The 134,990-nt window shown below is 47.6% G+C and overlaps 13 protein-coding genes across 40 annotated transcripts in view; 5 read left to right on the top strand and 8 right to left on the bottom strand.

The window, feature by feature from the left end:
• Window positions 1–36,610, bottom strand: part of baiap2b (BAR/IMD domain containing adaptor protein 2b) — a 37,567-nt gene extending 957 nt beyond the window's left edge. Inside the window, exons 1-16 of one of the 12 annotated variants that reach the window (XM_023949302.2) lie at window positions 36,302–36,610; window positions 26,365–26,440; window positions 23,092–23,178; window positions 16,002–16,013; window positions 15,649–15,710; window positions 15,287–15,358; window positions 15,068–15,205; window positions 12,957–13,109; window positions 11,406–11,630; window positions 10,687–10,876; window positions 10,408–10,609; window positions 10,257–10,337; window positions 9,985–10,153; window positions 9,806–9,843; window positions 895–938; window positions 1–639 (exon numbers count right to left, since the gene is read on the bottom strand). The exon at window positions 1–639 is cut by the window's left edge and continues 957 nt beyond it. In XM_023949302.2, coding sequence (XP_023805070.1) covers window positions 911–938; window positions 9,806–9,843; window positions 9,985–10,153; window positions 10,257–10,337; window positions 10,408–10,609; window positions 10,687–10,876; window positions 11,406–11,630; window positions 12,957–13,109; window positions 15,068–15,205; window positions 15,287–15,358; window positions 15,649–15,710; window positions 16,002–16,013; window positions 23,092–23,178; window positions 26,365–26,440; window positions 36,302–36,376 — 1,608 coding nt within the window. In that variant the 5' untranslated portion in view covers window positions 36,377–36,610 and the 3' untranslated portion in view covers window positions 1–639; window positions 895–910. Of the gene's footprint in view, window positions 640–894; window positions 939–6,919; window positions 9,137–9,805; window positions 9,844–9,984; window positions 10,154–10,256; window positions 10,338–10,407; window positions 10,610–10,686; window positions 10,877–11,405; window positions 11,631–12,956; window positions 13,110–15,067; window positions 15,206–15,286; window positions 15,359–15,648; window positions 15,711–15,788; window positions 15,812–16,001; window positions 16,014–23,091; window positions 23,179–26,364; window positions 26,441–29,191; window positions 29,211–36,301 lie in introns of those variants that run through there. The other 11 variants (XM_023949303.2, XM_023949294.2, XM_023949295.2 and 8 more) reach the window with 11 other exon arrangements.
• Window positions 36,611–44,113: 7,503 nt separating this feature from the next.
• Window positions 44,114–47,386, bottom strand: chmp6b (charged multivesicular body protein 6b). The gene is made up of 8 exons (XM_004086781.5): window positions 47,003–47,386; window positions 46,221–46,330; window positions 46,045–46,132; window positions 45,884–45,970; window positions 45,742–45,807; window positions 45,589–45,669; window positions 45,444–45,507; window positions 44,114–44,636 (listed from the first exon to the last, which is right to left on the bottom strand). The coding sequence occupies exons 1-8, from the start codon at window positions 47,063–47,065 to the stop codon at window positions 44,587–44,589; spliced, it is 609 nt and encodes a 202-aa protein (XP_004086829.1). The 5' UTR covers window positions 47,066–47,386; the 3' UTR covers window positions 44,114–44,586.
• A 2,658-nt stretch (window positions 47,387–50,044) lies between these two features.
• LOC101174576 (uncharacterized) lies at window positions 50,045–53,327 on the bottom strand. 2 transcript variants are annotated; one of them, XM_078937167.1, is made up of 9 exons: window positions 53,161–53,327; window positions 52,741–52,825; window positions 51,983–52,097; window positions 51,834–51,921; window positions 51,657–51,748; window positions 51,422–51,586; window positions 51,178–51,291; window positions 50,619–50,710; window positions 50,045–50,162 (listed from the first exon to the last, which is right to left on the bottom strand). In XM_078937167.1, exons 1-9 carry the CDS (start codon window positions 53,239–53,241, stop codon window positions 50,062–50,064), a joined length of 933 nt encoding a protein of 310 aa, XP_078793293.1. In that variant the 5' UTR covers window positions 53,242–53,327; the 3' UTR covers window positions 50,045–50,061. The 2 variants fall into 2 exon arrangements, with proteins under 2 accessions (XP_078793293.1, XP_011471773.3); XM_011473471.4 differs by lacking the exon at window positions 51,178–51,291 and having other exon boundaries at window positions 53,161–53,326.
• A 1,104-nt stretch (window positions 53,328–54,431) lies between these two features.
• Window positions 54,432–55,381, bottom strand: LOC101156480 (uncharacterized). Its single transcript, XM_004086791.5, has 3 exons — window positions 55,227–55,381; window positions 55,103–55,155; window positions 54,432–55,028 (listed from the first exon to the last, which is right to left on the bottom strand). The coding sequence occupies exons 1-3, from the start codon at window positions 55,322–55,324 to the stop codon at window positions 54,640–54,642; spliced, it is 540 nt and encodes a 179-aa protein (XP_004086839.1). The 5' UTR covers window positions 55,325–55,381; the 3' UTR covers window positions 54,432–54,639.
• A 1,868-nt stretch (window positions 55,382–57,249) lies between these two features.
• dpysl4 (dihydropyrimidinase like 4) lies at window positions 57,250–66,517 on the top strand. 2 transcript variants are annotated; one of them, XM_020701975.2, is made up of 15 exons: window positions 57,250–57,667; window positions 59,664–59,752; window positions 59,822–60,006; window positions 60,079–60,243; window positions 61,298–61,359; window positions 61,430–61,510; window positions 61,618–61,686; window positions 61,761–61,881; window positions 61,953–62,109; window positions 62,175–62,316; window positions 62,415–62,499; window positions 62,614–62,699; window positions 63,102–63,281; window positions 63,376–63,541; window positions 63,627–66,517. In XM_020701975.2, the coding sequence occupies exons 1-15, from the start codon at window positions 57,359–57,361 to the stop codon at window positions 63,716–63,718; spliced, it is 1,989 nt and encodes a 662-aa protein (XP_020557634.1). In that variant the 5' UTR covers window positions 57,250–57,358; the 3' UTR covers window positions 63,719–66,517. The 2 variants fall into 2 exon arrangements, with proteins under 2 accessions (XP_020557634.1, XP_023805058.1); XM_023949290.2 differs by lacking the exon at window positions 57,250–57,667 and adding an exon at window positions 58,500–58,790.
• A 97-nt stretch (window positions 66,518–66,614) lies between these two features.
• On the top strand, window positions 66,615–70,082 carry minpp1b (multiple inositol-polyphosphate phosphatase 1b). 2 transcript variants are annotated; one of them, XM_004086779.4, is made up of 7 exons: window positions 66,615–67,755; window positions 68,040–68,231; window positions 68,306–68,506; window positions 68,611–68,708; window positions 68,909–69,039; window positions 69,161–69,294; window positions 69,424–70,082. In XM_004086779.4, the coding sequence occupies exons 1-7, from the start codon at window positions 67,359–67,361 to the stop codon at window positions 69,672–69,674; spliced, it is 1,404 nt and encodes a 467-aa protein (XP_004086827.1). In that variant the 5' UTR covers window positions 66,615–67,358; the 3' UTR covers window positions 69,675–70,082. The 2 variants fall into 2 exon arrangements, with proteins under 2 accessions (XP_004086827.1, XP_078793290.1); XM_078937164.1 differs by having other exon boundaries at window positions 67,132–67,789.
• Window positions 70,083–70,170: 88 nt separating this feature from the next.
• On the bottom strand, window positions 70,171–74,201 carry atad1b (ATPase family AAA domain containing 1b). Of its 4 annotated transcripts, none has more exons than XM_011473457.3 (11): window positions 73,999–74,201; window positions 73,564–73,647; window positions 72,820–73,013; window positions 72,645–72,743; window positions 72,458–72,581; window positions 72,189–72,389; window positions 71,561–71,667; window positions 71,398–71,487; window positions 71,279–71,329; window positions 70,974–71,104; window positions 70,171–70,742 (listed from the first exon to the last, which is right to left on the bottom strand). In XM_011473457.3, the coding sequence occupies exons 3-11, from the start codon at window positions 72,991–72,993 to the stop codon at window positions 70,628–70,630; spliced, it is 1,092 nt and encodes a 363-aa protein (XP_011471759.1). In that variant the 5' UTR covers window positions 72,994–73,013; window positions 73,564–73,647; window positions 73,999–74,201; the 3' UTR covers window positions 70,171–70,627. The 4 variants fall into 4 exon arrangements, with proteins under 4 accessions (XP_011471759.1, XP_004086826.1, XP_011471760.1 ...); XM_004086778.4 differs by having other exon boundaries at window positions 72,458–72,578; XM_011473458.4 differs by lacking the exon at window positions 73,999–74,201 and having other exon boundaries at window positions 73,303–73,574.
• A 679-nt stretch (window positions 74,202–74,880) lies between these two features.
• Window positions 74,881–81,481, top strand: ptenb (phosphatase and tensin homolog B). Its single transcript, XM_011473456.4, has 9 exons — window positions 74,881–75,551; window positions 76,541–76,625; window positions 76,828–76,872; window positions 77,188–77,231; window positions 77,308–77,546; window positions 78,082–78,223; window positions 78,304–78,470; window positions 78,741–78,971; window positions 79,102–81,481. The coding sequence occupies exons 1-9, from the start codon at window positions 75,470–75,472 to the stop codon at window positions 79,279–79,281; spliced, it is 1,215 nt and encodes a 404-aa protein (XP_011471758.2). The 5' UTR covers window positions 74,881–75,469; the 3' UTR covers window positions 79,282–81,481.
• A 760-nt stretch (window positions 81,482–82,241) lies between these two features.
• Window positions 82,242–85,972, bottom strand: rnls (renalase, FAD-dependent amine oxidase). Of its 2 annotated transcripts, none has more exons than XM_004086775.4 (7): window positions 85,699–85,972; window positions 84,518–84,626; window positions 84,300–84,442; window positions 84,049–84,207; window positions 82,805–82,978; window positions 82,565–82,740; window positions 82,242–82,495 (listed from the first exon to the last, which is right to left on the bottom strand). In XM_004086775.4, the coding sequence occupies exons 1-7, from the start codon at window positions 85,814–85,816 to the stop codon at window positions 82,334–82,336; spliced, it is 1,041 nt and encodes a 346-aa protein (XP_004086823.1). In that variant the 5' UTR covers window positions 85,817–85,972; the 3' UTR covers window positions 82,242–82,333. The 2 variants fall into 2 exon arrangements, with proteins under 2 accessions (XP_004086823.1, XP_020557635.1); XM_020701976.3 differs by having other exon boundaries at window positions 84,518–84,660; window positions 85,699–85,889.
• Window positions 85,973–86,832: 860 nt separating this feature from the next.
• On the top strand, window positions 86,833–92,640 carry lipf (lipase, gastric). The gene is made up of 11 exons (XM_023949311.2): window positions 86,833–86,980; window positions 87,566–87,697; window positions 88,037–88,148; window positions 88,341–88,539; window positions 88,609–88,718; window positions 88,806–88,942; window positions 89,042–89,188; window positions 89,300–89,371; window positions 89,568–89,636; window positions 91,691–91,801; window positions 91,930–92,640. The coding sequence occupies exons 2-11, from the start codon at window positions 87,569–87,571 to the stop codon at window positions 92,050–92,052; spliced, it is 1,209 nt and encodes a 402-aa protein (XP_023805079.1). The 5' UTR covers window positions 86,833–86,980; window positions 87,566–87,568; the 3' UTR covers window positions 92,053–92,640.
• A 1,142-nt stretch (window positions 92,641–93,782) lies between these two features.
• Window positions 93,783–99,004, bottom strand: ankrd22 (ankyrin repeat domain 22). Of its 2 annotated transcripts, none has more exons than XM_004084661.4 (6): window positions 98,922–99,004; window positions 96,146–96,337; window positions 95,975–96,079; window positions 95,811–95,888; window positions 95,631–95,729; window positions 93,783–94,560 (listed from the first exon to the last, which is right to left on the bottom strand). In XM_004084661.4, exons 1-6 carry the CDS (start codon window positions 98,940–98,942, stop codon window positions 94,483–94,485), a joined length of 573 nt encoding a protein of 190 aa, XP_004084709.1. In that variant the 5' UTR covers window positions 98,943–99,004; the 3' UTR covers window positions 93,783–94,482. The 2 variants fall into 2 exon arrangements, with proteins under 2 accessions (XP_004084709.1, XP_011491277.1); XM_011492975.3 differs by having other exon boundaries at window positions 95,811–95,882.
• Window positions 99,005–100,108: 1,104 nt separating this feature from the next.
• stambpl1 (STAM binding protein-like 1) lies at window positions 100,109–111,836 on the top strand. 8 transcript variants are annotated; one of them, XM_078937160.1, is made up of 13 exons: window positions 100,109–100,360; window positions 101,575–101,686; window positions 102,776–102,993; window positions 103,085–103,163; window positions 104,420–104,515; window positions 104,967–105,182; window positions 105,252–105,402; window positions 106,225–106,349; window positions 106,462–106,599; window positions 107,523–107,635; window positions 107,710–107,809; window positions 110,290–110,342; window positions 110,438–111,836. In XM_078937160.1, exons 2-13 carry the CDS (start codon window positions 101,636–101,638, stop codon window positions 110,451–110,453), a joined length of 1,356 nt encoding a protein of 451 aa, XP_078793286.1. In that variant the 5' UTR covers window positions 100,109–100,360; window positions 101,575–101,635; the 3' UTR covers window positions 110,454–111,836. The 8 variants fall into 8 exon arrangements, with proteins under 8 accessions (XP_078793286.1, XP_078793285.1, XP_078793289.1 ...); XM_078937159.1 differs by having other exon boundaries at window positions 100,168–100,360; window positions 101,572–101,686; XM_078937163.1 differs by having other exon boundaries at window positions 100,177–100,360; window positions 102,779–102,993.
• A 1,318-nt stretch (window positions 111,837–113,154) lies between these two features.
• On the bottom strand, window positions 113,155–118,828 carry acta2 (actin alpha 2, smooth muscle). Of its 2 annotated transcripts, none has more exons than XM_004084659.5 (9): window positions 118,683–118,828; window positions 116,340–116,518; window positions 116,132–116,260; window positions 115,949–116,059; window positions 115,527–115,611; window positions 114,872–115,033; window positions 114,600–114,791; window positions 114,052–114,233; window positions 113,155–113,868 (listed from the first exon to the last, which is right to left on the bottom strand). In XM_004084659.5, exons 2-9 carry the CDS (start codon window positions 116,466–116,468, stop codon window positions 113,725–113,727), a joined length of 1,134 nt encoding a protein of 377 aa, XP_004084707.1. In that variant the 5' UTR covers window positions 116,469–116,518; window positions 118,683–118,828; the 3' UTR covers window positions 113,155–113,724. The 2 variants fall into 2 exon arrangements, with proteins under 2 accessions (XP_004084707.1, XP_011491274.1); XM_011492972.3 differs by lacking the exon at window positions 118,683–118,828 and adding an exon at window positions 118,355–118,676.
• Window positions 118,829–134,990: the final 16,162 nt, after the last annotated feature.

The following is a 134,990-nucleotide window of genomic DNA, read 5'->3' as shown; positions in this document are numbered from 1 at the left end:
TGGAAATTAAAAACACTGAAACATAGAAAACAATATTTTGGGGCCTGAGATTTTGCTGTTTGAAAATCAAGGGTTTTAAAAAAAATTCAGGAAGAAAATTCAAAGGTTCAATAAATTCCGAATCTGATGGAGAAAAACCTCCATAAAAAGTCGCCCCGTTTGGCTTCATCAGACGCTTTTTTCATTTAAACGTGAAGAACTGAAGCGTTCTGCTGCAGGAAACAAATGTGAAAAACCTGCTAAAAATGTAGATTTAAACTTCAGAAACAGTGAAATTCAACTGCAGCGGGTTTGTTTGAAACCTCAAGAAAACAGGAGTCTGGTCTACATGAAGTGTTTATAGTAAAGACACTTCATGCAGACATGACTAGTAGAACCACGTCTGAAAATGATCCTTCGTGATTTTTGATGCTTTCATTTATGGATCAGATTTGATTTGATTGAATTCAGATGAATGTTTCTTTAGGCTGAAACCTTCAGTCATTCTAGAAGCTGGAGACGGGCGCGTCTGCGGTGGTGGACGTTTTCTCCAAGAAGTCATAGTGAGCGTCGTCTGACTGCTGGACCTCCTCCTCTTCTTCATCGTCAGAGAGGGGGGGCCTGGCTGGAGCCCCCACTGCGGGCTCGCCTGGTGGGTTTCTGCAGGGAGGAAGAGGAGGATGAAAGACTGCTGGATGAGAGGACAGATCTGATGAAGCATGCAGGCCCTGCTGGAACAACGGTTGCATGAAGCCACGGTCAGCCGACGACACGTGTGCAGTCACACAAACTGGAATGAAAATGACCCGAAAGCGGCCCCTCAAACCCCCCCAAGCCAGTGAGACAGTCACAAGAAGCTGGGATGAAGGATGAGCGGAACCACACGGAGACCAAGAAGATCCAAGTTTCACTTACGACAACTTTTGGTGGCTCAAAAACGGCCACGACCGTTCCGTGAGCTGAAAACAGAGACAGTCCTCAACAATCAGGAGAAAACACACCGACATCACCTGAGGAGATGAAGGAGAACCCAGATCCGGATGGATGATGGATGGAAGGTTCTGCTTAGATCTCAGCAGGTGGACATGATCAGAGGAAGAACCGCATCTAAGCCAAGGCTAAAGAAATACCGGGTCTTGCCTACAGTTTTATATTCTTCATTCTAATTAATTAAGGTTCTTGCATTAAATAAAAAAATGTTTGAGGTTTATTATTAGAATTTCAACATTATTTATTGTGAGATGTTTTGTCTATTTTTCAAACCCTTTATGGTCAAGATCATTTTCTTTGTTGTTTTTAAGATAGTTTTTGTGGTTTATTGATATTTTTCTGACAATTGTGGTTTAACGAGTAATCCTGTTTTAGTGGAATCTGTATTACTACTATTTACTACTATTTATCAGATTTACTTTTAGTCTATGACCCTCCCAGAGCCCTCAGGTCCACAGGTGCAGGTCTGCTAGTGGTCCCAAAGGTCAGAACTAAAACCCACGGCGAGGCCTCCTTTCAACACTGTGGACCTCGCCTGTGGAACAGCCTGAGGACGTGAGGGCTTCAGCCACTGTGGAGGTTTTTAAGAAAAAACTTAAGACACATCTTTTTAGTAAAGCTTTTACATAGTTTTACTTGTCCACATGTTTTTATTTGATTTTATAAAATTTTAACAGCTAATTTTATTTGTTTTTATTTTAAAGGAGGGATGTGTATGTGTTGGGTTTTTGTGTGTTTTTATTAATTCATTTATTTTATTATTTGCATTTATTTTTATTTTTATTATTATTACATTCTTTTTACTTTGTTTATTATTTTAACTAATATATATATTTTTTTATCTTATTTGTTTTATTTTATTTATTTTTTTCCTTTGGTAAGCACTTTGAGATGCTATGAAGCATGAAAAGCGCTATATAAATGAATTTGAATTTGAATGAGAGTCTGTGGTGCAGTTTTGAGGATTCTTGGTGAGTTGTAGAGAAAAATCAAATGTCCGGGATGTTTTGGTGTGTTTTGGATTTTTTGGTGTAATTCGCCTGTGTCAACAGCTTCACACCCAGGAGGCGGAGCCTATGTAACTAATAACTCCAGTTGTAATTAATTTTTTGTTACAAACATACGGAACTGTTTATCCTGGACTGGGACATGTAGGGGCTTTTAGTCCATTTTTTTTTATTATTGATCAGATTGTAATTTATTTATTTATTTATTTTACATGTGTAGCTCATAAATTGTCACAAAAACAACACTGAGGAAAATATTTTAAAAATCACAAAAAAAAACATTTTGATAAACAGCAACATCTTTTCAAAAACAGGAAAATAATCATCTTGAAAAACATTTTTTATTGACTGCAGTAAACTTTTCATATTTTCTACTTTGTGAGAGTTTTGATTCTGATTTATTTAAAAAATATGAACATAAAGACGTTTATTTAATGCAGGGAAGTTTTTGCATTTTTAATATTAAAACCGTAAACAGATTTGCGTGTTCAGGTCACGTGATCAGCAGAGGCGCAGTGGCACGCGGGATGAAAGAGCCGGAAGCTAACAGTAGTGTGAGTAACTCCGTGTTTCCTGACGTTTTTGATCATTTAAGTGTGAATGTGAGGATGTTTCCGTTTCGTTGTGGTTCTGGAAGTTTCTGCGATGAGGACGGGTCAGGCGGAGGGGGGGGGTGTTTTTTTTTTTTGGACAAACAAAGATTTCTCCGGCGTTCGGCAGGGCTAAGCTAGGTTAGCAAAAACGGCTACGTGGTTCTTGCGATCGGTTCAGGCCAAACCCCAGAAAAGGATTGAAATATCAAAACCAACGTTAGTATTGGTATAGATCGATACTTTGGTGGAACTGTTCGTCTTTGAATCTCGCTTAGAGGAAGTAGCCAGGTACCGCTCAATCATTTTAACGCACGTCAGCAGCACGCATGCGCAAACACATCGAGCTCGAGCATGAAGTGACAGAAACAGGAAATGATCATTGTTGAAACTAGACTTTGACAACCTGATGCCAGAACGTGACGGGTGGAAATACGAGCAGAAAATCATCAGGGAAAAGAAACTAGCAGATGCTGAAAATGAGCTTCTTTGCTGAAAGTTTAGGTCATTTAATAAATCTATTACTCTTAATAACTGGAATTCTACTCTGCACATGAAGGATTATTTTATCATTTTTGTCTGTCATTGCATGTTTTGTTCACTTTAGGTTATTGTTAGCTCGATGTTTTCCACAGATGCATGAACTCAAAGAGCTCTGTACGATAAATAAATAGTGATTGCGGCTCCATCCTGGTTTTTCTCTAAGAAAAACTAAAGGTTACACACTGAGTTTTCCTGTCATGTTTTAATGTTTTTTATTTTATATATTTATTAATTTATTTATTTATTCGTTTATTCATTTATTATTTTACTTTTTTTTTTCAAAAATTACATTTTCTATTTATTCCATTTTTGTATTTATCTTTTATGTTTTGGGTTTGTGTTGAGTGTCCTGTGGTTCAGAGGTCAGACGTGTGACAGCTGTGGACAAGAAGAAGCTAAAAACCTGCTGGTTTTTGTTGGGGGGGGGGGCTCCCAGAGGGCAGGAGGGGGGAGAGTCTGCATGCTGGCAGCATGTGGCGTGGATGGGTGTGAGCGGCTCAGCGCTCCTCCGGATGTCTACCATGAGCTCCTTGGTTTTCTCAGTGTTGAGTAGCAGGTTGTTGGTGTCGCAGCAGTCAGCCATGCGGTCCACGCCCTCCCAGAGACGGCCAATCACCTCAAAGACGGTGTTGGAACCGTTTGCAGTCGCGGGTGAGGAAGGGACTCATTACACAGCCTTGTGGTACACCGGTGTTTGTGGTGATGGTGGACGAACAGTGATTATCCAGCTGGACATGTTTGGAAGTCCAGTAACCACGTGAGTGAGCTGACGCCTAGGTCATGGTTCTGTTTCTAGAACAAGTTTAAATAAAAATAGCATTCAGTTGGATCCAGAAGAACCACAGTAGTTATGGGATTATCTGTTTCAGGGTTTTTTAACCCGTGACATGTTTAGGCCGTTCCCTCAGAACGGTCACATGACCATGCATGGTTTCCTCCGTGTTTTTTTTTAATGGGGTTTGTATCCTGCTGCTTTGTTGGTTCTTCAAGTCATTTGCACAGATTTAGCTTCTTCTTCCACTTTCGGCTTCTCCCATCAGGGGTCGCCACAGCGAACAAGTCGCATGGTAAATTTGGCAATGTTTTACGCCGGATGCCCTTCCTGACGCAACCTTCTCTAACCGGGCTTGGAAACGGCAGAGGTAGAGAAGGGAACAGGGAGCAGCCTGGAGTCGAACCCGGGTTTCACGGATGGAAGGCGCCGCAAACCAGCACGAGCTAAACTGGCCCCTAATTTAGCTAAAGTTTTGTTTTTCTTCTTGGTTTGTCTGAGGCGCCACATTTGTGAGTCTTTGTGCGGCGTGTTTGTTCATTTATGGGTTCTGATGTTTGTTTGCGGGCCGTCTGAGTTGATCTTTGTCTTCTTGTGACTGTGTCTGTGTGTCATTAATGATGAATCTGCCTTCGTCCTTTTGGAGGACCGGTGTCGGTTCTGAATGCAGGACAGGACTGATCCACAGTGAAAGTTCTGTTTGTCATTCTCGTGGTTTAACCTTTCAGACTCCTTGGAACAGATGGATTGCGCCCTCTAGTGGATGCACTTCAGATTGAAATCAATCTGTTAAACTGTTAACAAATTTGGTTTTCTTTTTGTCTGTTCTTGCTTATTTCTTAGTTATATTCTACTTTCTACCTGTTACCTGTTTATGTATAACAAAATTTTTTGTTTTTGTTTCTGGTCCATATCTATAAATATGAGCCCAACAATACTGTAACAGGATACTGTGAATGAAAAAGCTGATTAATAAAATTTGAAAATAAAACTGTTAACAAAAAATACTTTAATTTCTATTTAATTTAATATAATTTTACTAAAAAAAGTAACACAGTAGAACAGACAAAGGCTACGTTCACCCTGCAGGCCTAAACGATCCAATTCCGATTTTTTGCCCCTATGCGATCGTCATCTGATCTTTTCATGACAGTCTGAACGACACAGATCCCATCTTTTCAAATGTGACCCAGGCCACGTGGGTATGTGGTCCAGAATCCGATTCGTATCCGATCTTTTGAAATGCGACCTCCGTCTGACTGGCCAGGCCGCATTTATCCGACCCGTCATCGATACGCTACAAACGTCATCATTCTGTGTTGAAGGGAACTAGAACATAGACATCAACCATGGTGGACGATGCTGCTGAGACCAGTCAGTGGAAGGGAAGCCAGGTCACTGCTCACTAATATTTGGGGTGACAGCTCTATTCAGGCCAAACTCCAGGGCTCTAATCGCAACCGGGCGGTTTTTGAAAACATTTCCAGTGAAATGGCCGAGCGTGGTGTTGAACCTTCCCCACAATGACTTTTTTCCCTTTCCGACCGTGGTCAGAAGCGCTGGGGACAGAAGGCGGATCCTCCTCCGGGGTTCACTTCCCCGTTTGGACCCTCAGATTGTCCAGAGCGGGTTAATTGCATTTATTCTGGGGGAAGCCTTCTTTTATTACCGTTCTCCTTCCTCCGTAACACACAACATGAATGCGCCCCCCACTGCCCCCCCTCTCACTCCCTCCTGCGCTGCATGCGCTCTCTCCTCTCTCTTACACACACGCTCGCACGGCCCCAGCACATACACATCCCCATTCCACACCAGTGGGACCAGACGATCCTGGCTCCAATGCCTTCTTAAAATGAGAAGATTGTTATTGTGCTGCTCCTTTGTGAAAATTAATGTAATAATGCAAAAAGAGCTCCGCTGTTGACAACACTGTTGTTGACATCCATTGCTAACGTTAGCTACTTCCACAAACAACAGTGACGTCGTTCACCGTTGAGGACTCTTCTGTGCATGCGGGTCACTTCTGGGTCATTTCACAGTCACAGGAGATCACAAAAGTTCAAATTTAGTGAGAAATGTCAACGGCCTTTTTTCAAAAAATCAGAATTGAGCATTAAGCCCTGCAGTGTCAACGTAGCCAGAGACTTACTGAAGACACCATCATCCTTCCTTTTGAAATGGGTTTGTCTTGAATTTTTATTGTTCATTATCTGAGCCTGTAATGGATTTTATTTGAGGAACCTCCACCTGCTGGATCCTGATCTGCTGTAACAACTCAGAGCTGAAATGACCTGACGGAGATCAAAGTGTTGCGTCATGACGGCAGACGTTCAGACAACGGCGTGCTCATAAATGTGAGTGGTGGGGGGTGGCGAGGTTGGTACAGAGTGATATTTATGCCACCACGTTGCACACGAAACTGTCTCCAATAAAAATATTAAATATTTGTTTTCAAAAAAACTTAATTTCTGTTGCTTTCAAATATTTTCTTTTAAGTTTTTCTGTTTGCATTACATTTGATTTTTGCGTTTGCAACACAAATGCTTTGGCATGCGTCGTCTCATCTCGCTTTTTTCCTATCTTGCTCTCATAATTTTCCTTTTAACGTGACAAAGCTGATATCAGACAGCCTGCTGATTGGTCCAGATTCTAACCAATCAAATTGCCATAAATCCAATTTTGAAAATTTTGAAAGCTTAAAAAAAATTGAAAGTAAAGAAAAAGTATTTGAAAGCAAATATTCCATATTTTCATTTGCCACCTAGACAGTTTTGTCTGCAACGTGGTGGCATAAATTCCACTCCATAGGTGGGTGAGTGGCGGGCAGGGGGCTGCTGCTGAAGCCGTGACTGCTTACATGACCGAGGAAGTGCAGGTTAATGAGCAGGAGGAAGAGCAGCAGTGAGGAAGAGCAGCAGCGAGGGAGCCGGCGTGAATTCAGAACATTCTGCGCCTACTTTGGGTTCTGTTGTGCAAACGTGACATAAGGTGAAGAAAGTCCAACTGCTCACAGTTTGAATGAAACGACAGGAAAAAGGTCCATTGGAATAAATTTATTTGATATTTAAAGTAAAAAGTCTTCATACATTTGAAGTCATCCATCAAACCCGTGTGCCCTCAAAGCATGCACATCCAGAAGTTCTCCTCACTTTTTACACGGACCCCTTCAGCTAAAGCTCAACGGCGGGCGCCGCTTCGGTAACGCCGAGCTTCAGAGTGTGTTAGTGAAGAAAGACGAAACGGGAGCAGCTTCCAGACGTTTTCACTCGACTTTTCTCTCTGAAGACCCATTACAACAAGAGAGGAAGGACAAAAAGGTTGGGTTGGCAAAGCTGAGGAGGAAGAGGCAGCAGACAGACGGGGGACGAAGATGTGCCGAATGAAAAATGCCCAGGAATCAAATCTGGGTCATTTTTGTCAGAGTTTTTGAAACTGATCGGACATCGGTTTCTGCAGAGCAGGAAGTTGTCAGTTTTTTTGGTGAAGATGTTTGAAACCAAAGTCAGACAGAAGCCAGCCTCTTCAGTCAGAATAACAAAAAATTAGGCTTTTTTGAAACATTGCCTTTTAAATTAAAAGACAAACTTTTAGGACTAAAGAGCTTAGAACAGGAAACTGTCGCCCCCTAGAGGCTGAGGAGGGCACTGCAGAAGGTCTGAAGCTGCCATTACTCCATCATTTCAGTTAAATAGATCGACAGCAGATGTGCAACGTCTGAGCTGCTCATCATAGGCTGCAGATGTGGAAGCACAATGGGGGTGCCTCATCATGGAGGAGGGGCTAGGGGCGGAGCTAAAGGCTGAATATCAGCTGGGAAACTGAAGCCGCTTGAAGAAAGGAAAGACATGAAATGAAAAAAGCCTCTTCTCCTTCTGAAGAGGAACAGCACCGGATTTATCAGATACTATAAAACCTCTTAGTTTAGCTTCTAAAGTCAGAATGAACATTCATACCTGGACGCTGATGCATTTATGCTGTTTTCCTTTACATTTGCTGATTGTTTGAGACGTGGGTGTAGATGTTTAGGTGACTCAAACATCTTCCACTGAGCATGCTCAGTATGAGGGATCGCACCAAAAAGTTGCAGCTCAAACAATGTTATTGGTTGAATGCTATAAATCGTTCAATCCATTCTTTTCCTGTTTCTCTCTCTTTATTCTAGTATCTTCTGCCATTTTTGTGCCGCTTATCTCCTACAATGTTTCAGCTATTTTTACCATTCAACTATTCAAATGTTCAGCTCTTTCAGCTTTTTCCAGCTGTGACTTTTGGTCCCTCAAATACTTGGACCTGGATTATATTGACTATATGTCGTGCCATTGTATCTGGTTGGTGTCGTAGTGGCATGACATTTTTTGTTATTGTGCTATTTTCACTTTATTTATGGTCTACTTTGATCATTTCTTTTTTTATTTGTTGCCAATTATTACCCTCTAAGTTTCATTTTCATCCAGCAATATAGCATCTTACCTGCATTTTCTTCTGGAAATGCAGCTTCTTGAATTAGATTTGAATAATCTCAGATTTATTTGGCCTGAACTTGTCTGTTGACAATTAACAGTTTGATAAAGAGTTCATGACTGTGGGGTGGGGTTTTTGGAGCTGACCTTTGACCCCCCCCCCCAGTGTGCACCCATGAGCAACTGTCACCTTTCGTGGATGAAAGACAAACCTTTTTTAAAAAAAACATTTATGTCTGAAGCCATGTCAGCTTCTCGCAGGCAGAAACATACGTGACGTAATGAGCCGCTCATCTAGACACTGCAGAACACACGCATGTACAGTAAACATTCACATAAAGACCCTCGCAGCCCCTCAGCTCAGAGATCACAGAACCTCGCAGCGTCAAAAGGTCCGTTCAGTCCAAGTCTTCACATTTGAAAAATCCTCCTTGGGATTCAAACGTTTTTTCACACACCTGTTGTCCTCGGACATGTGAGAGAATCAGCAAGACCTTTGACCTCCAGTAGAAGTGAACATGCATGAAAGACGGGCAGATTTCCTGCAGAACCCCCCCCCCCCCTTGTTAGTTCAGACAAACGTTGGCAGAGTCCACGCCGCTTCAGAGGCGTTGCTAGGTTACCAGCAGAGGGCAGCAGTGAGGGAGGAGGTGGAGGAAAAGCCCACTGTGTCTTCCATGCATTGATCAGGTGATGTTATTGCCATAAGCAGGGGGGGTGGGTGGGGGGTGTCCTATCACGCTGAAGGTGTTAGTCTGTCCTCACACTGTGGAGATCAACTTTCCCTCTGTGGAGCTGTGGACAGACAGGAGAGGCTTCCAGGTGGGCGAGTGCAGGACAAAACAGCAGCAAACAACCAGGACAAACATGACCCCGCCCCCCAAAAGCTCCGCCCAGTCTGACCCTCAACTGCAGGTGAAGCGTTAGAAGCAGGGAGGGGGGTGTTAGCAGGTGGAAGATGCATGATGGGAGAGTGTGAAAGCCACCAATGAAATCATAAAAGGACGAACAGTAAAATAAAACAAAACTAACGGATAAATTGCGCCCCCTTGTGCTGAGCGCAGGAAAATGTTCCGAGTTCACCCTCTGTGATGAGTCAAGTTAGCCTGTAATTAGATCACACGATCGACTGTTTTCTCAAACTTAACTAGAACAATTTTAGCTTCAAATTTGAACACAGAAGGCGGAGTTTTGTTCATTATTGTCATTGTTAAACAAGTATGAGGAGTGGGCTCCTCGGCCCCGTAGAACCACAGGAGAACATAATCATACATAATCTTGAACATCATTATGTTCTCCTGTGGTTCTCCTGTAGAACCACAGGAGAACATAATCCTGGACATCACGATGAAAGGAAAACAGAAAAAGATGTTCTGCTGAGATGACTCTGAAACTCTTCCTGTTCACCAAAGAACCTTATTGGTCAAGAACTCAGAAGCCCCTCCCCCTGATAAGAAGTCTTACCTTGTGGGGAAGCGTGGCTCGTACTCTTCTGTCCCCTGCTGGAAGGAAAAAGAAAAAGATGAGAAAACTGCTGCAGCGATCACCACAGCCAGCAGGGGGCAGCAGAGGACCGCCGTCTGCCTCTTCTAACAGTTGACCAATCATGGAGGACACTAGACGTTTGTCGGCGGCGCCCTCACCTGCGAGAAGCCCGGCACCGCCATGCTGTAAGGGCGCTGCGGCCTGCTGTGAAGCGTGGCGGTGCTCTGTGCAGCCAAACGAGGGTGGAGGCCGTAATCAGGGGCGGGGAGAGCCATGTCTTCTCGGTCCAGAAGGTTCCCGGTGCTGCTGCTTTTCCCGAGGTGGAGGCTGGAAACAGAACAGGAGGAATCACAAACACGCCTCCCACCGCCACCGTAGGCGGAGCTTTCTGCTCTGGCAGCAGATGTGGTCACAGGGAAACTTCACCCACTTGTGCACTCGAAGCTGCTTCATGGTGTCTCCATCGGCCTCAGAGATCAGGCGGGTGTAGGAGAAGGGGAACCAGCCGCGCCTGAGGGTGGAGGCGTCACTGATCAGACCACGTCAGAGGAAACATCAGAAATGTCCAAAGCCGCACTCACAGCCTTGTCTTCTCGTTCTCGCCGTAATGCCAGCCGTCCCGGGCTTCGGGCACCAGCAGGGTCACGATGTCGCCCTCCGCGAAGCTCAGCAGCGTGCCGTTGTCTCCGGCGGCGTGGGAGAAGATGGCCTGAACCCGAGTCCTACCGTTCCTCTCCAGACCCGCAGCCATGGAGCTGGAGCGCGGCAGCGTCCGGGTCTCCACTGAGGATGAGGAAAAAAGTCTGAAACTTACCGAACCCCCCCAGCTGTGTGTGACATGTGCATGTTGGCGCTCTTACTCAGCGGGGCCTTGCCCTTGGTGGGGGCGACCTTGCGCACCGGCAGGGTGTTGGAGTAGACCTCGGCCCCGTGCCGCTGCGTTTGTGGCGAGGTCTTGCCCTGCGCCACTTTGGCCTCCATCCACTGCTGGTAGTCCTCCCCCCCTGCAGCCCCGTTCATCGCCCCCCCATCCACACCTCCCATCAGCCTCTGCAATGAAGACAGGAAGCAGACGCTTTCTTCTTCTGCATTGACACTTTCAAAATAAAAGGATTTTGTTAGCAGGTACTCTTGCAGGCCTGATAAATAAAGGGGGCGGAGTTGTGGATGCTGGCGCTGCTAACCCTTTGCTAACCCTTTGCTAACCTGTTACCTATTAACCTGAATAATATATATATATTGATTTTCTTAAGGATTTTTTTATTGCAAATCACTGTAAGTTTTAAAACTTCGTATGGAAGAAATTTTATATTCCATTGAACTTGAGGTCTTTTATATTTTAATAAGTTTGTTTCCAATAAAAGTTTGGTTTACTGAACACACTTCACGATTCCATTAACTCCGCCCACTTTGAACTCTACAGCAATAATAGATATGTCAAAAATATTTTCAGGTAATATTCCGTCAAATATGATGAAATGCATTTTCCTTTCAGCTACAAAAACCCAGAAAAGTCAAATAAAGTCTGGAGACACGGATCCCTTATTTGCTGGTTCAGTTTGATAACGGAGGAACTGACCTGCTGCCCCATGGCGCCGCTCGCCCTGAGAGCGGCCAGCTCTGGCGGCACTGGCAGGGGCTTGGCGCCGGAGCTGGGATCGGGGATGCCGGGGTGATGATGGGGCCCCGGGGGCATGGAGCCGCTCATCTGCTGAGCCAGGAACATGGCGCGGTCCGGCAGTCTGTTGGGTTCGGCGCACGCCTGCGTCCACAGCGGGACTTTCTGGGACAGCAGCTCCTTTCCCTGGAAAAGAGAAGCTTTTTATGTGGACATGTCACCCAGACGTGACCTTTGACCTCAGGCTTCTGTGACTGCGGCAGCACACACCCACCAGAGGAGATTAAGGCGGTCAAAAGGTTAACTCATCCTAAAAGGGTAAATATGTTTCAAAGCATGAATCCATGCGTTACTCTGGAAACAGGAAACGAGGATGTCAAAATAAAAGCTGGAAATTTCAAAAAACCTCTAAACTATAAATATCCCAACAAGATAAACACAGAAAGATATTCTGGATGAATGAAAGAGAACATGTACAATGTTTGAGAAGATGCTCGTATTTCTGGACATGTTGGGGGGAGCTTTAAGTATTTGCTCTACCTTAGAAGTCTAATTATTCAGAAAATAAATCAAATATTCCTAATAAAAAAAGGATCAAAACTGAGAGGGGGAGGGGGGGGCTGTGTTCTGCTGGCCCGGAGTGGACTGGAAGTTCTCGCTTCCGCCTCACTTCCTGTGCATGAATTATCCAGAAGTGCAGTTATGCAAACGCTTCATTTGCATGCGGTGAATAACAGACGGCTGCAGAGGACAGGCGCGGCGCCGAGGTCGTCTGGACGTGCTGAGCGTGCGGGGGCTGCAGCTTCAGGTGTTCAGGTGTGGGAGGCGTCCTCCTCACAATAATCAGGAGGAGCAGGAACAGAGACCTGCTAAAAGCAGAAATGATCTGTGCAGCTCGAACGTAGAGTCCTGAAGAAGGAGTTACTCCTGAGAGGAGCAGCATTCGTTTCTCCTGATGACGGTTTTCTGAACATCTGAGCGTTTTCGGGAGCGGAAACGGCTCGTCACTCCTCCAAACGCTGACGCTGCATCTGTAAAAAGAAGCGCTTTTGGCAGCTCTGCTGCTCCTGAACCGAGACTCAGCTTCATCAGCTTCCGTCTGTCACCCCGTCAGTCAGACACCTCCGGCCCACGCGTCGAGTCCAACCGAGTGTTCTCGCAGAAGTGGGTCATTATCTCAGGACACCCCCCCCATCCTCTCAGAGAGGACTGTCAGACCTGAGATGTTCCGGATGGTGTGAAGAATCCAAACAGGAAGTGTCTGATCTTCAACCATAACTGCTTCAGCTGCTAGCAGGTTTTTCTTTCAAGGTTTTTTCTGGATCCTAAACAGCTGGAACAGGCTGTGGTCTACAGCATCTTTGTCAGAAGACAGCCAGAGCAGAACCCGTCTGCCAGAGCAGAACCCGTCTGCCAGAGCAGAACCCGTCTGCCAGAGCAGAACCCGTCTGCCAGAGCAGAACCCGTCTGCCAGAGCAGAACCCGTCTGCCAGAGCAGAACCCGTCTGTCACCTTGCTGTGGAAGCTGCTGCTGGTTTTGGCCACGGCGCACTGGCGGTCCACCAGGAAGCAGTACCGCCTCCTCTCCTCGGACAGAGCGTTCTTGTAGCCCTCTGCGATGTAGTTGTCCAGCTCGCTCTGCTTGTTGCTGATGGCCTCCACGTACTGGAAGAAGAGAAGATGGACAGTCAGACCAACAGTTTTCTAGAAACATCTTTGGATCCTTAAGTCTGTGACGGCAGGAGTTCATCAGAAGCAGCTTCAGTCGTCAGCGCTGATGAACAAACAGGTTTTAGCCTGAGGGATTCAGCTGAAGTCCCACCTGAAACCAGATTTCGCTGCTCCACAGAAACGGCCTCAAATGACCCGTTAAAGGAAGTGAAGTCTCTTCACGCCGCAGCGTTTTCACTGTCACACATGAAGCAACACCAGGAGCGACAGTCCGGATCCGGATCAGGCCTTCCTTCCCTCAAACGTCTGGATCCTTCCATGTAGAAACATCTGAGTGATTTCTAATCTTGTCGCTGCACTAAAAGCACTGGACTCCATCATTAGTCTGCCCCTCTCAAGGCAGCAAAGACTTCTGGGAGGATTGCAGCGCCGCGACATAGAACACGTTCTCCTCATCCCCTCCACTTCAGTTTAGAAAGAGTGAAGAACTCAGAACCAAAACAAATCCAGAAGATTATCTCATGCACACATAAACGTGACTAAGGGGGCGGAGTTATGGAGTTAGGATCTGTTGTGGAGTTGGGATTTGCAGGATTCTGGGGGGAGGAACTCATTTTGGTGAGAAGATGAACTCTATCATTTCCAGATCTCACCAGAATTCATTACATTTATTGGTTCTGTTGTGAATCATGACCACGCCCCTCCTGAACCCTTTAAATTTTCCATGAAATGTTGTAAAATTTCAACAGTTTACACAATTGTATAAAGAGTTGCAATAATTGAAATGACGGAGCTTGACTCCCATTAACGTCGGAGCTTCGTGATGAGTTAAAGTGTCACCATGGCAACCGTAAAGCTTCCATGGCACCAGAATGTCCACGTCATCCAAATATAAAACAAGAAAACTGTCTCTGGTTTCAGACGATGGCGCCCTCCAGAGATCAACTTGAACAAAGTTTTTCTTAAACTAAACATTTCAGAAAAAGCTCCACAGGAAGAACTGAAGAACTCGTTTCTTAGTTTCCCTGAGTTTGGCTGAAGACGGAACCACAGAAGCTGACTCTGCCTCCATCCTTCATGCATCTCGCTGACATGGAGCCAGCTCAGATCTTCAGTCAATCACTGCCTTCAAGGAAACTGAAGTCCAGAATTCCCTGGAAGCTGTCAGCGGATGAAAGCAGAGATCAGAGCAAAGCTCCTGGAAACATCTGAAGATGAAGAGACCTGCAGCTTCACGCCAGTTCTCTTTATTGCATTTCTGCGGACATGAAAGGAGGAGCTCGCCGCCTCCATCTTCAGGAGGACAGAGACCGATGGGGAGGGGGGCGGCGGCATGGAGTGTTATTAAATACAAACAGGATTTCTGGATGAAGAAGCTGTTCTGTTGGGTTTGAGGTTTTCTTTAGTGAAACTTCATTTTCATGTCCTTTTCCTGAGAAGATTCACATTTTTACGACTTTTCAAAAGATTCAGTTATGGAGATGAACCTGAGAGACTCTCCTCCATTTTCTTTGTCAGTTTACAATTTAGCCTCCATGTTTGTGGACAAAAGTTTCCATTTATTTAGTTTTAATATCAGTTTTATTTGATTGTTTTGATCTTAGAATGTGTTGCTGCAAAGAAGGAAAAGTTAAAAGAAGAATCTTAGTTTACTTGTTGAAGTTGGATGTTTGGCGTCGGAGGACGGATGTTCTACTCTGACAGTTTTTTTGCGTTTCATATATTTTTTTATTAGAAGTTTGACATTTTTTGTCGGAAAAACACAACGACTAAGAAACTGTTACGACTCTGGCTGCATGAAGTGGGTTTTGGCCTGAAGCCTTAACACGAAGGGCACCACAGTCAGAGGCCCCGCCCCCTTCTGCGTTTCCCGTCAGTAATGGAGCAAACCACACGGGGCCCCTGGCCCCGCCCTGCCTGTGGCCCCTACAGGCGGCAGAGCCGACACCCACCTGCATCTCCTTGTCTCCGTACTTGGACGGGTGTTTGCTGCCCTGGCTCTTCCGGCGCAGCTTCTTCAGCTCCGCCTGGCTCTTCTCCAGACTCTCCCCTTTGCTCTTGTGCTCCGTCTGGTACTTCTTGAGCGCCGCCTGGTGGGGGGGGGGCAGTACAGACATTCAGTTCTGCCGGCAGAATGTTGGAGCTTCTCCGTTTCTCCCTCAGACTCTTACGTTCAGGTAGCGGGCGTCCAGCTCCACCTTCTTCTCCAGCTCCGTCAGCAGCTCGTTGTGGAACGATTTCAGCTGAAGGGAAAATGAAAAAACCTGTTCAGGAAAGTTTGACGTGATCCAGATTCAATCCTGAAACAGAAGTGAAGACTCTGCTCCTCCTCCTCCTCCTCCAATAACAAAGCTGCTTCTGTTTGTCTCCCTCCCGACTCCTCCATGGTCACTTTCAGGACTCGGACTAAACCAAAACCTCCTTCTTGGTCCGTTTGGATCATGTGACCTTCTTGTGGTTTTTCATTTTTGGTTCAGGAATTCTAACCTGCAAACCCCCCCCCCCCCCCCCCCCCCCTCCCTATTTCACTCACCATCTCTTCCAGCTGGATCTGGATCTGTCTGTGCACCTCAGCCATCTGGAAGAGAACGTCCCCTGCAGAGACAAAGAAAAGAGATGAACACCGAGGGAGGGGGGCAGCAAGAAGTCTGTCTACACAAACCGTGCACAAACCCATGCAGACACACAGAGCGGTGAGGAGGAGGAGGCGCGTGAACGGATGAAGGAGCCCATCCAGAAATCTAACTTCTGCAAAGGATGGAATGTTCTCCTGTTCTGCTGCACATGTGCAACATGGAGGGGGGGGGGGCAAAGAAAACAAAGCAGAAACTCAAGAAAGTAAAAGATGACTCATGCAGCCGGTGGGTGGGGGGTTTAGATACCTACATGCTGCCTCTTCTGATTATGCATCAAAACAAAGACAGAAAGATCCAATTTAGCTGAGAAGACTGAAGAGAACCAAAGAAACCATCATCCACAAGTCCAGAACCCACACCGGATCCCCCAGAGAGGAACCGCGGCCGGATCCCCCCCAGAGAGGAACCGCGGCCGGACCCCCCCCAGAGAGGAACCGCGGCCGGACCCCCCCCAAAGAGGAACCGCGGCCGGATCCCCCAAAGAGGAACCGCGGCCGGACCCCCCCCAAAGAGGAACCGCGGCCGGATCCCCCAAAGAGGAACCGCGGCCGGACCCCCCCCAAAGAGGAACCGCGGCCGGATCCCCCCCAAAGAGGAACCGCGGCCGGATCCCCCCCAAAGAGGAACCGCGGCCGGATCCCCCCCAAAGAGGAACCGCGGCCGGATCCCCCCCAAAGAGGAACCGCGGCCGGATCCCCCCAAAGAGGAACCGCGGCCGGATCCCCCCCAAAGAGGAACCGCGGCCGGATCCCCCCAAAGAGGAACCGCGGCCGGATCCCCCCAAAGAGGAACCGCGGCCGCATCCCCCCAAAGAGGAACCGCGGCCGGATCCCCCCAAAGAGGAACCGCGGCCGGATCCCCCCAAAGAGGAACCGCGGCCGGATCCCCCCAAAGAGGAACCGCGGCCGGATCCCCCCCAAAGAGGAACCGCGGCCGGATCCCCCCAAAGAGGAACCGCGGCCGGATCCCCCCAAAGAGGAACCGCGGCCGGATCCCCCCCAAAGAGGAACCGCGGCCGGATCCCCCAAAGAGGAACCGCGGCCGGATCCCCCCCAAAGAGGAACCGCGGCCGGATCCCCCCAAAGAGGAACCGCGGCCGGATCCCCCCCAAAGAGGAACCGCGGCCGGATCCCCCCCAAAGAGGAACCGCGGCCGGATCCCCCCAAAGAGGAACCGCGGCCGGATCCCCCCCAAAGAGGAACCGCGGCCGGATCCCCCCAAAGAGGAACCGCGGCCGGATCCCCCGAGGACAAACAAACTTTGATAACGGATCTAAAAAAAAGTGAAAAAGCAGAAAATGTCTCAAAAATCTGGAGAAACAGGTGAAGCTGAACATTTTTCAAACTGGTTTCATATTTAATTCTATTTTCAGCTTCAACTTCAGAACTTAAACAATCCTGACAAATTATTTCCATGAAGCTTCACTTCTTCTACGCTTTAAGGATGGAGTCATGGAGACCAGACCAGAACATCAGACCCAACACTGACTGAAGGAACCTGCAGGTGAGTCTGCTGCTCCACTAACCTGCCTCAAAACCTCGTCTGCCCCCAAATATCTGCTGACTTGGCCTGAAGGGGGCGGAGCCACCGCTGGGACGAGATTAGCAAGCTTAAAGAAACGCTGTGGTCATGCAGACGGCGAGGAGGGGATTTAGGAGAGGTGGCAGTGCTGCACTTTGGAGGAGCTGGACTCTGAACCCGCCACAGGAACACGGATGTCACAGATACATATGTGAGGCGTGATGGTTGACACCACGGAGAACATACAACCCCCCCCCCCCCCCCCCCATATAAAAAAAAACACCAGACAACCAGAAGACCTTATTTCACGTTGACCTCAGATCCAAAACAGTTTTATTCTGTTTGTCAGAACCGGATCGAGTTGATCGGAATGAGGAATTGATCAGCAGATATGCGGAGTTCTGCAGAACTTTGCTTTGACCGTACGGTTCTGGTGATGGTGAACGCATCAGACACTTCTAAGGATCCGAACGAGACCGAGGAGGACAGCAGGAGAAACGCTCCTCTGAAGTGGGAGGACGGATAAAGGAGGTGAAGTCTGTGTTCAGAGTTTCTCCTGAACTAAGCCCCCCCCTCCCATAAGGTTTAACGTCCCCCCCTCCACATCCAGCAGCAGCCAAACCCTGAAATGAGGTTTTAAAATACCTGGACGGGGGGGGGGGCACACATAAACCAGAAAGGAACAATCACTGCTTTGTGAACGAGGAGCTCCACGTTGACCCAATTCCTGCTGCTGTAATTCAGAGGAGACCAGCAGGGGGAGCCACAGAGAAGAATACCTCTCATTAGCGGGTTTTACTCAGAATGGTCCGCATGTTCTGAAGAAAGAAGAATTTAGACCAAATCCAGGCCTCGTGGGCCAGTTCCCAACATGTCCTCCAACCAACCTGCCATTGAAGCTCCTTATTGGCTAAACACCTGGTCCAGGTAATCAGCAGGAAATAAGGCGGAAGCAGCAGGACAGCGGCCCTCCAGGCCTGGATTTGGAGACCCCTGCTTAGAGAGATGATCGTTTCTAAATACAATAAACTTCCAGTTTGAGCCTCAGAATCAGGACAGAACTGCAGGTGTGTTTCTGAAACGGACCGATGGAGGATCATCTTGGTCCAGTTTTCGGTCGGCTCCACTCGTGTTCAGGTTCAGATCTGGGTTGAAGGATGTTTGAGACCTTCAGGACTGTCACGGATTTTTCCAGGTTTAACGATCAAACTGATCAGGAAAAGGGTTTTCCCTGCAGCTCTCTGACTGTCAATGTGGCGCTGTGGTTAAACGTTCCACACCTCAGAGGGTCACATCCATGAAGCCTGAAACTGCGGCTCACAGGATTACAAACGTGAGCAGAAAAGAGGATAAAGAAAAAGTTTGAGCAGATCCGACTTTCGGGGGGAGAACAAGCTCATTATTCAGCGGGACAAGGACGGCCCAAACATCTGGCTTCATGGGAGGGGGGAGCTGCAGCTGATGTCCCTGTGATGGAGCGCCTCTGGTTTCTCTGCAGAGAGAACCGTCCAATCCCAGGAAAGCTGCGCTGGAGGGAGCAGGAGGAGACCCGGCCTCCTCAAAGCCTCCTGACTGACAGCTTTGAGCCGAAACATCCCATTTTTTCATGTCAACGAACGCAGCTCTGTGGTTCCACCTGGAGCCAGAGGGAACGGGCCAGCCGCCATCGTGTCCTGAACACAGAAGCGGCAGACCCGCGTCAGAGCTGCCACAGTGTTGAGGCCACAAAGCAGGAAGTGATGCGTTCAAACGTGGAGGGATTTTCAGGCTGTGCCTCCTGACCCTCCGTCGGGGGGACGTCTCCCACTCAGCTCCTCCCTGCAGCTCCATCCCAAACCCGTTAGTGTCACCGATCGGCTGGAGGTTGGCGGGCCTTCAGGCCCATTTGGCGGGGGGGGGGGGGCCCTCATAACTGTCTGTTTGTCCAGGCCGGCGCCGGAGCAGACGCAAGGACAAAGACGGTGGAGTACGGACCGAAGCTGACGAGCAGCAGATACACTTACTTTAGTTACTTTAGTTACTCTAGTTACTCAAAGGAAAACTAACCCAGCAGCTCAGCTCTGATGCTGTGTCACAAACTGCTCAACGTTTTTCTAAAAAGGAGTTCATAACCTTAACGCTCCTGTGCCTGAACCCCGGAGGAGGGAGGAGCTACGTCTTTAGCCTCTGTGACCCAGCAGACGACTGTCAGATCAAGCCTTTTCAAAGTGAGCCCCTCCCATCCACAACAAGATCTGTGGGGAAGGGGGCCTCTGCATGAGAAAGGTCTGCAGGTTCCGCCGCACGCAGAACCGTCTCGCCATGAATTCAGATCAGGTCGAAGCTCAGGGGAGGAGTCAGAGTCAGGTGGAGGTCCAACCTGGAGCAGGATGACAGCAGCAGGCATGAGGAAGATGAGAAGACCCCCCCTCATCACTGCTTGATCCAGATTCCTGAGACGGTCAGAACCGGCAGTAACAGCAGAACCAACATTCCACCTTAAATAAGGAGGCAGAGAATCAGCCCTGCCTTTGATCTGCATTGAGATGTTTTGCAGCAGAGCTGACACCACATCCATGGAGTCTGATGATCAGAACCGAGTCCAAATGGATCTGAATGATCCTGCCAGAGTCCCATTTAAAGAACAGGAGCCCTCAGAGACATTTGAGCTGCTTCTGTGCTTCGTTAAGCTTTCAGTTTGAGGTTTTTGGTGATCTCATTCGGCCCGATTCATCTCTTCGCGGTTCTGTGATTCAAAGCTGCTCCTGAACGCTGAGTCCTTTTACGGGCTGAGGGGAACCGGAACTGCAGGAGCTTCCTGATTTCCAAATATGGAGCTGGGGAGGCAGAGTCCTCGTCTGCCATCGTGACGTCACCGACACTCCATGTTTGGGCTGCGGATCGAGCGCCGTCTCCTCCAGAGCGACTCCAGTCGAGGCGATGCGCTCGGGCTATTTTTAGCAACCGGAGCAGAGTCGGCGTGCTCTCCCAGGGCTGCCTGCGCTCCCACATCAGCGTGGGGGCGTCCGCAGACACGCATGAAGCTGCAGTGTGTGTGGGTGGGGGGAGTAGGAGATGCTGCAGCGTCTCGACACAGGCGGTGCTGCTGCAGAGCCGCTGGTCCAACACCCACAGCAACAAAAGACGATGACACGTGGAGGCATCCACTCCTCCTCCTGTGCTGGATTGTCCTGGCCTCCTCCACAGCGCCCCCCTCAGGAGGTGCAGTTTAAGTGGTTCTGCAGAATCAGGCTCTTCCTGGTTTCTCTTTGAGCAGAACAATGTTTGGCTCCTGAAAACCATTTCTGCAATCATTCTTTTATTCTTAATGTTTCTGTTCTCTGGGTCGTTGACATTTTCTGATAAACCTTCAGTGACTCCCAGTGAAAACTATTTTTCCTGTTTTTCCTTCATCTTTTCCAGATGTCACAGGTTTCAAATAAACCTTTAAAGCACAATTTCTCCTTTTCTTTAAACTGACCCGGCTTAAGCTTAAAGCTGCTTTTTCAGGACTAACTTTGTTATTTAAGTTCTGTTGTTACTATTTTTTATTTAATTTTTCACTTTTGTGATTTGCACGTTAGAGAAAATTGTTTTTCTTTCAATCAGAGAGAGAATTTTCTGTCAGCAGTTTCTTTGTTGATTGTACTAAATACATAAACCTACTGTGTTCAAATACATTTACAAATAAAACTGTGACATGATGATGAGAACTCTGCAGCCATTTGGACTCTTGATGCCAACATTTATTTCCATCTTAAGAAAAAAAAAGAAAGTTTATTCATAATTTTGTTTTATGTAGGGGTTAAATTAAAAACCCATTCTGAGGAAAAAGGTGTTTTGGTGTTTTTAACATGCTCTTAAAGCAGTTTTCTGATGATAAACAATAATTTCAGATTAAAACCATTTGAGTATTTCTTTCTTCAAAAAGGGAGCAGATGAAAAAATGTCCTTTCTTGTGACGCAGCAACTGAAATGAGTCTCCCTGCTCCGCTCCATTCTGATGCATCCATTTCTCCATTTATGGTTTCTGACGGTTTCCTACCTTCTGCATTGAGCTGCCAGTCGGTAAAACCCGTCCGTTCTTGGATGCTGTCTTCCTGCCTCTTCTCCTGCTGTTTGATCTAGTCGTGTGTCGTTCCCTTTGTCTTGTGGATGGAGGTGGTGATGTGGTCCTTGTGTTGGCAGCATCTTATTTCATGAGCCTCAGTCTCCGGGTGTCCTTGAGGGTCCATAACTTACAAACGTATACGAGTACGAGTGAGTCTGACTTTTGCTTTTAGGGAGAGGATTCAGCCGTGCCAGAGGATTTCCAGTTCTGATCATCCGCTCTCAGACAGATCCATGAACGTCTTTGTTTTCCTGGTCTGGGCTGGAATCTGGATCAGAACTGTACAGCTCTGATGTTGCTGCTGTTTTTGTTAGAGGTTGGGGTGTGAGGGTCTGTAAGAAGACCACTGGGAACGCTTTCAAAAATGGATCAGATGAAGATGGGTGTTGGACTCTGAGGGTGTTTGGAGCAGACGTGGTTTGCTGGCATCAAGCGGTTAATTCTGTTTCACACGTTTTCCTGTTTTTATTGTCATTTTTGGTACTTTGATTCTGTTTATTTCTTTGAACTTAGAACTCTTTTTTTTCTGGTTCTCTTCAAATATCATAAAACAGTTTCTGGAGCTGCTTTAATCATTTTCAGAATTTTTCCGGTGTTTAGTTTCGGTTTGGTTAAAAATTCATTTGGTTTTAGCAGAGATTTAGCATTTTGGATCATATGAGGAACTGAGTTTTGGACGACCGTCTCATTGTTCAGCTGTCTGCGTGCGTAACGGCGTGTAAAACAGCGGCTGAGCTGGTCGCCGTGCTGAGCGTGCACGAGGCCGGATAAACCTCTTAGTGCAGAAGGGAGGCAAACACCTTCATCCCTGCAGACCAACAAACGCTTCGGTGCAGATGACCCATTTACAGCTCCAGCATGGAGCCGGACTCAGACAGTCCAAGGTCGAAGGAAGTCCAGCAGAGCAGAAAACCTGCCCCCGCCGCTCCCCCACTGAAATTAACTCAACTTCACGCTATGAACTAATCCGGTCTGGAGTTTTTAGGCCACACTTCTGTCCGTTTCCTCTATGGAGCTTCTTACGGGCTTTCGTTTTCTGCAGATGCATTGTGGGAATCCGCCTCTTTCCTACATTTCATTGGAAACGCACAAAATCTTAATTATGCAACACGTTCCCCGAAAAACTTTCGGAGTCCCAACCACACAAACTGAGATCCTCTTCAGAGCTGCTGGTAGCCGACAGACGGCGGACCCCGGGCGGACGGAGATCTGCTGAGTCATGGTTAAACTGTCCGAGAGATGGAGGAGAACTCGTGCAGAAGAGGAAACGAGAGCGCAAAGAGACCAAACGATGGAAATAAACGACCCCGAAAGACGGACGGACGGGGGGGGGCTTCTGCTAAAACGTTGAAGCTTCAGATGGAGACGGCCGTGTGAATAATGAATGTCCCTTCAGCATCCTCTCACTCGCCTCCCTCCTCTTCCTCTCTGGGTCCTGCCATCTTTTCAGGAGAAACTGCAGCGATCCAGAACAAATGCAGCCCCGCCCCCTCCCCGGCGCTGGGCTTCACACCATTTCCTGCATGAAAACCTGCCGTCACTGAATCATCCAAACCGGAGCCGTTCAAACCGAAAACCAAACAACAGACTCGCCGACGAGTCTTCATCACCTTTTTATCTGTCAAACGTCAAAGACCTACACAGATCCAGACGATCAGCTGCTTCTGCTCAAACGCTCATCGAACCCCCCACCACCCCAACGGGGGCTACTGCCACTACAAGGACTCACCAAGATCCTTAGAGCCTTGGCTTTCGCTGGCCATCTCGCCCATCCGCACCAGAGCGTCGAAGTAGCCCTTTGCCGCGAATGTGACACCTGGAAACATGGAAGCATTGGGCGTCAGATCAGGTCTTCTTCAGCTCTGCAACCATCCCCCCCGACAGCCCCCAGCAGTCCCTTCAGAAGCGAGGTCAGGTGAGGGAGGGAGGAGGCAAAAGGCGGCGATGGCGGCCAAGCGGGAAAGAAAAAGCTCTATGGGGGCGACAGCAGGAAGCGGGAAGCGGCAGATTTTCAAGGAGTACTTCTGACAGCCAGAGATAACTTTCTATCTGCTGGTCAACCAACCACCAATGTTCTGCAAGGTTCTGCGTTTGTGGGGACTCTTTAAGGGGGGAAAGGACGCAGAACACCTGAACATCACTCTCCCCCTTCAGTCAAAGCTAATCTGTTATAGCAGCTGGGTAGCTCGGTTGGTAAGGCAGAGAGCCGCCACGCAGGAATCCAGGGTTCGAATAAACAATGGTACTGGCAATATCAATGGCGAGCATTGACATATTGTATTTATCCCATTGTGTGATAAATACAATATAATAATAAATAATCTGTGAGACTATCAGGAGCAACGTCCCATGGAGAGGTTCTGAAGATGTTCTGCTGGTTCCCCTCTACCTGTGATCCCTTCAGCAGTTACAGTCTCCTGACGGAGACCCCAAAGCAGCGTCTGAGACCGAGCAGCAGAAACAAAGCGGCGCCAAGTCCGGCGGCGGACACTTGTCCGTCCGACAGATACATATGGATGAGCGGCGAGCGCATAACAGAGCTGTCAGGCCGATGAGCGCCAGGCTGTCACAGGAAGCCGAGTACCAACATGACGAAGCTTTCATCTGCCCACGCGGGGAACAATGGAAATCCATTCCGAGTCCCTTCACGCCAACACTGCCGCTACACAACCTATTGTTCTGGAAATGAAAAACGCTCAGATTCCTTCAAAGCCCCGGAGGAGCCTTCTGAGATATTAAGACGTGGGTGAGGCAGAAGGTGAAGCAGCGGCTGAAGACGAGAGGAGATGGAGGAAGAAGAGCAGGTCCAGGTGAGGAAGAGCAAGACAGTCTGCCAGATGGAAGGGGAGGAGCAAGAAAAAGGCAGAGAAGAGAAGGCCTGACTAAAAATAGCCCCAGAAGAATAAAGAGAAGCAAATGTCAACCTGAACATCAACAGGAAACATGAAGAAAGCCTAAATAAAATCAACGGAAACACCCGACAAAACGTGATCCGTGATTAGATCAATCATGATTAAATCAATCCATGTTTGTTTTTGTGGTTAGGTTAAACATTCTCAAAAGCATAAAAAGACTAAATTAAAGGAGCTCAAAGATGCTAACACACATGCTAACCACAGCTAGCCTTAAAACGACAGCTGAAAGACCCGTGCTAGTGCTAACATTAGCATGAGTACAGATTACCAAGCAGAGATACAGGACTGTGGACGCCATCAGAGCTCCTGAGCTTCAGGATGAAGACTTGGAGTTCTGAATGGTCTCAGTCCTTCAGACACACACAGACTGTTGTGATGGCGGCAAACATCCCTTTATGTTGTGTAGGTCCTTGGTGAGTTCCTCACCTGGATGTTGTGCAGCTCTACATGCAATGGTGTTCATGTGTCTGATGAAAATGCTTTTTATCATCTTCTGATGCAGTTTATAGAGTTTCCTTTCTAAATATTTCTGTATTCAAATGCTTGTGAATCAGGAGCAGATGAAAAAATGATGAAGATCGTACGCTGGGCGAGCCATAAGCTCCGCCCCATTCTGATGCAGACAAACAGATCCATGAACGTCTTTGTTTTCCTCCTCTGAGCTGGAATCTGGATCAGAACTGGACGGCTGGATAGCTCAGATATTGCTGCCATTTATATTGCACCGCTAATGTTAGGTTGGGTGTGTGAGGGGCTGTAAGCTAGCGGGAGAGAGTTAACAACAGATGACAGGACGTGGGGGAAGACTTACTCCTACATTTGGCCTCAAAACAGCTAAATCGTCATTTAAAGACCACCGGGAACACTTTGGAATAGATCAAAGGATGATCGGAGAGGGACTTTTGACGTCAAAGTCTGGACTTTTGAAAAACTGCGACTATGAAGAAACGAAGAGGTATGGAAGATGATCTGGACTCTTCTAAAGGACGTTTGGCTTTGTACCCATTTGACATTTGGTTACAGAGGAACCAGGCTAAGCTAATGCTAGCTTGTTTTCCACCTCCATCAATAAAGAGGTGAATCTGGAAATGTGGCGTTCTTTACCATCGGACAGGTCCAACGCTTCAAATGTTAAAAAAATGTGACATTTTAGGTTTTGAGACAGAAAACTGCTGATTTAAACCTGGAGTAGACGTGTAAACACAGCCCAGGGGACACTGATCAAACCCACTAATCTTTGGTTCCCCCCCCCCCCCCATCCCCCATCTGCTGGTTCCAGAACCGAGGCGGCTCAGATGTTTTTACCAACTGTAATGTGTTTGCTCTGCGACCCGACACTGATGGAGTGTAATCCTCATTCTGCACTCACAGGCCTATTTTTAGCCTCACCTTTCCCACAGAGGGGGGGGGCTACCTGCTTTGAAGTCCTGCTGAATCTCCCCTGGAACCGGCAGAGGAGAGGCCGGTTCTGAGCAGGAAGCGGAGCGGCGAGGCCTCCATGAAGGAGCTGAAGGGGAGGAGCAGCTCCAGGCAGGAGCAGCTCCAGGGAGGAGCAGCTCCAGGCAGGAGCAGCTCCAGGCAGGAGCAGCTCCAGGCAGGAGCAGCTCCAGGGAGGAGCAGCTCCAGGGAGGAGCAGCTCCAGGGAGGAGCAGCTCCAGGGAGGAGCAGCTCCAGGCAGGAGCAGCTCCAGGCAGGAGCAGCACTGCAGCTGCAGATCATCTCTGCACACAGCTGTTCCTGTTTTCATCTCACTCCGTCTTGTCCTGGATACCGACCCCCTTTCCTCAGCCCCAGGGGGGGCCGGGCCTAATCGGATTTTCCCGATGCTCCACTTCCCTTCGTCTCCTGATCCACTTCAGACCAAACCGGTTCAGAGTTTAACCTTGAGCTTCTGTTTCACGTGAACAGGATCACAACACGGGTCAACATCAGACTTTTTTTTTGGGGGGGGGGGAGGGTGATGACACACAATCACACACCAAACAACGGCAGTAAAAAATCTGATCTTCATGGTCGTCACTTTAGTCTGAAGCACAGACATCTGTGTGTCAGGAGGACAAAGAGGCGGCGGCGGCGGCTGTACTCACTGTTGAGCGCCTTCTCGTAGCTCTTGGCCATGGCGATGAAGTTCCTCAGACACGGGTTGAACTGCTCCATGATGGACTGGAAGGAGGAGAACCGCAGATGTGGTTAATCCACCAGGAGGAAGGAGACTGAACGGGAGCTCCGCTGATCACCACCACTCTTTACTGGGGCACGAGCACACTCACTCACATGCACGCCCACACACACACACACACACACAGTCAGCCACAGCATCCAGAAAGGAGCAGCAGATAAAATCTGAGGGTTTGATCCCCATTTTCTAAAGACCGGACCGTCATAAACCCACTTCAAAAGACCAAACGGCTTCAATTACTACTCAGGACATTCAGAGTAGAGCGCCCCCCTGAGGGCAGAAAGCTGCAGTGTCTGAACAAGTTGAAACCGCCTGTCTTCGTTCAAATCCATGACGGTTGTGCGGTGAGACACAGAGTTGGATCAGAACTTTGTTTTCAGTCGTCCAAGTTCCACAAGGTTTGCAGATTCCTAACGAGCTGAAAATGAAACCACAGCAACTGTAGACGCTCTACGATTCAGGTTCAGCTCTGCAGCAACACAGAAACCATCAGAAGGTTCTAACCAGACATCTGAGACGGGTTTCTCTAACAGATCCTCTACAGCAGGGCTGCTCTATCCTGGTCCTGGAGATCTACCAACCTGCCTGTTTTCCAGATCTCCAAGCCCTGCTAGCTGCTGATTGGCTCAATCAGATGTTTCCAGATTCTGACTGAATGAACACACCTGGTCCAGGTAATCCTCAGTAAGCAGTGCAGGGAGAGCTGGAAAACAGGCAGGGTGGTAGATCTCCAGGACCAGGAATGATCAGCCCTGCTCCACAGGATCCACCTTCACTACATCTTAGTGACTAGTATCACTGAAGTCCAGCTCTGAGCACTTCACTCAGAAACTGACCGACTTTGACCGCTCTGTAGCAGAAGGTCAGGGGTGAGCCGCCACGTCTGACCTCCACGTCACATGACTGAAGACAGTCTTCATATTCAAACCCAAATGAAGCTTTAGGATCAACTAAAAGGAGGAAGAAGAAGGGATGGAGGAAAGGTGGAGCGAGGGCGTCCAAGTCCGACAGACGCTGTGCAGGATGCCGGCTAATGTCCAGCGAAAAAACGCTAGAATCAGGACGGATCGACCCGGGGGGGGGGGGGGGGGGGGGGGGGTAACGGGCTGCACGCTGACTGAGGCGGCGGCGCCAAGCTACATATGCTGCTCAGTGACGGTCTTTGAGGGCAGATCTGCAGTCACGACACAATGAGCTTCTGAATGAAAACCCTTCATCTGCATCGGCTCACTATTTATACCCAGAACTCGCTCCGGGCTCGTCTAACTCCATGTGGCGAGGAATTCAAACACGTCTGTGGACGTGGTCCAACTCTGGATCCTGGCGCTGCACCGCTTGGCATCAAGATGACAGACAACAAACAGCGAGAGCCTGACGACACAAAAAACTGTTGGTGCAGGTTTTTCTGTCAGACGAGTTTCTGGGCGGCGCTGGTTCGGCGGTTTAGGTGATCCAACAGGCGACGGCGAGCTAGAGCACAGCCCAACTGTCCCGAGGTCCAGATTTCTGAGTCTGACCAAAAGAATCTCAGTCCAAACCTGCCGCTCCTCTCTACCACCCTCCACGGACCCGGACAACCCAGAAACCTGCCACGCCCGCACAGGTGCATGTGACTGAGGCCTGACCGTCATCCTCCAGAGCAGATATTTAGTACAAGAAGAAGAAACAACAATCTTCAGAGTTTCCATGTTGGTCTTTGACTTTTCTTTGACTAAACGTGGTTATGAACCATTAGCTGGAGAGGAATCTATGTGGACCCAAAGGAAGTTATGACTTCCTGTTAACTCAGAGCAGACTTTAACCCAAAGCTTTGACTGAACCGTCTAGTTTTAGACGCGGATGTAAAGCAGAAAACGGGTTTTTGGAGCAGATGTTTTAGGGGTTTTGGGTCACCTGCTTGTCCCACCGTCACCACCCTGCTTCATCTTTGAGTTCAGGTTTGTTGTCTATATTTTTTTTAAACACTGATTTTGAATGAAAAATTAACAAATGAATCAACCTTTAATCAATCAGACTGAGTTGTCAATGATGAAGGCTCCTCCTTAGACCTCCATGTACAACAAATAGAGTTTCCTTCTTTAATCAGGGTTAAAGTCTCAGCGTCGTCTTCTGGGGGTCCGGAGTGAGGTTCCTCTGGTCCAAACCGTGGTCATCTGAGAAGGAGCCAAAGTCAGGAGTTTTCTCTCACGTGAATTAAAATCCCAATCGGATCATTATGGAGGTCGGATGCTGATTAGCATTCCACTGAGTGAAAGGCCCGTTTGAGTTTGAGAAGCTAAGAGGATTTAAAGATCGACGTCTCCGCCTCTCATTGTTTCAGGGACGCATTTTTAATGCATCAAAGCAATCAGATGGAAACTCTGATGGACGCGTTTCCCGCCGTTAGAAACTCCAGGAATGGAATAAATCCCATTCCGTCTTCGTGATACTGATGGTTTCCATGCAGCATCAAACCACAGAGACGTTTGACGCCTGTCTTCACACGGAGAACCTGTGGGTCCAAAGGGGACTGAACTAAACATCCCATCAGAACATGGCGGCACACGGACACCGCGTCCCGCCACGGGACAAAGGTTATCGAGCCGTCACGCCTCATCAGGCTCTGAAACGCCAGCGTTTTTAATAACAGAAAAGCTCAAACTTAAGAAATTCAACCTTTGAATCCCCTAAAGTGGGGTTTGAAATGTGCTGATGGGTTTATGGAGAAGAAAAGAAGAAGAAGAAGTTCTTCTTACCCAAATCTAACCAAAGAGAAAGAGAGGACAGGTAGAGAGGAGGCAAATGAAGAAGAAACCCTGGAAGACCAGCCGTCACCAACAGAACCATTGTCGACCAGAAGACAAACACTTCAGGCACCAAATAAAGAACAAGCAGCTTTCAGAACATTGTGACCCAGCTGGCTCTGCGTCAGGCGTGCAGATGACGCCTCACGTGTGTGAGAGCGCACGCCGTTTGGAGGTGACTCAGAACCCGCCCAGGCTGCAGCAGGCGCACCTCATGTCGGGGCGTAAATTACTGGAACGCCAGGCGGCCGCGTGGAACCATTAGGACGTGCTGCGCCCCTCGCTGCCAAGCAGATTAACCAGCGAAAGGAGGTCCGCCCACCCGTCAAGAGGGGCGGGACCGCGCCAAGAAAAACAAAGTCCTTTCTGTTATGTCTCTAAAATAACCTCAACTCAGAGAAGCAGGCAGAGGACGCCAGACTTTGAGGTTCTATTTTGTGCTGAACGCTCTCCAGACATAAAGTGGTTTTTCATTTACGTGACGCCAGCTTGGTTCTAAAAGTAACAAACAAAAACTCATTTAGAGGCAAAGCAGAGCCAACATGTTCCTGTAATAGAGCCTCCATTCAACCCAGCTAGCTGCTGACTCCGGACTGTCTGTTCAACCAAAGACCGTGTGAATCCAGAGGAACCCCTGGTGACATCTGTGTACTAAAACACACGCGTGTTCTGTGTTCCACCCGGTCTGTGGTGTGTCCGACATGACGGTCTGGAAACTGATGGGTTAGGGACGCAACCATTGCTAGCATGTGTTAACCACATGCTAACACCAGTATTTTGAGTATAGTAGTAGTTCTGTCCCAGGCTAACTAAAGTATACATGTATTTTTACCTAAGAGAGTCATGAGAAAAACTTGCAGCCAAACAAAACCTGCTGCACTTTGTACCTTGGTCTTGGGACGTTTGTTAATGTTTTAATCCACGTTGCATCCGCTGCTTTTTTTTCCATTAAAGCCACACAACCAGAAAGGTTACTGCCCCCAAGTGACAAACACACCCCTGAACCCTGATCGTAAACCCAGCGAGCGGCGCAGTCAGAGCTTTACGCTCAGTAACTTATCTTAGCGCTCGTTCAATTAACGGCATGTGAGGGAACGTTCAGACCTGCGGTTCCTGGACCCTCAGCACTGGTCCAACTTCTAGACAGCGTCAGGCATGTGAAGTCTGACCACAAGCACAAATGACGTACCCGTCCTCTGTAGAGACTGTTGGGACCCGGACAACCAGAAACCTGCAGCACCTTACGGTTCAACCCCCATACGGGTCCATGTGTCTGAGCCTAGAAGTAACGGAGACCTTTTCTCTGACTGAGACTCAAAGATTCCCATCAGCTAATGATAAACAGAACTGTTGTCTCACAGTATCAACAGCAGATGTTCCTATGTTTGTTTGTTCTGGTTCTCTCCGACCCAAACCGTTGGAACAGACGGTTGACACAGTCTGGACCTGCTGGAGGTTCCTGCTGTTTTCTCCAGAAGCTATTTCTGTATAAACCCTAAAACAGTCGGAAGTTTGGGTTTTTATCTTCTGTGATTTATGAACAGAAACAGATTTGAAAAAGTTCAGCTAAAAACTCTTTTTTTATTTAAAAACACATTTTTCATTTAATAGGTCTGCAGGCTTTGGGTTTGGGTTTTAGATCGGTCTGATTCTGGAGCTTCTAGCAAAGAGAATCGTTGCTTCTGCTCCTGTCGAGAGTTTATGACACAGTCCGGCAGACGCCTGCAGTCCGGCAGACGCCTGCAGTCCGGCAGACGCCTGCAGTCCGGCAGACGCCTGCAGTTCGGCAGACGCCTGCAGTCCGGCTGACACCGCAGACTCCCCAGCATCCAGAAGAACCTGCAGAACCGGAGCCGAGTGTGGAGAGCATCAGTGTTCTGAGCATGTGCAGAAGCTGCCGTGGCTCATTGTTCTGGTTCTCCCTGTTCTGTCCGGGAACGCCGCAGCCTCCATTTTCTCTGTCTGCTCTTTCCTGTACATGCGCCTTTGTGAGAGGCAGCCCCCCCCCCCATTTGTCAGACGCAGCATTAAGAGCCAGATAGAGGGGGGGGGCCTTCCGGCACCATATATGGGTGTACTGGAATCCCCCCCCCTCCCTCTATCATGACAGGGCAGCCCACTTCCATTTCATGTTTGGCCGACAGCACGGCGATGCTGGAGAGAACGTCACCACAGCGCGCCCCCCCCCCCCCCCCCCCCCCATCTAAATCTGAGCGATGCGAAGACGCAGCCGAACGTTTGCTGCCAGTTGAACCCCCCATCTGATATCTGCACATGCAGATGGCGGCAGTCATGCAGCACCACGGCTCCAACGCGTCCCGCTGACGGTGCCTCCATCCTTTCAATGCTTTTCAGAATAAAATTTCCTAAAAAGGCGAGGAGAGCGACACCTTCAAGCTAAGATTGAACGGTCGACTAAAATTTAAACATAGATTTGCGAAAACGTTTGAAAAACCTTTTATTCTAAACTCATTTGTTCCGGCTTCAGAGGCTTCAGAGGCTTCAGAGGCTTCGTTTCCAGATTAATTCATGTAAATGCTAAATAGTACAATATATACTAATATAATATGAAGCAAACATTTTTGTTTTAGTTTTAAACCAAAGAGCACCATTATAATGATGATGAATTCCTAAAAAAAGTTTTTTCTTTCAAAATAAAAGCACTGGTTTTAAATGGATTCATAATTTTTAGGAATAAAAATTAAGCTTTTGTGGTTTTCCTTCTGTTTATAAACGTTAGCCGTTTAAAAAATGCTTTTAAACACGTTTACAAGCAGTCAAGTTATATGAAGACACCCTAATGTTCCTGTAGAATCTATATTATAAATGTCAGATTCAAATATTAGCAAAAATACCAACATGAACTTTTGAATCCGGCCCATAGTGGTCATTTGGAGAAGTGCAGGGATGCTTTTCTTTTGTCTGAAAAAAGTCACGTGTGCAGAAAGTTTGAGGAGAAACATAAAAGTCTTGAACACTGACGCCTTTCATCTGCCGGATTAAAGCCGTTCAGGCGCAGCACGAGGGGGGGGATTACCGTTGGTCAATTCACTAATCGCTGGATAAAAACAATCAAATGTTTGCACACTGCCAGCGTCAATTCTGTTCCTTCATAGGACAGAAATGTTCAAATATTGGGGTTTTTCCATTGCGTCGTGGAACTTTCCGGTTTAAACCTCCAGCACCTGAACGTCTCCTGCACCGTTGGTTTCATGTTAGAGTCCATCCATGCGGCGAGCAGCGGTTATGCAAAACATGCAAACGAGCTGCAGGAGGACCAGCTTTTTCAGCACGAAGATCCAGATAAATGTTCCCCGTTTGAGGGAGCATTGCATCATGGGCATCACTGCCTCCCCTCACATAACAGCCAGAGCGACAGAGTGACGCTGCTGAGGCCCCGAGATCAGGGGCGAGCTGCTGCAGCAGCTGACGGCTCCTGCAGCAGCTGACGGCTCCTGCAGGAGCCCGTCAGCTGCTGCAGGAGCCGTCAGCTGCTGCAGCAGCTGTCGGCTCCTGCAGCAGCTGACGGGCTCCTGCAGCAGCTGACGGCTCCTGCAGGAGCCGACAGCTGCTGCAGCAGCTGACGGCTCCTGCAGCAGCTGACGGGCTCCTGCAGCAGCTGACGGCTCCTGCAGCAGCTGTCGGCTCCTGCAGCAGCTGACGGGCTCCTGCAGCAGCTGACGGCTCCTGCAGCAGCTGAGGGGCTCCTGCAGGAGCTGAGGGGCTCCTGCAGCAGCTGAGGGGCTCCTGCAGCAGCTGAGGGGCTCCTGCAGGAGCTGAGGGGCTCCTGCAGCAGCTGAGGGGCTCCTGCAGCAGCTGAGGGGCTCCTGCAGGAGCTGACGGGCTCCTGCAGGAGCTGAGGGGCTCCTGCAGCAGCTGAGGGGCTCCTGCAGCAGCTGAGGGGCTCCTGCAGGAGCTGAGGGGCTCCTGCAGCAGCTGACGGGCTCCTGCAGGAGCTGAGGGGCTCCTGCAGCAGCTGACGGGCTCCTGCAGCAGCTGACGGGCTCCTGCAGCAGCTGAGGGGCTCCTGCAGCAGCTGAGGGGCTCCTGCAGCAGCTGACGGGCTCCTGCAGCAGCTGAGGGGCTCCTGCAGCAGCTGACGGCTCCTGCAGCAGCTGTCGGCTCCTGCAGCAGCTGACGGGCTCCTGCAGCAGCTGACGGGCTCCTGCAGCAGCTGACGGCTCCTGCAGCAGCTGACGGGCTCCTGCAGCAGCTGTCGGCTCCTGCAGCAGCTGACGGGCTCCTGCAGCAGCTCCCAGCTGATCGGGCCTCGTCAGCTGCTGGAACCTCCCCGTCCACCCGCAGGGCTCCCCCTCCTACATCTGTCCTCCAGCCGCGGGGCGGAGGGATGTGGCGGTCTGCTTGAAGACGCCGCGCTTCTCAGCTCCACATAATGAGGGGGGGGGGGGAGAGACAGACTGTCCTCGTGTGGGGATAAAGTGTTCAGCAGTATTACTCACAGCACACAAATCCCTCCACAGCCACAGATCCAACCAGAACCATCCAGCTGCTCTCAGAGAACAAAAACCAGCAGAGGAGATCCATGTGGACCCAAGTCTGAGTGAGGGTTCCGGCTGCCGGAGAATGCCGGTCCAGTTCCGGTTCCAGTTCAGACGGCTGAGGAGAGGGGCCCCAGCTCCGTAATCGGATCCAGAAATACGTTAATAATCAATCATAACACGCAGCTCCAAAGGAAACATAACCGCTCAAAACCAGAACCAGTCCGCCGGTTCTGAAGGCCGGTCCGGTTCCAGTGAAAGTTTGGAGCTTGAGACTGCAGCAGAAGCAGAGAAGATCTGAGATGTTTCTGCTGCGACGCTCAAACCCAAACACAGAAGCGTTACAACCCAACAGAACCATCAACCAACCCGGAGCAAATCAGTTCAAGTCCGGTCAGAACCAGAACCCCACTTCTTCAATTTTAAGCTCTGTCTGTTCAATTTAAAAAACTTTTTTTTATCAAAATTAAAAACCAAAATTCTGACGCTATAAACGTATCGTGATGCATTCAGGCTGCTTCAGGGAAAGTCTGGACAAAAGTGTTTCAGAGCCTCATTTTGAACGACGGCTGAACTGAAGCTTCAGAGTCCACCAGATGCTCTGCCCTCCATCCCCGCCAGCTTTCCCAACAACGCTCGTGTCGACGTCGTCGCATCCTGAACCTCATCCAAGATTCACTCTCCGCTTTATATTTCTGAGCACAAGCAAAGTCAAATCTGCCAAAACTTACTGACATCTAGTGGCCACGTTTGAGAATGCAGCTAAATCAGTTTTAACACCTGAGATGTCGCCAGCAACGGCAAACCGACACGTGACCTTTGAGCCACCATAGCGGTTAGACCGTTTACTGAATTAGGCGTCATTTGGATTCTGAAGCAAAGGAAAGCGTCTGATCTCTGCGTTTACGGCGTAAACTCCTCAGTCCAAAGTTTGACTGAGCAGAGCTGCTTTTCTCTGCGTCAGAATCCGTTAAACTGGGTTAAAGGTGTACGGCTACGGGCGTGCGGCTACAGGCGCGCGGCTACGGGCGTGCAGCTACAGGTGTGCGCTCCATCTACACCCTCTGAAGGCTCTGCTCACATCAGAGCTACTGTACATCACTTGACTGGTTCGGTCCAGTCTGGTTCGGTTCTGAAAGTGGCGCGTGTGAAAGCTAACCGGACCAGACGAAGGAGCGACACTTATCGGTCGTCCACTGTGGTGGACGCCACATCTGTAGAATAAGGCACAGATGGTTGGCTGTATTGAGTGGGTCGGTCCTTCATCTATGATGCGTCTCCGTTTAACAGCTGATATTTGCTGCGTCAACCTCCTGACTGCAGAGAACAGACAGACGCCTCTTCCTCCCTCCTCTTCCTCCCTCCTCATCCTCCATGCTTCAGTGACTAAAGCGATCTGTGAGCGCCTTCACACCACTGCGGCGGTAAACGCCACGCCGGTGAGCGGCGGTCTCCCGCCTCCAGCAGCCAGGCGGGGGTTGGAGCCATAATGAAGCAGCCTGCAGATGACAGGAAGTCAGCGCGGCGGCGCATCCCTGCATGGCGGCGGTTTCAAGCCCCATTTCCAAGCTGTCACTAAGACCCCCCCCATATTTGTGCCTCACCCCTCCCTCCCTAAAATTAGAACAGTGTCATGAAATCCAAAAATAAAAGAATGAAATAGCTGTGAGACTAACTATGCTAACGATGCTAAATGACTTTAAATCCTCTGATAATTGTTCAAAGTGAAGAAATAAAACAGAATAAATTAAAGATGATAAAAAAAAACATCAACAGGAACCAAAGAATTTTAAAGACATTAAAAGTAGCCCAAAAGTTTTCCCGCCGCTATGGCAGCCATGTTGGTTTAAGTCAGAATTGTTGGGTTTACGTGTTCTTGTCGCTGCAGGACATTTGAATTTTAGGGAGGATTCTGACGTAAAACCCAAACCCGGAGCAGGAAAATTCTGACCCGTGAGGTCCAGAGGAGCAGAGGAGCCAAACAAATGGATTCTAACGAATCCACAGACAGAAAATAAAGATTGAGCTCCAACAGAACAGGAACTGAATTCATGCTGGATTTTCTGAGTGAAACGGTCTCAGAAACCAAACCAGTTCCTCCTGGAGTCAAACCCCCCGCCGAACCGACCAGAACCTCCTCCATCCAGGAGGAGAACCTCTGAATGCAGGAGGTTCCGCGGAGGCTCGGCAGGTCTGCTCCACGGAGCCCCTCTGTCTGCAGACCCGCGTGCGCGTCTGCCCGCGCGCGTGCGGGTCTCCTCCGCGGAGCCCGCGTGCGTGCGGGTCTCCTCCGCGGAGCCCGCGTGCGTGCGTGCGGGCTCTCCTCCATCTGTGGAGCCCGCGTGCGCGCGGGTCTCCCCCGGTCAGTCACGGAGGGAAACTTCTCTGAGCAGCTGCCGTTCGGTTCGGACTTTGGACATGATGAAGGGCCGTCTCCGCTCAAACAGAACCGGCAGGACACGTGACCCAAAGCAGCTGCTACACCTGCTCCAGAACCGCTGTCTAACAGCGTCCAGAACCGGTCCCGTTGCCTCCCGGGAATCGGCAGGTGTTTCCCGCTCACCTTGTACACGTTCTCCGTTATACGGTGCACCTCGTCGGTTCGGGACATCTTTGCCGTTTCGCTGCTCAGAACCATAGACGGAGGTTTCCTCTGGATGAGGTTCGGACGGGTTTCTCCAAAGTGAGGCGGGAGGAGAGAAGCCGCTTCCGGCGCCGCGTGCAGAGACGCTCCGTTCGCGGGATCCCGGCTTATATAGGAGGCTCCTCCGCTGCGCCCACACCGGATCCCCACGCAGCCCGCCAGCCAGCCAGTCAGCCGGTCCGCCAGCCCCGCCGTGGAGGCTGAGAGGCGGACTCACGGGAGAGGGGCGGCGCCGCCTTCACGGACGGTGGGAGAAAGCGCCACTGGCGGCAGCAGCGGCTGAACGGATGAAAACACATTTCTGGAAAACAAACAGTCACCAAAGATGATTCAACTTTAGGATCTGAAAACAGTAAAGTTACTAACCTGAAGAGGAATTATCTGGAGTGAAAAAAAAATTTAAATAAAAAAAAGTAATAAAATGTATGGTTCAAGTATTTTTTTACAATTATTTTTTTGCAAAAAAAACAACATTTTTTTAATAACAGAAGCAAGCAAATTCGGTGAAAGTAAAACTAATTAGGTTGTGTCTGAATTCCAATTCTAACGCTAATTGCAGGAAAACAGTGTAGTGCGGCACGTTGTTATGGAGTCCTATACTGTTCATAATTAAATAAATAAATGTTTAATTAAATAAATAAATATGACCTTATGCAAATACACAATCAACCAATAAATCTCTTATAACACCGATGTTAAATTAGCCATTATATTATTCAATATATTTCATTTTGCTTTAAAAACCTGTTCATTATTTTAAAACAGCATTTTAAAATATTAATTTTATTCATGTGGAATATTATTATAATTCTACGTCTTTTTTCAGAACCTTGGATTTCAAAATCAATATTTTCCAAAGTAGCTTTGTTTTTATTTCATGTTGCTGTTTTTCACAATGGCGTATTTATTTCATGAAGAGCTTTTTCAGGAGAATGAGTCTGTCTGTCAATCAAACTAGACAAGGCGGAGACACTTTTGTGATTGGCTACTCCTTTACTCAGACATGAGCAGCAGCACCCTGACTACATCGATCGAAGATGCTTCAGCAAACGTGACGGCGCAATGCACACTCCTCAACACTAGGGGGAGTCTGCACCTCAACACATCCACAGTGTTACACGAAATTGGGCAGTTTTTGTTCTAAATTTGCGGATAAAAGTGGCTTTGGGCGAGTGTGTATAATTCAGGTGATTTTGTGGTCGGTTAAGCGGTTATCATCTTCTAGTAGTGGTCTAAGTTAGGCTGGGTGGCTGTTGGAGTTCCACAAAATTTCTATGAACTGGAGTTCCATGAATGCACCATGCCGCGTGTGGGAGGAGCTACCAGCTAATGTTTTTAGCCTGATAGCCACATGGAGCGGTTGTCTGTGATTATCTCAGTAACAATGCATGGATGCACAATGTACATGGAGTGTTAAAAGATCAGGTTTATTTATTTTGAATAGTTTCACATGATAACAATGTTTCCAAGTTTGAGTTCATGAGATCAGCCCAGAGAGTTTCTGCTTCAGCTCAGCGCAGTCAAACTACGTCTTAAATTACGTGTAAATCAGAGCGCCCAGGCAGCGCGAGAGTGTATGTGTGAGCTCAAGTTAAGGGTCTGTTGCCCTGTCGCCCGGAAAAGTAATAATAAAAAAAGGTTTCCTCCAAAGTGCAGAGTCTGATTCTTGGAGTAAGCCCTGGCTGCAGAATTGCTCAATCAATCCCGGATCTCCGCTGCGTTTTCCGACCACGGTCAGAAACGTCATCGCAGGAAAGGTTCAACATATTCCCGGGAGGGAAAAATAAAATCAGAGGACCTGATTATAATCATTGTCTCAATGACAATAGAAAAATATCATAAGGTTCAGGAGGCCTCAGCAGGCTTCTTCCGCTTTGCGCAGCTCCTGGTCTGACTGTTGGTCCGCCAGCTCACCTCCTGTGAGCCGACATCAGGCACGATGTGAGCTCTGAGTGAATGGCGTAAGAATGAGGAGTGTTTCAACGGGGGACTTATAGACGTGGACGACCGGAGCTCCTCTCTGTGCTTTGGTCCACACAAACCCTCAAACTACAAAAACAGAGTCGTCCATGTTTGCATCTTCTGCAGCAGACAGATTGTTTGTCTCTATTTGATCTCTAATGTCAGCAAAGCCGCACGGATATCACTAAAACATGTCATCTCTCTGACTGGCACACCGCTGAGCGGGTATCGAGGAATAAGAGTCGATTTACATGGATCAGCCAATGAGCGTTTAGACCCCGCCCACTTTCACTGATTGACAGATAGACCCATTCTGCTGAAAAAGCTCTTCATGAAATAAATCAGCCATTGTGAAAAACAGCAACATGAAATAAAACAAAGCTACTTTGGAAAATATTGATTTTGAAATACGAGCTTCTGAAAAAAGACAGAATTATAATAATATTCCACATGATTAAAAATGAATATTTTGAAATGCTGTTTTAAAACAATGAACAGGTTTTTAAAGCAAAATGAAATATATTGAATAATATAATGGCTAATTTAAAATCTGTGTGCAGGTTTTTCACAATTTCATGATCTTTTTATGTATTTGAGAGATTTATTGGTTTATTGTGTATTTGTATGAGGCCATATTTATTTATTTAATTATGAACAGTATAGGACTCCATACGTTGTCGTGTCCTGAACTTTAACTTTAAAACTGTGTCTGAATTCCTTCTCTACTCAACATTTAGTGCTCTTCAAATCTACAAATCCAAAATCCAGAGCGCTGGAAATTTCCCAGAAGTCTCTGTGAAAACCAGTGTGCATCAATGCTCACTAGAACGGCGAATATGGACCACAATGCATTGCGTCGGAACAGTTTTTGCCAAAAGCAAAAAGTATTTAAATGTATTTTTATAATAAACCAATGTTTTTATCCTCAGAAAACAGTGGATCATAAATAACTGTAGTAAAACGCTCATATCTATTAGATTTTAACTTTGTGAAATGACGTCATATCCACCGTTAATAAAAAACAGGAGTGAGCGTCAAGTCTGAATGACTTTTAACATTCAGGGCTCCACATAGTAGCACACCGTATAGATTTTAGTAGGTGGGGGTTATGGCGGGAATTCAGACACAGATTCAGACAGCGATACAAAACGGCGAAGGCTCTTTCTAGTGCACTTCCTGAAAGAGGTACTGATGTGTTCAAATGATGGTTGTCTGGTCTAAAACATGTCTCTAAATAATAATCCTATACTGGAGTGGTAAAACTTGAAGTGTTTTTTTAGCTAAAGCTTCTTGTTTTTAGTTTTTAAAGAGTTTAATGTTTTTAATGTTTGTCACCATCAAATCCTCTCAAACTCCAGATTGTGAGAGTCGCACTAAATCCACATTTTCAAGACAAACGTAAACGTTTTCATTTTAATTGTAGAATGAATTTGTGAGAATAAACCTCATTACTGAGAAGAACCCTGAAGATTTGAACATTTATAAAAGAAAAGGTGAACAGGGGCCTCCTGGAGGAGCCAGACGCTCCCACATCAGAATGAATGAAACTCATTTAGCAAACAAAAAGGAAGTTCAGGCGTCTGAAGGATTCTCTAACTTTCCCGCCGTTTAATCTCCAAACGTCTGAGTTCGACCAGAGTCAGACGTTTTCCTCCTGCAGAACAAAAAACATTTGAAGTTCCTCTGCTCGCCTAAAAACCTTTGAGCTTCTTTATTTAAATAAGTGTCTCAAACTTTTCTGAAAAGGTACTTTTGAGGGGTCAGAATATTTAGGAAGTCCAGGACAGTTGGTTTTTCAAAATAAAAGCATGTCTCCAAAATCTCTTAAACTTCAGTTGCTAATGATTGGAGACAAAAACGCAGAATCAGGAGTTTTTGTAAACGAAAATAAAAAACAGGTTTAATCCCATTTGAATCTAAAGTTGTTTCTTATTTGACTTTTTTTCCTATTTTTATAGTTGTGTTCAGTTACAGCCCAGAGGTTTAAAGGAAAACAACTAAACTATGACTGTTTAGCATTTAACTAATGGTTAATTAATGGTTGAAAATGTTGATTTATTCCATCTTAATGTGGAGCGTCTGTCATTAAAACCCCCAGATTGAATTCTGGAGACATTAAGAAAAAAAAGATTTCTCTTTTTCACTTCAACTTCAAATGAAAAACGATTCAACATGAAAAAAAAAAACAAATGAGGCCAAAGTTTTCAGACTTTTTTTGGAACATTTTGCTTCACAGTTTCTAAAAATATCCAGGTGATCTTCTGCTTTCAACCTGAATTTGGGACGTTGATATTTCTGCTCCTGACAGAGTGTCCATAAACGCAGCACCGTCTTCAAACATCAGAAGATCTGCTCTCCTCTGAGTCATGGGCGGCCGGTCCGAGCTGGTGGGTTTGATGACCTCAGCAGTTCTGCTTCCACATTTAGCGTGGCGCCGGAGCGGCTGAGTGGGCTCCGGTTGGGATGAGTGGGATGGAGTTGGATTTGAGAGCCGGGTGGTGGGCGGAGTTATCCCACGCGTCACGATCTGAAAGCCTCTGAATGAAACAGCAGAGGCAGTGGAAGGCCAGCAGAGATCCAGCTGTGGAAACATCTGTGTCTGCTTCTGGAGACAAGGTGACCCTTGTTCTATCCTAGGCACTTTAACGGTGGGAGGTGGGTCATCTAGACCCACTAGACAGAGCTCTGAACCTTTTTTTCTTCAATGATTTGTGATCTTCACTGGTGTCCATGGATGACATGAAATCTTTCCACCTTTGTCCACCTTTGTCATGGTGGGGGGGACACGTCAATGGAAGGGGGGGGGGGGTCATAGGATAACACAAGGGTTACAGCCTTAACGGTCTTTTACTGGAAAAGAATTTGGGAAAGTCTGAGAGAAATATTTAAAAAAAGCAGAAAACATCAGGAAACGTACAGAACGCCGTCAGATCCTCGTTAGATGCAGAAAGCTTTAAAATGATCCAAATGATGGTTCTGATCCATCAAAACCGGTTCTGTGAGGCCCAAACATGAACAGAACAGGAATTTCTGGATGATCCTGCAGCGGCGAGCAGAAGGTCACGGCGAGGAGGAGGACGTTCCACAGCAGCGTGTTTTATTTATGCGTTTATGTTTTGGTTACTTTCATATCGTTCTTTTTCCTTCCTATTGACAATAATGGCTTTTATTCTCCTATTTGTTGAATTTGCATTTGTTACTTCAACCACATGTGAAGAAACAGACATGTTGATGCTGAATATGTGGAGTTTTTGCTCTGATGTGGTCGCTATCAGATGTCTGTTCTACTCTATCCTAATCTAGAAACATTCTAGTCTCCTCTATTCTACAAACATTCTGCTCTTCCAGCAGATCTATGATGTGGAAACGTTTGTTCGTTCACTGAAACTAGAATCTAAATTCCTCATAAATTAGAAAAAGACGTTTTAAATGTTTCATCCATTCAAGTCTCTTCATTTAGTTCAGGGGGAAACAGAAAACGTCTTTCCGTTAGTTTATGAACTTCTCCATGTGGTTCTGACCGTTGGATCATGACCTCTGACCTTCTCTCCATCATTTTCTGCTTTCAGGACCTCCTGGACGATCCTCCTGGTGTTCCTGGACTCTTCCTGGTCTGCGCTTCTCTGGAGGCTGCAGGAACGTCCTCAGCCTTCCTTTAGCCTCGAGGGCCGGCCTCCTTTTCCAGAACTTCCACTGGGATGGGGTGTGTTTAGCCAACGAGGAGCTTCGGTGACAGCGGCCCTCCAGGCCTGGATCCTGGATCTAGTTTGGTGAGTTTTCTCTTCAGATCTTCTATGAATCACCGTCAGATTTCCGGATGGATCAGCTCATCGCGTCTGAGCCAAACGGAAACACCTGGTTAAAGGCCGAGAAGGAGGCGGCGGTGATTCCGGCTCTAACCCAATGAAGTCAGATTAGTTGACATGTTTTCCGGCGTACAGACGCCGCCATGTTGGAGCCAGACGGCGTCAGTAAGCAGTGGGTGTGTCCAAATTCAAGGGCGGCGTCCTTCAGTGGCCACGACGGCCTTCCCGGGCAACTTTGGCCAAGTCCTTAGTTGAGCAGGTAGGTCAGATGTCAACGGCTGTGAGTTTGGACGAGTCTAGCCTTTAGATAATTCCAGCCGCTACATCGGCGAATGTCCTGTTGCTTAGCAACCATGAGTCCCCAACAGAGAGGAGAAGTGAACCCGGCATGGAGCTACAAATGTTCCTGGCTTATCAGATCCAACAGTTATAAAAAGGTGCAATTATTTCAGACTCCGGGTCCCGCTTCACAGTCCGCCGTTGCTGTCAGCAAATCTCCAGGTTCGTTCGCAATGCATCTTGGGATATGGAGAGCAAAGAAGGAAGCACCAGACAAATGCAGAAGGCCGCATTTAAAGGAGTCATTGAATTTGGACGGCGATTGTCGCGGCGCTGTGACGTAAGCGACCCAGGAAGAACGCCACCCTCCAATTTGGACACAGCCAATGATTGGTAGACGTTTCTATGGCAACCACTCTCACCAATCAGGAGGGAGCTTGTTGGAAGGCCACACCCCTACCACTGAAAGCGGGCTACGCAAAATCTGTCAAACCTCTTGAACGTCGACATGGGGGCCGGCTGGCTCCGCCCACCTTTATTGAGGAATCTGATTGGTCAGTTTATAACTGGAATGACAGAAAAATGAGGATTATCAAGATGTTTTAAAACAAGTGTCACATCCAGAACGGTTCTTCTGACCGATACGACTGACTAACAGCTGTTGAGTTCTCCATAGACGTTTGTAGCATTTTGTGGGGACTTCCTCTCTGGAACGCCAGGGGGGCGGAGTTACTCAGTCCAGTCCTCACTTACAAGGGTCTTGAACTGGTTTCTCTGATTTCACTTTCTTGTTTTGGTTCAGAATTTCCCTTGGGTTGAATCTGAATCTCTGGAACCGGTTTCAGTGAAACATGCAGGCTTTGTGCTGACCCCCCCTCCACCCCCCACTGTCTTTGTTCCCGCCTCAAACTGAAAACGTTCCGTGTTTTTTCCAGGCATTGGTTCTGATCCAGAGGCTGTTGTTGCCTCTCTGGGCCTCGTTTGGGTTTCACGTTGAGTGAATCTTCAGGCACACAAACACACACCTACATACCTGCCGCGAGCCTCCAGCAGCTTCAGATCTGCCCTTTGTGTTGGGCCCACTCGCGTTCTGCGTGTGATTCATATGGCAGCAGGTTGTTGTCTGCCCACTCCCACACAGCAGCTCAGGGGCCGCCGTGATTCATCTACAGAGCCGCACCGATGGAGGCTGCAGCGCCTCCAGGAGCCAGCAGGAGGCGCCCAACTCAGCTGCAGCAAGGATCAAACATCTCTGGATCTTTCGGACTTTCATGTTTTAAACGATAAACTAATATTTTCAAAGCAGAGAATGTCTTTTCTCACTTTGACTCCATCAAAAGCGTGGGAGAAACCAGCCTCTTGTTTTGGAGAAATAACAGAAACATCTCCTCAGTGATGAGCTGTAATCTGTTCCATGATCTTCTGACAGGTTTATTCATCTTTCAGCTTCGTCAGCATGAATGAACCGGTCGACGCTTAAACGGTTCCTCCTGAATGGAGCTTTTATTACCGGGCTCCTCTCACATCTTTTCACATCCAGAGGATCAAACCTTTTCATCTTCACGGCCGTTCCTGCAGGAAACATGGATCCTCTGCTGCAGAAAATCTCTTCGGGGTGGAAGTGGAACCCAAGCTGAGGCTTTGCTGCCACCTAGTGTTGGAGTGACGAACAGCAACAGCCAAGAACTAAAAAATAGTTTTATTGTAAAAAGCAAACAGATGTGTGGAGTGTTTGGATGTTCAGGTCAGTTTGATGGAGTCTGTGGAGGGGGCGGGGCCTCTGCAGCAGACAGGTGAGGTGTTCTGATGGGCGTTAACACCTTTAGAAGATTACCCGCTGCTGTCTGAGCATCGGAGCTGAGCTCACACTCTTAGCTAATCCAGCAGAGACGGGATTAGAGAATCTGGAGGAAAGGAGGTCACCAGATGTGTCGTGGTTACGGGAAAGTTTCAGGAGGAGGAGCTGCAGAAAACTTTCCTCACTTTGTCCTCCAACGTGGAATTCAAAGCATCCATTTCAGGTCACCAATCATCTATCAGAGGAAACTGTGTACGTTTGAGTGAGGTGACCCTTTGACCTCCCTGGGGTCGTCAGAGGAGACCCAGGAGCTCCTGTGAGGGTCACCGGCAGAGCAGAGGAGGAGGTCGGCGGCGCTCCTACATGGCCAGCATCTCTGGCTCCGCCTTCTTCCTCGGACGCTCCCGCTCTGAAACAGACAGACGTGTCACGTGAGGACGGGAGTCCTGTCAGTGGTCAAGCACGGCGGTGGAGGTGGAGCGATGTGGGCCGCAGGTCTTTACCGCTCACGTTTTTATTGTTACAGAAAACGATTTCCGTCAAGATTTGGTCCGTTTACCGTCCAATCTAGACTTTTTTTGTTTTTAAAATTGTTTCTTTTTAATTGAGATTAAAAAGAAACAATTGCTGATTTTTATAAACATTTATAAAACACTAAAAAATCTGCACGCCACTTACACGAGCGAGCTTGGCACGCAAACGCCGTTCAAAACCCACAAAACCTCATTTCCAACATCTTGAAGCTGCTCTGGGAGGCGATAGACGGTAATCTGTAGGTTGTACTAAAGGTGATGCTCAGTGGAAAAGGTCAAAGGTCAAAACCATGGTAGTGGTTGTACACACACCTGTCAATCTTCCTGAAAGAAACATTTTCTTTTACCCTATTGAGGGAAAATGTGAAAAATCTACAAATTTGCCCACAAAAGACCTTCGGGACCTGTGGCCATCCCATAATAATGTCAAACCTTCCTCTGGATGTCCTTGATGTGTGTGTTTTAAATTCTGAGGGGATTTTCAAACTTCTTTTGAGATTTTGGCCCCGTTGATTTTTTCGGGATGGCCGACTTTGCCCAAATTTCATTTTCGCTGCGTCTAAATGTTGGTGAGTTTTTCTCCATGAAGTCCATTTGCTGGTTCTGTTCCCGTCCAGAACCAAAAACCTTCCAGCTGGTTCCGACAGGAAGTTCCCAGAAAAGTTTCTCAGAGAATCGCTGACCTCCTTTCCGCTCGGGAGCTTCAGGCAGCTGCTCCGCAGGAACGTCTGGAAGCTCCACGTCTCCCTGAGAGGAACGGATCAGAACCCATGTGAAGACCAGAGCGCCACCTGCGGGTCTGGCTGGAGCGTTTCCTCCAGAACCCACCTGAGTGATGGCCTCCAGCTCAGCCAGAACGGCGTCCTCGTCCTCCTGAGTCAGCGCGCCGGCGAGCATCTCGTCGATTTGCTGCACAGACCACAGAGGTTAAAAGGCGGGACACTCGGACCCGACCCTCAGGTCCAAACCCGGAGGCCTTACCCGCTGGTACTCCACAGCGTCCTGGGTTTCATCCATGATCCGCTCCACCTCTTCGATGGACATCACCTGCAGCGAGGAACAGCTGATCAGCGCTCTGCGTCAGAACCTGCAGCTCACCTGGCCGCCGCGTGGCGCCGCTCACCTCGTGCATCTTCTTCAGACACTCGTTTCCGACCTTCAACCCTTCCAGAACCTTCTTCTCTATCTGAGCGAACTCCAGATCCTGGACCTGTAAGGCAGCAGGAAGGAGGCGGGTCAGCATTCCTCTTCAAACAACGGCGCCACGCCGCCGCCGGTACTCACCATCCGCTCCAGGTTGCTGATCTGGTTCTCCGTCTTTTCCAGGAGCTGGTCCTGGTACCGCTTCTTCTTCAGCAGGAGGAGAGCTTTCCTGTTGAGGTCAAGAGAAGGAAAACAGCTGAAATCTGCTCCCACACCGGTTTGTCCGTGTTCAGCCATGCCGCAGAACCGGTTCTTACTCCTTCTTGCCGTCCTGGAGCAGCGTCTTGGCCAGCCGCCGCTCCCTGTCCAGATGCAGGCGGATCTTCTTCTGGTACTGCCTCAGCTTATCTCGCTGCTGCTTCAGTTGCTGAGGAGAAACGTGGAAGTGTGAGAAGCTGGAGGACCGGCGGACCCTCCCGCCAAGAAAAAACACCCCACCCCCCCAGAAATAACCAACAAGACAAGTTTACAGATCAAATCAATGATGTTTACATTAGAACTACAAAAAAAACGCACCAAAATCTGAGATCTATTAGTAAATTTATGAAAAACATGGTTTAAACTGTCCAAATAAACGCAGTTGTGCTGAAACGAATGGAAACAGTTTATTTTCGAAATTACTTCATTTCCCAGAAGTCCCCGCAACGCAGTGACTAGTAAGTGAAGGTTCAAGGGTGAAAGCAAATCCGAGATGTCACTACAAGGACCGAGTTCGGTGCCAGCCCGGACCTGGATCAGACCGACACCCCCCGCCTCCACTGTCCCCCTCAGGGACCAGCTTCAGCGGCCGGAAACTCCACCGAACCGCGAACACGTAAAGAAAGCAGACAGTCCGAATCTGGACGCCTCTAATCTGGGTTTATGATAAAAAAAAATACGTTATTTATCTCATTTAATAAATCCTGATTCCTGAAACTGTGATGTTTGTTTTTGTCTGCACCCAGTATGACTAACAGAATTCAGCGCAGTTCTGTTCCGGCTCAGATTTCCGTTTGGGTTCGGCTGCTAGCATTAGCCGGACCTGCTAGCTAGCTCCTACCAAAATGGCTTTGTCCTGCTCCGTCACGCGGGACTGCTTCTTCTTTCCGAACAGATTTCCCATCCTGACACAGCATTCCAGCTCCCAGCCGCGGAGGAACCCGAAACCCGGTCAACATGAAACTATTTCCAGCTGCTCAGCCTTCATCCTCCGGGTACTTTGTCATCGTCCACACCCACAGCAGGAAGGACGGTGGCCCGGAGCGAACAAACCCGTCTGCGCGAAACGATGTGTTTGCTTTCTAATCATCAGATTTAGCTCATATTCCGTTAGTTGTTTATTTGTGATGCAAACTTCACGGAACCTTTCATAATATTGGCCATCTAGTGGTCAAAACGGCCGAACCAAATTGATCAAATCATTGCTATTGCAGTTACTTCCGGTGTTATTTCCGGTTGTTCCTTTCAAACAAAAACATGATAGAAAATAACAATGATTGCTGATCTGTTTTCTTCTAATCTTAAATGATTTAATTCTAGGAATGAGAGTTTTGTTTAATCTAACTTTTAAATAAGGGTTTTATTCATGCTTTTATGTTGGCTCCTGGATGGATGGATGGATGTTCAGATGAATGGATGGATGGGTGGATGGATGGATGACGGATGGATGGATGGATGGATGACGGATGGATGGATGACGGATGGATGGATGTATGATGGATGGATGGATGGATGGATGGATGGATGACGGATGGATGGATGGATGATGGATGGATGGATGGATGGATGGAAGCATGGATGGATGGATGGACGGATGGATGGATGGATGACGGATGGATGGATGGATGGATGGATGAAAGATGGATGGATGGATTATGGATGGATGATGGATGGATGTTCAGATGAATGGATGGATGGGTGGATGGATGGATGACGGATGGATGGATGGATGGATGGAAGCATGGATGGATGGATGGACGGATGGATGGATGGATGACGGATGGATGGATGGATGACGGATGGATGGATGGATGGATGGATGACGGATGGATGGATGGATGACGGATGGAAAGATGGATGGATGGATGGATGGATGACGGATGGATGGATGGATGTTCAGATGAATGGATGGAAAGATGGATGGATGGATGACGGATGGATGGATGACGGATGGATGGATGTATGATGGATGGATGGATGGATGGATGGATGACGGATGGATGGATGGATGATGGATGGATGGATGGATGGATGGAAGCATGGATGGATGGATGGACGGATGGATGGATGGATGACGGATGGATGGATGGATGACGGATGGATGGATGGATGGATGGATGACGGATGGATGGATGGATGATGGATGGATGGATGGATGGATGGAAGCATGGATGGATGGATGGACGGATGGATGGATGGATGACGGATGGATGGATGGATGGATGGATGAAAGATGGATGGATGGATTATGGATGGATGATGGATGGATGTTCAGATGAATAGATGGATGGGTGGATGGATGGATGACGGATGGATGGATGGATGATGGATGGATGGATGGAAGCATGGATGGATGGATGGACGGATGGATGGATGGATGGATGGATGACGGATGGATGGATGGATGACGGATGGAAAGATGGATGGATGGATGGATGGATGACGGATGGATGGATGGATGTTCAGATGAATGGATGGAAAGATGGATGGATGGATGACGGATGGATGGATGACGGATGGATGGATGTATGATGGATGGATGGATGGATGGATGGATGGATGGATGACGGATGGATGGATGGATGGATGATGGATGACGGATGGATGGATGGATGGATGGATGACGGATGGATGGATGGATGGATGATGGATGGATGGATGGATGGATGGAAGCATGGATGGATGGATGGACGGATGGATGGATGGATGACGGATGGATGGATGGATGACGGATGGATGGATGGATGGATGGATGAAAGATGGATGGATGGATTATGGATGGATGATGGATGGATGTTCAGATGAATGGATGGATGGGTGGATGGATGGATGACGGATGGATGGATGGATGATGGATGGATGGATGGATGGATGGAAGCATGGATGGATGGATGGACGGATGGATGGATGGATGACGGATGGATGGATGGATGACGGATGGATGGATGGATGGATGGATGACGGATGGATGGATGGATGACGGATGGAAAGATGGATGGATGGATGACGGATGGATGGATGGATGTTCAGATGAATGGATGGAAAGATGGATGGATGACGGATGGATGGATGACGGATGGATGGATGTATGATGGATGGATGGATGGATGGATGGATGGATGGATGGATGGATGACGGATGGATGGATGGATGTTCAGATGAATGGATGGAAAGATGGATGGATGACGGATGGATGGATGACGGATGGATGGATGTATGATGGATGGATGGATGGATGGATGGATGGATGGATGGATGACGGATGGATGGGTTGCTTTTCCAGAGTGGTCCTAATATCCCCGGATAAACACACTTCTTGTGTTTCTTTCAATACAAACTTTACTTTGTAAATGTTTGGTTTATGTTTGGTTTTAACTGGAGTCCCTTCATGTTGATGTGATGTGTGTCACGTGGGAAGACTGGATGATCTGGATCCATAATGGGATCTGAATTGAACCTAATGCACATTGTTAGGTTCTGATCAACCGCCTGCTGCCCTCTAGTGGTCTGTTGATGGTCTCACACCATCCAGAACCATAACTCAAACGTTTACATTTTTAGACCTAATATTATTTGATATCTACTGGATAAATATGTTTTTTTTTAATGCTTACATTTACTGACGGATCCGTCGTTTCTGCTGACAAAATATCAAAGAATGATTTTGTTTCTGGTTATTTCACAAGGTTATGTTTAGTCAAACTCATATTTAGGACATTTAAGATAGAAAAAAGAATTTCATCCTAAACGATTAAATGGATTTTAAAGTTATAAAAATAAAACAATTACAAAAATGCATGAATTTACTTTCAAGAAGATTTTGGTGAACTCTTACTTGATGAGGCCGATGTTTACGCCGCTTTGGAACAATAAAGGTCAATGATTTATCTAAAAACTTTATTAAGTGGGACTCAAAAGATCCCATTTGTCCTGCCGGAAGACTTTCAGGACTGGGTACATCAGCTGTAGAAGTTCTTTGCATGCTTTAGGAGAAGACAATCCTGAACAGAGAAACAAAAACAGCGGTTAGACTTTCATAGATTTGTTAAAGTCAGGACAATAAGATCTGAGATGAATCCAGAAAAGCAGCTGAAAGCTTCAAAACTGAACAATCCCTCAGAAATCCCAATGAAAAGTTCAGAACATCCAGATGAATGGGATTGATGGGTTTATATCACTGAAGAAGCAGAATATTCTTTAAAACTATCTGTTTAGTAAGTAATAATAATATTAATACATTTTATTTAGAGAGTAAATAGGATCCCGTTAGCAGACAGATCCACCCGGTTGGATCGATGAAAATCAATCCATTCATGGATTAATCGTTACACTTCTGGTAAAAACAACTGGAAAAAATAGATGAAACTTTGACTAAAATGTGTAAATATTAGAATTGTGTTTAGGTGGAGGGGCTGCAGGTTTGATTCCCACAGTGCAGACGAGCGTCGCTCCGTTACCCATTATGATGACGGTCCCATTCCGATGGATGGAGGCAAAGCCGCCAGGACTCTTCCTGAGGAAAACCGCAGGATTCAACTCGGGTTCAAAACTGAGGAAGAAGAAGACGAATCAGAGAGGAAGCAGAGGAACGAGCGACAGTGAGGGCAGATGTTTGAAGAGGGGCGGAGTCCAGAACAGTTCTGACCCGCAGCCCTGCTGGACCCACGGACCTGTGGAGCGTAACAAACACGCCAACATCCACACAAACCGTGATGACATCACAGCGTAAATCCACTAAGACGCCAAAACACGCGTGTCCAGAGGAAGTTTTGAAACTATTATGGGATGACCTACGGCAAGTCAAAGTGTGAAACGTGTTGATTTTTACGTTTTCACACAAAAGTTTGTGAGAACAAAATTTGAGCGACTTTCACTAAATTTCACAAACGTTCCACCAGCTTAACTCCACAACGACGTTTTGTTGACCTTTGACCTCCAGAAGAGGCAGCCGCGCTGCAGGGCATGCGGACCCACCTTACTATGGGATGGTGTGTTTCCAGGTGAATCAGAGCTCACCTCAGCCGGGGCAGCATGTCAATTATAAACAGCATGGGTCCTGGAACTGGGCCCTGTGGGACTCCGTAGCTAACTGGAGTGCAGTGAGAGGACGGTCCATGAACAAACTGGTGCCTATCTGATACATTATTTTGTTGCTATGAGAAAAGAACCTCCTCACACCCTCAGGTTCTGCAGAACCTGAGGGTGTGAGGAGCCGGGTTCTTTGAAAGCTGTGGCGCCGCTGGAGGGGGTGAAGTCAGACCTGAAGCCCTGCGGGTTGGACCGGGTCAGCCCTTCCAGGTTCAGGCAGAAAGTTTTGACCATGCAGACGCAGTTGATGACACGGAAGTTCAGGAAGCGGACGGGGAACCCGGCCTTCTGCAGGATCCGGGCGTGTCTCCTCGCCGCTTGGCGGGACTCCTCGATGCTGTGTGGGGGGAAAAAGATGAGACTTCCTGCGGTGATGTCCACAGTTCTGGAACTGGACCGGCACACACCTGCAGGCTGCGGTGCAGATCATCTTCCCCGTACTGTAAATGTTGGCGGTGGTTCTGGGTTTCCGGATCCGCATGATGAGGCCTGTGTAGGTCTGAAGCACAACAACGAGTTGAGGGCGGGGCCTGGAGGGCGGGGCCTGGAGGGCGGGCCAGCAGGCCGGCGGTGGGTTCTGGTACCTTAGGGTTGTACTGGGTGTTCCACAAGGCTTTACCAATGGCTCCCAGGTCCAGTCTGCAGCCCAGATCCACCACCGACACCACGTTCCTGCAGAACAGAACCGCGTCAGGGCAGAGTGGCAGCCGAGCTGCAGGACATGCTGACCCACTTTATCTGGAGGGGGGGCAGCTCGTCGGAGCTGTTGTTTCCAGGCGAATCAGAGGTCATCCCGGCCGGGCGCGGCCCCCTTTCAGGATTGGGTGGGCGGTGGGGGTTGCAGCCTCCTTAAAAACACAAAGAAGTGAAGACGCAGGTTGGGTTTGACTGCTGACGCCTTCATGCAACCATCAATGAAAGATGAAGAAATGTCTTCATCACCCCCCCCCCCCCACCCCCCAACACACAGAGACAGGAAACGTCCCACTGACCCCCCCAGGAGGAAGAATCATAAAGACATCCACCAAAATACTGCCTTCATGTCACGCAGACGGTCACATGACTTTTTCACCAGGTGGTTTTCAAAGCAGCGTCCTTTCAAAGTAAGAGCGTGTCTTCATGAAGAAAACGGACAGGAAATATTAAAACCATTCAAAACAGACGCACATGCAGCAGATTTTTTCCATCTGTGTAGAAACTAACAGCAACACATTTATCACAACCTTTTTCTTTCAAATCCTCAGAGTCTGTTTCTGAAATGACGTTTTCTCACTCAAATATCTCCTTAAATGCCTTATAGAGTCAGATTTTTCCAAAGTTTCCTCCATTAAAGGGAAATTATTCCAAACATTTAAATGTATAATTAACAGAAGTGAATTTAGCGTTTGCTCCATGATCTTTATATCTGAGATTTGCTTCATCAAGCAGGAACGTTCAGCTACAGAACCAGATGTTCTGGATCTTTGAGGAACCGGCTTCACTGATGCTCACCCGTTTTGTTCTGACCCGGGACCTGCGGCTGACCTTCGCGGCGCTCCTCCTCTTTCTCCTCTTCCTCCTTCACCTTTGGACCGGCCTGCAGACACAGATCTGTGAGTGAGACCGCTCCACGGACTCTTTAGCAACATCCTCTCCAGAGCTTCTGTCTGCAGCCTCCACAGAACCTCTGAGTCCAGAAGACGGATCAGAACCAGAAGCACAAGCCCGTCAGAGCCTCCCCCTGCTCACGCAGACTCACAACCAGCAACACTCCAACCACAAAGGACCTTCTGGGCTCCTCAGTGGGAGCATCTCAGACTCTACAGGCCTCAGTTTGGATGTCCGACCACCAAACCCACAGAACCGTCTGGGTCCAAAAGACACAGTCATGTCAGCCGGCAGCCACAGGAAGTGCAGGCGCTCCGTTCTCACGTTTTCCACAAAAAGCTGGTAGAAGCGCTCTAAGGCGTGGTCGTCCATGGGGTAGGAGGCGTCAAAGCGGGTTTCCGTCATGCCGGATAAAGACTATCAGGTTTTTTCTCAGCTTCAGCTCGAAAGTTCAACTGTTACCAGAGTCTGTTTACGGTCAAAAGGATTCTGTCGCTAAGAGACGAGGAATCGAACTAAAACACATCTGAGGTTTGAGTTTTCATCAGGAATGTTCAGAAATCCCAGAGGAAAGAGGATGCAGCCGTCTGATTTGTTCCTGAACACTAAGCTGAACAATGCAAACGTTCTTCAGTTCCAGCAGCTTTAAAATGAAGAAAACCAAAACATAAAGAGTGGAGCATCAACCTGAGGCTCCGGGGCCGCTGGTGGCTCCTCGTCCTCCATTGTGGCCCTTTGGCTTTGAGGAAAATGTTCAGGGAAAGACGGCTTTGTGTTTGGTTAGTTGTAAAGTTCTCATTTAGATAACAGAAACTTATGGTAAAAGTCTTCATTTACAGTCAAAGCTTAATATATATATTCTCAGGTTTTGCTGCACAACAGTGTGTAGTTGCTGTTCAGAGGGAAAAGTCAAGTATTTAGATTTTAAAAAAAGATGGCGTACTAAAAATAGAAAAGTCAGGTTTCTTTTGCTTTGTATCCCTTGTGCTATCCTAGGCACTTTGACATTGGGAGTTGGGTCATCCAGACCCACTAGACAGAGCTCTGAACCTTTTTTCTTCAATGATTTGTGATCTTCACTGGTGTCCATGGATTACATGAAATCTTTCCACCTTTATCATAGGGAGAACACGGCAATGTAAGGGGGGGGGGTCATCTAAGATAGCACTAGGGGTTAATGTGAGTAAATCTGCTGCAGCTGGATGATTTTACTCAATACAGTATGTATTTTATTTTTAAAGGAACTTTGAAGTGCTGCTGTAAAATGAAATGAGTCTATATGGATAACACTAAATTACTGTAAACATTTGAAATCTAATACATTAGAGGCTACAAAGACAGGAGTCGTTCGCAGCTCACTGCATTTAAGAAACTGAACAAAAGGTTTCCTTTAGCGTTGAAGACCCCCACCATGCTGATGACCCCCACCAAGGTGAGGTTATGTAGGTTTAGATGTTCACCTCAGATAACTGAAGGTGAAACTTTCCTCTGCTGTCAAAGTGGTTGATGGTTAGAATTCCACTGCTTCAGCATCTGGTTTCTGCTCAGAGGCACAAACCGCATTTACATGATAGAAACACAGGATTCACACCAACGATGTTTGAATCAAACTTTATTGATCCACCGGGCTGACAAATCACAGAGCAGCAAAAGGAGTTGAAGGAGAAACAGCTGAACGCACTCCAGAGTCTACCTGAGATGAACCGCAGCAGGACACAACTGAAACTTGTCTCAGATTCACTGATCCCCAAATCCCGATCCTGCAGCGCTCGTTTGCTCCTCCGGGTCCTTTGACCTTTGACCTTAAATCTTGCGGTCCTTGAATCCAGGACGCTCATGAGGCGCAGGCAGAGGAATGTGCCCAAAGGTATCCTGGGAGTATTTGGCGTCGGAGCTGGAGTCCCTCGCACGCTGGTAGCCGTTGTTGGACTTGGCCACATAGGACGAAGGGTAGAGGGGGCGCTCCCCCACCATGCCCAGAGGCACGTGGGCAGAGGTCCAGGCCAAGCGTGGGAAGGGGCGGCCGGGACGGAGACGCCACGCGTTGGCGATGATGCGGCCGGCCTCAGCGTCCCGCCCGCTGCCATCAGGAGACTTTCCACCAGCACTCATGGAGCTGGACCCAACAGAACCAGGATCCCCGCCAGAGTAGCCGGGCCGCGGGTCGTAGAGTGGAGCTGAACCGCGCTGACCTGGAATGACCTTCTGATACTGAAGCACATTTAAGCAGCAAGAGAGAAACGCTGCAGGAAAAAACAAAACTCACCTTTCCTCAGAGAACTCCCAGCACAGCTGAAGAGCACGAAGACGACCAAGATCCTGGTTCCACAAAGAAACATCAAACACTAAAATAAAAGCACATCCTACCAAAATAAAAGCCAACTAGTCACCTGAAAGCCCCGTGGAGCAGCATCTTCAGAGCAGCCTGAGTGAAGGAGCTTTGAGCAGAACTTCCTGTCTGTCTGCAGCTGAATTTAAAGTCTGACATCAGACCAACGAGCTTCACCTGGGCTCACGGTGCCTTCAGGTTCCCCTGGAAACGGAGGATCTTATAGGTTTGTCTCCATAGAGCAGGGGTCGGGAACCTAAGGCTCGCGAGCCATATATGGCTCTTTTGATGGTCACATGTGGCTCGCAGACAAATCTTTAATTCAAATTTTTTTTCTTCATTAGACCAGTCCTTCTCGTGCGCGATGCGATGGCAGAGGCGCGCAGTAGTAGCGGTGCTTAGAGAGACAAATCTGCGCCAGCACTAGTATAAGTTTAAAATTGTCTATTAATTCACAGAGTTTGTACCACCCGGAAACCTGTGAATTGCCGTGCCTAAAACTGCGCGCTCCCGTCTCTGAGAAAGAGCGCGCAGATGCGGGGACGGGATGTGTGAGGGAGAAAGCAGAGGGTGGGGCTGAGGTGTTGTGGGGACAGGCAGCAGGTGAATCGCGCAGGGATTGTAAATAGGTAAAACCCACTGCCTGTCACTCACTGCAGCGTGTGAGTGTGTGTTTGGCTCCAGGTCCGCATGTGAGCAGTCTGTCTCACATCTACAAAACATTCATACCAACCTAAGATCACGTTTAAAGTCTCAACGCCTGCATGAAGCAGAAACTCACCACGTAAACCAGACTAGACCATCAGCAAAACTACCACGAGAAATACTCATCATTTATTAGAAACAGCATAACAATGTTATTAAAAAGAATCCACAGACTTATTGTACTTTAAAAAGGTTGAAATTACATCAAATGCACACATTCACTTGTATTTTAGTTTTAAACATATTGTCGCGGACTGAGTTGGGTGGCTGTTGGGCCGCGTTAAAAGTTCTGGAGTTCATTGACCGCATCAAGCAGAGAGCTGATTGGCTCTCAGTTCTGTCGCTCAGCCTGTTGTTAGGTAGTTTGGACCAATGGGGTTCAGCTATGGGCCGAATAAGGGAAAGGGGAGGGCTGCAGCGGGAGCAGGGGAATATAAAGTTGGGAGACGCGCTCTCGTCTCGGCGGGAGAGATTCAGGAGTTGCTGAATTAATTGTTCGGCGTTTGTCGCGGTCTGCAGTAACCCGAATAAAGAACCTTAAAAGAGGTTAAGTCTCCGTGCCTCAGTGTGGGAAAGGGACACTACATTATTGTATGGCTCTTTCGAAATTACATTTCAAAATATGTGGCGTTTATGGCTCTCTTGGCCAAAAAGGTTCCCGACCCCTGCCATAGAGGCTACAGGGGAGCGAAGCTGAAGTCAAGTCAGTCAATGCAGCACCAGCAGAACCTTCTGACACCAGCAGAACCTTCTGACATGAGCAGAACTTCCTGACATGAGCAGAACCTTCTGACATGAGCAGAACCTTATGACACCAGCAGAACCTTCTGACACCAGCAGAACTTCCTGACATGAGCAGAACTTCCTGACATGAGCAGAACCTTATGACACCAGCAGAACTTCCAGAAAAAGGAAGCTTGGATCTTCAGGAAAATCCTTCCTGGTTACAGTAAACCAAAAAATTCAAAGTTCTGAACTGAGACTAAGTCGGGCTCTGACCCAAAAACGTTGACGCTGCAGGAACCTCGGTCCAGAACCTCCTGCATGGAGGGAGGAAGGTGAAGATGGTTTCTCCTTCTTCACGCTGAGGAGGTCTGACAGGAGTGGAGGGATGTTCACTGACCTGTGAGTCTCATTTCTGGGACGCTTGTTGGTTTCTGCGGTTCCGGATCGCGTTCCTCCTGTTTTTTTCCGTGTCAGCGGCAGTAGACTCCCCCGCTCAGCTGTTTTTCGGGGAGGGCGGGGCATCCTTCATGTCTGGACGCCGTGGAGTCGCCTCCTCTGAGCTCTAACGAGGTCTGAGGCCTCCAGCAGAGATGGGATGTGACAGCTCCTGGCCTCTTCCTCTGGTTGTTTGGTCCTCCCTCTTCCTCCTCTCCAGCTTCATTTAAACCCCCCCCTGTATGTCCTTGTTTCCCTCCTCCTCCTCCTTCATTCGCCGCCTGAGGTCTCCAGCCATCATTTCTGGTCTGCTCCCATCATTTCAGGATGTCTGAGAAAAGGTTCTGCCAGGAGGACGACTGCTCCTCCCTCCTGTCCCGGCTCGGTTCCGACTCCCCCCGGCCTCGGATCAAGTATGGAGGGATGTTCTGCAACGTGGAGGGGGCGTTCGAGAACAAGACGCTGAACTTTGAGTCGTTCAGTCCTCAAACGCAGCGCCGCCGAGCCACCCGGAGCCGGACGGAGGTCCCCGATGGAGGAGACGCGGGGCGAGGAGCAGGGGGGGGAGGAGGAGGAGGCACAGTGGTGTTTCCCTCCGGACACGCCCGAGAAAACCACGGCAGGAGAGACGCAGGAGTAAGAGGCTTTTCTAACTGTGTGTCTCCATGCAGGTGAGGCAGGAGAAGCTCCCACCTCCTGCCTCACCTCCTCTTCATCTCCAGAGTGGAGCTGGATCCTCCTCGTCTTTGTCCTCTCCCTCATGTCGTTTCAACTCCTCCTCTCTGTCCACCTCCCCTTTTTACTCCTCACATCTTCATCGATCTTCTCGCTTCAACCTGATTCTTTCCAAAATCTGGAAGAACCGTCGTTAGACGTCAGCAGGAGGAAGAGGAGGGGAGCTGTGAGGAGCAGAGGAGGTCAGAGAAGATCCGGAAGCTCCAGACTGAACCGGTGGACCGGTAGAGGAAATGAAACATGGATCAGAACCATGAGGGGCGGCTCTGTCTCATCCCTTATTCGGTGACATGCGATGCAGAGTGTTTGGAGGAGGCGGGGCCTTTGGGGCCGTGGGGGCCTTCAGGGTGGTGGGGGGTCTTCAGAAACGTTGACTCCTCCTCTGAAGGAAGGAACAGGTTGAGACCACCAACAGAACCAGAGGCTCGGTCCGGACGACGCCTCCGGCTGCAGCTGTGGATGAGAAGAAGAGGAGGAGGAGGGGTCTCCGGGGAGGAAGTGAGGAAGGCCCCCTCCAGAGACATTCTGGTTCTGAGCGTTTTGGCTGCTTGGCCTCTCAGGGGGTGCGGGTCCGGTTGCAGGTGGGAGGGGTTTGGTGGGTGTGAGGGTCTGATCCGGATCGCTTCAGAACTCCCAAAGCATCAGGTCACAGGTGAGAAGGAGGGGCTGGAGCTTAGCTCCTCCCACATAGGGAGGAAAAGGTCATTTCCTGGATCCTTTGAAAATAAAATCCATGATTTGATCTTTTCTGGAGGAGGAAGAGGAGGAGCTCGGTGAATCGAGAGCTTCATCTCATCCTCAGCCTGGGAGGTTCCGCTTCTCCTCCTCAGCATCCACGGATCAGCATCCTCAGCTTTATTCTGAAGCTCCACCCCGGAAGTGGAGTGCGTGCGCGTTTTCAGCTGCGTGACGTGGAAAGGTGACAGGAACAATAGCTGATCGCGCGCGCGTGACCGCATCAATCCACTGATACAGATCGATCAGGATGTCCTTCCCGCCCAAGAAGAGCAGCTCCCGCCCCGCGGTAAGTCGAACCGGACCGGGACTGGGAGGAGCGGCCGCGTGCCGGGATGCTGCAGCTCCGCCCGTCCGTCTGCCGCCTCGCCGGAAACGGGCCGAACCGATCCGTGCAGGGCGGCAGCTGCGCGGGTCTGAGGGGGAAAGAAGGTTCTGCAGGGGTGATCCGGTCCACTGCGTGCTGCGTTCAGGGACGCTCAGTCAGCGGAATCTGGGTCAGCCGCGGATCAGGTGGAGCCGGCAGAACTTCAGAGTACCCGAACCGAACCTTCACCTCAGTGTCTGAGTCAGACTTCGGTGTCGAACCGAATCCCGTTTTAGTCCAGTTCCAAAGATGGAGGTTAAACCGATTCAATAAAAACAGAATCCAACTTTATTCAGAGGTTCTCATACATACCCGTCCAGAACCGCTCCAGAACTGGTCTGAAGTTTAATCAGTGATAATAATCAATGTGTTTGATTTTAAACCTGCAACCATAATTCTGGATCAGCTGATCCGGATCCGCTGCTGTCAGAACTGCAGACTGGTCCTGGGGCGTGTCAGTTTGGAGGAACCTAGCATCCTCTGCTCCTGTAGCAACACCAGAACCAGGCCTGGTTCTGACTGCGGTACCGAGAGCTTAAACACGATACAGGGGAAAAAATCAGGATAAAGTGACTATAGTTGAAACATTTGCTGCTCAGCAGGTCAGAAGCTCTTTGACTTCACGTGAACTGGGTTTTTGGAGCATCTGGTTCTGGTCCACTGAACTGGACCTCTACTGCATTCATCAGAGCAGCTGATGCAGAGAACCAGAACCCTGCAGGGTTCTCCTCCACCTCCACAGCCTTTGAGCGGGTTCTGCTCCTGATTGACCCAGAATCCTCCGTCTGTTTCCAGGGCGACCGTCTGATCATCAAGGGAGGGAAGATCGTCAACGACGACCAGTCGTTCTACGCCGACGTCTTCGTGGAGGACGGGACCATCAAGTAGGCGTGGCCTCCTGCCGTCATCGGGGCGTCGGCTGGAGTGTCTGAGCTTCTCTTTGTGCCTCGCAGGCAGATCGGGGAGAATCTGATCGTCCCGCCTGGCGTGAAGACGGTGGACGCCTACGGTCAGCTGGTCATCCCCGGAGGAATCGACGCCAACACCAACCTGCACACCCCGCAGAAGGGGATGAGCCCGGTGGACGGCTTCTACCAGGGAACCAGGGCGGCGCTCTCCGGAGGAACCACCACCATCAGTGAGTGGTCATCCGCCCGTCGCCACGCGTCCGCGTGACGGCGGGATCGCTGACCAGCGCTCGTCTCCGCAGTGGACCACGTGCTGGTGGAGCCGGGAAGCAGCTTACTGGCTGTGTTCGATCAGATGAAGGAGACGGCGGAGCAGACGGCGTGCTGCGACTTCTCCCTGCACCTGGACATCGCCCGCTGGCACGACGGGCTCTCCGAGGAGCTGGAGACGCTGGTCAAAGACAAAGGTTCCCTCCTGTCGCACAGAACCGGACTCCAGCTCAGACGGCCTGCAGTCAGAGTTTCACTGATTTTAGGAAGATGACAGACGAGACGAGGATCTGCTGCTCAGAAATGCTGCCGTCCAAAAATCACCTCCCAACCGACTTTCTCACCTTCAGGTCAAAGCGCAGGCGTGTCGCACGGATTTGACATGATGTAACCCCTTCAAATCCTGCACACTGCACGAGGAGCCGTCAGTCCTGTTCACGTGACACGTGCACGCTCCTCGCTGCAGCCAATCAGTGTGTAGTTTGTGTGGACGTCCACTTACCTGCACACCCTATACGTGCAGCATTATGCGGTCAGTAGGGAGCCGGTCCTCCCAAACGACTACAGCGTGGCGTAAGGACGCCGTAGCACAGCATCACCTGTACGTCATACATGTGGAACTACCATAATCATTATGCACACCTAATGATGCGCTTAAAACACACACGACAATGGTACGATCCATCTCCATGACGTCCCTTAAGGTGGTCACGTGCAGCTGTGCCCCCCTGAAGATGCAGCCGCTCCGGTCTCCTCTGCAGACCCAGACAACCCAAAAACACCCAGAACCCGTGCAGGGCGACCCGCCACACACATGCACGGGACGCAGGCCTTACATACCACCAGCATCCCATAAAAGTAGAAAAATTGCATTTCCTGTAGAAATGAAAGTATGAAAACTGAACTGGAAAAGTCCAGAACCTCTAGTTTGATGTCAAACGTCCAGAAATCTTAAAGAAACCTGAAATCAACAGAGAAATAAAAGCTCTGAACATCTAACTCTGATGACCTGGTTGCCGGGTAGATTACTCAGTTTTAAATCACACTTCGTTTTCTGGACGTGCACACAGAGATCAAAGAGACGAGTTTATCCTTGTTTTTATTGAGTTTCCCGCCAAAGCAAACGTCTGATTGCTGTCACTGTCTGTCATGAGGAGTCATGACGTTTGAAGCTGCTTCAGCTCCAGAAAAACGGATTCAAACCCGCGGGAAGCTCCGGGTGAGCGTACTGACTGCTGCTCTTCGTTCCAGGTGTGAACTCCTTCCTCTTCTTCATGGCCTACAAGGACAAATACCAGAGCTCCGACTCTCAGGTTGGTTGTGTTCATGCTGTTTGTTGTAGCTGTAGCTGGAGTTTCATCTCGTCTGGTTCCTGTTTTGCAGCTCTATGAGGCGTTCGGGGTCCTTCGGGATCTTGGTGCCATTGCACAGGTCCATGCGGAAAACGGTGACATCATTGATGAGGTAATGCAGACTGACCAATCCAACAGAGGCTTGGACACGCAAGGACTCCGGTTTTGGTGGCGGACTTGCGTTCTCTGGTTCCTCCATCTGCTCCTCTCATGTTTCAGGAGCAGAGGAAAGTCCTCAGTCTTGGTATCACCGGTCCGGAAGGACACGCCTTGTCTCATCCTGAAGAGGTACAGACCTGAAGGGCGGTCTTGTTGTGGAGCGGTCTTCACGTTGCCAAAGCTGTGTTTGATGTGTGTTTCAGGTGGAGACTGAGGCCGTGTACCGCGCCATCACTGTCGCCAAACAGGCCAACTGTCCGCTCTACATCACCAAGGTGATGAGCAAATCCGCCGCCGACGTGATCGCCAAGGCCAGGAAAAAAGGTGACACCCCTCTCTTCCTCGTCTTCTACCCCAATGAGAAGGCCCCTGAAGATGATGGTTCCTGTCCACAGGTATGGTTGTGTACGGGGAGCCAATCACGGCCAGTCTTGCTACAGACGGCTCCCATTATTGGTCCAAGGACTGGGCCACGGCGGCCGCCCTCGTCATGAGCCCGCCCCTTAATCCGGACCCTTCAACCCCGCAGTATCTGACCTCCCTGCTGGCCTGGTGAGTCTTTGCGCCTCCTTCAGCCGCTCCCAGCAGAGTCTGACTGCTGGCTGTCCGCCTTGCAGCGGAGACCTCCAGGTGACCTCCAGCGCTCAGGCCAGCTTCTCCACGGCGCAGAAGGCCGTCGGCAAGGACGACTTCACCCTGATCCCTGAAGGAACCAACGGCATTGAGGAGAGGATGGCGGTGGTTTGGGACAGAGCGGTGGTAGGTCCTCATTGACGGTGTGAACGGAGCGCCTTCAGGCTGCAGTGACAGAGCCACAAAAACAACGGAACATTCATTCTGTCTGTTTGTCTTTTCAGTTTTCTGGGAAAATGGACGAGAACGAGTTTGTGGCCGTGACGAGCACCAATGCTGCAAAGCTCTTCAACATGTACCCTCGCAAAGGTACCGGCTGGGGGTCCCGGTGGACTGAAGCAGCCTCTGCTTTTACTTCTGTGAACTCGTGCTTGTGAGGGTTTGGTGGAACGCCGTCCTCAGACGTCTGTCCTGTGCCTTTAGGACGCATCGCTGTAGGATCCGATGCCGATATCGTCGTCTGGAACCCGAAGGAGACGCGAACCGTTTCTGCAAAGACTCACAACCTGGTAAGACGTCTGCTGCACAAAAGAATAGTGAGGACCGACGTTTAAAACCTCAACGAACTTTTCTTAGCTAAAGCAAAAGACACTTGGAATTTTTTTCGCTATTTTGTGTTAGACAATAGAAATTCAATACATTTAGGAGAAAATAATCACTGGGATCCGGTTCATCATGGGTAACAAAGTGGTCCTCTCCAACCATCCCTCGTCCTCCATGGGGCATTAATTGTTGAAAGGGCAACATTTGGTGCTTCCGTGTGTCAGTTTGGACCACACATCAAGTGTATTTGACTAAAGTTTCACACGGTCTTCTACATCCGAGTGGTGGAGAATCTCAGCAGTTGATTAAAGAGCAGAGCGGATCTGAGGTCCCCTTCCAGCTGCTCCTGGTCTGATCTCTGTCCACAGACTCTGGAGGTCAACATCCTGGAGGGTTTGGAGTTTCGAGGAGTTCCGGCAGTGGTGATCAGCGGCGGACGCGTGGTTCTGGAAAACGGTCAGCTGAACGTGACTGAAGGTTCTGGACGCTTTGTTCCAAGAAAGGCTTTCCCTGACGCCGTCTACAAGAGGATCAAGGCCCGCAGTAAGGTACGCTGTAGGCAGAACGGCTGACAACCCTCAGGCTGGGTCCTCCCATCCGCTGGTGCTTCTGTTTCTCCGTGATCACTCTCCTCCTCATCAGATGGCGGAGACCCGCGGCGTCCCCCGCGGAAGCTACGATGGTCCAGTCCATGATGTCACCAGCATGATGAAATCTGTACCCCCAACTCCAACCAGCAGGGGGCCTCCCTGTCCTAAGACCCAGGCAGGCCTCCGAAACCTCCACCAGTCCGGATTCACCCTGGCAGGTACGGCGTCTGCCGGTTTAGATCCACCCATCGCCGTGACGTTTGCCTTTGATCGTCCACGTTCTCCTCTTCTGATTATGCCCAGGATCTCAGATTGACGACCACATACCGCGCCGCTCCGCTCAGAGGATCGTGGCGCCCCCTGGAGGACGATCCAACATTACATCATTATCTTAAAATGGGAAAAACGAAATCGTCTCAGTCCGACGACCACTTTCTGATCGACGAGTTCTTCATCCTGGTCCTTCATTCACTTTAGTCTTAATTTCCCATCATCCTTCAGAGGTCTGTACTCGTTTCTGTCCTCCAGCTGACACCTCCTAACAGGAGAGTTCTGGCTCCCTCTCTGAAGCGGCAGCTCATCTGAAGGGAAGGAGCCCTCAAAACCCGCTTCTAATCCCAAACGATAACGTGTTCTGCAGTCGGACAGCATCGGTCACTAACATCTACAACTGTGTGGAGCCAAACATACAGAACCAGAAGAACCCCTTAGAGATTTACGATGTCCGGCTGTAGGAACATCCGTACAGATTCAAACCCACGAACACAGCAATTCTAGTGTTCTTGCGTCTGGTTCTTTTATTCTAATGTCATCACGCGATGTTCACGCCGAGCTCTGCAAGGCGCGTTCCACTTCCATTGAAATACCGAAGTAAACGCGCGTATATTTAAAACTCACGTGTCGCTGCGCAGGTCTTTAAGAGCGTTTTCAGGCTCCTCCTACAAAACGCATGGCCATGGACATGGCAGAAAACTCGGATTGGACAGTGACGTACCGTTTGAAAATTGATCAATTGATGAGTAACTGCGGTTTGTGCCGGACCAGAATTCCACGACTTTCACCCTCCTCCCTCCCGTTGTTGCCACGTCAACCATTTGCCTTTGATACGCTCCCATCATGTCGTTTCATAGCAGACAAGCACAAACTCAGCTTCTGAACGGAGATGTGCTGATCCGAAGGTTCTGTTGGTGTTCATGGTAGAACCCTTTCTTTTAAAGGTTGACTCTGAATGTTATGAATGTTTTCTGGAATGCATCAACGTCTGACCCTGAAGCTTCATCCTTCTTCACCTGCTAATCTCTACAGACCATAGTCTTCACTTCCTTAGATTCTCTAACAGTAGCAGAGCTGTAGGCCGGTCGTGTAGCACCAGTACACCCCCCATACTGGCTTTACTGGGTACTTTTGAACTGCTGCTGTTTTTTTTCTGGATATTTTCAGCTGTTTTTAGATCAAATGTGCTCTTAGTTCCAGAATTCTGCTGAATTTCACTCCGATTCGATCGTCCTTAGACCTTATGTCCTCTGACGGTGAATGGTGCTAACAGATAGACGGACCTATCAAAGCCTCTTATGCAGCGGTTTGACTCCGCCCCCAGAGGTGTGCTACATCAAGCTGCCGTCTGCTCTTATCATGCTAACATGCTGCGGGTCACTGCACATCCTCAGTGGTGTGCTGGCCAACGCGGTGAAGGGCTTTCACTTTTACTGACACGGTGATTCGGTTTAAAGTGCACTAACTGATTCCGACACACTGGGGGCGCTGTTTGGCATCCTTAACCGTCTATGACTGAAATCAGGCGGTAACCACCAACACAGCCTCCAGCGACGGGATCCGCCCTGTGATGTCACAGCACCATCCCACCGCCAGGCCGAGACTTTTAGTTTTTCAATGATTTGTAAAGTATTCATGATCATTTTGTATTTTTTACACTTTTTGTATCCTGCTTGTATAAAGAAACAGTGTTAGCGTCGTCGTTAGCGTCACTGTATCAAAGATGGGTGTGGCGAAGAAGACGCCGCCTGGAGGTGCAGTTCCCCACATGACCACTAGTTGCACCATGTAGTTACTGAAAACAGTGGCGTGACCATTTGACTGTGGCGTGTTTAAGCTGAACTAGCGTGTCTAAAGGTTAAGGAGGGGGCGTGGCTTCCTATGTAAATTCATAATGCGGCAGATATGGATAAATGTTAGCGGATGACTTTTGATTTGCCTTAAATGTAAATTTCAACTGAAATTTAAAGAGAAAAGAGAAGCGGCTAACTTTCACGTTTGCAAATGCGTAACACCCACTATTGTGTGGAGCTCATGGAGTTTCTCTTTGCACTCCGCTTTGCAGAAATAATTTAGAATCTCTCTAAACTAAAATGTTGTAGATTTTTTTTAAACATTTTGATAAAAATTATGGTTTTAAATGTATAATTGTTGAGCTGGGTGTTGTTTAAACCAAAGCAACACATTCGGCATCTGTTTCTGTTTTGAATCTCTTTACAGTCGGCTTCACTAAGCTGTGACCCCCCCCACACACACACACACACTAGTATTAACCCTTTGGCCTCCCCAGCAAAAATGAGCCTCTGAAGAGTCAAAAGACTCTGAACTGAAACGGCGGATTGGTCCTCAGTTCTTTGGTCGCCGTGACAACGTCCATCTTTGGTACCGTCAGCGGGTGTTGTCGTTCATAGATTGTGGTTTTTGGTGTTTGTGCAGCTCACAGCAGCCATGTTAGTGTCTAACTCTGAAGACGAAGGCCGAATAACAGAGGAGGAAAAGGTCACTGAAGGTCACGTCGTCTTTTTCTCACATCTAGACTAATTCCACTCTAGCGGGTTAGCTCGGCTTAGCGCGGGTTAACTGTGTTAGCATTGGTAGAATTAACTCAGGTTATCTATTAGAGTTTAGCCCAACTCAGTTTCCAGTTAGCTTGTCCACTGCATCGGAATGGAACCGACATCTCTTGATGGTGGAGTTAGCTGGCGGGTTCACCAACATGGCGGCTGCGTTCTGATCCGTTTCTGGTCGTGTCTCCGTCCTCTCAGATGCATTGAAACCTTGAACTGAAGAAAAAGAAAAAAAAAAGTCCTGCGTGCACGGTGACCACGCACTCACCCACGTGGAGGAGCATGGGGTGGGTTTCCATGGTAACCGTTGTTCCTGTGGTGAGAGTTGCATGAATAAAGTGAAGAGAAAAACAACAGAGTGAGACGTCTGTTCTTCCTAAACCACAGAAAAACAGCCTGATGATCTTCATCTTCATCTTCAAACAGATCACTTAGCAAAAAGTGCTACACTAAAAGTTTATTTATTACGTATACTTGAGTATAAGTATAGTACACCTCCATGTATGTGTCGTGTAGGACGAATACTAACTGAATACTTCTTTATACTAAATTGGAAGATTTAAGGTTTACAATATAGTGAATAAAAAGTAATCTGTCTCACTTTCAGCATGGACAAAGTATACTTGTAGTACTACTTTTTGTTGAGGCGTGACTTGAACTTTTTTTATCTACTTCTATCAACTACAGTCTTTAAATAATCACAATGGCCGGTGTGTTGGCATTAGGGGTACTTGAGATGTTTTTGGGGCTGCTCCAGCTTCCACTCCTGCTTTGTTCTGTAGGGGTTCAGGAGGAAGGCTTCACCTTCATCTTCTTCATCCTTGTTTACATCTTCTGGATCTTTACTGCTCAGAATTCATGCAACAGATGTGATTTATTCATCTTTAGTTTGTCCAAAACCTTCACTATAACCAAAGCTTTTATTTTACAGGAAACTAACAGGTGAGGCTTTTATTGTGAAGGTAATAAAGGTGAAAGCGCGGAGGGATATCTTCAGACGATCCAAACCGGAACCTGCTGGACCACCGGGCGTCTTTTGCTATAATTCTTTTGATTTATTGACGTAAACGATGGCGGAGGTGAGGTCTCCTGGACCGGTTCTGTTCGGCTGCTGAAGGGCGGGAAGCTCGGAGTTCACCTGAACCCGGAACTCCGGCACGTAAATCACTCCCGGCTCTTCGTTGTAGCAGCCGGCATGTTCCGCGTGTCTGCGCCTGGGCAGCGGCGTCTGTTGGCGGGTCTGAGCCTGGTCCTGGCCCGTCTGTGCTGCTGCTCTGCGGCGGCTGCCAACGTCCCGAACATCGCCGTCTACTTCGGAACCAAGACCCGCTACGAGGAGGTGAACCGGCACCTCCTGCGCGACGTTCTGGCGGTAAACGCGTCCGTCCTGAAGCCCCCGCCGACCGAGCGCTGCTCTCCGGTCCATCTGACCGCCGTCATACGGCACGGCAGCCGGTACCCGACCGTGAAGAACGTCCGCAGGATCAACAGGCTGAGCGAACTGGTCCGGACCGAGGCTTCCCGAGCCCCGGGCGGCTGGCTGCTGGACCTCCAGAGCCGCTGGGAGACGTGGTACACCGAGGACATGGATGGTGAGACTCCGCAGTGGTGAATCTAGTCCCTCAGGTCAGAGGTTTCTATTGAAACTCAAATGATTCTTTTACTAAACCAGAGAAACGTTTACAAAAACGGAACATTTATACATTTTAACCGAGTTATATTTCTGAATCAAATCCTTTTAATTTTCAATGTTGTTCCTATTTAACGTTTTACTTCTGATAGGAAACCGTTTATGGTCTCCGGATGTTCACGCGGATGATCAGGTCTGCCTCAGGTGATGATGTGATGATGATGGCTGACTCCTCCTACTCCCCAGGTCAGCTGGTGACGAAGGGCAGGGAGGAGCTCCAGCAGCTGGCGCGGCGTCTGGCCTCCTTGTTTCCGTCTCTGCTGTCGGAGGAGAACGTGAGGAAGAGGAGGGTGAGCTTCGTGAGCAGCTCCAAGCATCGCTGTGTGAGCAGCGTGGAGGCGTTTCAGGAGGGGCTGTGGCAGCACTGGGGTCCCAGCGGTGAGGCCGAGGGGCATTCTGGGAGATGCAGTTAGCGTGTCGGGCCGTTCCTCTGACGTTTGACGTGTTGGTAGGTGAGACTCCGGCCTACAGCCACCGGGTGGAGGACGAGCTGATGCGCTTCTTTGAGCGTTGCCGTGGTTTCGTGGAGGGTGTGGAGAACAACCGGACGGCGCTGCTGGAGGTGGAGAAGTTCAAACACGGGGAGCAGATGGAGGCCGTGAGGAGGAGGATTGCCGAGATGTTGGGACTCCCGTTCCATCGACTCACACCAGGTCAGACTACAACTCCCAGCATGCATTTCTGAGCAGACGCAGGCGTGTCAGAGCGTGGTGCTTTTACCTCTGGTACTGAGTTTTTGTCATTGTGGCGTCTGCAGACCTGCTGGAGGCGGCCTTCTTCTTGTGCTCGTACGAGCTGTCCATCAAGTCCCTCCACTCGCCGTGGTGCTTCCTGTTCAGCGAGACTGACGCCAAGGTGCGTTCACCTTCTCTGGCCCTGCTGGGGAGGTCGCGACCTTTCTCCTTTTTAAAAATCAGCCTAGAAATTTTTGCAAATGAAAAGAAAAAGCTAAAACATAATCTCTGGAAACATTTGATCGAATAAGAGGAATTGGTTCATCTCGACATCATCAGTCGCAGAAAAGTGAGACGTCAGCGGTTCTGGTCCTCCTGCAGGTTCTGGAGTACAAGTCGGACCTGAAGCAGTACTGGAAGCGCTCTCACGGTCACGCCATCAGCAGCCTGGCCAGCTGTCCTCTCTTCCACCATGTCTTCAGGACGCTGGACAAGGCGGGCCGTCCTCGCAGGTGGGCCTGAGGTCCTCCAGGTGGGCCTGAGGTCCTCCAGGTGGGCCTGAGGTCCTCCAGGTGGGTCCGAGTCCCTCCAGGTGGGTCTGAGGTCAGAATGAGTCTCTGTTGGTGTTCTCAGGTCCACAGAAGCGGCTCCAGAACCGGCCTCCATCCTGGTGGGACACGCCGAGACGCTGCTTCCCCTTCTTTCTCTGCTGGGGTTGTATAAGGACGAGACTCCGCCCACTGCCAGCAACTACCAATCACAGCATGGTAAGCGGAACGACGGTTACAGGAGTGTCCGTGATGAAGAATTGAAATCTGATCCAGGCTCAGCAGAATCTGCTGGAGCTTTCTGGATCAGAACCTGGGAATCCTCACTGACCCGCCCTGTTTTCACAGGCAGAACCTTCCGGACCAGCCGCATCGTCCCGTACGCCGCCAACCTGCTCTTCGTTCTTTACGACTGCCAGCGCGGGCCGCGCCTGCAGATGCTGCTGAACGAGACGCCGCTGAGGTTCCCCGACCTGCCGGAGGACGCGCCGCTGTACCGCGACGTCCGGGCCGCCTACCGCCACCTGCTGGACGGCTGCGACTTTCACACGGAGTGCGAGGGGAGAGCCGGCGGGCGCGGGCCCAGCACCGAGCTCTGACGCCAAAGAACCTGCTGACCAGGTGTTCAGCTCTGATCAGGCTCCGCCCCCCACGCTGAAGCAACGCCAACATCTGAGTTCAGCGGCGACTCTCAGGGTGTCATGCTGCTCCGTCCTGAACCGGGCAGGACAGGAAGAACACTTTCAAAGTAAAAGCCTTTATCGCAGGGATCAATGTTTGGTGTGAAGGAACCGACGAGCCAAACGGCGCCGTGGTCCTGTGTTCTGCTGACCGACCTTCACACCGCGGGTTTGATTTCTGGGTTCATTCTTAGAGCTTTAAGGGTAATTTATTCTTTTATTGTTGGTTTATTCTTTATCCAGGATTCGATGGAACCGCCGGCTTCTCTCATCAGGGTAACTTTGTGCCAAAATCATTTTCAAATTAAAGCTTTACTTGATTCTTTCCGTTTTGTCAAGTTTCACATTAAAACAAACATTGGTTTGTTTCCTCCGTCAATAACTGATGATCTTTGCAGAATCAGCGGCTGGCAAACTTGTTTACATGTTTATTTACAGTGTAAACACTGAGTAAAAGATTTACACTTTTTACAGAAAACCAAACTTAAATAGGACCAACTCTTCAAAGGTGGAGCTTTTCTCCTTCCAGGGTTTCTGCCTTCAGCTGGATTTGGATCAATTCTACAGTTTTTAACGTTGACCTGTTTGGATCAGGACTAATCCAGAGTTCTGATGTTCATCCAGTCCACCTCTGGTCAATCCATCAATTTATTGATGAGGCCGACAGTTTAAGGTGATCTTCAGGGCTGGGGTGTCCCTACTGCAGCGGAGGATCATGGGTAACGGAGGTCTCAGCAGCAGGACGGTCAGTTTGTTCCCCTGGGGTGAAACGACTTCACAGGAAGTCGTCTTTGCACAAACAGGAAGCAGTGGCACATGCTTGACTTATTTACATCGTGGAGGCGGCGGTGGGCGGAGCTGGTCATGTGACCTCAGTCCAGAGCGGCGTGCAGCAGCATGCCCTGAACCCCCGCAGACTTGGACCTCTTCATCTTCTCGATGGCCTTCTGCAGGTCGCTCTGCTGGATGGGTCGGATGTAGTCCTCACTGCGGGACGACAGCAGCCAATGAGAGTCAGGGACCACTGAGGGAGGGGGTTCTGCAGAACTGTTCGACAGGAACCGCTGAGGGAGGGGCTGTTCTATGACAAAAATCAACTGGGGGGTATTTGTGTCTGCTGTGCACCTGCTAACAATTTCAATGTAGACACAGAAACCTCTGAATGTGTGTGTGGGTGAGTGTGCACGTGGGTGAGTGCACGTGCGTGCTTGGCCTGACCTCTCGCTCTGGTTGTGGACGAAGTCTCGGACGCACAGCAGCGCGGCGTCGCGACACATTTCTCTGAGGTCACTTCCTGAGAAACCGTCCGTCTCCTTGGCGACATCCAGAAGGTTGACCTGAGAGTCCACCTGAGAGCGGGGGTGGGGTGGAGGAGTAATATGACATAAAACGGCGTAAACAAAAGCGGTTCCTCATCAGAAACTTCATCAGGATGAAGAACAAATGCTGTGCATGATGGGAAAAAGCCAAAAGGTGGCGTCCTGGACCGGGCTGGTGGTTTGTGTGTGTGCAGGTGAACTCACGCCCTCGTCCTGCAGGATCAGCTCCAGGATCTTCTCCCGCTGCTTCGCGCTCTGCAGGAACAAACGCAGTCAGAACCGGTACCGGTCCAGCGGACGCGCCGCAGGCGGGGGATACGTACGGGCTGGTTGATGTGAAAGCGGGTCGGCATCCGCCGCAGGATGGCCGAGTCCAGGTCCTGGGGACGGTTGGTGGCCCCCATGATGATCACCTGACACACACACACACACACAGAGCTCACAAAGCTGCCGCCACAGGCGCACAAACCCATGGCGGGCGCGTACCTGGCAGTAGTGGTCCGTGTCCAGCCCGTCCCACAGACTCATGAACTGGGCCTTCATCATGGCCGTGGCCTCGTGGTCCGAGCTGGAGCGGCTCCTCAGGAAGGAGTCTGTTCAAACACAAACATTCCCACAGTGACGCCTGCAGGCTGAACGCTCTGAGGGGACGGAATCGAACCCTTTCCTCCACTGAACGTGTTTGTGACGCGTTTAAAAGGTGAAAAACAGAAACTGATCCGCTTCACACAGTCAGGGTCGACTGAAGGAGACGGAGCTCCAGGATGTGGAGGCATTCTGTCTCTGCACCACCAGAACCCAGTTTGGTTTGTTTTACCGCCAGTAGGTCAGAGCCGGTCCTGGTTCTGTTCTTAACCTTAACGGACAGAACTTCCAGGTGCATCCAGTGGCCGGAGGCGGTCCGGTTATTGGATGATGCCTTTCTCTCCGCGGGTACGAGGAGAGCTCTTGCCCCAGGGGGAGGAGTTAAAACATCCTGGGGTTTTATTCATGATTGATGGAAGGAGTGGGTGTGTGCACGTGAGTGTGCACGTGAGTGTGTGGGACAGTTTGGGGGGATTCTCAGGCTTGCAGCTAAAAAACCCATGGATGATGTTCTGCTCGTCTTCCTCACCGATCTCGTCGATGAAGATGATGGACGGCTGCAGCTTGACAGCCAATGAGAAGACGGCAGCCGCCAGCTTCTGTGACTCGCCGTACCACTTGTCCGTCAGCGTGCTCGGCTGCAGGTTGATGAAGCGAAACCCCGCCTCCTTGGCCGTTGCCTTGGCAATCAGCGTTTTGCCACATCCGGGCGGCCCGTAGAGGAGCACGCCTGCGACCGCGAAGACCAGGTGGTTAGGGTCAAGACTGGACACACAGACCAGGAAGGTGACCTCTGACCTTTGGGGGGCTGCAGGAGCCTGGACCCCTGGAACAGGTGTCTCTTTTGAACAGGTAAGATCACCGTCTCCTTCAGTTCTGTGATCACCTCGTCCAGACCGGCGATGTCCCTCCAGGTGATCTGCTGGCGGGTCAAAGGTCAGAGCAGGCGCCAGCTCACCTGCAGCGTGACGTGACGAGAACTTACCTGCATGCTGAGCGGGTCCACCAGGTGAGCGGCGATGCTCATCTCGTACTCCGACAGTTTCACGTTCTTCACGCCGATCTTGTCCATCAGTTTCTCTGCCTGTCGGACACACATCAGTTCTAGAGGTTCTGCATCTGCGCCGGAAGACGGTCACGCCAAAGCTCCGCCCCTCTACCTGTTTCTTGGCCTCCACCTTCTGCTTCCTGGTGGGGTCGATGGCGTCCACCATCCACTTGATGGTGAAGTAGGTGACGGCTCCAAATATGGTGAGGCGGAAGAGCAGGCCGATGACCTCGTTCCTGCCCAGCGGACGGGTGATGTTCTCAGTGGGGACCTCCCTCAGCACCATCTTCAGATGTGGAGGAGAACCTTCAGGTGAGGAGACAGAGGCACAGACGCGTCTGAGTCCAGTTCTGAGGTTGACCTTCCGGTCAGAACCAGAGCATATCAGCTGTTCCACTGATGAGAAAAAAACTATTAATTTCAATGTGCTAATGTCCTCGATTCTTCAAAATAAAAGCTGCTGGTCGGGATGACCATGAAAAAGGAGCAAACATGGATGTTTCCCGGCATGCTTGATGTCAGATCTGTGGACCATCTCTTTTAGTTTGACAGACATTTTAGTGAATTAATAATAAGATTATTCATCGCTTCTCACAGCTTGTTTTCACCCTTTGAGAGCTCGTGCGCAGCCCGGGAACCTCTCAGTCCTTCAATGATGAAACCGGAAGGAACCCGGTATTACTAGCTTCTTTAGCATTAGCTTAGCTTGACCTTCGGGTTCTGGTGATTTTTGGGCGTCATAATTAGGACAAACGTGGCAAATATTCCACGGGGAACATTCTAGTGACAGGTTCCGGTCCAGTCTGCTGAGAATGAGAGTGGAAGGGTGGTTTCGGTTCGGAAACGCGGAGCTCACCTGTACGTCTGTTCAGCTTCTGTCGTAACCGGCCGGTCTACTTCTTCTCCTCGTTCAGAAAACGCTCGCGGCGCTGAGCGCCACCTGGCGGCGTGGCGGATTACGGTGAAATAATAAAAAAATGTTTTAGAGATGCAAAACTGTAAAATTGATCATTTAAGATTTGAAGACTATGATTCCTTATGGTCCCTAAATTCTTTAAATTAATTAAAATATTATTTTTGTTCTTAACGTGTTTTATTTTGCACGGTAAAGTCCTCTTTGTTGGCTGTTTGCTGAATGAAAAGGACTTTAGAAAACAATTTTACTGCCAAAAAAGCTTTTTAGAGCAATTTTAGATCAATCTTATCTTAAAGAGCTTGTTGGATATTCTCCTTCTCTCAGTCTGCGGCTGCAGATATCAACCTCTAATGGATGAAATGTAAACTGGCTCACCTTCCTCGCTGCAGACCATCCTCTTCCTCTTTCACATCCATTTATCTGTCGCTTTCTGACATCCTGAAGCACCTCAATCCAACAAGACTCCAAAAACCAGAAACCGGGTTAGACTTCAGTTTTACATCATTCATTGTTCATCGCCATTTCATCCGGTCCTGTTACCGATATCCTAAATGATTAGGATTACATTTGAAAAGTCAACATTATGTTTTCAACAAAGGACACTGAATGACACTTGTGACATGCCACTTGTGTGACGTCACAAAGACGAGCGGAGTTGAACACGTGTGATCAGGTGTCACAAGCCAAGAATGTGTTCAACGTGTTCCTGCAGTACCACAGTCTCCCTGCGGGTGTCGCTGCAGCTCTGGGTTTTCCTCTTCACCTCCCGTTTGTCAGCTCCCCTCAGGCCTGTGAGAGGAGCTGCTGTGACCAGAGGAGTAAAGGAAACTCATTAGTGGAGAAAATGATGAAGAGTAAAGACTTATTTTCGCAAATTTTTGCAGAAAAGTGTGCTGTTATTTCAAATAGCGACTTCACCTGCTGTCTTTTTTTTAAAAGTAGAAACATAAATCTGTTTTTTTACCTTTAATAGTTGTCTACTTTTACTTATTCCGTGTCACAATAAATTATTATGCGATTTTAAATAGATGCTACCCATTTAGTATTGTTTTAATATCATTATAATTCAATTGAAGTGAAACGATTGGTCCAGTAAAATTACTCTAAGGGAGTACTTTTCTTTTCTTACTTTCTTTCTTGTATTTATTACGACGCATATGTGCTATTTCCCTGCGTAAAAGGTCCCCCCCCGGTCCTAAAAATCTTTTTTGAGATAGTCGGTTTCCTCTCATTTAAAGGTAGGACTATTATTTTTTAAGGATACCGGATGTGCGCTGTGACGCATGCGCACTGTCTCTCTCAGTCGCTCCGCTCGGGGAGTTTTTTCTTGTCCCTCCGAGATGCAGTGTCCAATCACGGCTTCTACACCAGGAACAGTCTGACCGTCCGACGTCAGGAGCTCTGGCTTTTTGGATCGGAAATCGACCAGCGGATGGTTTTGCTTCCAGGCGATGGACCTGGATGTCCGGGCCCGCGGTAGAAGCACGTAGAAAGCCCCGAGATTTTCTTCTGACCCAGAAAAGCAGGCTCGGCGAGAAATTGCAGGCCGGCTAGCATCTGGCCGAAGCCGAGAACGGAGGGAGGCGCCCGCGGTGGACGGGCAGCGGGGACCCCCCCTCCCCCTTCTGCTTTTGGACTCAGTTCGGTTCTTCGAACCGCCCATCAGAATGATTTCCCCCCGTATTTTTTTATAAACGTCTGGGGCTCGAAAGGCTGTCGACTCGCTAGTTGTAAGCTAGCTGCTCCGTTAGCGTTTCCCCCCGGCGAGCAGACGGCGGAGGATCCGGAGGAGCTCACGGCCTCCTAGTGCTCAGCCGACGGACCCACCGGGAGTTCGGGACCAACAATGGCCGCCAATCTAATCAAGGAGATCGTGAGCAGAAATAAGAGGCGGTTCCAGGAGGACGGCTTCGACCTGGACCTCACTTGTATCCTTTTCGCTGCTGTTTAGCACAAAGCGCCGTTCGGGAAAGCTGCGTTTTTAGACGTCTGGTTCCGCCGCTGCGTCGGACCGAGCCTGAGCTCCGGCGGGCCGCGGGGCCGCTGCAGCCGGACGTTTCCGCGGGGATGTTTGGGCCGAAACGAGGGTCTCTGCGGCCGCTCCGCGGTGCGTGAGAGCCCGCGTCAGAGAACCGGGAGTTTTCCCGGCTGCTGATGCTCCGGTCCAGGTGCTCAGCGGGAGGCCACATCATCAGCGGGGCAGGTGTCCGAGGGTCCGAGTCCTGTGTTTTAATGCACGTTTATCCGTTTCTGACTGTGAAATACTTTTCTGTGCTTATTTGCATACAGGAATTAACATTTACTGTTTTTTTAGCTCAACTCTGCAGTGGTTCCGAGTTTAAGGAGGATTCAGTTCAGGTGGTGTGGAGGTCCAGTCCAGTGTGGTTTCATTTTGGACCGGTTCCATCACACTGGTTCTGGTAGAAACTCCAGTTTCTGTGGGGTGATGTTCTGGACCGTCATCCTGGGTTCTCTGTATTCATCTGAGGATCTTAGAAGGTTCTAGAAGAGTTCTCAGCTGATTGTTGAGGTTTTTTCTTGCTGCAGCGGAAGATGGTGTCGGGTTCTGGTCTGCAGAAAGCTGCTCGGCCCGACCCGACCCAAACAGCGGAGCACAGACCTTTGAAAGCTGGTGGAGAGTGGGAGACGTGCAGTTTCTGCTTCTCTGGACTCTGTTGTTGGTTTGTTCTTCTCGCCGTTGAGGCTCGCCGTGAGGTTTCTTTGGAGCCAGAACGGGCTCCTCCGGGCTTCTGTGTCCGGTTTAGTCATTTCTGGGCCTGATGGCCGTTAAGATGACCATCGACGGTTCTGAGAGTCGGTGCCTCCAACACGGGGCAGCGGGGCGGCGCTTCAGCGGCCCGCTCAGTCCGTGTGGCGTTGAAGGCGTTTCCTACAGATCCTGAACTTTGCCTGTCAGACATTTACCCCAACATCATCGCCATGGGCTTCCCCGCCGAGCGCCTGGAGGGCGTCTACAGGAACAACATCGACGACGTGGTTCGGTAAGATGACACGTCACATGACCTGCTGTTTTGCAGCAGCAGCTGCTGCTTCACACATGCAGATGGCGTCATGTGATGCAGGTCGTCCGCACTGAGACGACAGCAGTGCAGAACTTTCAGCTGCGGTCATGACGATGATGATGATGATGAGGAGGAGGAGGTTCTACAGGTCTTCATCTCAAACCTGATTTCTTGTTTTCAGGTTTTTGGACTCGAAGCACAAAAATCACTACAAGATCTACAACCTGTAAGTCCTGCAGCTCACCTGTCAGGTGGTTTCATGGTCAGCTAGAGGTCCAGAGGATGAGGATGATGAAGAACAGGATGTCAGAAATGTGTTTTGGTGGAATGTTTCTTTTTCAAGTCTTCATCCCAAAACCAATTTGTGGAACAGAAGATATGACCTTAAAGAGCAGAAATTCACAGATTTAACAAACTAAAAGAGGTTTTTTTATTTTTTTTAGGGGAGTTTATTTTGTCATTTTTAAGCTCCGCCTCTAAATCTGCACAGGAGAAAGGAGCAAAGCTCCTCCGTTTACTCCTCCTGTCTTTCTGCTCACAGATGTGCGGAGCGACACTACGACACCACAAAGTTCAACTGTCGAGGTAAGCCCCCCCCCCAGCCTTTCGCCCTTACCCCGCCTCCCCCTGGACTCTAACGGGGCAACTGCGTCTCTTTCAGTGGCCCAGTACCCCTTTGAGGACCACAACCCGCCCCAGCTGGAGCTCATCAAGCCTTTCTGCGAGGACCTGGACCAGTGGCTGAGCGAGAACGAGCATCACGTGGCCGCCATCCACTGCAAGGCGGGGAAGGGTCGCACCGGCGTCATGATCTGCGCCTACCTGCTGCACCGGGGCAAGTTCCGGGAGGCGCAGGAGGCGCTGGACTTCTACGGAGAGGTCCGAACCCGCGACAAGAAGGTGAGGGTGGCTCGTGCGGCGCTGGCGGTGCGGTTCTTAAAACCAGCATACGTATCCTCTCCGGTCCGAGGTCCAGACTGTGGTTCCGGTGTTTTCCACTGGTGGTTCTGAAGCTGTTCCTCTTCCTCGCCTCCTGCCGTCTGCATGCAGCAGCGTCTGGATTTACCGTCTCACGGCTGCAGATCGATTCCTGCTTTAGACAAATAAATGACGACTTTTATTCACAAATTGAACTTTTTCCTGAAAACGATGAATTCTTCTTTTAAAATAACGTGAAGTTTTTGTCTCAGAATGAGAGGAAAAAGTGAATTTGACTGGAAATGAACTGAAGTTTCTGCTCCTCGTTTTCCTAAACTGCATTTCCTGCAGCCGCTGATCATGTGATCAGAGGGATCGGCTGATGCTTAGCTTTTAGATGAACTCCTTTACCCAGAATGCCCTGGGAACATGCTGTGGTTTGGTAGTTTCCCACAAATGTCAGAACCGCTGAGCCGGACCCGTTGTGGCTCTCGTCTGACCCGGTCTGTGTGTTCAGGGCGTGACCATCCCCAGCCAGCGCCGCTACGTTGTGTACTACAACTACCTGCTGAAGAACCGGCTGCAGTACAAACCCGTGGCTCTGCTCTTCCACAAGATGATGTTCGAGACCGTCCCCATGTTCACCGTGGGAACCTGCAGTGAGTCCGGGTCCGGCCCGCCGCTCCACGCCCGTGCCGCTGCGGGCCGAGGATCCACCGTCTCCCTGTTCTGTGTGCAGATCCTCAGTTCGTGGTGTACCAGCTGAAGGTGAAGATCCACACCTCTAACCCCGCCCACACCCGGCGAGAAGACAAGCTCCTGCTGTTCGAGTTCCCCCAGCCGCTCCCCGTCTGCGGAGACATCAAGGTGGAGTTCTTCCACAAGCAGAACAAAGTCATGAAGAAGGTGAGGGTTCCCATGTGACAGAACACTTCCTGATCTGGTCATAACTCCGCCCCCGTGAGGCATTGTGGGTATTTTATCTTCCACCATGATCCTGGATGAAGCTCACCGCTGATGAGGCTTTGAAAAGGAACCATCTCTGAGGCCGTGTTCCACCTCTGTGGACTGGGCTTCTGCAGAACCACACGGGGTTCTTGAGGAGAACAGGCGGTTCCACCGAGCGGAAATGGATCCAGAAGTGAGAACCGACGTCTGTCTCTGTCCTTCTTTCAGGAAAAGATGTTCCACTTCTGGATCAACACCTTCTTCATCCCGGGCCCAGAGGAGGCCTCCTACAAGCTGGAGAACGGCAGCGCGGCGCCCAATTCGGACGTGTCTGACAGAACCTACCAGAACCCGGGAGACGCCAACGACAAGGACTTCCTGGTCCTCACTCTGACCAAGAACGAGCTGGACAAGGCCAACAAGGACAAGGCCAACAAGAACTTCTCTCCAAACTTCAAGGTAGGCTCTCCCGTCTCCTCCCAGAGAACCGGGTCGCCGCTGAGATCCGGTAACCGGTTGGGGGTCGCTTGTAGCTCACAGGTTCTGCTTCCAGCAGTTCTCAGGTCTTGATCCATCGCGTCTCCTGCAGGTGAGGCTGTTCTTCAGCAGGACGGTGAAGGACGGGACCAACTGTGACGCCAGCAGCTCGTCGGGGACGCCGGACGTCAGCGACAACGAGCCCGACCACTACCGCTACTCCGACACCACGGACTCGGACACTGAGAACGACCCCGAGGAGGACGACCACGAACAGATCACCAAAGTGTGACGGCGCCAGACTCCTACAGCGTGTAAATACCAGGATGTTCTGGCAGTCAAGAACCTGGACTGGGTCAGAACTTACCCCCACCTGCACCCACCTCCCATGACCACAGCTGGACAATCATGATGGGCAATAGGGAGGCGAGTGGGCGGGGCAGGGCAGAAGTGACAGGTGACAGATTTCATCAGGGGGCGGAGCCAAAGCTGAATCAAACTTAGAGGACGAGGACTTGTGACGGAACCCGGCCCCTCCCCCTGATCCGTCTGGACTCTTGCCCGCTCAGATCCACGTCAGTTTCCCTTTGACCTGCACTGGCCCGGGTTTGGTTCTGCTGACCCACATCTCTTCAGCGTCAGCCAATCGTAGTTTGATCATCTTAGTCTCCAGAGAAGAAGCTGAGGGTTAAAGTCCAGTTCTGACCAAGAGTTCTGGACTCTGGATTCGGGTTACGTCTCAGCCTGGACCGCAGCCCGAGCCTTTAATCCAGATTTTAGGTTCTGGATATTGGTTGAGTTTGTTCTGGTCTTCTTCTGCACACAAACATCCAATCAGCTCGCAGAAAGCAGAGCTGGTTCCGTTGGACTTTCTCAGATCATTAAGCTACACGACGGACCCGCGGGTCCACACTTGAGCCAAGACTCCCTCCCAGACGGAGCGCTCTGATGGCCAGTCGGCTCAGAGTCCTGGTGCCGTGTTAACGCGCCGGGCCAGAACCCGGCCCAGTGCTCCCAATCACTCTGGTGGATCCATAAGCTAAGATGATTATCAGGCCCGTTTGGGTCACGCTTTAGGCGGACTTAAGCTGCCTCTCAATCAGCTCTGGGCAGAACCTCGCTAATTCTGTCTGCAAACTGACCATCCCGCCCAAGTTTGTCAGAACCAGAACCAAGTCACTGAAGCTTATTTTCATTAGATACTCTGGTCCGGTTCTGGGTCTGAGCTCTGATGATTACAGAGTCGATGTTCTGAACCAAACCAATAAGTCCGACTCCAACTAAGATGGTTCTGACCCGCCTTTATAACCAGAGCTTCTTTGACCATTTGCCTTTGGGTCTTATGGTTCTGATGACCCATTTTCCTCCTCATCTGGTGCTAAACTAACTGCGGTCATCCCAGCCATTGCGAGCACAGACTCAAGTGGAGGAAGGGGTTCTGTCTGGTTCTGGGCCTGTGGCGCTGACCCGTAGGTGCTTAGTTATCTGGTTCTGGAGCTGTCGTCCACCCGTGGTGCTCTCTCTGCTTGTCCAGTTCTTCTCTGTAGCTTCATTGTCGGCCCGGCCCGAGTCCTGTTGGTTCTGTTCCACCCAACGCAGGATTTGGACCAGAGCCGATCACAAAAGTACTCCCAGGACCCAGTTGTGATTGGATCAGTCTGAGACTTGAGTGAACCTCGGTTTGATCGGATCAGAACAAGTGAGCAGAACCAAAAATTCTGAGCTTTGACGGCGTTCGACCTGAAAAAAAACAAGCATCTCTTTAGAAGTGGGTCAGAACTTTAAGGAGCCGGACAGTTCTGGTTCCTCCTGTTGGGCTGAACAGCATTTGGGTTTTCCATGGATCCAAACGGTTTAGATGACCCGTTCTGGTTCTTCTGAACATGTCAGGTGTGGACACAGAACATCTGATGTTAGCTCTGGTTCTGTTCTGGGTCAAGCAGGTTCTATGTCCATCTTGCCACTGAACCACCTGACCCAAAGTTCAGTTAGATTTTTATTAGCTTCTTTTTTTAATTTGGTTCTGTTCTTTGGGCCCGGTTCCTTCACTCCTCAGAAAAGTCAGCTGACAAACGGACTCAAACTGGATCAGTGGTTCAGGGTCTAACAGAACCTTCTTCTTGTTGGTACGTCAACGTCGGTCAGAATGCAGAACCGTGCTAGCCACGCCCCCTGCTGTGAGCCCCACCCCTTTACAACCTTCTTCCAGCTAGTCCACAGACGTTCCTCTGCTGGTTCTGCTCCAGTCCAACAGAACCTGGTTAAAAACGCACCACTTGGTTCTGAATCCAGACTGGCACCGATGTGGTTCTTAGTCTATTTAACCTGGTTTTGGTTTTAAACTCTGCAAACAGAAACGTCCTGATACTTGACTACCTGTCGCCATGGAAACATGTTAAACTGACCCCTCCCACATTCTTTTATTCTGCCTATTCTTGTTTTATAATGAAATAAAAACACTGTAAAGGTGAATAAACTATTTATAAACTGCTGATTGTCGTGGAAATGTTTTCAAAGCTGAACTGACCAAAAGTCTCTGAACACCTGGATCAGGTGGGAAGAAGGAAACCGGCTTTCACTAGCCAAACGTTTGAGCTTTTATTTTGTAAACGACTGTAGTAAACCACCTTCCTGTTCCCCCGAAGTCTGAGGACACCAGCTTAATCCTAACCGACACCAGCGGCGAAGGTGAAGAAGAGTCTGAGGAAGAGGAGTTGGCTTTGTCGCAGCAAACGCCTGGAGAACGGCGAGCAGAAACGAGGTCACGCTCGGAGACTCGTGGGCGGCGGCCAGAACCTGTTCTGCTTCATCTGCTGCTAAAAAAAGATCAGAAAGCCGCGGACGGCGCCCTGCCGCATCTTCAACCAGCCCGCCGGACGGATGGCGGACGTGCTCCGTCTGCAGACGGGAACCGGGCGGGTCAGAACCTGCAGGGAGACGGGACGGACCAAAGACCGGACCACCGTGCTCAGGGGCCGGAGAGGGGGCGGGCCAAAAACCATCAAACCCAGAAGACATGGAAGGAAACCAAACGCGCCATACGCCAACAACGGCGAGGAGGGGTTGGACAGGAAGTCAACAAAAACAGAAGGGGAATGCGGTGAGGATGCAGGAAATTCTACCTGGACAGGTGAGAGGAAGGAAACTACAGGGAGGAACTGAACCAGGAACCAGGCTGCGTGTTTTGGGGCTTGTTAGCCATGTGGCAGGTTCACCTGTCCAGGTGTGCCTTAAAGACCAGGAAAGCTTAAAGACAGAAAACACGGCTTTTATTTAGAGGAAACAAACATCAGAGCCACTCTCAGACAACAGTCTGATTGGCTGCTGGCAGATGGGGGCGGGGCTCAGCTGTTAGCCAGCGAGCCCTTCAGCACACTGAGCACGCTCAGTGCCGAGTCCACACAGCCGTCAAAGTTGGAGTGACAGAAGGCGTCGCCGCCGCAGACGAGCAGCGGCTGCTCCAGGACAGTCATGTGACCCGGACAGTCGGGGACCGAGGTCAGCACCTGCAGGGGGGGCGGACAGATGTGACGCCAATCGCCCTCAGAACGCAGGTGCGCAGGTGCAAGACTCACCTGGGAGTACCGCCACTTCTGACACTTGATGCTGACTGGCTGAGGCAAATCAGGGAGGAGCCTGTGGAGCTCCTGCAAGATGATTGGCTGGACGTCCTCTTTGTCTCGCTCCAGGTGCTTCTCGCCAAATGGAACGCTGGTGTGGACGACGAGGGAGGGGCCACAACCCGAGTTATCTGAACGGGATCAGGAAGGTCAGCCAGAGACGGACAGGTGAGGGTGCCAGGTGCGCAGACTGACCTGCGCCGCGTTTCCGGTTGTCCACGGCGATGTAGCGGATGCAGGCGTTATCCGAGACGTACTTGGCGGCCCAGCCGAAGCTAAAGACGGCGCCCGGGGAGAAGAAGAGCGCCAGCGCGAACCGGGACGAGAACCTGACGCCGTCCAGCTGCTGCCTCTGCTGGACGGAGAGCACTGAGACACAGGTCAGGATGTGAGGCGCTGCCCTGCTGCATTATGGGAAATGGAGGATCTTACACTCATCATATCAGCTGCGGCCTGGTGGATCTTTAAAGCCTAACTAGTGATGAACAAGGTAACTGGTTAACAGTTAACCACAGCTGAGCCCAACACACCTGAACTCTGAACAGGTGAAAAATGTCCGCTATCCTCTTTGAAAAGCATCTTCAAATGAATTTCACTGTTTTTTTATTTTTTTTATTTGAATAAGCGTGCACTCTCACACACGTGCACACCTTCTGCTAATAAAACTGGAGCCAGGCAGACAGATGCTGTGTGTCTGCGTGCGCCACAGGAAGTGGGCGCTGTCCTTCACCAGCCAATCAAACGAAACCACGGTGACATCATCGCGATCCAGAGACACACACATGCAGACTTGCACACTGCTCCTTCAAGGAGAAGAAACCAGCCAATCAGAACTCAGGGAGGTGACATCACAGGCTTCTTTGTTTGAAATCTCTCAGCAGGAAGTGCTTGCCAAAATAAAAGCCCCACAGTCTGTCTGATCTTCTGTTCTCCTTGGGTTTGTATCAGCACCAAGCTGTCTTGATGATGTCATCGCTTAAACACATTTGTGCAGGTGAGGACTTCACAGCTGCTGCCACCCTGTGGCGGAACACACTCACTGACCCCCCCCCCCCCCCCCCGCTCTTCATCCTCCCCCAGGAGGAGCATCATTCACTCCTCATCCTCCCTTCATCTGTCTGCTTCTCCTACCCGCCACTTTCTCTAAACTCAAAACAAACATTGCTTTTATTTTGTGATTTATTTTTATCCATGCTGTGTCTGAATGATCTGAAAGGCACTTCAAAATAAAAGTAGGATTATTTTTTAGGATAAGAAAAACATTCCAGGTTGTGGAAATCAACTATGGAAACTGTCTGTATGAAGTCTGTGAGAGGACAGTCCTCAGAAGTCACATGACCTCTGTGAGACGCCTGTCCTCTCACAGAGGTCATGTGTTTACGGCCTTCAGAGGTCACATGACCTCCGGTTGGCTCCACCCTCATTCTGTTCTGACTCACGGTTTCCCAGGTCTCCCTGCAGCTGCAGGATCTGCGGCACAGGCATCGTCAGGACGACGGCGTCAAACGTTTCACTGCCTCCCGCTTTTCTCTCCACCTCCCATGATGCACCACGGCGGTGCAGAGCCGTCACGTGATGCTCCAGGAACACCTCGGCTCCTGACGAGAGAGAGAGAGAGAGAGAGAGAGAGAGAGCAGCAGATGGAACAAGTCTGCGTTAACGCAGGTGGAGGACAGGTGGGCGTGGCTACCTGACTGAGACAGAAAGTGCTTGACCAGGCTGCTCATGCCGCGCGGCGGCACGTAGTCCTGACTGCCATCTCTCTGCCGCAGACCTTCGATGGGACAGTCGAGAGGCTGCAGGACGCCTGCAGACAGCAGCTCTGTGTAGAAACTGAACACACAAGTCTGAGTTTCACAACAAAAGCCCATCCGTCAGTGTGAAAAAGATGAGACAGGTGAGGCACACCTGTGGTGGGACTGAGCGTAGGCCGGCGTGGCAGTGATGTACTGAGCTCCCAGGTCAGCCGAGTGAGACGAGGCGTCAGGGGGAGGACGACTGGTGGACATCCTGCCGCCTGAAGACAAACAGGTGCAGAACTCACCTGAACACTAGAACGGGAATCAGGCAGGAAGCAGAGAGGAACCTCAGACACAAATCTGAGCATGAAAGACGTTCTAGGAGCTTCTTCTACACTGAGGTGAGGACGAGGAAGCTCAGCTGCAGATTTACTTCTGTTTGTAGCTTTAAAAATCCATATAAGGCCTCAGTAAAATACCTTTAAAACAGCTTTTCTGTCCATTTTGACACAAAACAAGTTTTCTGTTTGTTCAAATCAAATGAAAACAGTTTTTCTAAACCAAGACTTTAGAAGTTAAAACATGTAAAAATAAACTCATGGATCCTGATCGACCCATGTTCAGCTGGAAGGATTCTCCATGCTGGACCGTGTGACGTCAGCAGAAAACACGCAAGAGAAGAAATTAAAGCAGGAAAAGGGTTTTCCTTACAATACAAATATTTGTATACACACTTAAAATGTGTGCAGAACTGCTGTCCAAAAAAAAAATTGAAGTTATTGTGTAAAAATAAGACATGAAAATAAAGAATAAACTGTTTCTGATGCTAATACATTAGATTTATTTGTGAGACACATTTCAGTCAAAAAAATTTAGAAAAGGCCGAAAGTTTGACTAAAACTAAACAAAATTTCAGAATAAATGCTTATTCTAAAATGGCCTGACACCCAAAATACATTCTGGTTCACCAAAGAAGCGATGACCTCCAGTCTGGTAGATCAAATTAAACTTAATTTAACAATCAGAAAAGGAGAATAAGAAACAAAATATATGTTTAAGCAGAATTCGAGCTGTTAGACTACTGTTTTTAAAGTGTTTTTAGTGTCTTTCATTGTTTTATTTGGACTATTTTTACACCTGAAGACACAAACCTGTCCAGCTGAAGCAGTTCTGGTTTTTGTTGTAAATCTCAGTTCAGATTGACTTAATTTATTTAATTATGAAGCCGAATTTCAGAGAAAAGTCGTCTCTCCTGAAAGCCGCTTAAGTTTCTGTTCAAACCTTCGACCCGTTCCTGCTGGAACCTGGAGAATCTTAAATTGGACCATTTTTGAATGAGGTTTAGTTTACCTGCGCCTCTAGCCTTGTCCCAAACCACGACCCGGACCTTGTTCTGCAGCTCTCTCCGTAACAGACATGCGCACAAGCTGCCAGTCAGACCCGCGCCAACTATTAGCACGCGGGCCATTTTCGGAACCGAAGCGGCTCCGGTCCGCTGGTTGTTCGGGTCCAGAATTGCAGGAGTTAACGGTGGATCCGGGTTATAAAATAGAAAACCACAGACGGACACACAAAAACTATTCCTGCGTTAAAACCTGCGGACTTGCCGTGCCACTTCCGCTCTAAAATTTCACAATAAAAGCTGCAAGGTAGAAATTATGTAAATTCAAAGTTGAAGTGCTTATTAACTTCACTTAATGGAACTTATTAAAGTTGTTCAAATGAATGTGCTTCTCACATTTCCTACCTAAATAAAGATTATAAGGAAAAATGTTTGTCTATGTATTTTTAAGGTCAACTCAATGATTAAAAACACGTTTTTTTTGTTCTTTTTAAGCATACATAAACATTGATTACAATATTAATATGCTTTATTTTTTTGAAAGAAACGTGGTATTTGCTGCAGGGTAAAAACACACACACGCCTCACAATGTTAATTGAAACAAAAAAGTTCAGTTTTCCGGTTTCTACAGTTTGTCAAATGTACAGATGTGCCGAAGAGGAAATATAGAGCTGTGATGAGCTAAAGGAATGAAACCTAACCTGTTATGAGTTGTTATTTTCTCATTTTTTTATTTTGTAATTCAATAAATCCGGCTGAAATCATTTTAATGCCATAAGTTGGATCACAAAGACGTGTTTCTGATCCAAAAAGGAGTTTTGCAAACTTCCTATGTTGTAGCTTCAGGGGAAGGGGATTTAAGAAAGAAAAATATGTTTCCATTCTTTTTCAGAAATCTGTTAGAGTAGAAATTATTGTTACAATAAATGAAAAGTACTTCACAAATAATGACTAATTTGATTTGTACATATTGCTTTATTTTTGTTTTATTTTGAATACATGACTTTATTTTCCAACTCATGCGTCCTTTTGACTGTTGTTACTGTGTCCCCAATAATAATAATAATAAAAATAATAATAATAATAATAATAAAAAGTTCGTACTCTTTTTTGATGAAAATCCATCATCATACTTCCGGCCAAACAGGAAGTAGAAAGTAAAACCCTCCACCTTAATCACAGATCGCTTATCCAACCAATCAGAGCTCCCTGACGTAACCGCCCCCGCCGCTGCGGGAGACCCGGGGGTCACGTGATCACAGTCCAGCAGGGGACTCGCAGGAGAGCAGGTGAGAGGCGAACTTTACCTGAACGGAAGCTGCTTTGTTAGCGCGTAATTACCGCGTTTGGGTCGGAACCGACAGGACGGAGAGAGTTTGGGAAGAAAAACAGGCTGCAAACTTGGAAGACAGTCTGGAAGCGGACTGGAGAAGGGAGGGGGGGCAAGAAGTGGAAATACTTTAGATTATTGTAACAGTCTGCAAACAGAAAGACAGAAACATTTCTGCCGACGACTGATTATAAACCAACAGGCGTGAAGGGAAAACAGGGAAACAGTCTGCAAAAAGAATCAGGCAGTAAAGGGAGCTTGGAGAGATCAATGATGTTAAAAAAACAGTCACGTGACCACATTTTCCGATCAAATCAGGCCGAGAAGCCGCAGGAAGAGATCAGCTGCCTGATCTATGAAAACCGGTAAAAGTCGTTGAACTGTCGGTGACGCAAACGTCTTCAGCGCGCCGCGGGGGTTCCTCTTCATCATCATCATCATCATCGTCAGCTGCTCAGTCTTGACTTGAAGAACCAGTTATGATGGGGAGCCTTGAAGGCAGCATCTTAATGTGTGTGTTGGTGTGTGTGCGTGCGTGTGTCAGACCATGGCGTGTGTGTTGGCGTGTGTGCTGCTTCTCTGTGCTCTGGTCCACAGGAGCTCATCATGTGCGTCCACTCAACGATGCTCTGATGAACGGACGCAGAAACTGGACCCTGAAGTGAACATGAACATTGTGAGTTCACACACACACACACACACCCACCCACACACACACCCACACACACACACACTTTGGGTTTGTGGGACACACCACGACCTGAACAGGTCCACACACCTGCACTTCCTGCACCCTTTCACATTAAAAGCGGACTCTGACCTGAAGAGCTGTTTGTTCGGTGACGCTGCAGGTGAAAGGTCATCACAGAGTTGGGACCCTGCTGAAATTATGGGATGTTTCTGTTTCAGTGAGCTGGCAGGTCTCCGGGGTGGGGGGTGAGCTGGAGTTGGGGTACTTCCTGCCTGTGTTCGTCTTGGGCTTTACCGTTTGCTGCCATGTGTTTGTGTGGTCCAGTCAGAGATCATCAGGAGGTGGGGTTATCCGGCAGAGGAGCACGAGGTCGTGACGGAGGACGGGTACATTTTGAGCGTCAACAGGATCCCGAGTGGACTTAAACGCACCGCAGGTCAGTGTCACAACAGAAACAGGAAGTTCAGTCCTGACATCTGACTGCACTTCCCCAAAGAGAACATTTCCTAAACTTTCACTTCCTTTACTGACCCGGTTTGCTGAAGTGGTTCTTTCCACTAGATCAGGTTCTCACTGATCTAGGAAGACCTGGTTCTAACAGGTCTGACATTTTCCTGGTTCCTGGCAGGTCCGAAGCCGGCGGTCCTCCTGCAGCACGGCCTTCTGGCGGCGGGCAGTAACTGGGTCACCAACCCTCCGAGCTCCAGTCTGGGCTTCGTTCTGGCCGACGCCGGTTACGATGTGTGGATCGGAAACAGCCGGGGAAACACCTGGTCCAAGAGGCACCGGACCCTCACACCAGACCAGGAGGACTTCTGGAAGTTCAGGTACGATCCGTGACATCCTCTCTGAGAAGAGTTTCAGGTGACCTCTCAGGTGTCGACCCTTCTCTTCAGTTATGATGAGATGGCTCTGAAGGATCTTCCCGCCGTCATAAACCACGTCCTGAATGTGACGGCCCAGGACCAGATCTTCTACATCGGACACTCTCAGGGAACAACCATCGGTAAATCTTCTGTGCTTTCATTTTTGAAACAGTCCCTTGTTTCTTGGCACCAACAGGCCTCCGTACATTTTATTGCTTGTTTCCCAGCATTCATGGCATTCTCGGCGCTGCCAGAACTGGCCAGTAAGGTCAAGCTTTTCTTCGGTTTGGCTCCCGTAGCGACTGTGGCGTTCACCAACAGTCCGATGACCAAACTGTCCGTCCTGCCTGACGCCCTCATCTGGGTAAGAGTCACATGACCGCCTGCAGCTCTCTGTTTTAACAAGGATCAGACTGAACCCCCTGTAGGCCTATAGAGGTAATACGACTGTCGCCCCCTGCAGGACCTGTTTGGTAAGCGGGACTTCCTGCCTCAGAGCGACTACATCAAGTGGATGGCGGAGCACATCTGTGGCAAGCGTCTACTCAGCGAGCTCTGCGGGAACATCTTCTTTGTTCTCTGCGGCTTTGACGAGAAAAACCTGAACATGGTTTGTGGGCCTGATCCAGGATCAGAGTTTGGTTCTGTTCTGGTTCTGGGTTTCTATCAAATCCACAAAGCTGCATTTCTGCAATCAAATCTCTGAATTCTGGCGTTTCAGACTCGGACTCCGGTCTACACGACCCACTGCCCTGCCGGGACATCGGTCCAGAACATGGTCCACTGGGCCCAGGTACGAGACCGGCTTTTGCTACAGATATAATAGTATTACTTCATAATGCTAGAATATTAACTCTAATACTGCATAATACTGGATATTATCGCATAATACTGGATATTATTGCATAATACTGGATATTATTGCATAATACTGAATTCTACTGCATACAGATGCGACGCTTAAACCGTTTACCGTCTTTGGTTTACAGGCGGTTCATGGAGGGAAGCTGATGGGCTTTGACTTTGGACCTGCTGGAAATATGAAGCATTACAACCAGGTAGGTCTGAACCCAACAAGGTCCAGTTCACACCAGGATCTTATATGATCCAGTTCACATCAAGATCTAAAAGGATCCGGTTCACATCAGGATCTTATAGGATCCAGTTCACATCAGGATCTTATAGGATCCGGTTTATACCAGGATCTAATAGGATCCAGTTCACATCAGGATCTAAAAAGATCCAGTTCACATCAGGGTCTCATAGGATCCGGTTTACATCAGGATCTAAAAGGATCCAGTTCACATCAGGATGTAATAGGATCCAGTTCACATCAGGATCTAATAGGATCCGGTTCACATCAGGGTCTTATAGGATCCGGTTTACACCAGGATCTAATAGGATACAGTTCACATCAGGATCTAATAGGATCCGGTTCACATCAGGATCTTATAGGATCCAGTTCACATCAGGATCTTATAGGATCTGGTTTATACCAGGATCTAATAGGATACAGTTCACATCAGGATCTAAAATGATCCAGTTCACATAAGGATCTAAAATGATCCAGTTCACATCAGGGTCTCATAGGATCCGGTTTACATCAGGATCTAAAAGGATCCAGTTCACATCAGGATGTAATAGGATCCAGTTCACATCAGGATCTAATAGGATCCGGTTCACATCAGGGTCTTATAGGATCCGGTTTACACCAGGATCTTATAGGATCCGGTTTACACCAGGATCTAATAGGATACAGTTCACATCAAGATCTAAAATGATCCAGTTCACATCAGGGTCTCATAGGATCCGGTTTACATCAGGATCTAAAAGGATCCAGTTCACATCAGGATGTAATAGGATCCAGTTCACATCAGGATCTAATAGGATCCGGTTCACATCAGGGTCTTATAGGATCCGGTTTACACCAGGATCTTATAGGATCCGGTTTACACCAGGATCTAATAGGATCCAGTTCACATCAGGATCTAAAAAGATCCAGTTCACATCAGGGTCTCATAGGATCCGGTTTACATCAGGATCTAAAAGGATCCAGTTCACATCAGGATGTAATAGGATCCAGTTCACATCAGGATCTAATAGGATCCGGTTCACATCAGGGTCTTATAGGATCCGGTTTACACCAGGATCTAATAGGATACAGTTCACATCAGGATCTAATAGGATCCGGTTCACATCAGGATCTTATAGGATCCAGTTCACATCAGGATCTTATAGGATCTGGTTTATACCAGGATCTAATAGGATACAGTTCACATCAGGATCTAAAATGATCCAGTTCACATAAGGATCTAAAATGATCCAGTTCACATCAGGGTCTCATAGGATCCGGTTTACATCAGGATCTAAAAGGATCCAGTTCACATCAGGATGTAATAGGATCCAGTTCACATCAGGATCTAATAGGATCCGGTTCACATCAGGGTCTTATAGGATCCGGTTTACACCAGGATCTTATAGGATCCGGTTTACACCAGGATCTAATAGGATACAGTTCACATCAGGATCTAAAATGATCCAGTTCACATCAGGGTCTCATAGGATCCGGTTTACATCAGGATCTAAAAGGATCCAGTTCACATCAGGATGTAATAGGATCCAGTTCACATCAGGATCTAATAGGATCCGGTTCACATCAGGGTCTTATAGGATCCGGTTTACACCAGGATCTTATAGGATCCGGTTTACACCAGGATCTAATAGGATACAGTTCACATCAGGATCTAAAATGATCCAGTTCACATCAGGGTCTCATAGGATCCGGTTTACATCAGGATCTAAAAGGATCCAGTTCACATCAGGATGTAATAGGATCCAGTTCACATCAGGATCTAATAGGATCCGGTTCACATCAGGGTCTTATAGGATCCAGTTTACACCAGGATCTTATAGGATTCGGTTTACACCAGGATCTAATAGGATCCAGTTCACATCAGGATCTAAAAGGATCCAGTTCAGATCAGGGTCTCATAGGATCCGGTTTACATCAGGATGTAAAAGGATCCAGTTCACATCAGGGTTTTAAGGGCATCAGGTCACAGATCTGGTGTTCATGGACACCCCCCCTCTTTCTTCCATGTCCATCCTTCAGTCCACCCCCCCTGAGTACCACGTCAAGGACATGAAGGTTCCCACCGCTCTGTTCTCCGGTGGACAAGACACCCTCGCAGATCCCAAAGACGTCGCGGTTCTTCTTACTCAGGTCAGTCGGAGTGACGCACCCCTTATCTCTACCCTTCACAATAAAAGCCTCAGATGATACCCTCTTTATAGTTGGACGCAAACTGTCGTGTTGTGTGAAAACAAAGTCCTGGTTTTGTCCTGCTGCAGGTCTCCAACCTGGTCTACCATCAGCACATCCAACACTGGGAACATCTGGACTTTATCTGGGGTCTGGATGCTCCGGAGCAGATGTTCCCGTCCATCCTGAAGCTGCTTCAGAAGCATCTGTAGAGACGAGCTGCTGTTTCTTTCCAGGCCCTGCAGAGTCCAGCAGGAGGAAGACTCTGGAATCCCCCATATTCAGTCTCCGCCTCCTTCCTTCAGATGTTTCTGCAGCTGGACGACACGTTTTTAACCGCTGTGCCTAAATCTAATCACAGACATTCTGAATATCTGTTGAAGAACCAAACACTTTTGGGGATTTCATTCCAGAAGGTTGGATCACCTCAGTGATGAAGATCAATCGTCTTCATGGACGGTCTCTGCAGGCTGGACTCTGGTCCTGAGACATTTTGTTCTATTTGACCATAAATGTTCTGCTGGGTTCTGGTCCAGACTGTTGGCGGTCACACTCTTCAGTTTATGTTCCAGAGATTCTTCATCCTCCTGGGAAACATCATTATCATCATCATCAGCAAACCTGTTGCGTGCGTCACTTTAAGGACTGTTGAGGGTCTAAAAAAGAGTTCCTGTCTTCCGTTTGGTTTGTTGGTCTTCGCCTCAGTCAGAGGTTTGTCAGAAGGTCTCATGTTGGGAATCTTCTGGAAAAGTCTTCAGTTTTGCTCCTTTTGGTGAATAAACGGCGGTTTTATGACCAGATGACCTCCTAGATGATTGGGATCCAGATGACCTCCTAGAGTTCTGCTTCCTGTCCTCGTGGAAGCTTCAGAGTTTTAAAGTCATGATGCTGAGAAATCGGGTCGTCCATGAAAGCGTTAAGAGGAAGTGAAGCGCTTCTCGTAGATTATGCAACTGGAAGTGTAAAACAACAAAAAAAACACAATATTACAATAAAAACCCACCCATCCCCCGGACCACTCCCCTCCTGATGTGACCCATGACCCCACACTCAATGAACACTTGTGATAGTTCCTACTAAAGTCTATTTAAGGCGTGGCTCTGCTGTGAGGAAACAGTATTTGGGGATCCATTCATACCAGCTGTAGGAGCATCGCCACGGCGCCCACCCAGACCGGGACGGCAGAGGGGTCCACTTCACAGCCGTGAGGCTGCAGAGTTAAACTCCAGCTGCCCCAGCAGGGGCAACAACCGCGGCAACAACCACCGACCGAGCCGGCAAGCCCTGGAGGAAAAGATCCCCACAAGAAACACTGGAGCTAAAATTATGATAAGGTGCTAAAATTAAAGACATAAAATGTATATAAAAACATCAAATTGAGAATAAGATTAAATACATGAAACTATTAGAATAAATAAGCAGATAAGATCAACTAAAAGACAGATTATAAAGGTGGTTCTTGAGTCTCTACAGCCCTGAGGTTCTCCAGCAGACCGTTCCACAGGCGAGGACCGTGACGGCAGAACGAAACCTCACCAGAGGTTTTGGTCCTCACCTTAGGGACGACTGAGAGGCCAGAACCGGAGGACCTCAGGGTCCACGAGGGCTCATACGTGAAAGTAGATCAGGTAAATAAGAAGGCCCATTAAAACATTTATAAACCATTAAAAGAATCTTCAAATCCATTCTTAACCCGTGCTGCATTTCACAATAAGAGCACCAGTGAAGCTGTTCTTTGCTTCAGATTCTCCCGACTTTTCAGTTTAAAAACAAAGCTTTGTTTAGGAGAAGCTTCGTTCATCTGCCGTCCTTCTCATGTGGAGCTCAGACACGAAGCCACCTTCAGCAGGTCTTTCCTCACAGGTGAAACCAGCCGATGAACCAGCAGAGACCTGCAGCTTTTCTGCAGCACCTTCAGAAAAACCACCACAAGAACCAAAAATGTCAAAAACAACCAACATTTATTTAAAGAACACTTCCTGTTCAGTGTGAGGTTCTGGACTTTAAAGGTCCGATCCTACAGCAGTGAATAAAAGCAGAAGAACAGAAGTCGATCCAACAAGATGGAGACTCTAGAAGACAGAAACATCTGATCAAATCTTCGAACAGAGTCGGTAACGTTTAGTTTTAGTTTGAAAGTCCAGATTAGCGACTGAACCATGGAGTCATGTGACCTGCAGGGGTTTGGATCCACCTGTCTGTCCGGAACCAGAGCTCTGTTCTTGCTGTGGTGGAGCGGGCAGCTTTTGGATCAGAGTATGAATTCGTTTAGGAACCTGGGTCGACCAAAGAACCGGACTACTGGTTCCACAACCAGAGGGAGGGTGGAGTCTCCATGTAACTGGTTCTGACCCAAACACAAACAGAACCATCTGGAGGTTCAGAGTAACAGACACTTAAGATCATCTGATTGGTTGAAACCATTTGTCAATTAAAATCTGACTTTAGCCAATCAGATGATCCGAGGAGAGACCTGCCAGGAGCTGGTACCAGCAGAACCTGATCGTTCCGGGTTTGTGAAGGTCCAGAAGGTCGTTTCTGCTCCTGAAGCTGGAGCTCCAGGCAGCTGAAGACGACAGACGGGCAGATGTTTCCGCCCCTCGCACATCAAGCATCCTCATCTTCATCGCCAGCCGCCTTCGTCACGCCGCCTTCCTCAGCATGTTGGAGATCTTGGTGAACTTGAGCCGCAGGGCGATGTCCAGCGGAGTTTCTCCATCCTGTTTGGATCAGAGACAGAAGATCTCAGCCTCTAAAGTTCCAAACCTTCTCCGCTGGTTTCACAGTGGTGGCAGATCTTCATCAGAAGTCCACAGCTCTTCCTCTTTCAGGAAGGTTCTCCTCCACCTTCTGCCCAAACGTCAGCTCCACCCTCCACACGGAGAAACATCTGGATCTGTGTCAAACCTGCCCTGTCTTCCTGTTCTGTCATTTCTTCTGAGGGACATCCAGATTCTGGAGATGTTCTCCCAACATTTGTCCACCGTTTCTGATCTTCTGCAGGGTTTCCTGTCAGTACTTTTTCCACTTTTAGAGTATTAAGTAAAAAACTTCGACTCTTCGGGATTAAAAGCTGCAAACCTTTAAAGTTCCAGAAGACACGACGCTGAGCTCCACTTTTAGAAGTTTGATTTTATTCTGACAATTTAACGTTTAATGTTTGACTTTATTTCATTTTTCCAACTGTTTTGTATTTCTATTTATTAATGGGTTGAATGGAATACATCCTTCAACCCATTGTTTTCCTGTTTCTCTTTCTTTATTCTAGTATCTTCCAGAGCCAGTCCAGGCTGTACTTTCTCTGGAGGCTGCGCTCCTTTAACATCTGCACAAAACTGCTGCAGATGTTTGATCAGTGGCTGGTGGAGAGTGTCTCCTCTATGCTGCTGTGCTGCTGGTCCAATACCAGAAAGAGGAACATCTGCAGCTCTACAGGATCATCAAGAGGTGAAGCTCTGTGGAGGGACTGAAGCTGGATCTGGTGGAGGAGGTGGCAGAGCAGAAACTCTGAGCAGGTTCAGTTCCATCATGAGGAGGAATCCCTCACATCCCCACATGAGGCCTTCACCAGCAGCAGGAGGACATTCAGCTACAGACTGCTGTCCCAGCGCTGCTCCACAGAAAGACTGAAGACATCTTTCTTCCTCGTTCCATCAGGCAAATCAACTCTCTGGCAGAGCATCTTAGAGGTAATTTCTTGTCATTTTTATTTTTATTTCATTTTTCTTAACCACTAATTTTAAATTAAGAATTAAGAAGAGCGGCGTGGCGGAGCTGCAGACGTACGCACCGCATTTCTGATGTTGGTCTTGGCGTTCTGCTGCAGCAGCAGAGGAACCAGGTGGTGGCTCTTCCTCTGACAGGCGTAGTGCAGCGCCGTGTTTCCCTTCTGCAACACACCGAGATGCAGAAACGTTCTTCACGGCGGGCCGGGAGCAGCTCTGCGCCGCCTCTCCTCCGTTGTACTCACGTAGTCGGTGGCGTTGACGCTCACGCCGCTGCTCAGCACGGCCTGCATCAGCTCCACGCTCTGCTTCTGCTTCTGCTTCTGCAACACAGAACAGAACAGGAGCGGCTGAGCAGAACATCTCCAGAACCGTCCGGGCGCGTCTGCGGTCCGACTGCTCGCCGTACCATGATGAGGTATCCCAGCAGGATGGGCATCAGGATGGCGATCATCAGGTAGTCCAGCAGAGTGAAGGTTATCCTGGACGTGTAGTGGAGACACGTTCTCCGTTTCTGAGGAGCAGACGGACGCACGCCGTTAAACCGCGTCGACGCTCTGACATCATCAGGAAAACCCACCTTGCTGGTCAGGTGAACGTCGGCTTTGAGGTCCAGCAGGTATTGGACCACCTTAATCCTCCGGCCCCGACAGGCGGCCACGAGTGGCGTTTCTCCAGACTCCGGGTCCTGCACGTTCAGCTTGGTCGGGTCCGTTTTCAGGACGTTATAGAGCCGATGAAGATCTCCATCGTAAGCCGCCTGACACGCCGGCTGAGGAGGAGGACAAACAATACCGCCGTTATGCTGATGACACTCTGCTCTTCACCTGGACCAGGTTCAGATCAGAAGACCTCAGGAAGCATTCCAAGTCCTTCATTTCCATCTGAGGTTCTGGTTTTTGGGACAGTTTTATAGAATTTGGATGAACTGAACAGAACCTTTTTGAGCGTGCAGCTGTGGATCCAGAAGACCTTCAGGAGGAAGATGTTCAACCACCAAGAACACACACAGTCAGCCGCTTGGTTCTGAGATGATCTCTATCTGGGTTCATCAGAACCAACCTGACCCCTCACACTGTGATTGGTCAAGCACGTGATGCCCCGCCCCTTCACCCACTGACGTCTGCAGACCTGCACGTTCCCCCTCAACCACAGCTGAACCACTTCTACGCCCGGTTTGAAGGTAACAACTCCACCCAGGCTTTCGCCCCGTGGCCCTCACACCCATTGTGACCAAATGTCTGGAGCGCTTGGTCCTAAAGCACATTAAGAACAGTCTTCCAATAACTATGGACCCTTTACAGTTTGCATGCAGAGCAAATCGGACCACAGAAGATGCCATCTCCACCACTCTCCACCTCACACTGTCACATCTGGAGAGGAGGAACTCCTACGCTAGAGTCCTCTTCATCGCCTTCAGCTCGGCTGTTTACACCATCATCCCACAGCAGCTGGTGGAGAAGCTGAGGCTACTAGGCAACACGGCAACCTGCAACTGGACACTCAGCTTCCTGACAGACCGGCTGCAGACAGTCCAGATCGGCAGACACACATCCAGGCCCATCTCAGTGAGCACGGGACACCACAGGGGTGCGTCCTGAGCCCACTGCTGTTCAGTCTGCTCATGACTGCACAGCTCAATACAGCACCAACCACATTGTCAAGTTTGCAGACGACACGACAGTGATCGGTCTCATAAGCAACAATGACGTGTCTGCTTACAGAATGGAGGTGGAGCAGCTAGCAGGGTGGTGGACATCCCATAACCTCCAGATCAACGTGGAGAAAACTAAAGAGACTTCAGGACATCTGCCAATCACCAAAACACTCATCTGACCATAAACGGTGCTGCTGTGGAGAAGGTCGGCAGGTTCCTGGGGGGGCACCTCACTAACGACCTGTCCTCCTCCACCAGCTCCACAATGGTCATCAGGAAAGCGTCTCCATCCCCTCCGGAGACTCAGGAAGGCTGGAGTTCCAACACCTCATCACCTTCTACCATGGAGAACAACCTGACTCAGCGCTTCACATCCTGGTTTGTAGCTGCAGGGATAAGGACAAACAACGGCTCAGCAGGATGGTTGGTGCCTCTCCTGATCCTGGAGGAGTCATACGAGCAGTCCTGCCTCCATCAGGGACCCCCAGCCCCCCCCCTCATGGACTGTCCTCCCTCATCTGTTCAGGTTCAGGAGCATCAGCTGCAGATCCAGCAGGATGCTAAAACGGTCTGTCCTCCTCATGGATTCATGCTCTGACAAACTCCACTCTGCTATAAGATCCAAGGATTACCCCCCAACCCCCCCCCCCCCCCCCACCACCACCACCACTACCCGAAGAAACAATACATGGAGACAGACTCTAACAACCCCCCCCAAACAAGACTACTGTAAAACGTACATAGTCACTTTCACACTGAATGCATTTTATTTTATTCTATTCCACTCATCTTTTTTTATTGTTGCTGCTTCTTTTCTCTGTCATGTCAGTGAGAAACAACATCTGGTCTCAGCTGTGGACGTTTCTGCAAACTCTGTGTGTGGAATGATGACAAACAGAATCGTGAAAATGAGCGATGCTGAAGAAGAAAAGGAAAAAGCATTTTGAAGGATGGATTTCTACTTTTGTTTTGTGTCTTTTAATGCAGTTATTGTGAAAATGAAAAATCATTTCTCTTCATCCATTTAATTGTCAAATTAGACATTTCTAGTTGAACGTTGCTTCACATTTACTAGAGAACTTTTTGAAGAGGAAATGTCAGATTCCATTATCATCTTAAGTCACAGGATGATGTTTCATTTTAGTTTTGCAGCTTTATTTTGAAAATGAAAAAGCATTTCTGCTTTTGACTTTTATTTTGAATTATGCTACAGAAATGCTTCCATAGTTACGAGTCCAAAACCAGCAGATCCATCTGATCAGCAGCTGCTTGGTTCTTCTACGGAACCGCACAAAGACGAATGTTCTGCAGAACTCAGAGTTCCGGTCAAACCTCCAACCAGAAAAAAGGCCAGTCCAGTCCGTGGACCCAGACGCCCTTAGACCGGAACAGAACCGAGACGAACCCGGCTGCCTTCAATGGGTCCTTTATTCTAAGAGGAAAGGTCTGGACCGGACCTCAATTGGACTCCTGGTTCCGAACCCACAGAGGATCTTCAGAGGATCCGACTGTGGGAGAGGAGCTTAACGGAACCGTGACCTTCCTGCGGAGGTTTTGCGGCAATTTTGAGAGGAAATGATGCCGCATTTTCCCGCGGTTCCTCATTGACTTAAAGCGGAGCAACAGGTGTCCCAGCGTGGAACGGAAGTTCCTTTCAGAATAAAAACTCTCTACGTTTAAAACCCCAAAAATCTCTTACCTCCGAGTAGACCAGACCCATGACGGCGAGAACACACCTGGATACCTCAACACTGCAGTCATCAGGAGGGAAACTTCCGGTGACGCCTCTTAAAATAAAAGCCGCCTCCCCCCCTTAAAACCAAATATTTTTTTATCTTGTTTATTTAGTCTAATAAATGAATAACGTGTATGTATGTAAACAAATCCATAATTCATATAGATATATAAGTATACAAAATGTAACCACGGGACTTTCAGTTTTATGTGTACATTAACAAGAACTTTTATTTTGTAGACACACCTGTGTGTGTGTGTGTGTCATCTCACTCACAACACAGTGACGCACTGCGTCTCAAGGCGTCTGCCTTCAATCATTTTAATCTTTCATTTTACTTCATGTGAGTAATGTAACCGAGCTGCTTTAACCGGAAGCGCTCGAGGCATTTACGTGCACATCTGCACAGGTGAGTCAAACGTCCAAACATTTAGTAGAGTCACATGAAGATAAAAAAAACGTAGGCAAGGCAAGTTTATTTGTATAGCACAATTCGTACACAAAGTAATTCAAAGTGCTTCACAAAACAGAAAAATGCATTAAAATCGCAATACATCATAGAAATAATCAACGTAAAATTTACTTTAAAAGAAAAGAAAAATTTTTTTTTGAAAATTGCGTAGGTTTAATGAAGGTTTTATTAGCAATCAAATCTCCTGAAATCTAAAATAGAACCCAAAAAATTCATCATAAGCAACAATAAAAAGTGAATAATTCACTTTGTTCAGAGTTATTTCAGGTTTTGAATAAAGGTGGTTTAAAAGCGAGGGTTGTCACGTGACATTTTTGTCTGCAGCATCACATCATCAGCTGCATAAACAGCTGGATTCTGTTCTGCAGACTGCTGAAAGCCTCGGTGAAGGTTTGTCTATGATTCTATCAGGGAATCGGTTCACATCTGAAGGTCCTGACAGACTGTCAGTTCTGATGAGTCCAGTCTGATCTGAACCAGAACACGAAGAAAATCTGCTTCCTGGAAAACCTGAACCTGAAGGTTGCTGGTGTTTAACCATTATGACACATCCATAACTATTAGACGAAAATACAACGAACGACGAAAAAATATTTTCCAAAAAAAAAAAAAAAACACGCAAAGGTAGAAACCTAAAAAACGAACAGGAAACATATTTCAGTCAGAGTGATTCTTCTTTGAAATATACGAGCTTTGTTAAAGCCCGAGTGCGCATGTGCGCTAAAGTTCCGCGGTTTCAGTCAGAGCCATATGTCTGCACACGGAGACGATCTTTGCAGCCACCATCAGCAGTTTGAAGCCGCTTTCAGCCATTTTCCACCTGAACGCGACCCGCGTGACCGGGTCCGGGACCGAGATCACGACCCGCGGGGGCTGCACGTGAGGACGCAGGATGCCAGCAGCCTCCGAACCGAACCGGGACAAACAGCAGGTGAGTGTCGAGTCTGCCGGCGCATGATGTGAGTCCGGAATAACCCGGATGGGAAGGGGACCGTCGGTTCTGATGATAAATGAACGGAGTGAAGAACCGAACCTTTCATGGATCGTTAAAGGAGAACCTCCCCGGTTGTTGTCCGTTTGGACATTGGACCCGTTTGGACCAGTGACTCCCTCAGTCAGTCTGATGAATCTCTGCACTCCACTCAGCAGAACTGTCAAGGTTCTTCGGGTTCTGTTCATGAGTGAGCAGAACCCCGGCTGCTCTCAGGTACATAGGACTCTGAGTTCTGAGGAGATGTGCTCGGGCTCTTCATGCTGACCTCCTCAGAGGTGCCTGCAGATGTTCAGGCTGAGGTGGTTCTTCAGATCCCATCAGTTTCTGCTCCACAAAGATGTTTGTTTGTATTTATATAAATATCTTAAATCCAGAGTTTGCATAAATAAACAAAAGTCTTGTCCTTCTTCAGAATGAGTACAACTGTTCTCCGTCAGCAGCAGGACCTCTCACAGTGGTTGAAGCCACGCCTGGGACCCGTGGTTGTAAATTGTGCTTCAGTCATTCTCAACTGGACTAACCGGAACTCAGAACCGGAGGAACCTGGACGACTCACTCAGAACAAGTCCTGAGCCCATCTGCTCATTTTTACCTGCAGTTTCCCCATTTCTGCAGCACTTTCATGTGTTAAAATAAGCACAAGTTTCAATTACATCTGTTTATATTAACTTTTTACATAACTTAAAAGTGCATAAAGGGAAATAATAAATATGATAAAACTCATCAACCTTTGGCATCACGGGGACAGGAGGATTTTGCTGGATGCTGCAGGATCTTCTGCTTTCCCGCCCTTGGACACCTGTTGCCATGGTGACTCCATCCCAGCCGGGCACAGCAGACGGCTGGTGACGGAATGAATCAGCTGCTTTTGTTTTTAATCTGGGTTTTTTTGGCCTCTGAATCTGGGTGGGAGTGGGAGCTCGCCCCGCTCCTCTTCTGTGTTTCTTCTCGTCTCGGTATAAACTGGATGACTCACTGGACTGTTAGCTTCTGGTCGCCGTGGTAACTGTGAACCCAGCTGAAGGACGAGCAGGCATAACGACGATGATGATGATGATGATGAAACACCCAAACTGGCTGTTAAACAAGGATTGCACCTATGTGCCGCCTGTTTCTGAGTTCACAGCTTGTTTTTCTTGTCTACCCAGCAGTGAAGCATCATGGGAGTTAGCAGATGGACAAGAGAGCTGTGGGCTGGCCAGTGACACACACATGCACACTCATGCACACACCATGGATCAAGGATTCAGCTTAAACACTCTGGTAAGTGTTCCCCGTGTGTGTGTGTTAGTGTGTTCTGGCGTTGTTGCACTTATGAGGTCATGTTGTTTTTTGGTCATATTTGGGGACCTCCTCAAAATCTGAAGAAACAGAATCAGCAGGTAAACATCAACATCTGCTTTATCTTAGTTTCAGATTATGCTGAGATTATTAAATAATGATTTTGAAACCAACTCACTAACAAAAGGCTTGGTGGTTCTTGATTTTGTTTTTAGATTTAGTTTCAAATACAGTTTTCAACTGTGGGGTCATTGCCATATTGACATAACTGAACCCCTGTTTCTCCAAAAATGGTCAAAAAGCCAAATGTGCTGTTTCTCTTAATAGAACGGTGGCCAGCACACGTACAGTTAAAGCTGACATCCAAAGCAATCAGGACTCACCTTCTCTATGGTTTGATTTAACCCATATTGGATGTTTTACTTTTCTTCTCCTCATTATATTTGATTTGTTCCTTGGGATTTTCTTGCTTGTAAATTTCCGCACATCACCCTGGGTGAACAAAACTTGATTGTTGAGAAAAATGTTTTTTTTCTCTCCATGTCTTGTTTTTAACCATGTAATTTAACTGCTGTACATCACATACTGTGTGTTCTGTTTTGATCCTTGTGCCAACTGTCAGATGTTGGAACATGTCCTGTGACGATGTTCTAGAGCTGGTAATTTTTTGATTAACCAATCATCAAAGGGCCACACCGGAGATATCGTACCTAAATGACATACGCTCCTTGACCCACCGGAACTTTTCGACCGTTTACACAATCAGCATAAATCAGCTGAGACTGCTGCAGAGAAAAAGTAAAGTGTTGTAAGTCAGTGTAAAGCATGCTTTTCTCTTTGTCAGAGTACGCTGCAATCATGTTAATTGTGCAGGGGGTTGAAGAATTACGGTAGAACAAAGAACGTCAATATTTGAGGGTACATTCTGGTGTTAGAGGGTTAAGTTGGAGAGCAAATTGAAGTTGAAGTTTTTCAATCACATTTCATTTGAAACACAAACAACCTTGTCTGTGACCATCTTCGTCTTCCCTGTCGTCTTGTGAACAAATTAAACCGGTTTCCTCTTCTCAGAAGAAGCTGGCAGCTGAGCCAGACTACACTGACGTGTCGCTGACTGCGGTGGAGCGCGTTCGAGCGCTAACAAAGATGGGACGCTGTGTAGAGATAAACGAGGACATAGCGCCCCGGCGATACTTCCGCTCAGGGATGGAAATGGAGCAAATGGCGGCGGTTTACTTGGAGGAGGGCAGCCTGGAGAACGCATATGTTCTTTACAACAAGTTCATCACGTAAGGGTTTCAGCATCACTGAGGCGGAAGGGGAGGGTTCTGCTTTATGCTTTTAACTCCATCACTGTAGGTTCATGACTTTTTGTGTCAGACTTTTTGTAGAGAAGCTGCCCAGCCACAAAGACTACCAGCAGTGTTCAGCCATCCCTGAAAAGCAGTTCATCATGAAGGTGAAAGCCCCCTCCCCAACCTGTTTTCTGTCTGCAAAACCATGAACTGTATCTGAGAACTTGACTGAGTGGCCCCTCCCCTTGGCATTCCACACAGGAAGTACCCGCTGCCTCCAAGAAGCCAAAATCAATATATATTAAAAAAACATAGACTTCTATAGAGAAATAAATAGCTATTAATCAGTCATTCTTTAGGTCAGAAGAACCATTCTTGTTCTGATACCATTTTTTTAAAAGCTTCTTGATAATCCTCTTTTTTTCATATTTTCTCTGGAGGACAATCAGATGCCTCAATAAAAGTAGGTGGAGGCTGCTGGTCCCCACTTCCAATGTTCAAAATGTTTGACAGATTTTTAGTAGCCTACTTTCAAGTTGTAGGGATGTGGCCTTCCAACACCCCTGATTGGCAAAACTGATTACCATAGAAACATTAAGTCAGACCGACTTGACAATGTCTGGCTCCAACATGGCGGCGTCTGTATCGCAAAAAAATGGCAACTGAATTGATTTCATTTGGTTGGAGCCGGCAGGAAACTATTTTCAGTCCACTATTTTTTTGGTCCAGTTCTCTGATACAGTTTTTGCTAAGACCTCTTGGCCCAATGATTTTCATTTATTCTTTATTTGAAAACTAGCAAATATTAAGAGATGGACAAGTTACCGCTACCCTTATTTATTCTTTAAAGATTTGAATCCCCACAAAGATCAAAATAACAGAAATCATCTTTCAGGGCAGAAATTACCTCTTTTGAGTTGTTTATGATTCTGGATTCGTTGTCAGATTAGAATCTTAGAAGCAAAAAAGGAACATTTTTGATGTTTCCTTTATTAGAAGAAGATTCAAGTTAAAAAGAAAAACCTTTTTGGACCCTCAGCTTTTTTTTTCTTTTTTTTTTTCTTTATCTTGTCCTGTCCAACAGCTGGGCAAACAGATGAGAACTGAAGGCCTCTTGTGTTGGATATATTTTATTTTAAAAACAGAGGTTATAAATCTTCTGAGAAAATCAGAGGTACGTCTGAATAAACCCCTTTTGTAATCGAGACCAGACTTTATTCATTTTAATCATATTTGAAAATCTTTTGTGTTGGACCGGACGGAAAAGGAAAGTAGGGAGGAAGAGAGAGGGATATTAGAGAGGGATATTAGAGAGGGGGGGGGGGGGGGGGGATAGGTGTTTTCTTATCCTTCCAATCAGGTGCAGGTCTGGTTCTGAGCAGATCGTTCTGGTTTTTCATGCTAATTTATTTGTCTACAGAAACTCCAGGAGGAAGCGTTTCCTCGTAAAGATGAACTGAAGAAACGTCTGCAGGAGAAATACAGCTGGGAACATGGCGAGTATCTCAGAGCGCAGGTGAGTGTGTGAGTCTCTGTGCACTGGTGTGTATGTGAGTGTGCACGTGAAGGCTTCCTGTTTTTGATTGGCAGAGAGTTTATCTGTTAATCAGATTAAGCATCAGATCTATTGAAGGTTTTATCTGAGTTCTCATAGCTGCGACTGTAGAGCACAAGCTGCAGCACTAAATATTGATCAGTCAGCATAGATTACCACATATTAATTGAGGGTACGGCATGGGCATCATCCAATGGAACGGCCTTCATGTGGTGAGTACATGGGCATGTCTTCATGTCAGTGAGAACATCGTTGGATCATGTTGGATCATATTGGATCCTCCAATGTCTTAGTTCTTTTTTGTAACACTTTGGAAGCTGTGGGCCCTCAGGGGACCTTTTGGAGGGATCTGCCCTCCAGATCAGAGGCTGGTGGCAGAGTCTGTTTTCGCAGAGCTCTGTTTTGTCCTTAGAGCCCATCGGTGGTGGTGGATGGATGTGGCCAGCAGTTGCAGCAGCTCTCCCTGCTGGATGAGGACAGGAGGCGTGTCCTTATGCTGGAGGAGGAGAAACAGCGAGTTGCCGCCCTCCGACGCATGCAGATTGAGTCGGAACAGTTTCGATACTTTGAGGACCAGCTGAAGCGCCAGGAGCTGGCCAATAAGAAAGAAGAGGAGGCGGAGCAAAAGGTACGTCTATTCAGCTTTCAGTGAGCTGCGTGGTCTCTGAGCTGTGACAGTGACACGTCTCCCCTGCAGATGGCAGCCAAAGTGCCTGAAGTCACAGACGGATCCTGTCTGTCCCATCAACCAATCAAGAGGCGCCTAAAACCACAGGGGGCAGACCTAAATAGGAACAGACACCCTGCTCCTGTCAGTCAACCAGCCGCCACACTGGCGAGCATTCATGGTGAGGCAGAAGAACACCTCATGATAGACAACTGTTTTGTTACGTTCACACTGGACATGTGATGCCCATTCAAGAATGTGCTTTTAGCATACAGTGTTCACACTGTGCCGTCGCTAACCAATACTAGCGGATGTTCTTACAGCTCAAACAGTCTTGGCGTAAAATGTTAAAGGGGTGCAAATCTGGGGAATCTTGCAGTAGTGTTTACAATCCTCCATCAAACAAAGCACCAGTAAAGGTTCTTCACTGAAGGTCCAACTCCAACTCTGATGTTCTGCGAAAATTATGATAATAACCACAGGCATTACCTCTGCTGGTACAACAGGCATTACCACTTACGTTACCTCGGGAGTCACCACTGCCGTTTGCACAGATGTTACCAAAGGTGTTACCACTGCCATTACCACAGGCGTTACCACGAGCGTTACCACAGGCGTTACCACTGCCATTACCACAAGAGTTACCACTGCAGTTACCACAGGTGTTAACACGGGCATTACCACGAGCGTTACCACTGCCATTACCACAGCCATTACCACAGGCGTTACCACTGCCATTACCACAAGAGTTACCACTGCAGTTACCACAGGTGTTAACACGGGCATTACCACGAGCGTTACCACAGGCGTTACCACTCCATTTACCACAGGCGTTACCATGAGCGTTACCACGGGCGTCACCACTGCAATTTCCACAGATGTTACCACTGCTGTTACCACAGGTTCCAACTGGAATATGAACTTTTGAAAAACAGCATAACAGTCCAACCTCTTTTTTCTGTCTTCATTCATGTTTCTGGGTATGTTTGGTTCATGTGTGCAGGTCAGAGGGTGGAGGGTCTGAGGCGGGTGGTGATTCCCAGAGATTTGACGTTCCGTTTCCTCCAGCTTGCCGACTCCAACACAGCCAGGGGAATAGAGACCTGCGGCGTCCTCTGTGGGCGGCTGGTGAGAGGATGACCCAAAGCATTAGGACTGTCATCTGAATTTTCTAGTGCTATTGATGACAAACTGGCCTTCTCTCTTTATTTTCCCCACTGTGATCATCCCTGGCTCTCAGACCCACAATGAGTTTGTGCTGACTCATGTTGTGGTTCCAAAACAGTCGGCCGGTCCAGATTTTTGCGACATGGAGAACGTGGAGGAGCTTTTCAGCTTCCAGGACCAACAGAAACTGCTGACTCTGGGTTGGATCCATGTATGTATAAAGCATTATCTTAATGTTTTAAACAAGTGTGTTCACATATTTACACTATGCTCCAACTGAACATTTTAGGTTTAGTTTAATTATTTTTGGGGGGGAACAAGGTTTAGTGGATTTCATGATTTCTAAAACAAGTTGTGCGGAAATAGACAGAGCTTCATTGTCTGGTCTGTTCAGCGCTGAGACTGACCCATAAACTCATTAAACTATTAAGACAGTATAAATTACTGGGCTACTCATTTTCATGTTTAGAAAAACAGCGAAGATTATAGAAAAATAACCTATTAAAGTATTTTTGGGGTTTATAGAAATGTTTTAACAAAACCTCTAATTTTTAATTAAAATAATTTCATATTTCTTATCCAAAAGTTTGTTTGCTGTTCATTTTAGCCTTAAATTTAAGTCAATAGAACATAATTCTTTTATATTTAAGTATTTAAGCAATTTTTTTCTGCTTTATTGCATGAAAATGACATCATTTCATTCCTGTAGTTTACAAAGGCGTTTACAAGATCAAATCCAGATATCGAAACAGTGTCATGTTGTTTGCTCACTTTATTTAAATTTTAGTAAAATAAAAAATCTCGATGAAACTGCGGTGTCCCCACGATGCCGCACCTGAACACACATAGGCGAGAATGTGTATGTCCCTTCACCCTCTTCAACACACGGGATTCACAGAGACACAAAAATGACCTCCCCTGTTCTCATTACCCCCCAGCCTTATTTACATGAGCCTATTTTACCATGGCAACAGAGTTTGTGGTCTAGCAACAGATAGGAGAAGTAAACAGAGGTCTCACTCTCCAGCAACATTTAGCTGCATCAGCGATGTCAGGCGTTATGCCATCCAACCACAGCTAGCTCTCAACCCTGACCCATCTGTGTCACATGACCTATGACCTGTATGCTTTCAGACCCATCCCACACAGACGGCCTTCCTCTCCAGCGTCGACCTCCACACTCACTGCTCGTATCAGCTGATGCTGCCAGAGGCCATTGCCATTGTCTGCGCCCCGAAGCACAACGAGTGCGTCCAGCACACACTCTACAGACTTTCTTTCCCATCATGCCTTCTGCCCTGATGCTTTGCTTCTGTCGCAGTGTGGGCATGTTCAGGCTGACCAGCGCCGGCATGTCTGAGGTTTCCGGCTGCAGACTCAAAGGTTTTCATCCTCACTCCAAGGAGCCTCCTCTCTTCACGGTAAGAACAGAGATTGAATTATTCTAGTCAGGGCTGCACGGTGGCGCTGTGGTGAGCACTTTGGCCTTATAATGGCCTTATAATGTATATGTTTTCTCCAGGCGTCTGGTTTACTCCAAGAGTCTAAAGTCTAAAAACATGCTGTGTAGGTTAATTGAAGATTTTGAATTACTAGGTGTGAATGTGTGTCCCAGGATATACCCCACCTTCCCCCAACAGATGGGGATAGGCTCCAGCAACCCTATGACCCCAAAAGGGGCTTCAGCAGGTTCAGAAAATGGATGGATGCATTTATTTCAGCCAAACCGTTCCTCATTTTCTTTAAGGCGATGAAGACCCTATAGATCAGCTATCATTCTCCAACTGTCTCTGTCATCCGCCATATAGAGGATCTGGCTTTTTCTGGTGCAGCTTGTAATCCAGTGGTCATAAAACTGCAATAGTGCTGTCAGAATGTTACAGAAGAGCTGATGATGCTACGTTACCTGTGACTCCAATCGAAGTTACTTCATTCTGTTGTCCCTCCGGCTGACGTCAGGGTCTGCACTCACCTGTCCAAACACTGAGCTGCACCTGATGGTTCTCCTAACTATATTTCTACAATTGAGGCATTTTCCCTACAGAATGTTCTCAGGCTTTTTTGGAATGATTTGCTGAAAATTCCCAAGCAGAAACGTCCTACTGTCTAGAAAAAACACAAGCATGGACTTCAGCTCATTGCTAAACATTATAATTCTGTTGGCAGTGGTTAGCAGGGGTTACTCTGCGCCGATGATGAACTCCTGCGGCTCTGCAGAAACTATGTCCTAGAAAGCAAGACAGGTTTTTAGATTTAGGTTAAAAACGGCATCACCATATTGAAAAGACCACTGGAAACACTTTGAAGTGAGATCTAAAGATGATTGGAGATGAGATTTAATATATCCTGATGTTGATCTCTCTATGTTCCCATTGTTACGGTGGCCCAGAAGGGTCACAACACAACACATTAACTTTACACACAACACATTAACTTAACACACAACACATTAACTTTACACACAACACATTAACTTTACACACAACACATTAACTCACAACACAACACATTAACTCACAACACAACACAATAACTCACAACACATTAACTCACAACACAACACATTAACTCACAACACAACACAATAACTCACAACACAACACATTAACTCACAACACAACACAATAACTCACAACACAACACATTAACTCACAACACAACACATTAACTCACAACACAACACAATAACTCACAACACAACACAATAACTCACAACACAACACATTAACTCACAACACAACACAATAACTCACAACACAACACAATAACTCACAACGGAAGTAAAGCTGCAATGGAATTGCTTTTATTCTGAAATCAACGTCACAGTGAGCTGTGGAGGGAGCATGTTTCTTCTACAAGAGAAGCTACACAATGTTAACGCACACTCCTCCGCGCTGCACCACACCCCTCTCTGTCGCTGCACGTGCTCCGCTCCTCTCACACTCACTTGGTCCCCAACACCCCCCACCCACCCACACACGCACGCGGTCCCCAACACTTGACACGACAAATGTGGAGAGATCGCATTGTCAGGCTTTAATGAACACAATTTCTAAGAGGCGGGGCGTTGCACTCCCCCAACAACAGGTTAGATGACAGAGCCCGGTCCATTAAGCTCTGCCGTTCACGGAGCTTCAGTAGAACTCCAAAAGCCACACGGCCTAACGTAGGCCGCTATTATATATTCATGAGTGGGAAAGAACCAGCTGAACCGACCTTAAAACCGCCCAAATTATGCATTTTTGACCACAAATTTACACCCAAAACCGCCCAATCTGGCAACGCTGCTGCTAGCTTCTCTTGTAGAATTTTTTTTTATTTTTTTGCTAAATTTTTATTTGTTCTTCATGTTTTATCAAAACAAACAACCAAAAAAAAAATGTTGATGTAATAGTTTTTTTTTTTAATTGAAAAATTGCAACATACAAAACAGCTCACTGTGACGTTACTTTCTGTTAGGCAGTTAGCCACTCAGCCCAGTGGAAATGAAAAAAAAAAAAAAATACAAGGCACTTCCATTGCTGCTTTACTTCCGTTGTGAGTTAAAGTGTTGTGAGGTGAGTTATTGTGTTGTGAGTTATTGTGTTGTGTTGTGAGTTAATGTGTTGTGTTGTGAGTTATTGTGTTGTGTTGTGAGTTAATGTGTTGTGTTGTGAGTTATTGTGTTGTGTTGTGAGTTAATGTGTTGTGTTGTGAGTTATTGTGTTGTGGGTTAATGTGTTGTGTTGTGAGTTATTGTGTTGTGTTGTGAGTTAATGTGTTGTGTTTAAAGTTAATGTGTTGTGTGTAAAGTTAATGTGTTGTGTGTAAAGTTAATGTGTTGTGTTGTGACCCTTTGGGCCACCGTACATTGTCCCACTTAGTCTGCCTCACCTGTAACTCCACCCCCTTTCCTCCCCAGGTGTGTAAACACGTGGTTCTCAGAGACTCCAAACTCAGCCTGCTGGACCTCAGGTGACAGGCTGCAGGACATCTGGGCTCTTCTCTTCAGAGAAAACTGTGAAGCTGCTGCCTGTCTGAGTGTGCGTCTGTGTTTCTAATGTTTACAGGAAGTGTCAGTGTTGAGTGTTTCCTCCTGTTCACGCTGTGTTCATGGACCTAGAAGAGACAGAGTGCCTTCTTAGATGAATGTTTCTGAGCCCAGTGAACTTTGACCTGGCGTCGCGTTTTATTACATTCCTTTGAAGAAAACTTGAAACTTTTTTAAACTGATCAAAAGCAGTAACTTTTCTGAAGTGTCTTCAATGAAAAGAGGGTTTAAAATGTCATATGCCTCATCCAGCAACATCTGCAGAAACGCTGAATCATTCTGTGTAAACAACCGTCTCAGTTAAAACACTCCGTACCGCTTCGCACAGAATAAACTGTTGAATTGACCATTTATAAAAAAGAAAGAAAGCAGTTTGGGATTTTTGATGATCGGGTGATGCTGTGTTTGTTTAGCACCCGACACTCAAAGGTGAGGAAACGTTTGCTCAGAGGGCTTTTGAAGAACAACCCGTCCGCCTCTGATTGTGTGGGACAGAAGCTTTTACTGTGAAAGGGTTGTTCTGCTGAAAAAAAGTTCCAGCTGAATTTTAAAAAAAAATCTCAGTTTTGTTGTTTTACAGACAAAACAGTTTAAAAAAAATCTAATTATTATGCAGTTGAACATTTTGGGTGATTTTGAGCTCAATTTTGCAGTGAACTTGTTTTTAATTACTGTAAAAATGTTTATTTCAATGTAAAATTGCTAAATTTTAGGTGAAAAATTTTCCTCAGTGAAGCTCAGTTTAATTGCAGGAACATTTCATTTAATGTACACACCAAAGCTCAGGTTAATGTACAGTCAAACTGCTTTCATTTCCAGTGGAACGTGATCAGATATTCTGTGAAGCTCAGTTTTGTTTGCTGTGAAACATGAGGTACTTTGCATCCGTTTACTTTGAAGTCAGTTTTCTTTGCTGTGAAACTTGTTGAAGCTGCTGAACAGATCAGAAGATTCCTGTTGACTTTGGATCTTCAAACTCTGTGACATCCATGAGCAGATTTCCCAGAGTACCCAAGTTCAGGGTTTTGGGTTTCCGAACAGATTGTGTTTCTCTGATTTGTGAATAAAAAGTGATTTTGTTGAATTCCATTATGATGAAGTCTTTTCATGTGTTTGGTTTACTAACAGTGAAATACTCTGCAGACGTTTTTATTCATAAAATGTGTGTGTATGTTAAACTGCGTTGGCTTTTATTTATATTCTGTTTACATAAACGTAAAGCCTGCTGGTCAGCAGGGGGCGGAGCCTGCTCTGACCAGGTTTTCATCCGACTGCTGCCTCTATTGTCAGACCAGATGCTTGATGTGAAGGTTGAGTTTTTTTTGATGGATGCCAGCGATCTTGGTTTGATGTTCTTGTGTTCAGCTGTTTGCATCTAAGCTGCTGTTTTTGAAATAAAACCCAACTGTTGCTGCAAACTTCAGGTTCTTCTTTACTGGCTCTGTTTTAACTCGGGTTTGCTAATTTCTGGAGGGAACCTGCTAAGAACGTTTGCGTGTTTGGACAAGTTTTAACCTGTAGTGTACACATCACTCTGCACACAATTACGGCCATCTTTAGATTTGCACATTTCATATTTTGCATATTTGCACACATCCATTGTTCACTTTGTACCTTAATTGTACATATTTATATGTTTTAGATTATACTTTGTTCTTTTTTAGAATGTGCCATTTTCTTGTGAAGTATTCAAAAGGTTAATGGAAGTTACACTCACTGATGATGAATGGGTGATGCTGTCGTTCAGTGTCGTACTGGCTCCTTACTGATTTTCCTCATTTCTTATGGTCAGGCCTGATTTAGACTGGTCTATCTGCGGTACGTACCCTTGTGAGACGAGCTCCTCACACAACACGACTGTCAGTTAGTTTACATTCTCTCTGTTGCATCTCTGGTCCGTCACCCCTTCCCCCAGGCTGCTGAAGGAGTGGTTTGTCCCGCCACCTCAGTGTCATCAACATCCAAAAAGTAAGAAATCAGGCCTAAACCCTCTCCTTGAGTCCTTGTAAAATGTGTGTTCTGCGTCATAAATGAGGCTTTCATCATCCATGGTGAAAATGAACAACAGTGCAATGCTGGTAATGTTACATTAAATATAATACGTTATATTTTGAAAAACAACGGAAATTGTTATTTTGAAACGCGGACATGGTTCCGGTTGTCCAGCCTTTTGCTGCAAAATCGACCAACAGAAAAATAGAACTGGCGGATGTCAGACGCAGATGTGACAAAGACGATGTAATAATGTAATATTTTTGTTTCAACGCAATGGAGACGCACCGCGGATGGGCTGGTGGAAATCAGACTTCAGGCTGCACGCCAGGAGCGCGCACGTATCACGTGAACAGAAGTGTTCACAACAACCTGTAGCAGCTTGCTTGTAGAACAAAAATCCACATGAACATTTTCTCTCTATGGGTTTTCCGAGTGGCCTAGAACCTTGAATTTCCTTTGGGTCACCTGTGTGTCCCAAACAGGTTCGACCACTTATCACCAGGAGACAGCCTGCATCCACCTGTAAGGACATTTGGAGCTAAGACTTCAGGAGATCCTGTGGATCTCCAGAATTTCAGATTTCTTCATGTTCGTATTCATCTGTCAGCTGCCTAGTCTAGCTATTCTCCCACAATCCTTTCTGTTTTTGAACCTAAATGCAAGACTGAAAATTGTAAAGGAAAAAAGGTAAAACTAAAAGGTTGCACCAGAAGGTTTGACAACTGAGGAAAAGTACAACTCTTCATTTGGGACAAGAGCTCTTTATTCTGTCAAATCCACGTTGTCGACATCACACAGCATTCTGCTAGATCTCCAGGCCACGCCTCCAGCTCACCTGCCTGCCTACAGTCCAAACTCAGGGACACCTGCGTGTGCGCTGTGATATCCTCTTCATGCAGAGCGAAGAATGATGGGGGGGGGGGGGGGGGATATTCAAGCTTTATTTGTCAAAAATAAAGACACACTTTTTGACAGGAGACTCTTTCAACAGGGTGGGGGAGGGGCACAGGTGGAGCAGAGGGTAGGCAAAGAGGTGGAGGACAAGCAGCACATTCACAGTTTTGAGGTGAGCTTAGAGGGATGATGTTTGGGAAATCACCAATTAGGTTCTGGACATTTGCAGGTTCAGTCCACCAAAAACACTTGAAGGTATTCAACATTTAGCCAGGAGGGGGCATCTAACACCTTAAACTTCCTGATGATGTTAACCCTGTGGCTAGTTTTTGGGGATTTCTTATTAGGGACCAATGCAGGTTAAAATCATTTTTATGCGGTGCAAACTGAAGGGGGTGCTGCAGATCCAAAGGTCCTTTAGAAGCACTTGCGATGGACAATGGAGGGTCCAGCTTCATCATACTCCTGCTTGCTGATCCACATCTGCTGGAAGGTGGAGAGAGACGCCAAGATGGAGCCGCCGATCCAAACGGAATACTTCCTCTCTGGAGGTGCGATGATCTGGGGGATGGGGTTTAAACATTTACTTTGGAGATTTTGGGATAAATTCAAGAATGTACTTGATCCTCACTACAAAAACCAAATGATTATTTTTCCTCTTCAAATGAAACCTTAAATGAAACAGACCTTTACAGATCTTCTTTATTTATTGGGAAAACTACCAATTCTTGAGGATTGGGCTACCTTGATCTTCATGGTGCTGGGCGCTAGCGCAGTGATCTCCTTTTGCATGCGGTCGGCGATTCCTGGGTACATGGTGGTTCCTCCTGACAGGACGTTGTTGGCGTATAGATCTTTGCGGATGTCAATGTCACATTTCATGATACTGTTGTAGGTCGTCTCATGGATTCCAGCGGACTCCATACCTGCAGGCAGAACCATCATTCCAGTCTGAAGGTAAGCCTTCCTTATGTGCCCATTATGACTGTTCTTCTGTTCAACAGATGGATTAGATTTCCTGACTAAGACGTTTACTGTGAAGTTATTTTACAGAGCATTCAAAACTTATATGTTTCTTAAAAATTTTTGGGTTAATGTTGGTTTGATGTTTTGCTTAACCCAATGACCCTTAAACCTGGAAGTTGAATTGCAACCAAGTTTTTGACTGAACAAAACTAGAACTGTTGTAGACAAATGTTGCAGGCAAATGTAGAAAATTGGATATATAAGTGACAAGTAAACGGAAACATATGAACACATGAACAGATGGACTGATAGATAGTTTAACAAACCGATGAAGGAAGGTTGGAAGAGCGTCTCGGGACAGCGAAATCTCTCGTTGCCAATGGTAATGACCTGTCCGTCAGGAAGCTCATAGCTTTTCTCAAGGGAGGACGAAGTGGCTGCCGTGCCCATCTCGTTCTCAAAGTCAAGGGCCACGTAGCACAGCTTTTCCTTGATGTCACGGACAATCTCCCTCTCAGCTGTAAACATTTGCAAACAAGGTCACAGACATGGTCCCTGAATGTACCAGGAGGTGTACCCAGCCCTACTTGCGTCGGACCTGTAGTGACAAAGCTGTATCCTCGCTCAGTCAGGATCTTCATGAGGTAGTCGGTGAGGTCGCGGCCTGCCAGGTCCAACCTCATGATGGCATGAGGCAGAGCGTACCCTTCATAGATTGGCACATTGTGTGTAACACCATCACCTGAGTCCAGGACGATACCTGAAGGATAGATGGATCAATGCATGTTTTTAACTTTTAACTAACGGTTCTTGAAGTGCACTGTGAGGTAGACCTGTAGAACTCTTCTTCATCAAGCTCATAAGTGCTTTCACAAATCTTTAAGCACTATAATCCCTCAAACTGGATTAATGTTTGCCAAATCTCAATGCTGCCCCTCTATAGTTCTGGAACAATCACAGGACATTTTACAGTTCGCCAGTATGCCAGTAATAAGGAATGTGACCTGGGATTAGACCGTCGTAAGACAGGTTAGTTTTACCCTACTGATGATGTGTTGTTCCAATGGTAATGCAACAACACATCACATCAGTACACTAAACAGTTCGTTAAACCATGTCTAGAGGTAGTGGGGGTGTTTCAAACACAGTTGTTAATATATTGTGGACCCTGTGACCTTGTTAGAACTTTCTGACCCACTTTTCTAGGTCTCAGCAGCTGTCCAGGTCATAAAGATGCCGTTTTGGTGACCAACCTGTAGTCCGTCCAGAGGCGTACAGCGACAGAACGGCCTGGATGGCCACATACATGGCAGGAACATTGAAGGTCTCAAACATGATCTGAACACAAGTGCAGGAAATTAAACCATTAATGCAGCTCACTGATGCTGGCTGTCATTGATTTGATGGTTTGCATTGAACTAAAAGAGGATCTGGTTGGACGATGATTCGGTTCATCATCTACAAACTATGAACCAGTGAATTTCCTCTGAGTTCTGCTAGACTTTCTGTTCTATACTGTGTTCTTAAACTTGTAGACACTATGAACTTAATTGAAAAATTTTCTGTTCTATACATTCAACATTCTTTATCTATGATCAGGACAAATCAATTATTATTTCGAATTATTGGTAAATATTCTATTCAGGTTTGACAGCCGGTTGGGTGTCTTGGTTACCTGGGTCATCTTCTCCCTGTTGGCTTTTGGGTTGAGTGGTGCCTCTGTCAGCAGGGTGGGGTGTTCTTCTGGAGCCACTCTCAGCTCATTATAGAAGGAGTGATGCCAAATCTGGTCAAAGCACATGGTCATCAGTCACACAAGTGTGTGTAAATGAGTACAGGGATGGGAGGGGACCCTGACCTTTTCCATGTCGTCCCAGTTGGTTATGATGCCATGCTCAATGGGGTACTTCAGAGTGAGGATTCCTCTTTTGCTCTGAGCCTCATCCCCGACGTAGCTGTCCTTCTGCCCCATGCCCACCATCACTCCCTGACACACAAAAACGCCTGTCAACTCAATGCTGGCAGTGGGGGACAAACATCCACAGTGTGGACTAGTCGGTCATCACCTGGTGCCTGGGACGGCCCACGATTGAGGGGAACACAGCCCTGGGGGCGTCGTCTCCGGCAAACCCCGCCTTACAGAGTCCAGACCCATTATCGCAGACCAGGGCAGTGCTTTCCTCATCGTCACACATGACTGCAGGGGGCGCTGTGGATGAGCAACGACCTACGGCAGCAAATCACACTGCAGGGGGCACATTTGATCACAATTAAATGTTTTCAAATACAATTATACACTGTTCTAGGTAGGCATTGCTCCCTGCTAGAGGCTCTGGGTATCAAAAGTGATTCTAAGTAAAATCCTCAGAATCGATCAGTTTTGGTTTACTGCATAAATGTCTTTGAGCTTTTTTCTTTTTTCTACAAACATTGAGTTAAATGTAAAGTCCTTCTGGATATAAAACGGGTCCGGTCAGGGAAACTGTTTCAAAAATTTGACAAAAACCTTCCGACTGTGTCCAAGTTTTCTCTTTGAAAATAAGGGAATAATAATCTTTTGTGAATATTTAATAAAAATTGTTCTTTTAGCAGGACGTTTCCAGAGAAAAAGTTCCATTTTCACCCCCCCCCCAAAAAATCCCAAAAGTGGGAACAGAAGTAGAAGAAGAAACGTCATAGGGTACTTTGAGGATTCTTTGAGGAGGTTAGTGTTTCCTGTTGAAACTCTCTGTTCAGAGATCAATGTTTCATTCCAGCATCGCAGAGCTAAAGAGTTTGCTCCACAGACCATAATATCTGGACAGCAGTGTAGGCCTGGTGGAGGAAGTTCAGGTGGGAAGCTGTGACTCTACAGGTGAGTGTCAGGATTTTGGGGCGGCAGCCACAGGTCTTCAGAGATGTGACGCGCTTTTGAGACGTCCAGAAGACCACCATGGGAATCAAACTGGTTTTCCCGATGTCGTGATGAACGGAATGATGTCAATCAGAGGAAAGGTGAGCTTTATTCTGAAAATCCCCTCGGAGACAGAAGCAGCAGAGCATCAGAGACAATAAAGAGCGAAAGGAGGAGAAGCATGAAGCTGGGCCGTGCACACTCGTGTGCACGGCCCAGCTTTAAATGACCTGTGGGAAAACTTCCTATTTAGGACATGAAGCCGACTCCTGCCTGTGTTTGGCGTGCTCTCTCCCCCTCTGGTTACTCTACCTCCTTCGCCCCCTCCATCTGTCCTTCCTCGTCTCTCCTCATCTTCCTCCCCCTGCCAATGACTTCACTCCATATTTAGTCATGAGCGTTTGGACTGGGATGTTTCTGATGTGCTTTGGGTTGAGTCTGGCCCATCTGCTCCGTTTCTGCTGCAGCTGAAAACCTAACCTGAACTTGGAGCGGGTCTGGTTCTGCTCCAAAAAGCTCCTTCATCTCCCAAACAGAGCAACTGTCTGTTCTTTTAAGCTGTTTTTATTGATAAAGCAGATTCATCGTCCTGTCCTCCTAAAGGTCACATGGAGGTCATTAGAAGCAGAAGGAAGCTGAGAGGCTGAAGTCCCAAAAGCTTCTAACAACAGGAGGCGCTAGTCAGCACAGCGCTTTACTTCCACTCACATTTCAACACATCCGATGCCTGCACTATCATGATTTAACCAGCAGACTTCTGGATTTGTTCCTTTAACATGATCAAATATGGGAAAAATGTAAAAACCCAAAATAAGGAAATTAAAAAATGCAGATTCAATCGTTTCCAGAAGATAAAAATGTAATCATAGATCATCTATTTCTGCTCTGCATTTCCATCTTCTCAGAAACTTTTCAATCTGAAGTGAAACATTCAAATAAAAATATGGTTTCATGTAATTTGGTGTGATTTTATATTGTGGTGAGTAGATCTGATTTATAACTGAGATTAATAATACTTGAACAAAACAAATCATACGTTTGCTTTTCCTTGCAGGAATAAAGTCATTTGTTCCTATGAAAATGTGAAATTTGTCAATAATGATGACACACAAACAACATTTTCAAACCCTGCGTTACCATAAATAAATTAAGTTAAAACTTTTTAAATTCCTGCTGAGCAAAAGTCACCTGAGGTCCTGAGCCTGTCAGTCACAGCTCAGGGCAGCAGCTGCTGGAGGATCCCAGCAGAAACAGGAGAAAATTCACCGTCAAAGTTTGAAAACACGAGTCCACCTCGGATGTGAGATGAAGGAGGACTTGGGAGGTAAAAGAAGGGAGATGATGGTGGTTCAGAAGGGAAAAAAAGGATTAAAGATGGAAGAGGATGGACGTAGAGAGATAACAGAGATGCTGTGGACTGTCAAAGAAGCAGGGAGGAGGTGCAGAGGAGAACTTCACCTCTGAAAAGACCAGAGATGACAGAAGGAGGTGCAGAGGGAGGTGGAGGGGCTCTTACCGTGGCAGTGCGGGGTCTGATGGGTGATGTGGGGGGGGCAGGACAGAAGTGAGGGGATGTGGAGCTGCAGGCGACTTTATCAGGCCTCCACCCCTCCATCCGTCCCTCCATCCAAACATGGCCAGGCCGTCCTCTTCCTCCCCTCCGTCTCCTCAGCTTCATTCCTTATAGGGCTGGCCCGGAGGAACGCAGCCAATCAGGGAGTCCGAGGCGCCGCTGCCCTTTCTCCCATCATTCACTGCATTCCAGTGAGGGAGACAACAATGCAAGAGGAGTACTTAGTTACTCGGAAAAGTATCCAAGTACATCTAAGTTTTGTGTGTTGAAGCTTCTAAAAATTCCTATTTTTTCATCAAACCGATGGAACATTTTCTGGAAAAAGCAGAAAAAAGAAAAAAAATCACCAGGATTTGGGTTTCCATGGAGATGAGATGCTGCTGCTTCTGACCTGGAGTCAGCCTTTGATGGAGAGTCACGTCGACTTTGTCTTCACGTCATCCTGACGTGCACTTTGACTCTTAGTCCTCAGCAGAACAAGCCCACATCATCAATCCTCTGCCGCCGTGCTTTACAGCTGTGTGTTCTGAGGAAACCTCCCCGCTTTTGGAATCATCACATTCACAAACCTGGTTGTAGGTTTGAGGTCTAAAGCTGTTTGGACCTGCAGACGGGTCTAACGGTCCTGCTCTGCAGTAGATCATCTGGATCAGTGGTTCTGGAGGCACAGACGATGTCACCATTCTCAGCTGTGCTGTTGCTGACTGATTTACGCCCATCGAACGAGCCAAACGAGTCACAGCTCCGATGGGATCACGCTCAGATCCTTTCTGAGGCCCTCAGCAGCGCTGACCGCCCTGCTTTCAGATCTGTCGCTTTATTTCTGGAGCTTCTGAAGGTCAGACGCTCTTTTTGAGCCCCAGCAAGCGCTCAGACCGTTGAAACAAGTCAAAGACATTTTTTTAAAATCCACTTTGAACAACAAGATTTCTGTCTTCTTTGTCTCACTTAAATCTGAGGTGAATGTGTTCAATTAAAGAACAGATTTAAAAAATATAGCTGAAGATTTTATTTTCAACTTGAAAAAGTTCAGGTTTAGATTCATGCAGCTGGAAAAAATCTCATTAACGATCACAACGGGTTGAGCTGAGCAGAATTCAGACACAGAAGAAAGTTTATTGAAGTTTAATTTGATCCAAACTTCTATTTGTGATAAAACGTTTAATTCGAATGAAACGTCTCTCTGCTCATCTTTTGTTGTGAGCTGCAGGGACGTTTCTACCAAAGACTGAACGCTAAGACCACCGTGGTCATGTGATCTGTTGGTTTGTTTGAGGCCCATTTAAAGACAAATTTAGCTACGAGGGATCGACTGTATCAGAGACCTGGACTGAGTGAATGTGACTTCATCCTTAAAAAAATCGTTTTCTTCCAACCAAATTACGTCAATTGAGTCGCCGTTTTTTAGGAATACGGACGCCGCCAAGGTGGCGCCAGATGTCGTCAGGAACAGTGCTTGATCCGAGTCGGTCTGGGTTTCTATGGCGACCACTCTCACTCATCAGGAGTGAACTTGTTGGAAGGAAACACACGACCACTTTGAAGGAGGCTACACAAAGGGGGGGGGCAGGCTTCCCCTTTTTTTTATTGAGGCATTTAATTGGTCAGTTTATAACTAGAATAAGTTGAAAAAAGAGGATTATTAAGATCGTGTTAAAAAAAGGTAACAGATCCAGAACGGTTCTTCTTACCAATAGAATGACTAACAGCTGTTTGTTTCTCTGTGGAAGTCTGTGGGGGTTTGGCTTCTTGGAACCACTTCCTGTTTGGAACGCCAGGGGGAGGAGTCACTAAGTCCAGTTCTCATATACAGTCACTTTAATGCTGATATCCCGTCCCTTTTTAACATGTTATCTATTAACCTGACAGCCAAGGCCCCTTTTTTATTTTTATTTAACAAATAAAATCAAACAATTATTTATTTAATACAAATGAATCCAGAGGGTGGAGTTAGAGTGTAACCCTGTTCATGTTGTACAGTTATAATCAGGATGTGATGGAATATGTAACTTTCACCTAGTGGTAACACGTGGAAGTGTGTTGGCTCCACCTTGTTGGTTTCAAACCAGCTTTATTGAAGAACTGAACAGTTAGCATGTTCTTTTTGAACAGAAAGTGGTCGTTTCTACATGTGAGAACCAGGAGAATCTTAGCTTTCAGGACTTTCTCTCCAGTGTGGTCGTGTCGGCGCTTTTCTCTGAGAAACGGTGCTGAGATGAACGTAGAAAGAGCTTAAACTGAGTAAAACGTGTTCAAATGTGTTTTTTATGTCTGCAATTGTTTCACAGCATTTGCTGGAGCTCAACGTCTTCTTCTTCAGTCCTTTAGATCAACTTTAGGACCCCAAACAGAGGGAGGTTTCTGATTGGCTGCTGTTGTTTCAGATGCATCACACAGCATCAGATTCCTCTGTCGTGCTTTGGCTCTTTGAACTAAAGTTCTGCTGAAGTTCTCTGAAGACCTGAAGAGCGCCTGCGTGTTTATGTCTGAGGACTCGTCTGCTGTCGGTTTTATTTCATTTCCTGCTGCTTGTTCTAAAAGGGCAGAACCTCCTCGCCGCCATTTATCAACAACCGTGGAGACCCGCCCCCTCAAGCGGTTCCTCTCACTCCCTGATATGGATGTGCAGCACAGATAAACACTGGATCCACCAGAACCGTGACTCCATCTGTTTACACGATGCACACGGCAATTCCCATCTGAGGACATTTCCAGACCGTTCTGAACACACACACACGCACACCCACACAAACACACATCTCCTGACACACCTAGCTAAACCTCTTAGAAAAATGATTAAAAAAAACTCAAATAAGATCAAAGAAAAACAAAAAAAAACGATACTTATAAACCAATCCATCATTACTTCTGTCAGAGTTGACTCCGCCCACTTACAGAAAGAGCATACAAACTTTTGGAAAATGCCTACTTCAGTGATATTCACAGTTAACTTGTGCTAATCTTAGGTGTGAGTAATATTTGAAAGGTTTATTTTCCTGTTAGCACTTCCTCCTAAATTCCAAAAAAACACAAAGGAAAAGGAAGGAAGGAGGAAAAGGAAGAGGAAGGAGGAAAAGGAAGGAGGAAAAGGAAGGCCCCTGACTAACGTTTGCTGGATATCTGATCACATCTGATCTTTAAAGTGGACAGAGAAGCCGGCTGTTAAACAGGAATTCTGGGTAATGTAGTGAACTGAAAGAAAGGAGCCTGGATGAAGATCGCTGTGAAGGAAGTCTGCAGAGTCGTCTAACCGGACGTTGAAGATCCTCAGAACTTCAGTTCAGGTCAGAACAGGTCAGTTCTGAGCGGGATTCTAACCTCTGGTGTTTTGAGGTCATGTGACCTGCAGAGATCATGTGACCACTACTGTCTGTCAGTCTCATGCAGCAAAGTGGGTCTGAACATGAGCAAAGAGGTTAAACCAGTCAGGGATCAGACATCACCTGCTTCCCCTCATGTGCTGGGGATTCTGGGAAACGTAGTACCGTAGAACTCCTGCAGCAGGAATGTGGACAAATGTCTCCCCGCAGGGTCACTGAGTCAGAGCCTGTCCTTTAAAGGAAGCTCCACTACAGCGAAAGGCACACTTCCTGCCGTACAGGCTCCGCCCCCTCGCTGCTCCTCTGCAGAGGAGCCACGACAGAAAACGGCCGGTCTGAAGTGATAAATAGAAAACAACGACAGCAGTGAGATCTCCATCTGTGGCTCCTAATAAGGCAGCTGGTTGGTAAACTGAGGCAGGCTTGGCATCTTCCTCCTCCTTCCTCCTCTTCCTCTTGGGCGTGGCCTGAAGTGCTTCTCCTTGTTTAGTTATACATCGATTGCCTCGTCTTCCACCACATCCTTCATCACATTCAACACCACAGAAAGAGCCCATCTGTACACACGACGGTCTGGACCAGAACCTGACCCGGTTCTGACCCTCCTCTCGTCTCCTTCAGTAGGGGGTCCACCAGCTGTCTGCAATCAGCTCACACCTGTAACAGGTCGACGCTTTGACCCGACACGCCCACTTCCAGACGCGTTCTTGATGAAACGTCAAAAACCGCTTTGATCCAAACACCCCCGCCTTCATTGGTCTGTTCTCACCTGGGTCTGTGATGTCACAGACATCTGCAGGTGAGAACCAATCAAACCGCAAGACTGAAAGCCCCCTCCCCCTCTGATTCCTGAGGAGGTCAGGTTCTGGTTCTGAGTGTTTTTCATTGATCCGATTACAGAGCGGCGAGGAGCCGATCACCTGATGACCACGTGAGTTCAAGAGAACAAACTGAAGCTCAACGGTTGTAGAATCAAAGCCAACAGATCAGGAAAACAGGAGCTTCTCTGGGAATTTCATACACTGATTATAGCAGGACTCTACAAAAAGGACATTTCTGCACAGAATTCCTGTTTTTTCTCCAAATAAGGATTTAAAATTCACTCTGGGATGTTCAGCCAGCATCCACTAATACAAAATATTAACTTTTATTTACCAGAACGTGAAACGGAACATCTTTAGAAATCCCCAAAGAGCATCATGAGGGCAGAAACTCAGATAAACGGGCGGAGACAACGTTTCCTGAAAAACTGTTGATCCTTTTAAAGACAGCAGAACCCTGGGAGCAGGTCCGGTCTGTATTTCCTGTAGAAATAGTTCTACGTTGAATCGTGGAGGGTGGTTGGGATGATCCAACAAGCTGTCAGTGATGCACAACCCGACTCACAACAGACAGAAGAACACACATGAGTTCAACATCAGTCAGGTCAAAGCCGTGGCGGCGCCACACCAAGGCCGGCTGCAGACGTCCGACAGCGCCTCAGACGCCGGAACCAGAACTTCTGCTGATCCAGAACATTCTGGAGATCCTTTTGCTTCTTATTGTGTTACTGTTGCTTTTAAAGGACGCACAAAAACCTGGGGGAGACAAGTCAGCCCACCTGCTTTTCTGTTACACACACATGGACATGAACAGACACACACGTGCACAGACACACACACACACAGACACACGTGCACAGAAACACAAGTGCACAGACACACACACATCCACAGACACACACATACACACACAGACGCACACACACATACTTGGTCTTGACTTTGACCGAAAATGGGCAAACCTCTGGACTCTTTACAAAGCCTGACTTTAAGTCTGACTGGCTGTTTAACGTCAACACACAGTAAGTCCAGGAATGTGACTGTGTTTGTGAGTGTGTATGCATGTGTGTATGTGTGTGGGAGAGAGAGATTTTTATGTAAACAGCGGGAGAAACAGGAGGTTCTGCTGTGATTTGGCAAACAGGTCTGGCCTGAGGCCTCTTGCTCCCCCTGCTGGACACTTGAAGAACTGTCAGGTGTAGGAATTTCATTTAAACTTTCATTTTGTTTTTTTATGTTTTATATTATATTTATTTGAAAACATTCTTTTACACGTTACTACGATGGAGTATCAACGAAAAAGAAAGAGACAAAATTGTAAATTAATAATTCAAAAAATAGCAATTTTACGAGGAAATCTGTTTTTTTAAAATAAAATGTCCTTTTTAGCTTTTAAAATGTTTCAAGATAGATAGATATAAACTTTATTAATCTCCCAAAGGAGAAATTCAGGTGTCCGGTAGAAAAACACACAACCACACACAACAAACAACAGTAAAAAGACAGTTCACAAAATAATATCAGTTCATATCAGGCAGGTTCATTAAACAGCCTGATAGCTGTAGGGACAAATGAGTTCTTAAAGCGCTCTGTCCTGCAGCGCAGTGAAAGGAGTCTATTACTCCGTGTGCTCCTCTGACCTGACATCGTGTTGTGCAAAGGATGTCTGGGATTGTCCAGGATGCTCTGAGTCAAAGCCCTCATTCTCTTCTGCAGCACAGATCCCAGAGAGTCCACCCTCCTCCCGATCACAGATGCACATCTCTTAATCAGTTTGTCCAATCGAGTGCAATCCCTCGTGGTCATACTGCCACCCCAGCAGACAACCCCATGGAAGACAGCACTCGCCACAACCGACTGATAAAAGAGGAGCAACATGTCAGTACATACATCAAAGGACCTCAGCTTTCTCAGAAAGAACAGTCTACTCTGCCCTTTCTTATACAGAGCATGAGCCTGCTCCGACCAGTCCAGTTTGTGGTCAAGGTGCACACCCAAGTATTTGTAGGAGTCAACCACCTCGATTCCCCCTCCATCAATGATCACTGGCTGGTGGGAGGACTTCCTACTAAAGTCAATAATCATCAACAAAGACAATCGAACATTTCCTCTTCAATTTATGTAGCAGAGAAATCATATGGACGTCAAACTGCTCAGGAATCTCGTTTACTTACTTTGTAAATGTACAACTTTATTTTCATTAAAAAAGCACCTTTTAAAAAATCTGGACTTTTTCCTTGTAAAATGATCTAATAATTGTATGACTTTATTCTGATTTACTTATTCATTTTCTTTTATGGTGGCCCTACTCCGTCACATACTACATCTTAAGTGTCTATTTGTTTTTTGCATTAATTGTTCCTATGAAGAGAATCACATGTTTCTCCTTAAATAAACTCCTCCCACTTTTATTTAAATAAAAACAAATAACAGAGAGATAATGAAAACAGGAATTTTCTCAGGATGAAAATGTCTTTCTTTGAGTTTAAATCCTGATTTGCGACTTAAACATCATGATCAACAACAACCTGCACTAAAGAAACAGTCAGAAAACCTAAAAACTCCAACAGTTGCCTCCATGTTTGTGATCTTTCTTTGTTGTGCTTTCTTTACAGAATAGTTTGAGTTTAAAAAAAATCATTAATCACTTTTTAACCCATTGACTGTACCTGAGAACTGGACTGAGTGGCCCCTCCACCCTGGCGTTCCAAACAGGAAGCCCGGCTCCAAGAAACTCAAATTCTTGCTATAATATCTTTTTTGACGCGTTCTTGATATAATCCTAATTTTTTCATGATATTTTTTCTGAGTTCGAGTTTTAAATTAACCAACCAGAAGCCTCAATGAAAGTAGGTGGAGCCTGATGGCCCCCAGACCGACTCAGACCAATCACAGCTGACGACTGGTAACCTCTGGTTCAAACATGGCGGCATTCCGAAAAAATGGCAAATGAGTTCATTTCATATAGTTGGAGCTGGCAGATTGAAACTGATTGTGCAACAGGAATCAAAGGACTGAGATTACCCTGAAGCAGAAAAGCAGCCCCATACCATTACACTACCACCACCAATGTGTTGGATGGGTGCTCTGCTGTCTTTCACCTGAGGGTTCAATAACTCAAACTTCTCAATCTTTGAATGATGTTGAACACAGAAAAAAAATAACAATTTCAGCCTCAGAAAAGCAACCACAAACAACAAGAAAGTTCAGCAGATGCAGGAGCTCAGAAACCAGCCAAAGAATCCGGCCACCAAACCGTTTGTCCATCAACTGAACGTGGAGCTCAGCTGCTTTCAGTTCATTCTTTCATCATGAAACTTGAAATAATAAAACTAAAAGCTTCGATCACGGCTCCCTCACTCTAACTATTAACTTCTTTATTTAGAAGACCATGCAGAGGCTGCTGTTGTGCACTCCTGCCTGAAGGTGGTGCTGCATCCCTGCAGGATCAGATTCTCCTCAGTTTGATGGTTTGATGCTGCCAGAGATCTGCTGAGATCTTCTCAAAGAAACGTCAGAACTAATACGATTCTCCACTAGTTCAAACCAAAATTTACTTCCATTTTCTTTTTATACAGACATCAAAAGAGTTTTTATAGAACAAAGACATGAAGTAACGAAACAGAAAAAAATACATATGGTTTTAAAACACAAGCTCTTTCGTGAAGTTACACACACATTACTGTAGATCACATCAACATCATGTAAAGAAAGTGACGTCATTACACTGACATCAGATTTCAAAGCTTTGAACATATTTCCACTCAAATTTTCTCATTTTATTATTCAAAGACCTTTCGGTTTCTGTTTGGTTTCACCCGTATGACTTAAAAACTGATTTTTCCTGTTTTATCAAGACCTTCCTGGTTACTATGGTAGCTGTAAAGTCTTGGTTATGACATGTACAGACATTTTTTCCAGGAAAAATAGGTTTTCAGGTACCACACACATGTTATACTTCATCAACATTTTAAAAAATATTTGCATTTTTGTTTAAACTTTGCTTTAGTTGAAGGAAAATGTTCTGAACTTCAATCATCATTTCATCTTCTCTTCTTCTGTCCCTCAGAAGGATGCGCTGGTCTGAGATGTCTCCGCTGAAATTCAATGGGATGTGATTGTAGTTACACAGACTGACCACTACGTGAAAGTCAATGGTTTGTGGCAGCAGAGAGCACTCTGCGTGTGAAGCATCGCCTGAACGTGTTAGGATATTCTGTCCCCAGAGATATTAATGTCAACCCAAAAAGGAGATTCACATAATCACTTTTCTTAAATCTGAAAAATAAGAGCAAAAAAATTATTGTTTGGCAGCTCAAAATGTTTTTTTGTGTAAGATGACATAATTTCTTGCATTTTGCCCCATTTGTCTTTTGTCTACAAGAAGAGAAACAACATTTTAACAAGTTCTTACAACCAAAACCTGCCAAAGTAATCCTTTTCTCTAAAATCTCTGAATTTTCTGCCAACAAGTAAACAAATATACCTTCAGGTTATATTAAAATGCCAAAGCATGGATTTCTATAGTCTTCAACCTTTTTTCACTAAAAGCCAAGATTTTACCAAACTGGATGTGAATCCTGATGAAAGTCGTGATCTTTGCAGACCATGCGGCAGTCATGAAGATCCTCGGGAATTTCCCTGAAGTCATTAAAGACGGATGGGAATCATTAGGATGTTTCATCAGAGTGTTTTCTCCCTGACAGAATCCAGCAGAGTCAGAGCCCGTCCCCTTTTGGGTTTAAAGTTTAACTCGTGATGAAAAACTAGACAAACAGCTGGCCTGCAAATAAAACAGTCCGATAAATCTAGGAATGCAGAGCACTTTTGAGAACATTTACCCGTCTGTTTGTGAGGATTCTCTGATCATCACAGCAGCTTTTCAGGAAAATCTGCATTTACTGAATGTTATCGGGAGATTTTTTTTTATCAAAGTTTAAAAAGAAATCGGCTCCGTTTTTGTCCAAAATCTAGAATCTGAACAGAAAACATTTTTAAGAGATTATATTTGTAAAGAATTCTGCAGAGGTAAATAAGTGCAAGTAAATAAAATTTAAAAAAACATAAAATGTCTGTATTTTTATGAATGTTTTTCTATTAACGTACCGATTTAGGTCTAATCAGAGATCAAAGACTCGGTCAGAACGTCGTCTTCCTGAGATGACTAAGAAAGAAACGAAAGTTTCTGGAGTTTCCAAGAAATCTTTTTTGGCTATTGTGCAGAATCTGGACACGAGTCAAGCAGGATGTTTCTCCCAGTGTGAAGCTCCCACACACACCCACACACACACACACACACACACACACATGTTGTACACGCACACACACACACATGCAAACAACCCCTCAATCAGCCACTCCTCTGAAATTCCAGCTTTTCTTCTGGACTTGGAGGAAACCCACACAGACAGAACCCAGCCAGGATTCCAACAAGGACCTACTCACTATGAGGTGAGAGTGCTGACCACTACACCCTCATGCCACTCTGTCGGCCCTTCCAACATTCACATCCCTCAGCATTTTGGTGAAGAACTCCAGCACAGTTCTGGAGCTGCATGGTGGTGTAGTGGTTAGCCTCACAGTGAGAGGGCTCTGGTTCAAATCCCAATGACGTTGCATGTTCTCCTCATTCTTGTGCAGGTTAACTCCAGTTTCCAGTAACAGTCCAAAAACTGGTTTTCTGTCCTTGTGGTAGACTGAAGAACCTTCCAGGTCATACGCTGCCTTCACCCACAGCAACTGGGATAGGCCCCAGCAACCGGAAGACTTGGGACCACAGGCTGAGAAAATGGATGGATGGAAAGTTCAGGAAATCAGGTGCAACCAGCCGAGCCTGAGGTCCTGCTGAGGGGGGGGGGGTAATCCAGGCGTTTAGGGGACCATGTGACCAGGGCGAGTCATGACCACGCAGGTGGACATGGGTCAGCGCTGCAGGTCCAATGAACTCCCCACACTCAGAGGCGCTGTAGTTTCAGCACTGACCTCGCGGTAAAGATCCTGAACCTTTTCATTTCCCAGACGGAGCCCGGGAAGTTCTGGTCCGGAGCTCAGCTTGGACCAGGTCCAGTCTCTGATGGGTCCCGCTGAGGAGGTGGTTGTGGGTAGTGGAGGTTGGCTTCCTGTGACGGACTCTTGGACTTTCCTCAGACTTTCCCTTCCCCTGCCTGTAAACAGGGCTGACTCACAGCTTCCTGTCCGAGTTTTCATGTCAGCTGATTGTCCCGGAACCGCTCTGGAGGTTCTGCAGGAGCTTTTCTTAACACTCTAACTCAACTGAACTTCTGGTGGATCCACCAGGCTGCTGCCGTGTTTGGATCCACAGAACCGTGATCTCATCTGAAACCTGCACGAGTCTGAAGGGTCTGTTCACCATGATATTCCTTTTAGAGTAAACAATATCTGTGTACAGTGGGGCGAAAAGTATTCAGTCAGCCAACCGTTGTGCAAGTTTCCCCCTTAAAAAGACGAAGGAGGCCTTTGATTTTCATCATTGGTAAATCTCAGCTGGGAGAGACAGAATGAGAAAAAAAATCCAGAAAATCACATTTATCTGATTTTTAACGAATTTCTTTTCTTGTGGGCGTCGCCCATTTCATGACATCATCCTAGAGTCGGCCTGGACGACGTATCGGCGTCTCGCCCAAGAAAACAAACAACATCAGAACTTTTGCAGAGATGGACGTTAATATTGTTCATATAAAATGCAGCGTTTAGCAGATCACCGCTAGCTCCACTGAGAAAGTGGGCGTGTCTGTTAGCCTGGGGGCGGGGCTGGCAGTGCAGACTCTTCCTGGAAGGGGCTGTTCTTCCATTTGTGATGTCACAATATGAGAACCCGCATGTGTGTTGGGAGGGGCTGGTGCTCAGAGAGCAGGATTTTAGAGGAAGAGGAAGGAATGCGTAAAAACGGATCAAAATACCACGTCGTTTTTTTTACTGAGGACTAAACATTATAAAACACTTAAAAGCTGAAAAAATGGATTTGCAAACAGACCCTTAAAACTCAACCGTTGTGACCTCACAGAAGAACCAAGACTGCGTTCTAACAGCAGGAACCAAACATTTAAAACAGGTGTCGGCGTGATCCGACTTCAGCTTTAGATCCCTCAAGCTTTTTACCTTTGAGGCAAACCAGATCAGATCAGATCAGATCAAACCAGGCCTGATCAGATCAGATCAAACCAGGCCTGACCAGATCAGATCAGATCAGATCAGATCAGATCAGATCAAACCAGATCAGACCAGACCAGACCAGACCAGACCAGATCAAACCAGATCAGATCAAACCAGACCTGACCAGACCTGACCAGACCAGACCATACCAGACCAGATCAAATCAAACCAGACCAGATTGGATCAGATTAGATCCGTTTTTGAACCGGATCAGATCAGATCAGATCAGTCTTGAATAGATCAAACTAAATCAAATTAGTCTAAAAAACTCAAATCAGATAAACTTTTCTAGATTCAAATAGATAAAATCAAATTAGATTAGATCAGATCAGTTTAGTCTACATGTAATCAGACCTAAATCAAATCAGATCTGATCTGAACTAATTGGTTAAAAAAAGTCTAGATCAGATCAGATCAGATCAGATCAGATTAGACTAGATTAGATCAAACAAAACGTATTTCAGATCGGATCTGATCAGTTCAAAATAGTGGATCAGATTAGATCAGGCTTTTTTGGTTTTAAATCTGAAAGCCTTGTTCCTCTTCCTTCAGGCAGAGTTCCCAGCTTTGGACCTGCAGCAGGTTGGAACAGAACTCTGCTGGATCTTTCCTAACCTCTGGATTCCACATGTGTGATCCAGCGGTGAGAAGATGTGAGGCTGCAGGATGAAGGTGGTTGCACAATGACCTGATCATCAGAACATGCCTGCTGGGAACTGGGTGTGAACAGAAGCCACTGCCATGCAGACGTTGCACAACAACTGTTTAGCAGAAGTCTCCATCTTTGTTCAGACTCCAGTCCCCCGCTCACTCATTTAGCCCCCCGGGGGGAAAGAATTCCACACATTCCAACGCTGCAGAGCCGAGCTGCATCCTGCCGTTAGCCAGCTCTGCTTTAGCGCTTTTCTTCTGGTTTTTCAGTAATTTTGTACCGTCAAGCAGCAAATAGTAGCAAAGCTACACGTCTGCATGAACCTGCAGACGCGTTTGCACTTGTGCAGACATGTGGGGGTGCTTCCTGTGGGCGTGTTTTCAGGGGTCATCAGGGGTCGTCTGCTCTGCGATGACATAAAAATTTAAACAACAGTGAACAATTATTTCCTCCTGCCCCTTGTAGGGCTATGATTTGACCCCCCGCTACATATAAAGTCACCAGAGTTTCCCGCACCTTGTACCCGGTAAAACAAATTTTGGGAATATTAAGGACACCCCCGATCCATCGCCTCATAGCTCCTTGAGCATCACTGCGAAGCCGCTCTGGAAATAAAACCGGTTTTAAAGTTTGTAGATTTTGACTGGCGTTAGCGAGGTGAGCTCGCAAAAGTGATACGAACCTTTTAGAAATGTGGGCGGGGTTAACGAAAAACCTCCATTACCAAGGAAATCCAAAAACGTACGTTTGCAGTTTCATGTGAAAATTCCATTCCTGATCATCACCACCATGCAACCAAACAGAGAATGGTTGCCACGCTCTGTGGTACCCGCATGGCGGTTTACATAAATAAAGATAATTCATTCAATCTGCTCGCTCAACTGAGGCTGAGCTCCTGCTGAGAGTTTCCCAGAAGCCGCTGGGTAGAACCTTCTGCCTGGAGACCCGTATGAACTCCTGATTGGACAGGTGGCGTCATGAAACGCTCGTCCTGCTGGGACCCTGCTGGGATCACTGAACCATCAATGAAAACAGTCTTTCTTAATTAAAGTAACTCTGACGTTTCCTCCTGCCGATATTTAAAAAGTAAAATCTGCTTTAGAAGAAAAGCTGACAAAAAAAAGGGAAACTGAAAGCTGGACCGTGTGACTCAAAGTCCTCCCACGTCTCAGGGATCATCAGCTGTCAGTCATCCAGCTGCTGGCATCCAAACCAGCATTACCAAACTCTACAGGAGGTCATTCTCACCGTACTCCATTGGACTTTAGAACTCATCAACCTTTTGCCACAGATAAACTCATGGATGTCTGTTTTCTAGAGAAGTCAGATGAACTGATTGTCAATCATTGTTTGTTTGTTTTGGGCCTGTATGCGGTTCCCAACGGTTCACATTTGGAACTGAGACAGTGACATGTTTGGGACTTCTATCAGTGTCTCCATCAGCCGTCCCCGCTTGGATTTATCTCACCGTCTGGATCCGTATCCACAGTAACGGGGGGGGGGGCTTCTGGGCCAAGCGTGGCACATACTCTGTGTCTATCAAAGGTTTCAGCCGGGGATGCTGGCAAATAAGTTCTGGAGCCAAAGCTGATGACGTTTCCTGAAAGCTGGAATCAAACTCACTCAGAAAAAAGATTCTGGGGTTTTGGGGGTTTGTGGCTTTTCTCTAACGTGGCGTCCAGCAGGACATCTCCTCTGTTTGCTGCATCTACAGAATCAAGATCCTGGATGCTCCTTTAGGTTTTGCATCCAAAGGGAAAGACTGTGACCTCCCCTGACCTCTGGGTTGGGATGACCTTTAGGGTTGACCTCCAACTTCAGGTCTGCTTCCATTTGAAATGCAGAAAGAGACAACGTGTAGTGTTTGGTCCGGGTGACAATGCTGCTACATTTCCCATAATTCTCTTCAGTCTTTGACTAACATGTGGGCGGGACAAAAGCATCAGTCTGGAGAGATAGAGTGGTCGGAGCAAACGGCGTTGAGGCTTTATTGGCCAATCGTGCGGTGAGTGCACAACAACACGTCTGCACCGAAAAAGGTGTGCGCCCAAAGAACATCGGAGGAGTTTGTTCACCTCCCCAAAAAGCTGAATCACTCTGTGACGGCGTCATGAGGAGCAGGACGTCTGCCAAGGAGCTGTCAGCACAGCAGGAGAGAGCGGATGCCAGCGGGAGAGGGAGTGTCCACAAACACAAACCTGAGGCTCTGCAGCCAATCATCTGATCCGGTTCGGCTTCTCCGACATTTACACAAACAAAGAACAAACGAATGGAAAGGAGAAAAAGGTCCGTCTGAGTGGAAGAACAAGGAACGTCTGCTGCTGTGACCTCTGAGGGTCAGAGAGGACGGTGGGGGGGGGGGGGGGGGGACAAACGCTGCAACATCTGTGAGGAACGTGAGGAAATCCAAATCCCCCCCCACAGCCCGAGCTGCAGCATCACAGCAGCTTCTGGGACAAAATGGAGAACCTTCGTTAGAAACATTAGGAAAGTCTTGAGTCATCTGGATTTCTCTTTTCTTCTTGAAATGTTGCGCTGTTCATCCTAGTTGCTTCATCAGCATCAGAGATGTGAAGGTGAAGTCCTGACTCATCCTCAGAAAGCAAAAGAGGATCTTCATCATGAATGTCTGATGCTGTGAGGATCTTTTGTGTTTTTAGCCTCCCAAGCATCACAAAGGCTGAGTGGAAAAGACAGCTGATGGGTTCATCAATTATTAACATGTGATTATTTGATTGTTTTTTGTGATTAAAGCAAAAATGGTAATAAATATATGTTTTGTTGGTGTTTTGTTTTTAAATTCAAAAGCTTTCTTCGCTTGTGTTGCACGTGGAGGAAAAGTGCTTCACAAATAAAGTTTGCAGCAGAACCGCAGTGCAGTTGGTTTGTTTGTACAAATCCGTTCAGTGAACATTTCTGCTCCAGATGTTCCGGATTTAAATGACTTTTCTTTGGAAGGCTTCCCTGTATGATGTCACCGGCTTCCTCCGCATACCTCTGCCACGTTTACCCAGCGGCTCGTGCCTGAACTGATCCACAGCCACGTCACTAACTCGTCTGACGTAGAAACAGGTTCCAGCAGGAGAGGCGTTCGCACGCGGCGGGTTGAGTTGGTGGGAGTTTGAAGCTTTTTTAGCTTGAACGGGTTTATTTTTAGCTCTGAGGGGTTTCCCAAAGGAGAAAGGGGTTCCCTGCTGGCACAAGTCAGACTTTCACTCGTAAAGGAAACCTAACAGAAATGGTTTCTGTGTCTTGGTTTCTTCTTCTCGCCCTCAAGCAGCTCCACCTGTTGGAACGGTGGTTCCTCCATCCGTCTGTAAAGATTCAGTGGTTTTCTTTTGTCACTCACTCAAAGGTAAACTTTATTGTCCTCAAAGAGGAAATTTGTTCTAGGCCACAGAGCTGCAAACTGTTACCACATACTTCAACATTCACACATCACATACATGATTAAAGAGCATGAAGCGATTACATGCTAAATAGATAAAAACAGAGTATACAGATTTACGACCCAGGCCCGACCCCCACAGTCAGGAACACAAATAGAAAAAAGTAAAAAATTTGTAAAATGTTCAATACGATCCCTTAAAACCACATTGCTAAAAGTTATTTTTTGTAAAATCCAGTAACTATTCTCACACAAAACTCTCCATAAAAGACAACAACTATTAAAACTAGGACTGGAGTCCAACATAATTAATACTTAAGCTCCTTACAACAAGTGGGAAGAATAATTTAGTTATTTCTAAGGCGGCTGCTCTACAAAGATTTCCCTCTGCAAATTCAGCTAATCAGTTCTTGTACAGCAGGGTAACTGCTGCTGGAATAAATGAAGATCTGAATCCAACTGTTTTGTATTTGAATGCTCTAAAACATCTGCCTAAAGGTAAAAGCTCAAATTCTGGGAACAGAAAGTGACCGGGGTCATTTATTATTTTCCTAGCAAGCTTAAGTGTTGTTTCCTCATATGTGACTTGCAATGTTTGATGATCCCTACAGCCACAGATCTTGAGGGCCACGTTTAGTTGCTTGCAAAGTTTATTTTTATCTTTGACACTAAGTGCCCCAAACCATGCTGCCATTGCGTACCTAGCCAGACTTTCCAGGACTGCATTGTAAAATGTGACCAGTATCTTAGAGCTGACACCAAACAGCCTCAGCCTTCTCAAAAAGTGGAGCCTTTGGGCGAGTTTTCCACAAAGATAATCTACATGAACAGTCCATTTCAGTTGGTTATCAATCCAGACACCCAAATATTTTATGGAGTTTACTGCTTCAATCTGAC

Source organism: Oryzias latipes, chromosome 19, assembly GCF_053564925.1.
Source record: "Oryzias latipes strain Hd-rR chromosome 19, Olatipes_Hd-rR_3.1".
In the NCBI taxonomy this organism is placed as follows: Eukaryota; Metazoa; Chordata; class Actinopteri; order Beloniformes; family Adrianichthyidae; genus Oryzias; species Oryzias latipes.
This window is presented reverse-complemented; position numbering and strand designations above follow the sequence as displayed.

What these genes read in the sequence shown, in the direction of transcription:
- lipf (XM_023949311.2), top strand. Translation starts at nt 87,569, where the DNA reads ATGGCGTGTGTGTTGGCGTGTGTGCTGCTTCTCTGTGCTCTGGTCCAC. An exon ending in CTGAAGTGAACATGAACATT is followed by an intron (nt 87,698 to 88,036) that starts GTGAGTTCACAC and finishes TGTGTGGTCCAG; the next exon opens with TCAGAGATCATCAGGAGGTG. An exon ending in TGCCTGACGCCCTCATCTGG is followed by an intron (nt 88,943 to 89,041) that starts GTAAGAGTCACA and finishes CGCCCCCTGCAG; the next exon opens with GACCTGTTTGGTAAGCGGGA.
- acta2 (XM_004084659.5), bottom strand. Translation starts at nt 116,468, where the DNA reads ATGTGTGACGATGAGGAAAGCACTGCCCTGGTCTGCGATAATGGGTCT. An exon ending in CGCCTCTGGACGGACTACAG is followed by an intron (nt 115,034 to 115,526) that starts GTTGGTCACCAA and finishes TCTATCCTTCAG; the next exon opens with GTATCGTCCTGGACTCAGGT. An exon ending in CTTCCAACCTTCCTTCATCG is followed by an intron (nt 114,234 to 114,599) that starts GTTTGTTAAACT and finishes TTCTGCCTGCAG; the next exon opens with GTATGGAGTCCGCTGGAATC.
- ankrd22 (XM_004084661.4), bottom strand. Translation starts at nt 98,942, where the DNA reads ATGGGTCTGGTCTACTCGGAG. An exon ending in TGGGTCTGGTCTACTCGGAG is followed by an intron (nt 96,338 to 98,921) that starts GTAAGAGATTTT and finishes CCTCCTCCTCAG; the next exon opens with CCGGCGTGTCAGGCGGCTTA. An exon ending in AGACCAACATCAGAAATGCG is followed by an intron (nt 94,561 to 95,630) that starts GTGCGTACGTCT and finishes TGATCCAAACAG; the next exon opens with GATGGAGAAACTCCGCTGGA.
- chmp6b (XM_004086781.5), bottom strand. Translation starts at nt 47,065, where the DNA reads ATGGGAAATCTGTTCGGAAAGAAGAAGCAGTCCCGCGTGACGGAGCAG. An exon ending in CTCCAGGACGGCAAGAAGGA is followed by an intron (nt 46,133 to 46,220) that starts GTAAGAACCGGT and finishes TGACCTCAACAG; the next exon opens with GAAAGCTCTCCTCCTGCTGA. An exon ending in ACGCTGTGGAGTACCAGCGG is followed by an intron (nt 45,670 to 45,741) that starts GTAAGGCCTCCG and finishes TGGTCTGTGCAG; the next exon opens with CAAATCGACGAGATGCTCGC.
- dpysl4 (XM_020701975.2), top strand. Translation starts at nt 57,359, where the DNA reads ATGTCTGAGAAAAGGTTCTGCCAGGAGGACGACTGCTCCTCCCTCCTG. An exon ending in CAACATGTACCCTCGCAAAG is followed by an intron (nt 62,500 to 62,613) that starts GTACCGGCTGGG and finishes CTGTGCCTTTAG; the next exon opens with GACGCATCGCTGTAGGATCC. An exon ending in CTGCAAAGACTCACAACCTG is followed by an intron (nt 62,700 to 63,101) that starts GTAAGACGTCTG and finishes CTCTGTCCACAG; the next exon opens with ACTCTGGAGGTCAACATCCT.
- LOC101156480 (XM_004086791.5), bottom strand. Translation starts at nt 55,324, where the DNA reads ATGTCAGACTTTAAATTCAGCTGCAGACAGACAGGAAGTTCTGCTCAA. An exon ending in CTGCTCCACGGGGCTTTCAG is followed by an intron (nt 55,156 to 55,226) that starts GTGACTAGTTGG and finishes TTGTGGAACCAG; the next exon opens with GATCTTGGTCGTCTTCGTGC. An exon ending in TGGGAGTTCTCTGAGGAAAG is followed by an intron (nt 55,029 to 55,102) that starts GTGAGTTTTGTT and finishes AGGTCATTCCAG; the next exon opens with GTCAGCGCGGTTCAGCTCCA.
- rnls (XM_004086775.4), bottom strand. Translation starts at nt 85,816, where the DNA reads ATGGCCCGCGTGCTAATAGTTGGCGCGGGTCTGACTGGCAGCTTGTGC. An exon ending in CAACCGGAAACGCGGCGCAG is followed by an intron (nt 82,741 to 82,804) that starts GTCAGTCTGCGC and finishes GATCCCGTTCAG; the next exon opens with ATAACTCGGGTTGTGGCCCC. An exon ending in AGAAGTGGCGGTACTCCCAG is followed by an intron (nt 82,496 to 82,564) that starts GTGAGTCTTGCA and finishes CCCCCCCTGCAG; the next exon opens with GTGCTGACCTCGGTCCCCGA.
- atad1b (XM_011473457.3), bottom strand. Translation starts at nt 72,993, where the DNA reads ATGGTGCTGAGGGAGGTCCCCACTGAGAACATCACCCGTCCGCTGGGC. An exon ending in GCTCCTGCAGCCCCCCAAAG is followed by an intron (nt 72,390 to 72,457) that starts GTCAGAGGTCAC and finishes TCGCGGTCGCAG; the next exon opens with GCGTGCTCCTCTACGGGCCG. An exon ending in CATCTTCATCGACGAGATCG is followed by an intron (nt 71,668 to 72,188) that starts GTGAGGAAGACG and finishes GTGTTTGAACAG; the next exon opens with ACTCCTTCCTGAGGAGCCGC.
- LOC101174576 (XM_078937167.1), bottom strand. Translation starts at nt 53,241, where the DNA reads ATGACGGAAACCCGCTTTGACGCCTCCTACCCCATGGACGACCACGCC. An exon ending in ATCTGCACCGCAGCCTGCAG is followed by an intron (nt 51,587 to 51,656) that starts GTGTGTGCCGGT and finishes CCCCCCACACAG; the next exon opens with CATCGAGGAGTCCCGCCAAG. An exon ending in TGGGACCGTCATCATAATGG is followed by an intron (nt 50,163 to 50,618) that starts GTAACGGAGCGA and finishes TTCTCTGTTCAG; the next exon opens with GATTGTCTTCTCCTAAAGCA.
- minpp1b (XM_004086779.4), top strand. Translation starts at nt 67,359, where the DNA reads ATGTTCCGCGTGTCTGCGCCTGGGCAGCGGCGTCTGTTGGCGGGTCTG. An exon ending in GTACACCGAGGACATGGATG is followed by an intron (nt 67,756 to 68,039) that starts GTGAGACTCCGC and finishes CCTACTCCCCAG; the next exon opens with GTCAGCTGGTGACGAAGGGC. An exon ending in TCAGCGAGACTGACGCCAAG is followed by an intron (nt 68,709 to 68,908) that starts GTGCGTTCACCT and finishes GTCCTCCTGCAG; the next exon opens with GTTCTGGAGTACAAGTCGGA.
- ptenb (XM_011473456.4), top strand. Translation starts at nt 75,470, where the DNA reads ATGGCCGCCAATCTAATCAAGGAGATCGTGAGCAGAAATAAGAGGCGG. An exon ending in TCCGAACCCGCGACAAGAAG is followed by an intron (nt 77,547 to 78,081) that starts GTGAGGGTGGCT and finishes CTGTGTGTTCAG; the next exon opens with GGCGTGACCATCCCCAGCCA. An exon ending in AGAACAAAGTCATGAAGAAG is followed by an intron (nt 78,471 to 78,740) that starts GTGAGGGTTCCC and finishes TCCTTCTTTCAG; the next exon opens with GAAAAGATGTTCCACTTCTG.
- stambpl1 (XM_078937156.1), top strand. Translation starts at nt 101,468, where the DNA reads ATGATGATGATGATGATGAAACACCCAAACTGGCTGTTAAACAAGGAT. An exon ending in GCGTCCTCTGTGGGCGGCTG is followed by an intron (nt 106,350 to 106,461) that starts GTGAGAGGATGA and finishes CCTGGCTCTCAG; the next exon opens with ACCCACAATGAGTTTGTGCT. An exon ending in TGACTCTGGGTTGGATCCAT is followed by an intron (nt 106,600 to 107,522) that starts GTATGTATAAAG and finishes GTATGCTTTCAG; the next exon opens with ACCCATCCCACACAGACGGC.